General features: G+C 33.4%; 8 protein-coding genes and 1 long non-coding RNA gene across 23 annotated transcripts; 5 read left to right on the top strand and 4 right to left on the bottom strand.

Moving 5' to 3' along the window:
* Positions 1–18804: 18804 nt before the first annotated feature.
* Positions 18805–20910, bottom strand: LOC128034827 (uncharacterized). The gene is made up of 3 exons (XM_052623675.1): positions 20168–20910; positions 19779–20068; positions 18805–19736 (listed from the first exon to the last, which is right to left on the bottom strand). Exons 1-3 carry the CDS (start codon positions 20908–20910, stop codon positions 18805–18807), a joined length of 1965 nt encoding a protein of 654 aa, XP_052479635.1.
* Positions 20911–31207: 10297 nt separating this feature from the next.
* LOC105803557 (pyridoxal kinase) lies at positions 31208–46084 on the bottom strand. 2 transcript variants are annotated; one of them, XM_052624038.1, is made up of 13 exons: positions 45926–46084; positions 41082–41216; positions 40437–40535; positions 40182–40281; positions 39105–39188; positions 38563–38636; positions 38222–38286; positions 36897–36960; positions 36156–36221; positions 34802–34858; positions 33515–33559; positions 33378–33431; positions 31208–31603 (listed from the first exon to the last, which is right to left on the bottom strand). In XM_052624038.1, exons 2-13 carry the CDS (start codon positions 41160–41162, stop codon positions 31463–31465), a joined length of 930 nt encoding a protein of 309 aa, XP_052479998.1. In that variant the 5' UTR covers positions 41163–41216; positions 45926–46084; the 3' UTR covers positions 31208–31462. The 2 variants fall into 2 exon arrangements, with proteins under 2 accessions (XP_052479998.1, XP_052479997.1); XM_052624037.1 differs by lacking the exon at positions 45926–46084 and adding an exon at positions 41549–41747.
* Positions 46085–55247: 9163 nt separating this feature from the next.
* LOC105801008 (uncharacterized) lies at positions 55248–55547 on the top strand. The gene has a single exon (XM_012632354.1). It carries the CDS (start codon positions 55248–55250, stop codon positions 55545–55547), a length of 300 nt encoding a protein of 99 aa, XP_012487808.1.
* A 560-nt stretch (positions 55548–56107) lies between these two features.
* LOC105803559 (APO protein 4, mitochondrial) lies at positions 56108–59500 on the bottom strand. 2 transcript variants are annotated; one of them, XM_012635803.2, is made up of 3 exons: positions 59097–59500; positions 58194–58416; positions 56108–57158 (listed from the first exon to the last, which is right to left on the bottom strand). In XM_012635803.2, the coding sequence occupies exons 2-3, from the start codon at positions 58406–58408 to the stop codon at positions 56378–56380; spliced, it is 996 nt and encodes a 331-aa protein (XP_012491257.1). In that variant the 5' UTR covers positions 58409–58416; positions 59097–59500; the 3' UTR covers positions 56108–56377. The 2 variants fall into 2 exon arrangements, with proteins under 2 accessions (XP_012491257.1, XP_012491256.1); XM_012635802.2 differs by having other exon boundaries at positions 58194–58413; positions 59097–59499.
* An 11662-nt stretch (positions 59501–71162) lies between these two features.
* LOC105803560 (protease Do-like 7) lies at positions 71163–89209 on the bottom strand. Of its 2 annotated transcripts, none has more exons than XM_012635804.2 (24): positions 88741–89209; positions 88246–88316; positions 87676–87810; positions 87336–87394; positions 87143–87179; positions 86226–86351; positions 84486–84575; positions 83697–83762; positions 83545–83601; positions 83377–83442; positions 82876–82983; positions 81231–81311; positions 81002–81051; positions 80274–80439; positions 78389–78853; positions 77954–78136; positions 77760–77865; positions 77242–77412; positions 76164–76288; positions 75859–76086; positions 75460–75672; positions 75103–75260; positions 71975–72086; positions 71163–71600 (listed from the first exon to the last, which is right to left on the bottom strand). In XM_012635804.2, the coding sequence occupies exons 1-24, from the start codon at positions 89024–89026 to the stop codon at positions 71424–71426; spliced, it is 3336 nt and encodes a 1111-aa protein (XP_012491258.1). In that variant the 5' UTR covers positions 89027–89209; the 3' UTR covers positions 71163–71423. The 2 variants fall into 2 exon arrangements, with proteins under 2 accessions (XP_012491258.1, XP_012491259.1); XM_012635805.2 differs by having other exon boundaries at positions 76209–76288.
* Positions 89210–91058: 1849 nt separating this feature from the next.
* On the top strand, positions 91059–92501 carry LOC105803562 (uncharacterized). 3 transcript variants are annotated; one of them, XR_001136488.2, is made up of 4 exons: positions 91059–91742; positions 91838–91922; positions 92005–92363; positions 92487–92501. It is a non-coding gene; the product is annotated as an uncharacterized LOC105803562 (long non-coding RNA). The 3 variants fall into 3 exon arrangements; XR_008191074.1 differs by lacking the exon at positions 92487–92501 and having other exon boundaries at positions 91063–91294; positions 91573–91742; positions 92005–92378; XR_008191073.1 differs by lacking the exon at positions 92487–92501 and having other exon boundaries at positions 91066–91742; positions 92005–92378.
* A 25149-nt stretch (positions 92502–117650) lies between these two features.
* Positions 117651–119733, top strand: LOC128034826 (uncharacterized protein At2g29880-like). Its single transcript, XM_052623674.1, has 3 exons — positions 117651–118016; positions 118092–118608; positions 119726–119733. Exons 1-3 carry the CDS (start codon positions 117651–117653, stop codon positions 119731–119733), a joined length of 891 nt encoding a protein of 296 aa, XP_052479634.1.
* Positions 119734–120156: 423 nt separating this feature from the next.
* Positions 120157–124616, top strand: LOC105803566 (uncharacterized). Of its 2 annotated transcripts, none has more exons than XM_052623012.1 (10): positions 120157–120638; positions 120766–120849; positions 121170–121303; positions 121390–121487; positions 122596–122684; positions 122766–122880; positions 123091–123248; positions 123331–123401; positions 123934–124048; positions 124175–124315. In XM_052623012.1, exons 1-10 carry the CDS (start codon positions 120405–120407, stop codon positions 124247–124249), a joined length of 1173 nt encoding a protein of 390 aa, XP_052478972.1. In that variant the 5' UTR covers positions 120157–120404; the 3' UTR covers positions 124250–124315. The 2 variants fall into 2 exon arrangements, with proteins under 2 accessions (XP_052478972.1, XP_012491263.1); XM_012635809.2 differs by having other exon boundaries at positions 120158–120638; positions 124254–124616.
* Positions 124617–129558: 4942 nt separating this feature from the next.
* On the top strand, positions 129559–135100 carry LOC105803567 (uncharacterized). Of its 9 annotated transcripts, none has more exons than XM_052624167.1 (8): positions 129559–130551; positions 131874–132173; positions 132579–132668; positions 133013–133093; positions 133578–133675; positions 133751–133765; positions 133889–133991; positions 134535–135100. In XM_052624167.1, exons 1-5 carry the CDS (start codon positions 129723–129725, stop codon positions 133610–133612), a joined length of 1335 nt encoding a protein of 444 aa, XP_052480127.1. In that variant the 5' UTR covers positions 129559–129722; the 3' UTR covers positions 133613–133675; positions 133751–133765; positions 133889–133991; positions 134535–135100. The 9 variants fall into 9 exon arrangements, with proteins under 9 accessions (XP_052480127.1, XP_052480126.1, XP_052480128.1 ...); XM_052624166.1 differs by having other exon boundaries at positions 133751–133817; XM_052624173.1 differs by having other exon boundaries at positions 129560–130551; positions 133617–133675.
* Positions 135101–144179: the final 9079 nt, after the last annotated feature.

Below are 144179 nucleotides of genomic sequence, written 5' to 3'. Positions count from 1 at the left end.
TAATAAAATAAAAGAAATCAAAATTAATGTATTCAAATAGGCCCGGCTTGAAGGCCCACCCAAAAAGTGAGAGGGTTTGGGTAAAAATATAGGTCCGAAAAATGGGTTTGAAAAAAAAATCCGTTTAGAAAACGGGTCGAGCCTCGGGTAAGACTTTTTTAGCTCGAGCTCGACCCAGCCCGAATATGCAAAAAAAAAAAAAAGAAGCTATTTTTTTTACTATTTTCTTGCTGTTTTTTTATTGTTTTGTTGCTATTTTCTTCTTCTTCTTTTTTATTATTTTGCTACCATTTCTCTATTATGTTGCTATTATTTTGTTATTATTGTTTGGATATTGTATAACTCTTGTTTTATTGTTAATTTTGTTACTATTTTAGAGACATTTACTTGTTAAGTTGCACCTATCTTAGTGTTATTTAAGTATTCATATTTTTTTAAAATTTATTTTCAATTTGTTGGGAAACATTTACTTTAGTGTTTTTAGTATTTTTAATATATTATATTTTTTAAAACAATTATATAAAAAAAGTAATACGATCGGGCCGGGCTAGGCCCGAGTTTTAGCATTTTTATCTGAGCTAGGCTCGAGCCTAGCAAACGGGCCTAAATTTTTTGTTGAGTCCGACCTGGCTCATGGACACCTCTATTAAATAATAAAGTAAGGTTTATATTTAAAGGAAAATTAATATATTAATTATAATAATGCTATGTTAAATGTAAGATTTAGGGTTATGTAACAAAAATAAGAACATAAAGTTTTAGAGTTCAATGGAAGAGCTCCATGAATTTTTAATAAAATCTACTTTTAAGCAATTTTATATTATGTCAACCAAATAATAGAATCTTATTTTCTAGATAATTGAACCAAATATGGTAATATATCATTCCTAGCAATGTACCAAGTAATCTTATATTTTAATAATCATATTATCGGAAGTAATCTCATATTCTATTAACCAAACATTCTTATTGTTTGTGAGAAAGTAATTTCAAGAGAATGTTACATTCTAAAGAATGTAATTAAATTTCAATATATAAATGTTAGAATCACATTCCAAGTGATTGCTTGAGTTCTTAAATTAACATTAATACTTTAAAATAAATCTAATTGATTTTAAGTTAAATGTTTTGTTGAGTCCAAATTGATATTTAAAAGCAGAAAAGTAAGAAGTGGTTAGAGCAGTTCTAACTACTTTGGGCACCAAGAATGAAAAGTGTAGAAAACATGAAAGCAAACCATTTACTTACGCAATCCAGTTTCCTTACATTTATGAGGCCTTACCCAAAGAGAATATTCACTATCTTACTACCATGTACTATAAGTGTTTCCAAGCTCTAACACTCACTAATTTAGACTACATTTAAAGAAGTCGCACACTTGATTATTTCACTCAATGCACTCACGTAAACATTCCACAATGAACAAAAATAAAATACTCTCTCAATTCAAGTCTCCACAATATATAAGCAATTGAAACTCACTAACATATTATATCTTTTACAATCAATTTCCCTCGAATTAAGCAAGATAACATGCACAAAGAATATCTTCAAAACAACATAGGATAAGTCTTGAATATTCAGAATATACTTTCTGCTTTAGCCCGATTCATAAGTTCCTACTTTACAATCATGGGAAGTTGATTGCTTGGGTCCAAATTAAAAAAATTATCTCCAAAATAAGTTGTTGTATGTAATTTAAATATCAAGGATGAGCTTAGAAAGAATTTTATTACTAAACTTTATCAACTCAAACAAAAGTAGAACTATTAATTTGCACTAATCTGGAAACCAGTTTATACACAGCTTGAAAAATAGCTCAAGATATTCAACATATATTAGGTTAAAATTTATATTTAATTCAAAAATTTTGTTTAATTATACCTCAAATTTCTCAAGTGATATATTTGGTCAAGTAATTCAAAATGTGTAGTTGCCAAATCTAACTACTTACGTCTAAACCCTAACTTGAATTATTATTATTCTTCTTCTTTAATGAAGCTCTTTTTAAGTTGACTGGTAAGATTGAATTTACTATTTATTTTGTATTAAAAATAATAATATCTATTCATTCACCAAATAATAATAATAATATTTATTGATAATGTTAATATAAATTTATCCCTTAAATCGTATTTCAGTATCCGCCACTATTTATATTAATATAATAAATATTTTAATTATCCAAAACTTTACTTAATCAAATTCAACCTACTAAACTAAACAAATAATCCACAAACCTAACCCAGGAGGTATGTGTATATATATATATAAATTTGTCATCAACAAATTAAGCTACCATGAATTTGACTAACTGGTTGCTGCCAACTAGTCTTTAGAAGCATCACCTTGCAGTTTCTTTTCCCACCTCTCAAAGTATTATATGCACATACACAAATTAATAAAATAAATAACATTTATATCCAAATAGAGTAAGTTTCAAACCTAATTAAATCTATCACTTAATAAAACAACCTATGGTTTTGGTAACGCTATATATATATAATAATTAGTAGAATAGGAAAGGATTGTACATACTTGAATTTGAATCCTGACCTATATAAGTATAGAGTTTTACAAAAATGGTAAAAGTATTATAGAGGTCTTTTATTAAAAGTCAGATTGTATTTTATTTTTTATTTAAAAATAGGTAATTTAGTCTTTATATGTTAGATCAAAGAGCAATCTGTCTTTGCTGATAAAAATTCATTCAAATCCAACTAAAAATGCTAAAAATCAGGAGAAAAAATATGATTTGTCATTTTCCTATTAGAAAATGATAAGAATGATGTGGAATCATAATTTCATATAATCCCTTCTCTTCCCTAATGTTGGCGACACTAAGGTTATTAGCCAAAGTGGTTCCTTCGCGACGACAGTGATTTTCCCTTTGCCAGGCATGTGAGGACTTGGCAGGGGCTCTTAAGCTCCGTGGCATATTTGATGGTCAATGTTATGCTGCTTAAGTTAAAGGAGAGAGTTTCTTGCATCCCCTTTAAGAAAAAAAATTTCTTATATCAGTTTATGGCATTAGAAGATGGTTTCAAATTGTTTGTTCTTTTCATATCCAATTATGTGTTTCAATTTTTAGCCTTCTAATATTTTTCTAATTGTATTGCTTCTTTGACCTTTGTTTAGACTATCTTATACAAAATTTTGGCCTAGTCTATTTGTAATTTCCTCGTCTCTTTTTTTTATCTTAGTAATTGCATTAAGTCCAATTACTTTGAAATTATGTAAAATTAGAATGTCAAACAAAAAAATTCTATTTTTTTTCTTTGCTTATTTTTTATTCTCAAAACTTAAAATAATTTTATTGCATTTCCAAAGTTTAGCTTTATTCATTACAAATTTTCGAAGCATCTAAAAGAAATAATGTTGATACAAGTGTTCAACAATGGAAGAGATAAGAAAAAGAGGGTGGTGGTGTGAGAAAGGTCGGTTTACCTAAATAAGCGGGGAGCTAGAGAAAGGAGGAAGATAAGTAAAAAAGGAGGCTAAATGTTGGGAAGTGCTAAGGGTTGCTGAAAGGCTAAAAAAAAATATCCTTCCTTCATCGACTTGAAGTGTATTGATAGGGGGAAAGACCCCTAGCTGGTAGAGCCACATCACCAACAGTATGGAGGGTGGCCCGCTCATGTGGTCAGCTAAGTGGCAAGTCGGTTGTCCTCATGCATGGTATTGTTTTGATATTCCCTTAACTGAGGTAGTACGAGATTATTACGACTAGTGATATCTCTTTTTGGAGGTGAGTGCATTCTCATTAAAAGTGGGTGATCAGGAGGATGAGGTGTCCAAGTGTTGTAAGGTAGTAGACCATCTGGATACTCTTCAAGTGAGAAGCTAAATGTTTTGAAGGAGAACCATCTATAAGTGTCTCTCAGATACTTTCTTAATGTGCCATGTGTCCCTGTCGAATAGGCGTATAACAAATAATAATTTAAACATTCTTATTCTTCATTATCAAATGGTCCAAGTTACTTTACTGCTACCGAAAATAATTAATGCTTAAACCTATAAAACCCTTCATAAAAGCCCTAAATATGGTAATATAAAATTATGGATTTACAAGTATAAATCCTCATATTATGCTGCTACCAAAGAGATAAATAGTTTCAAACATGTTCTAACATGAACAACCATAAATGAAAAACTTAAGAAACACTAGCTTGAAATTACTAAGACGCACCAAAACTCAGTTAAAAACAGATTTAATCGATGTTATTCAGTCTGAGTATATTGGTTTTATTTTGATTTTGGTTTGATTTTACAATAAAGATTTTATTTTAATATTATTAAAAATAGGTATAATGACTTTTTGGCCCTACAGTTTTAAAAAAAATCATTTTAGCTTTCCATTTATTCTATTCTTTTTAACATTGTGTTTTTGTCAAATTATCTCAAAATAGATGAAAAAGTTAACGTTTTTAACTTTGTTGATGTGGTATATCGTGGATGATACATCAATATTTAATTAAATTTTAAAATTTTAAAATTGAATAAATTATAAAATTTATTTTTAAAATTAAAATCATTAAAATTATTGAAAAGTATAAAATTATAAAAAGTATTTTTAATAATTTTAAAATTTTAAAATTAATTAAATGATGACATGTCATCCACGTGTATTCACGTCAGCAAAGGTAACAAACATTAACTTTTTCATCCATTTTGGGTTGATTTAACAAAAAACGTAAATTTGAAGACTAAAAGAGATGAAAAATTAAATGGATGGCTAAAATAACACTTTTTTTTGTAAAGTTAAAGGGTCAAAAAAGTTATTATACCTTAAAAATATTTAAAATATAATAAATGCATAATCCTTAAATATTAACCTAAAATCTGAAACCCAATCAAATATATATTTTTAGTTTAATCGACATAACAAATTAACCTTTAACTTAATTTCAAGAGGATCAATTGTGGATTATGAATTATGGAGTTTGTCGTAGATGAAGTGGTTGGGAAGGCTTTCAACTTTGAAACCATATGAGGATGTAGCCATTCAAATTTTTGTTTGTTTCGAATTTTAGGTCTTTTTAAAGAAAAAAAAAAAAGGACATTAACTACGAATTTGCATTTTTCGTTTTCGTTGTCAATTTGGATTACTCCTCTTAGCTAAAAATAATAATTTACTAAGATGTATTAAGTAAAATTGTATAGAATGTATTTGTCTAGATTTAGTCCCTTCTTTCTATTATTTTCTTTATTTATTAAAAATATATATTAATACTCTTAAAATAATATTTATTTATCTATAAAAGATAATTTCATAACTGAATTAAAATCCGATGAAACCAACTATATCATATTGACATTCGACAACTCTTTATAATCGTAATTCATATTAACTAACCACTGTGACTGGTAAATTGTGAACATTATAGTAAATGTGCTGACTGTTTGTTTCAAATATTCCGAAAAAGAAAATCAAAACAAAACAAATCTGAAGCTGAAGCTGAAGCTGATATTTGAATGACTGGTAGATATCGTGGAGCTTCCACCAGTCCAAACATGAAACTGAGTCACTCACCGAGTTAGAAACTTCCATGTTTCTCCAACACTGGATCGGGTGAAATAGCCAAACTAAGGTTTAAGCTGAATAAAACAAGATATTTCCAAAATGATGGAATCATACACTAACTCTCTCTCTCACACACACAAACATATATATTCGGATAAATATAAAAATCCTACATCTCTTTTAATTCAAATGTGTAATTTTGTATATAAATTTTAATTTAATGTAATTATACACATAAAATATTAATTTTAATTGATTATATACACACACAAAAAACTTTGATTTTTAATTTAATCATACACAATTGAAAAACTAATAACTCTTCTTATTTTCACAACACATTAAAATAAAGTTTATTTGTAGTTTTGATATTTATCCTATTTTTATAAAAAATTTAAAATATTTATTGTAATTGAAGTGTGAGCAGTTAATGATTTGTAAATACTAAACAAATAATCCACAAACCTAACCCAGGAGGTATATATATATATATATATATATATATATATATATATATATAAATTTGTCATCAACAAATTAAGCTACCATGAATTTGACTAACTGGTTGCTGCCAACTAGTCTTTAAAGCATCACCTTGCAGTTTCTTTTCCCACCTCTCAAAGTATTATATGCACATACGCAATTAATAAAATAAATAATATTTATATCCAAATAGAGTATAGTTTCAATAAATATAGAGTTATCAGTTATACAAGAGTGGTAAAAGTATTATAGAGGTCTTTTATTAAAAGTCAGATTGTATTTTATTTTTTATTTAAAAATGGATAAATTAGTCTTTATATGTTAGATCAAAGAGCAACCTGTCTTTTTTGGTAAAAATCCATTCAATTTTACTGTTAAAAACTGGTGTGACTAATAGAATAACCAGATACATGTGTACCTCATTTTGATGTACAAGGATCAGTATTTAACAGTAGAAATGGATGAAATTAACAGAAGAGCCGGTTTGCTTTTTAATCTAATGTACAAGGACTAATCTGCTCTTTTTTAATAGAGGAAGCAAAATGCAATCCAACTCTTACACTATGTTTGGTTGGGTGTATTGGCATAGCCAATACACCCCTAATCGGTGGCCCCACCTAATCCCCCCTTATTCCTATGTTTGGTTCATGGTATTGCTAATACCATTGTAATCCATTACTGACTTAATCGGTGAAATTCACCGATTTGTAATCCATCCCTTTTGCCCAGATTAGGCGCCGCTTGATGAATCGTCCTGTTTTACCCTCCCATCGACTTCCCTTTGTTTCTCTTACATTCCTTCTAGCCTCTGCCGATTTGCTCCTCCGTTTCTTTTCTTTTACGCCTCTGTTTATTTTCTTTTCTTTCCGCCGATTTGCTCCCTCCGTTTCTTTTCTTTTCTTTTCTGCCCTCTGTTTATTTTCTTTTCTTTTCTGCCGATTTGCTCCCTTTGTTTCTTTTCTTTTCTTTTCTACCGATTTGCCAGTTTCTGCGATTTGAAGTTATCTGCTCGAAAGGTAGGTTTCTAACTCTCTCAAACCTTGTTCTTGTCTTTTGTTTTTTCGCATGTAAGCGATTCGAATCACTGCCTTGTTAGTGCCCTTTTCTCATTAATCGGTAACTGCATGTAATCGGTTTCCCCTTTTCTCATTACAGGTTCTTCTTCATCTCACTGTGCCCCGATTTGCTCATTTACAGGTTAGTTTTCCATGGTTATTTTGTTTGCATTGCATGTCCGATTGAAATGTAGTTTTCCCCGATTGCATGTATACTCTTCTGCATAGGACAGCATTCTGTTCCGGAGAAACAACTTTCGGATTAGGCTTAAGAATTGATGACTGTTGTTTGTTGATAAGGTGCCTTGGCTTAAGAATTGATGACTGTTGTCTGTTGTTTGTTTATGTGTTTTCTGTTGTTGGTTAGGCTTAAGAAATGCATATTGTTGTTTGTTGATAGTGTTGCTTACTTTAATATGGATGGATGGGGCTATTGAATTGTAGTGTTATTATGCATATTGTCGATCTTGTTGTCTCATTGTCATTTGTCATTGTTTGTTGATGTGTTTTGTGTTGTTGGTTAGGCTTAAGAAATGCATACTGTGGTAAGAATGATAGAAATTTGTAAGAATGATAGAAGGATTATTCTCAGGCACACCTCAAATACATCTTACACCAGTTAAATGTCTCATATCAGTTATATAAGTAATGTCGCACTTTACCAGTCCATACCTCAACAAACAATTAACTTTGGAGTGTTTTTACACATCATATCATACCTATCAAAAAGAATTCCAGGTTGGTGATAAACATATTTATTTTCTTTGGAAATCTCATATTCCCTTCTTTTATGATGTAGGTAAACCACAAATTTGAATTTAGAGAATCAATTAATTGCTGCTTGCAAATAAAAGTACCATTTTAAATGGAAAATAGATTCATGAAGTATGCAGTTCATGGAAACAATATGACACAGAAAGTAACTGTTATTAGGACAAGTATCTAGCGAGTGAATAGGGAATATGAGAGATCTTGCAGATTATCCTTTACCTGCCTTCTTGCTTTGGTGAGTGCAATGGAGTCTCCGTTCTGATCTTACCTAAACCTAATAAACCAGAATAAACTTGGGTAATACCATGTTATTAGGATGTTGAAATTTGAAAACCAAGATCACTGCATCAGTATCTTGATAACATAGAAAACAAGTAATTAATCAAAGTTGAAATACCTTCATTAGTGATGCACTAGCAGGTTAATTAGAGCCTAAATGGGTAAGGTAACTGCAATTCCTTCTATAATACTGAGAAATGCATACATTATCTGTTAATGTATTTTTTATTTATGAAATTTACCTTTTTCGATCTTTTTACTGAAAAGTATGAAGGGAGCAGGTTTGTTAATCATCTTTAAAACTGACTTGACTACTTCAACTTTGAATGCTTTGAAATGTTTGCTCACTGATAAATGAATGGAGATAGACTAATTTCGTGAATGATCCTCTATTCTCTAAATTATGTTTTAATATATATAAATATTGAATGTGTGTTAATACGACTAGTTTGAAATGAATTAACACCCAAGTACATTTACTGCTAATTTGATCTCCAAGTTGGTGTGGAATTATGAAACTAAGAGAGTTTTTTCCTATATGTTGCTTTTACATTTCACTCTTTTTGAAATATGTATGTGTAGCGTATGTTTGGATATATGTATGAAGATATTGATACTTCAAGATCTTTCAAGTATTCCATTTTTCTAAAATAATTAAACATACACATGGTCAGAGTTACATAGATATCAAAGACCTTATGATTTCAATCTTGTAGGTAAAGTACTTGTACATTACAAATTCATGGACAGAATATTGTTATAAAAGGAGCAATATATAATTTGGTACTTGAGTTTTTCTTTTTTAATCTATTATTTATATTTGATAAATATTTTGATACTTAAAGATAATGGTGTACCAATTCTTGTATTAATATCAAAAATGTGAGTACTACATGGATCAAAAATGATGAGATCGTTATAATTTAAAAGGACATCAAACTTTAGTACCAATTCTTGTATTAATATCAATTATGATCTTTATTTAACGATTTTGATACTTTCAAAGATCTCGTTCAAATTTAAACATTATTAAAATAAATTGTGCTAACTTTAAGCTCAAATAAAAATTTGCATAAAGGAATGGTATATTCATGGTACCTAAAAAGATGGGGAAGTAACCAAGAGAACCACAAATGATGAAAGAGGAAAACAATAGCAATAAATGAAGGCATGTGGGCATTGGCCTAGAATGGTACCCCCAAATTAATTGATGAAAAAAGAATTAAAAGAAATTTTATATCATAAATTCAATGACACAAAATTATAAGCAGATGCTGAAAAATAAACCATGGGTTCCACAAACATCTATGTTTGTTGTATTAATCAATTCCTTTACCTACATTGTGGACTTTAGCTTTTATTGCAGTTTGTACCAATTTTTTCATTCCAAAACCAATATAGCTCTTTGCCTCTTAATTCTCTAACCCCTAACATGGACTACGTACATATATATACATAAAACCTAGTTGCTCTCATTTTTAGTTTGTTTGTCTCTCAATTATTTTTATAAAATTTATATTTGATACATTGATTGTATATAAGATTATTTTATAGGAACATAACAAGTAAACTTTATATGTTGACACCATTTTTTTGGATGAAAACGAGGTCGACTTGGGTTTTGAAAAATGAAACGGGAGTCGCCACCAATCCTTTTTTATGAGGTGTGATTGGATCACCTCGAAAAGTTGCTGTTTTTAATAAATGGTTTGATTTTATTAAAACAACAAGTTTGGTCCACGAAATTCAGAAAAACGGGTTCGGGAGTCGGTTACGCACGAGGTAGGATTAGCACCCTCGATACGCCCAAAATTGGTACCTAGTTGATTACTTAATGTCTTAGTGTCGAAAAACTGAAAACTTTAAAGAAATTTAAAAATACGATCCTTGTATTAAAATGTTGAAAATGTTTGAGTAAAAGGGGCATATTTCACGTTAATCGAGGAATAGAATCATATCCAGTAAGTTAGGACACAATGTCTCAAATTCCCGATATGCGAATGAATGCCAAAATTTTACTTATTTAAAAGATTATTTTATTATCTCGGGTTTAGAAAACGAATCATGCCCAGTAAGTTAGGACACGATCTTTTCTTAATTCCCTAGATCGTTTTAAGATTTGAGTTTGAAAAGATTCGTGTATTTAGATTTATTATAAAAATCGAAACCCAAAGAAGTTAGGTACAATTTTCTCGAATCTAAACACGAAACGCCATTTTTAAACAAATGTTGTTATCGAATGAAATGAAATCTGAAAACCGTAGTAAAAATGCGAAAGTGATAAAATCATAATGCACGCAGAAGTATGAAAATGGTGCGAGCAATAGCAGCAATACAAAATAAATAGAAGTCATACTTACAATTATAGAAAAACATTACATATACAAATAAATTAAAATATTTATTCAAAATAATAAAGAATATGAAATAAATGAGCAATAAATACAAAATAAAACAATAGTAAGGAATAGAAATATAATGTATATATATATATATATATATGTATGTTGAAATTATAAAGTATAAAAATACATATAAGCAGGTATTAATGTGTTTATGAAAATGAAAATATGGATATATACATATATATATATATATATATATATAAACAATTTAAAATGTATGAAAATATATAAGTACATCTAAGTTATAAAAATAGGTACGTATGTATATATATATATATAGATTATAAAAGGGTGGGTACATATATAGGTATGTGTGTATACATACAAATATAAAAGGTTACGGGAATATATATGTACATAGAGCATAAAGTATCAAATATAAATAATATATAAGTATATATATAAAAACAAATAAAAATATGTACGGATACATTGTAAAATAAATAAAATATGTGTAAATATATGTAATATAAAAGCCTGTATATTATAAAAGACATATGTACATATATATATAAATAGCAACACCTAAAGTTTTAAAAAAGGTACAAGTAAATGAATAATAGTTACTAGTAATAATAACGTTAATAATAATAATGATAATAATAAATGATAATATATTAAAATAATAAAGAAAATGATGAAAATGTTAAAAAGGGGACTAAATCGGAGTAAAGTCAAAAATATGGGTCGGAATCGAAATAAAAAAACAAAAAGGGACTAAGTTATGTAACGCGCCAAAAGATGGGGGACCAAAATGATAAATACCCCGAAGCCGCAAAATGCTACGCTTAGACGTGGACTAAAATGAACCAAAAATAAAACTTTGTGGCCGAATCGCAAATATGCGGAAAACTTCCACGGAAGCGCTATAAAATCAAAAGGATTAATTGCGAAAATATTCCATTTTAAGAAAGCACGCGGATCCTTCCCTGGGTAAGCACGCGGATCCTACCCTGGGTCGGGTCACACGCGCGGGTTAAGGGCCTTTAAACGGCGCCGTTTTGGAGCCACTGATCAGACTCCAAACGGCGTCGTTTCATACATCACACAATTTCAAAAAAACCTAACCTGATAGTCTCCCTTTTATTTTTAAACCAAAAGAAAAAAAGAAAGAAAATAAATAAATAAAAGAAAGAAAACAGAGAGCCGAAATTAAAAAAAAGGAGAACAAAGAGACATCACTGCTCCAGCAAAGTGCCGATCGGAGGCCCTCTCCCTTCGCCACGACTTCGATGATTTTGGAGGAAGCAAAGGTTCGGGCCTCTTCCCCAAGTACGCTTCAACTTTCTCCTTTCTTTTAACAGGTAAACACGAGATTCAAAAAAAAGGAAAGAAAATCCAAGCGAAAATAGAAAGAAATAATACCCAGAAAAATTACCTTTCAAAAAAAACTGTTTTTCTATTGATTGTGCGTAATACAATATGCGTGGGTTCTTACAATATGTTTTTCGTGTGTATTCGTGAGTCCTTTTTTGTTTTACTTTCGTGTAAACATAACAAATAAATAACAAAAGTATATGAAACGGTATATTAAAGCGAAAATAAGACTAAAATATCAACCTTGAACTGATTTTTGATTCTCCGAATGTAAAAAAATCCACCCCCGTAAATACATGGTTGATGCGGCCTTTTATAGCCGTTGTTTTTTTCTCTTTTTTCTACTGTGTTCTACTGTTCTTTTCCCCTGTTCTCTTCTATCGTTTGGTCTTGCTTGCAGGTTTTGGTAAGGTCAACGGGTATTGGAAGAATAAACCTAGCCTTTTTGGTGCAAAGCCTATGCGTGCTTGAGGCGTGAAGTCTTGCCGCAAAGGCACGAGGAGATGTACGGCGCACTGAGGCTGCTGGTTGTGATGCTGAATTGGGCTAGGGTTTTGCCATCTTGGGCCTCTGTTGTGTTTTTATTTGGGCCATGGATTTTGTCTTAATTTTGTTTATTATTTTGTGTTTTGTGTTCAAGGCCCGGGTAAAATTGAGCCCGTACAGCTGCCCCTCTTTGCTCGTTGTCGTGTAACGAGAACAGAGCAAAGACTTCAAAAGGGCCAATTTTACCCGGTCTCACTGAGTCTTGACTTCTTTCGGTGCTTCTCTTCTTCAAATAACTTCGTTCCAGTCCATTGCGTCTTGTTGCTTCAATCCACTCCACTACACTGCAGAGAGTTCTAACTTGTAGCTTCAATCTTCTTTGCCGCAACTTCAGAGGGACGATGTTTATGGTCTTAGTCTGCTCCACCGTAACTTCAGGGAGATAAGACTGGATGTGATCTGCTCTACTATTGTTTAGAGAGATAAGATCTAATATCTTCAACCTACTCCACTGCTGCTTAGGGAGAGAATATTTGACACGATCTACTCTACTGTAACTTCAGAGAGATAAGATCATTTATTTAATCTACTCTACTGAAATCTCAGGGGGATAGGATAGTGTCTTCAATCTGCTCCGCTGTAATCTCAGGGAGATAAGATCCTAAATTTTAATCCGCTCCACTGTAACCTTAGGGAGATAGGATTATCGGCTTCAATCTGATGTGATCTACTCTACTGTAACTTCAGAGAGATAAGATTCTTTATTTTAATCCGCTCCACTGTAATTTCAGGGAGATAGGATTACTATCTTCAATCTGCTCCGCTTTAATCTTAGAGAGATAAGATCTGAATTTCTTTGGTCTACTCCACTGTAACCTCAGGGAGATAGGACCAGATGCGATCTACTCTATTGTAACCTCAGAGAGATAAGATCCTAAATTTTAAGCCGCTCCACTGTAACTTAAGGGAGATAGGATAGTGTATTGGACCTGCTCCGCTATAATCTCAGGGAGATAAGATCTCTGGCTTCAATCTGCTCCACTGTAACCTCAGGGAGATAAGATCTGAAATTCTTCGGTCTATTCCCCGGGGAACACGACCTGTATAATGAACCTAATTATGCCTAATGATTAGGATGACATGATCAAAACGAATCAAAAGCTCCTAACTAGACATGTGTGAATGGTGTTCGCATGAATGCAGAATTTTATTTTTCGTGAATGATCTCGCTTAGGTTATCATTACTCGAAGTTTATTAAGGCTTTGTCATCGAAGTACTATAACACCTTCCTTCTCGACTGGCGTTTTCTGAAGAAATATTTAGCTAGGCTGCCCCCACTGTAAACCTCAAAGTTATATCCACTGGGACGCCAGAATTTGTACCATCACTTTCTCACTGTAATCTAAGGGTAAAAATATGTGGCTTTTCCTCAATCTTCTCCTTTAATATTCGAGGATACATGATGTGAAATTCTTTGGTCCTTTATACCATTCTAATGATGTCACAGCAAATGCTCATAAAAAATTCCTTCTCTAAGGAAACTTCTTCCTATTGCCTGGTGATCATTGCTTGCTTGTTTATTTAAGCTTTTTGTTAACGCTACATCTTGTCATTTTGTTCAATCAATGCACTTGACAACATAATCCAAGGAGAGAGTCTAAATTTAGACTCTTCCTTCTCAAATTTTCAACTCCTAAATTTGGTGTTCTAAACAATTGTCTTGTCTCGGGTTCCTATATTATTTAGAAACTTTTCAGAGTAATATGCAAAACTTCTTTCTTGAAAGTTTTATTAGTCCATTAATCATTATTCCAATGCAACATGTTTGCAAAAAGATCATAACAATGGACAAGAATAAAGCTGGCTCTGATCATAACTCAAGAGAAATAAAACATCGAAGATAGTGAAAGAATGATAACAAAGAAGTGGATCGAGAATGTGTATCTTAGTGAAAAGAAGAAACAAAAGAAAGAAAAAATGTATTTTCAAGAATACACATATAAATAGAATAAGAACTAGGTGCCCCAATTATCGCAGCTTGAATTTCTCTGTACAAACTTTCTGAAGACCATTCTGAGTTTGACATGTGTTTAGGAGATCTGCAATACTCTGTCAATGCTCCAAGACGCCGCATATCCTTTCTTGTTGGTTCAGGTAAAGCAAAACCATCATATACCCCTGATCAAAATTTGATCTGCTCAAATCACCTCATGGCCCAATCCGATCAATACTTGAGCCGCCCCTTCCAGGTTTTCGACTCAAGCCCCCTTTGGTCTCAAGGTGCCTTTTGCGGGTTTTCACCTTGGCCTCTCCAAAGTTTTTTTTTTTTGGGAAGCAAAGCGCCCTTTGCGGGTTTTCACTTTGGTTCTCTTTTCTTTCAAGTGAAATATTTCTTGACGGAGTCTGCGTTTACAGGGTTTGGCAAACTTTTTCCATCCATCTCACATAGGATTAAAGCCCCACCGGAAAAGGCCTTCTTTACAACATAGGGACCTTCCCAATTTGGCATCCATTTTCCTCTCGAATCCTTTTGCATGGGGAGAATCTTTTTTAGCACCAAGTCTCCTTCACGAAACTCTCTGGGGCGGACCTTTTTATTATAGGCTCGCATCATTCGTTTCTGGTACATTTGCCCATGACGAATAGCTCTAAGCCTCTTTTCTTCTATTAGGTTCAACTGATCATACCGAGATTGGACCCAATCGGCTTCGTCCAACTGTAGTTCAGATAGTACCCGTAGAGAGGGGATTTCAACTTCAATGGGTAATACCGCCTCCATTCCATATACCAGAGAAAAAGGTGTTGCTCCGGTAGAAGTTCTAACAGATGTTCGATAGGCAAGGAGAGCAAATGATAACTTCTCATGCCAATCCTTGTAAGTTTCAGTCATTTTCCCCACGATCCTTTTGATGTTCTTATTAGCCGCCTCCACTGCACCATTCATTTTTGGACGATACGGCGATGAGTTATGATGTTTGATTTTAAATTGGTTGCAAACCTCAGCTATTGTGCTATTATTCAAATTTAACGCATTGTCGGATATAATTTTCTCAAGCATTTCATATCGACAAATAATCTCCTTCTTCAAGAATTTGCTAACTGCTGACTTCGTGACATTTGCGTATGAAGCAGCCTCTACCCACTTGGTAAAGTAATCAATGACCACAAAGATGAAGCGATGCCCATTAGAAGCTTTTGGTGATATTGGCCCAATAACATCCATACCCCACATGGAAAACGGCCAATGAGAGGTCATGACGTGAAGAGGTGAAGGAGGCGCATGTATTTTGTCTCCGTAAATTTGGCATTTGTGGCATTTCTTGGCGTAATCTATGCAATCTCCTTCCAGGGTGGGCCAATAGTACCCAAATCTCATGATTTGTCTGGCCATCGTAAAACCATTGGCGTGTGCCCCACAAATACCCTCATGTACTTCCTCCAATATTTTCTTGGCTTCCACGGCATCCACACATCTTAACAATACTTGATCCTTCCCTCTTTTGTATAACACTTCCCCATCTAGGACATATTCGATGGCTATTCTTCTCAGAGTTCTTTTGTCATTCTCTGTCGTTTGATTAGGGTACTCCCGATCCTTCACGTACTATAGGATATTCTGATACCAAGGACAATCATCTTTTCCCTCCTCTTCAATATTGCAGCAATGAACTGGGGTCTCATAGATACTCATCTGAATAGGTCTCATTGCCTCGAGACTATTCACCTGAATCATCGAAGCTAGAGTAGCTAATGCGTCAGCCATCTGGTTTTCCTCTCGTGGGAGATAACAGAAGGTGATATCATCAAACTTACCAGCCAATTCGAGAACTAGCTTTCTATAATCAATTAGCTTAGGGTCCCTAGTTTCCCATTCCCCTTTAAGTTGGTATATCACCAATGCAGAATCCCCATATACTCTTAGCACTTTGATGTTTCGTTCAATGGTTGCACGAATGCCCATAATACATGCTTCATATTCTGCCATATTATTAGTACAATCGAAGTCCAACTTGCTAGCAACAGGATAATGATCTCCATTTGGGGATACCAAGATTGCCCCAATTCCATTACCCGTAACATTCGAAGCTCCATCAAAATTTAACCTCCATACGCTATCCATTTGAGGATTCTCTTCAGTGTTCACCACATACTTCAAGTCCTCATTTGGAAAATCGAAGTTCAAAGTCTCATAGTCTTCCAAGGCTCTACTAGCTAAGAAGTCAGCTATCGCACTTCCCTTTATGGCCTTCTGACTTACATATACTATGTCAAATTTCGAGAGCAGGATCTGCCATCTAGCCATTCTCCCGTTTAAAGCAGTAGATTCCATCATATACTTTAAAGGATCCGACTTTGAAATCATCCAAGTCGTATGATACAACATATACTGCCTTAGTCTTCGGGTTGCCCAGATTAAAGCGCAACACAACTTCTCAATTGATGAGTATCTCATTTTGTAATCAGTAAATTTCTTACTGAGATAGTATATTGCCTTTTCTTTCTTTCCCGTCTCATCATGTTGGCCTAATACGCATCCCATGGAATTCTCCAACAGTGTTAGATATAATATCAATGGCCTATCTGGACTTGGTGGCGATAAGACTGGAGTATTAACCAAGTACTGCTTTATCTTTTCGAAAGCTCTCTGGCATTCTTCATCCCATTCACTCGGATTATGCTTCTTTAAGAGACGGAATACCGGATCACATTTCACCGTCAGTTGTGAGATGAATCGAGCAATGTAATTCAATCTCCCTAGGAAACCTCGAACTTCCTTCTGAGTGCGCGGGGGAGGTAAATCTCGTATTGCTTTTACTTTGTCTGGGTCAACCTCAATCCTTTTTTTGCTAACTATGAAGCCTAATAACTTCCCTGATCTGGCTCCAAATGTGCATTTTGCCGGGTTAAGCTTGAGCTGAAATTTCCTCAATCTCAAAAATAACGTTTTCAAGACTTGAACATGCTCTTCTTCCGTTCTAGACTTCGCAATCATATCATCCACATAGACTTCGATCTTCTTGTGCATCATGTCGTGAAACAAAGTCACCATAGCTCTTTGATATGTTGCTCCCACATTTTTCAATCCGAAGGGCATTACCTTGTAACAAAATGTTCCCCATAAGGTAATGAATGTGGTTTTCCTCATGTCTTCAGGATGCATCTTTATTTGATTGTACCCAGAGAAGCCATCCATGAAAGAAAACAATGAATAGCCCGCCATGTTATCTACCAAGGTATTAATGTGAGGCAGTGGAAAATTATCTTTTGGACTCGCCTTGTTCAAATCCCTATAATCCACACACATTCGTACCTTTCCATCTTGTTTGGGAATAGGGACGATGTTTGCTACCCAATCCGAATACTTGACCTCTTGTAAGAATCTGGCGTCGAATTACTTTTTGACTTCTTTTTTTATTTTCAACACAATATCAGGTCTCATTCTCCTGAGCTTCTGCTGAACGGGTTTACAATCCTCTTTTATGGGCAGACGATGCACCACAATGTTAGTGCTTAGCCCAGGTATATCTTGGTACGACCACGTGAAAACATCTTTGAACTTTCGGAGCAAATTAATGAGGTCTTGTTTTGTCTTTGCAGTGATTTCAGTACCAATTTTCACCTCTTTTCCATCCTCTAGGCTCACGGTTTCTAATAATTCCCTATGAGGTAGGATCTGTTTATCCTCTTCTTCCACCATTCTTAGCAAGTCCGGAGACACACCATAATCTTCGTCATTTTCAAAGTCGTGAGATCCCTCCAAACACATTTCTTGCTCAAAAATAGGCTCCGTGTTTGAAGCAGCATCACTCATGTCGTTGATATCTGAAGACCTATGAAGGCATATCAAAGAATATACCAAGAATATATAAATTTATGAATGAATATTTGTGCAAAAGAGTTACAAATGAAAGAATTATTTGTAAGACAATTAATCAAATGGAAAATATTTATTTGCATGTAAAAGAAAAAAAGTGACTGATCGAGATGAATGTAGATATGTATTTCATTAAAATGATGACATTTAGGCCCAAAGCCTATTTCACAAAAGATTTCATATCGTTCCTAAGCCAAAACAACAGGAATGTTTTGAGCATTACTCTGAATAAGCCCTAAAGACTACAGGGATTTCTTCAGCAGTCTAATTGTTTAGCTTGCTCCCTGGCTCATAAGGGCGGATCTCCAACAAGGCCCCTTTTTTCGCTGCTTCCACAGTGTTGATTGAATATTTTCTAGCATTCCTTCAATGCCTTTGCTACCGGACACTCCACACTCAGAATGAATAAATCCTCCCGACACAAAGGATGTAGATATGTGGGGAAAGGTTAAAGACTCCCACTTAGCTTCATATCCGCTCAAACGCGCCCTTCTTTTCTCTTGTCTCTTCTCTATTTCTTTCTTTTTCTGCTTGTATCCTAAGCCAAAACTATCGAACTTTTCCTTCAGCATTAGAGCTTCAATCCTTCCCTGAAGATATTTTCCCAGTCATTTCCCTGGTGAGGCTCCTCTTCCTACCATCAATCGCAACCCCATTTCGGTGGTCCTGGATATTTTCGGTATTGGAATTCTGTTTCCCTCCGCAATAAACATCGTGTTCACAAATTCTAACGACCGAAAAGAACATTTCAGTGCCTCATCGTTGATGTCCACATAAGGTGCATCACTGGTCATCATTGCGATAATATCTTCCTCTGCATCTATTATTACCAACCGACCCTCTGATACCAACTTCACTTTCTGATGTAATGATGAAGGTACTGCCCCAGATGAGTGTATCCATGGTCTTCCCAATAGACAGTTGTAGGAAGGCTTAATATCCATTACCAAGAAGTCCACCTCATAAGTGATTGGGCCAATCCTTAACGGTACCTCAATTCTCCCCATCTTTTCCGTTCCATCAAATGCCCTTACTATACTCTGGCATGCTTTCATGTGCGAACTGTCCACCGGTAATCGACCAAGAGTGGATAGAGGCAATACAGTCAGTGCAAATCCATTATCAACCAGGGCCCCCGAGAGTATGTATCCTTTGCATCGGACAGTAACGTGCAGGGCTTTAGTAAAACCCCTTCCTCCGGATGGTATTTCGTCATCATTGAAGAAGATAAAATTGTCAGCGCCTATGTTCTTGATCAACCGATCTAGCTTGTTTACCGATATATCGTCGGTCACATATGTTTCGTTTAGTACCTTCAGAAGCGCATTCCGATGTATTTCTGAGCTTAGAAGTAAAGCTAATACAGAAATGCGGGCTGGCTGTTTGTGCAGTTGCTCCACAACACTGTATTCACTGTGTTTCAGAAACTTCAAAAACTCTTTTGCCTCATCTTCTTTTATTGGTTCATTAACCAATGGCTCAACTTCTGCTGCTTTTCCTTTCCTCTGTTCTTTCTTCCAATTCTCTTCCCTGGACGACTCTGCTTAAGTGTCATATCGTTTCCTATTGCGTGTGTAAGAACCTATTTCCTGGCTTTCTTCCGCTTCTTTTCCCAAGATGGTCACATTGCACCCATAATTCCACGGCACCATTTTGCTATCCTTATACAAGAAATTTGATGGTTTTTGAATTACAACTTTCGGTGTTACCTGAGCCCTAGTTTCATTACCCTTAGGGCGTGAGATAATGACCACAGGATGATTTATTTTCGGAGTTCCTGTTCCTGACTCTGTCGCGCATATGCTCCTCCTTTCTTCCGCCTCTTCATAAAACGTCATCTCCTTGTTATCCATCATGCTTTGAACCAAAGCCCTGAATCCTTCACATTCTTAGATTTCGTGCCCTGTTTTATGGTGGAATTCACAATAATTTCCCAGCTCGTACCCTTCCTCAAAATTTGAAATAACTAACCCTCTCTTTGCCATCTCTTTCCAGACCCGTTTCAACGGAGTTTTTACTTCAACAATGTCAGACTTGACTTCTCCTCTCGTACCTTCGCTCACCATATTCACCCCCTTATCAGCGTGATTAGGTAACAGATTTTCTGCGTTAGGTGAGTCGTCAAGTTTAACAACACCTAATTTGATAAGTCCTTCCACTACCTTCTTGAAAGTTGTACAATTTTCTATTGAGTGCCCTGAAATTCCCGCGTGATAATCACATTGTGCATTCGTGTCATACCATTTTGGATACGGGGGTTGTAGAGGACTCAAGTAACGAGGGGCAACAACATGTGCATTGAATAAAGTTTGATACAACTCCTTGTATGACATTGGGATTTGCGTGAATTGGGGCTTTTCAGTAGTTTGCCTAGCTCTCGACTCTTGTCTTGACGATCCCGGTTGATTAGCAACCACTTTCTTTGGTTGATTCACAGTAATTGACCTACCGTAGGCATTCACATTATTCACTTCATTTTCTCTTTTCCTCGGGGCTGCCCTTCTATTATTCTCCCCTCCATCTATTCTTCCACTTTTAATGGCATGCTCAATCATTTCACCATTCATGATTATATCCGAGAAATTCTTTGAAGCGCTTCCCAACATGTGAGTAATGAATGGGGCCTTTAATGTATTAATAAAAAGCGTCGTCATCTCTTTTTCTAAAAGCGGTGGTTGTACCTGAACCGCCACCTCTCTCCACCTCTGCTGCATCTTGTCAAAGCTTTCGTTCGATTTTTTTCTAAATTCGCAGAGTTATCCTGTCAGGCATCATTTCTGATACATGATCGTATTGTCTCATGAAAGCCTGTGCCAAATCCTTCCAAGTAGCAATTTTTGTTACGCTTTCATTGATTATACCACTTTGACACCGCTCCTGTAAGATTTTCCTGAAAGCAATGTATTAATAATTGATCATTATTAATATACCCCGTCATTCTTCTGCAAAACATAGTAATATGGGCTTCTGGGCAACTGATCCCGTTATATTTCTCAAATTCTGGCATTTTAAATTTGTAAGGTAGCACCAAGTCCGGAACCAAGCTCAGGTCTTTTGCATCTATCCCATGATAGCTTTCAATGCTTTCTATTGCCCTAAACTTCTCTTCTATCCATTTCCATTTCTCCTCAAGTTGTTTTGGAAGTTCCTCCTTCGCTTTGTCCTTTTCAGCCATCTCATCAAGATCTGGGATAGCAATATTATTCGGGCTATCTCCAGGATTAGAGCCCGCTCCGGGTTGAAAATTTATTGGTATTGAAGCATCGCCTTGGAACTGCTGAGGCCTAACCGACACAGAAGGTCTTCGTGGATGCAGCTCAGTCTGAACCTGCGCGTGCGGAGGCATGAAACCTGGAGGATAAAGTGGTTCGCTATTGTTTTCTTCCTCATTAATAATCACAGGTCCTTTCCCCTTATCTACTCCCTTCAATAATTGTGTCATCTTAGTTATCAGATCATTTTGAGACTCCTGCATCTTTTATTCTATGTCATGCTGAATCTTTTCTATCTGCTCCTTCATTTGCGCCTGCAACTGGTCTTGCATTTCCTTTTGAAGTCGCTCTAGCTTTTCCAGCCTTTGGTCCATAATTTCTGACTTAGCTTGAGTGCCGTAACTTTGTCGGTTTTCCAGGTTAACTGAAATAATTTTATTCGATTAGGGTTCTTTAATGGTCATTAATGCATATGATGTGATGCAATGCATGAAAAGAATGCAAAAAGAGGCACTGATTCTAATTTAACTTCATTAGAAAACTTTACTAGAAAAGAAGTTTCTTTACATAAAACAGATTACATATATGGCTTTGCTCTTACACTCAAAGCCTTAACCTTTCTAAGAAGCCAAGCTAATTCACGGCCAGTCGACTCACTCGTACTTCAAACTTAATAAATCACCGAATCGCTAGGGTCTCAAATGATCACCACTTGGCAGCTTGAGCCACCGCCTCGCCCATAATATAATCTCTTTCTCTGATCTGATCTTGAGATTGATGGAATTGCCCTTGCCATTGCTCATTACTTTTTTCTAGAAGCTCTATTCGGAGTTCACTATTTTGCAATACATCCTCGAGCTCTCCTACTTGTCCTTTTAATCCTTCAATTTTGTCTAAGCTTGCCTTTAATTCAACTGTAGAATTACGACTACGGTATTGGTAAAGCGATCTTTCTAGTTCTGTTACTCGGACCTTCAACTCCGTCTTCTCGTTTTGGCAGACTAGTAGACTCTCTCCTAAAGTAACTTCTCGAGCTCGAGTATCCTGAAATTTCTTTTCCCACTAATTAGCTTTTGTTTTTTCCTCCTGAATTTCCTGTCGCCGTTGTTCTGGCGTTTTACCCAAGCCAGCAGTTCTTATAGACCTACGCAGCTTTTTGTAGTCCGTCTTCAGGCTGTCTAAATCTTCTTCTGCCTTGTTCTTTCCCTTTCTCAATTTGTCGGCCTCCAGTCTTTGAATGTCCACATCCAGTCCTAACTGTAGTTTTTCTTCCTCTAGTTGCTCTATCTTCTTCCCTAACTCCAAACTCCTCTTTTCAAATTCTTGTTTGATGATTTCTATCTCAGAGGGCAATATTTGTAGGTGCTCCTCTAAAGATCGAGCAGTTTCTGGATTTGATGCTGGAATATTACCGTTGACCCTTTGATCACGCCACTGACTATACTCGGGGGTCATCACTGGTCCCACAGCTAAGATTTTCATTCGACGAGTCTGGTTCCAGGCATTAGACATTTCTCGAACCCTTTTCTTGTAATTGTCCTCCTTATAGGAAAATTCACAATGGGCCAACCCCTGTGTTCTGGTATGAATTGTCGTGATCTAAACTATCTTGATACGAGTAGAGGAGCATATCTGATAGCTCCCCATATTCCGAGCAGAGGAACCCAGTCAAAATCTCCACACCGGTATAAAATCTCATCAGGAATTAGCCAAGGAGCCCTCCACTCAACATCTTCATCTTGGAGATTCTGGAGTATCGCCATCCACTTTTCTTCTGAAACGTCATCCCGTCTTGGCGTGGTTACCAATTCTTCTAGAGGAGAGTAGCTATCAGAGAATACCCGATAAGAGATATTTTCTACTTTCCAGAAGTGGCTATGAAACCATGCTAGTAAGAGCTGAGCACATCCAATGAACCTTCCCTCTCCAGCTCTCCGGCATGCGTTCAAAGATCTGAAAGTTTCAGCCAGTATTATCTGAACGGGAGTAACCCCTTTACCAAGCCGATCAAACAGATCAGAAACGGCCTCGTCTATATGTCCTAATGCTTTGGGGAAGACCACTAATCCGTATATACCTAAAGCGAAGACATCGACCCTTTTCTTTACATCAGGATGTACCAGCACCAAATTTCGTAAGCTTTTCCAAGGAACGCATTTAGTATCGCCTTTCTGTTGGATTCGGGTAGCAACCCACTGCTCACTCATCCCAGTAATGTTCATTAATTTCTTTAATAACGGAAGGGCCCCAGCAGCTCTAGAATAAGCCTTGTCGACTTGAATCTTTGGGCACCGAAGCAAGGTCGTATACTCCTCCACAGTAGGCGTCAAGTCCACTTTTTCAAAAGTGAAACAACCATAAGCGGGATTCCAAAATTGAGCAAGGGCTCGAAATAAATACTTGTCCACTTTGACACTGAGCAGATAAGGCAGGTCACCGTAGTTGCAATAGAACAGCTGGTTGGTCTCGACATCCCATTGATCCTGACTTCTTTCATTTCTCAAGGTCATTCGGATTACACCGATCTGGCGAAATCCCACAATTCGACATGTGTCCCTTGGTAAGACTATCGCCTTTCTCTCGTTGTGTCGTCTCATTTCATATTCGCACAAACAGATTATCTTCTACTTTATCAAGAAACCCTTTTCCATGATAAGCTTTCTATCTAGATCTTGAACGTGAATCGACACCTCTTTTAGAATGAAAATGCCATGCAATCACAAACAAACAAATCAAGATTAAACACGAACAATATCTAGAGTAAATGATGATAAATAAAGCATCCATTTGGGTAAGAACTAAGGTTTGGCGGAGTTCCATCTAGGTGGGTTCCTATGGCTCACTACATGTGGTTCGGTTCTAAAGTAAGGGTACCTGAACCAGCAGATTCCTCGATCCTCACCCATTATAGGCTCATATGGACTGAGTTCAGTTCAGGGGAATACATTTCCCTATGGCCATGCGGAGATGAAAATCTCACGAAGACATAGGTACGGATGTATCCCGGAAGCGATTCACTATCCCATGCGGAGGTGAAAACCTCACGAAGGCGTAGTTTCTCACTCCCACTTAAAAGGTGTGACCAACGGTCATGCAATGCAATGTGCAGAGATATAAAAATTTAAAATACAAAACATGATAAAAACTATAACTCAAAACAAATGAAATGCAATGAGAGGATCGTATATTTAAACCAAATTTTTAACTTCCGAACAAAAAGACAAGAAATAATCAACTCGTGGCTTGACTCTCTTATTTAAATCCCCAGCGGAGTCGCTAAGCTGTTGACACCATTTTTTTGGATGAAAACGAGGTCGACTTGGGTTTTGAAAAATGAAACGGGAGTCGCCACCAATCCTTTTTTATGAGGTGTGATTGGATCACCTCGAAAAGTGGTTGTTTTTAATAAATTGTTTGATTTTATTAAAACAACAAGTTTGGTCCACGAAATTTAGAAAAACGGGTTCGGGAGTCGGTTACGCACAAGGTAGGATTAGCACCCTCGATACGCCCAAAATTGGTACCTAGTTGATTACTTAATGTCTTAGTGTCGAAAAACTGAAAACTTTAAAGAAATTTAAAAATACGATCCTTGTATTAAAATGTTGAAAATGTTTGAGTAAAAGGGGCATATTTCACGTTAATCGAGGAATAGAATCATATCCAGTAAGTTAGGACACAATGTCTCAAATTCCCGATATGCGAATGAATGCCAAAATTTTACTTATTTAAAAGATTATTTTATTATCTCGGGTTTAGAAAACGAATCATGCCCAGTAAGTTAGGACACGATCTTTTCTTAATTCCCTAGATCGTTTTAAGATTTGAGTTTGAAAAGATTCGTGTATTTAGATTTATTATAAAAATCGAAACCCAGTAAGTTAGGGTACAATTTTCTCGAATCTAAACACGAAACGCCATTTTTTAAACAAATGTTGTTATCGAATGAAATGAAATACGAAAACCGTAGTAAAAATGCGAAAGCTGATAAAATCATAATGCACGCAGAAGTATGAAAATGATGCGAGCAATAGCAGCAATACAAAATAAATAGAAGTCATACTTACAATTATAGAAAAACATTACATATACAAATAAATTAAAATATTTATTCAAAATAATAAAGAATATGAAATAAATGAGCAATAAATACAAAATAAAACAATAGTAAGGAATAGAAATATAATGTATATATATATATATATACGTATGTTGAAATTATAAAGTATAAAAAATACATATAAGCGGTATTAATGTGTTTATGAAAATGAAAATATGGATATATACATATATATATATATATATATATATAACAATTTAAAATGTATGAAAATATATAAGTACATCTAAGTTATAAAAATAGGTACGTATGTATATATATATATAGATTATAAAAGGGTGGGTACATATATAGGTATGTGTGTATACATACAAATATAAAAGGTTACGGGAATATATATGTACATAGAGCATAAAGTATCAAATATAAATAATATATAAGTATATATATAAAAACAAATAAAAATATGTACGGATACATTGTAAAATAAATAAAAATATGTGTAAATATATGTAATATAAAAGCCTGTATATTATAAAAGACATATGTACATATATATATAAATAGCAACACCTAAAGTTTTAAAAAAAGGTACAAGTAAATGAATAATAGTTACTAGTAATAATAACGTTAATAATAATAATGATAATAATAAATGATAATATATTAAAATAATAAAGAAAATGATGAAAATGTTAAAAAGGGGACTAAATCGGAGTAAAGTCAAAAATATGGGTCGGAATCGAAATAAAAAAACAAAAAGGGACTAAGTTATGTAACGCGCCAAAAGATGGGGGACCAAAATGATAAATACCCCGAAGCCGCAAAATGCTACGCTTAGACGTGGACTAAAATGAACCAAAAATAAAACTTTGTGGCCGAATCGCAAATATGCGGAAAACTTCCACTAAGCGCTATAAAATCAAAAGGATTAATTGAAAATATTCCATTTTAAGAAAGCACGCGATCCTTCCTCAGGTAAGCACGCGGATCCTACCTCGGTCGGGTCACACGCTGGTTGAGGGTTTTAAGCGGCGCCGTTTGGAGCCACTGATCAGACTCCAAACGGCGTCGTTTCATACATCACACAATTTCAAAAAAACCTAACCTGATAGTCTCCCTTTTATTTTTAAACCAAAAGAAAAAAAGAAAGAAAATAAATAAATAAAAGAAAGAAAACAGAGAGCCGAAATAAAAAAAAAAGGAGAACAAAGGGACATCATCGCTCCAGCAAAGTGCCGATCGGAGGCCCTCTCCCTTCGCCACGACTCCGATGATTTTGGAGGAAGCAAAGGTTCGGGCCTCTTCCCCAGGTACGCTTCAACTTTCTTCTTTCTTTTAACAGGTAAACACGAGATTCAAAAAAAAGGAAAGAAAATCCAAGCGAAAATAGAAAGAAATAATACCCAGAAAAATTACCTTTCAAAAAAAATTGTTTTTCTATTGATTGTGCGTAATACAATATGCGTGGGTTCTTACAATATGTTTTTCGTGTGTATTCGTGAGTCCTTTTTTGCTTTACTTTCGTGTAAACATAACAAATAAATAACAAAAGTATATGAAACGGTATATTAAAGCGAAAATAAGACTAAAATATCAACCTTGAACTGATTTTTGATTCTCCGAATGTAAAAAAATCCACCCCCGTAAATACATGGTTGATGCGGCCTTTTATAGCCGTTGTTTTTTTTTCTCTTTTTTCTACTGTGTTCTACTGTTCTTTTCCCCTGTTCTCTTCTATCGTTCTCTTCTATCGTTTTGGTAAGGTCAACGGGTATTGGAAGAATAAACCTAGCCTTTTTGGTGCAAAGCCGGTCGTGCTTCGGGCGTAGAGTGTGCTACAAAGGCACGAGGAGATGTACGGCGCACTGAGGCTGCTGGTTGTGATGCTGAATTGGGCTAGGGTTTTGCCATCTTGGGCCTCTGTTGTGTTTTTATTTGGGCCATGGATTTTGTCTTAATTTTGTTTATTATTTTGTGTTTTGTGTTCAAGGCCCGGGTAAAATTGAGCCCGTACATTATATATAGCTTTAAAAATATAACCCTAATTTTAGGTCAATGTTCAAACTTTGAACATGCACTATAATTTTAGGTCAATTATACATATACCAACAATTAATTTTAGGTCAATTATACATGCTCCATAATTTCTTTACTGTTTGGGTGATTGATAAAGAAATGAAATTAAAGTTGCAACGATATCAAAATAGAATAGATACTTTTTGCTTCGTGTGTTCTAAATTATATATCATTATTAAATTAAATTTAATATTAATTATTTTAAATTGTATAAATTCATATAAGAAAATTTATTATCAAGAATTTTATGAAATTATATATTATTATTAAATTATACAAATTCATATAAGATAATTTATTAGTTATAATTATTTTAAATTTTATTAAATCTTATATTTTAATTAAAATATATTTAATATTAATTATTTAAAATTATCTTTTATAGTATAATATATTATGATTTGAGTAAATTCATATAAGAATATTAATTATTAAGAATTTTATTAAATTATATACTTTAATTATAATATATTTAATAATAATTATGTTAATTTATATTTTATAGTATCATATATTATGATTTGAGTAAATTCATATAAGAATATTGATTATTAAGAATTTTATTAAATTATATATTTTAATTATAATATATTTAATAATAATTATGTTAGTTTATATTTTATAGTATCATATATTATGATTTGAGTAAATTCATATAAGAATATTGATTATTAAGAATTTTATTAAATTATATATTTTAATTATAATATATTTAATAATAATTATGTTTAAATATGATTAAATTATTTATTATTGATAATAATAATCTTATTAAAATTTAAATAACAATAACAATAATCATTTACCAAAACAAATTTATGCTAAGGGTATTCTAGTCATTTTAGTTTTTTCCATTATGCTATTACACCTCTATTCCATTCAACCAAACACAAGATTACTATTACGCCTCTATTCCATTACATTCAACCAAACAATTGATTTGCTATTACACCTCTATTCCATTACGCCTCTTTTCCAATACAGCGAACCAAACGTGCTCTTAATATAAGAACTTCTAGGATACTTTTATCTACAAAGTTTAAATCCTAAATATTTTAATGTTATATTTTAAGAGTAGCCATGAACAAACTAAACTCAATAATAAGTTTGATTAAAATAATGTAACAAAATACATGTAAACATAATTTCAATTAATTTTCACATTCACTTTTTGTCCAACCATCTATATTTAAATTCAAAATCTCAAATTTATATTCTAAAAAAATTTACAAGACGAGTTTTATAAGTGACATCTTAGGCTTTCGTCACCAAAACAATGCATACGTTTTTACAAGCATTAGTAAAAATTCATCAAGAATTTTTAAGTTTCGGATTAAATTATAGTACTGTAATTTAATTATTTTAATCTTTATGTAATATTATCACATGTATAATATAATGTCAACTTGTTATTTTCAAGAAATATTAAAAACGTGTTATTTGAGTTAAGGGTTTAATACCTACCTTTAGAGTTATGATTGAAATTTTGAATTTTTAAAAAGTAAGTGGGATAAAATGATACAATTAGAGAACATAGACTAAATCCACAACTTACGCATAGTATGAGACTAATAATAAAATTTGACCTAATGAATTTAATCGCTATCATTTGGGTCAAGACTAAAATATATAATTTAAATGACACATTATTAAATTTAAGATTAAAGGAGTCTACGTGAGTCTATTTTAAGATTTTTATCATATAAAATTTAAATAAAACGAAATGTTTATTTATTATAGATGAATAAGTATAGGCAACAATCTCTATATTTAGTGACAAAAGGATTATGTTATTTAATCCCAATCAACCCTATATTCCTCCCAATTATTAAAAGAAAAATCTACTATAAATACTCGTTGAGAATACATTATATAAAAAAGAAATAAACTCGTAGAACTTCTGTACATGGTAATGGACCCATTTAAATAGGGTAGTTAAGGACAAGTGTGGACCATTGCCTTCAAGAAGTTCCAAAAATTTTCAAAGTTCAAATGTGTTCAATGGTGACAATTCCTAGGCAATTGACAGAATTTGCTTCCCAAAAGTTGGACCCTAATTTATGTGTATACTATAAAATATTGGTGAACGGAACTAGAATTGTATTGAATTGAATATATTGGTCTACCAAATAACAAACAGTCAAATATCTATTTTCTATGTTCAAAGTTATAAAATCTAATTTTTGGACAACATATTGGATTAAATTTTCATAACCTTCCCCTTGTTCCCCCTACGCTGCATAAATAGATTTCTTCGTCATGTTTGTACGTCATATTAATAATTATTGTTTGTGTTTTAGTGTCGGAAATGATCAGAAGTAGTTTTTTATTGCATATAGCCACAGATTTGTTCATAAACACAAGCAATTTTTTTTATCCGTAATTGGTCGGGTTTAAGGATTTTTCACATTTCAGACCGAAAGGATTTGAATTACTCTTTATGCAATAAATTTTTTTATTTATTTAAGCTTAACTACAAAATTGATATAAAAATCTTAATATTAGTTTGAAAGTGAAAAATGAAATTACCACCTCTACTAAAAAACTAATTAATCCCCATACTTTCACCTAAGTAAACCTTAGACATATACTGGCCTGAACATCAAATAATGACGTGAAAATAATAAAACATATGATGTGGGCAAAAGAAATAATAAAATACTTGAAATGTGAACAAAATACAACAAATTTGACGGCATTTTAAACAATAGTATGTTTAAGCAACACAGTGGACTTGCATTTTCGACAAAATAGTATTACACCTTCCTTCCCAAAGCTTATTTTACTTGCCACTATGACGACTTAATGACATAATGAACTGAATCTATTGAACATCCACCAAGGATGGGTAAAACCGAAATCAGATCAAGCCGATGCAAAGACCGAATCATCATATTTAGAAGGAAAATGAGTCACTTTGAAGAAAGCTGACTCGAAAATCTCTTCCATGAGTTAAGATTCTTAGAATATCTATTCAAAGTAATACATTCTATTGGTACTTAGTTATCAGGCCGATGCAAGATTGAATCATAAAAAGCAAGGCTTAGCGACATATTTAAACGGAAAATGAGTCACTTATGAGAAAGCTGATTCAGACTTTCCTTGAAGTGAAAAGTAAAGATCCATGAATTCAGCTTCTTAGAATAACTATTCTGTATCTATCGCTACTGGAAGTACCGCATTCTATTGTACTCAGTTCCAAGTAAAACTAAATTACATCAAGGCAATGCAAGATCGAAATGAGCCACTTCAATGAAAGCAGAGTTGAAAAATTTTTCTAAGTGAAGATTCATTAATTCAGCTTCTTAGAATATCTGTTCTATGCTATAGGTATAGAAACTACTACTTCCTAATGTACTTAAGTTCAAGTAACATCAAAATCAGATCGAGCCAATGGAAGATCAAATCATAAAAGTATTTAAATGGAAAATGAATGGCTTTGAAGAAAGCTGACTCAAAAATTTCTTCAAAGTGAAAGGTGATGTGAAGATGAATATATTCTTCTTGGAATATCTATATCTATATCGACAGCTATTGAAAGTACTACATACTGATGCACTTAAAAGTTCCAAGCAGAACTGAAATTCAGTTGGCTCAATGAAAAATCAAATCATAAAAAACAAGAGATTATAACATATTTAAAAGGAAAATGAATCGCTCTGAAGAAATCTGAAATTTTCTTCGAAGTGAAAGGCGAATATCGCAAATTCAGCTTCTTAGAATATATATTCTATATCTATAGCTATTCAAAGAACTACATTCTAATGTACTTACTGTTCCAAGAGTCTTATTAGTTAATTATCTCTTTTATTTATTCTAACACGATAATATAAACTTGTAGCAAAATACCTTTTACAAAAAAACAACAAGAGGACTATTGTAGTTCAATACGGATTACTCATCATCTATTGGCTTTCAGGTGTATTTATGAGCTTTGAATGTCAATTTTGGTTGGCGGATGTCGTCTTGACTCTGAATCAACCGAATCTCTAAGCTGCTTGATTTCGAATCAAATCCAGCACTTGTATAGTCATTCAATGTCCTCTGCAAAAGTGCCTACATGAAAGTTGAAACATGAATTAAATATGATTTTTAACATAAACCATTTACTCAGAACAAAACTGCAAGGGTTTTGTTGATTAAAAATGCTGAATGAAACTGCACAAGATAAAGGTAGTTTTGCCCTCATATGTAAGGTTCAAATCAAACCCTCAAATTGTAAGGAGCTTGGGCTTAAAACGGCAATGGTTTGCTGACGTTCCAATAAAGCTGCACAAGATAAAAGATAGTTTTTCCCTCATATATAGGGGTAAATCGAGTGAGTCAAGCTCAAACCATAAGAAGATCAAGCTTAACTTGAAATTCAAGGCTTGAAAATAGACTCAAGCTCGATGAAGTTTCACTTTTAAAGCTTAAGCTTAATTCAAGAAAAAAGTCAAACTGCTTGAGCTCACTTGATTAGGTTTGACTAAGTCTTTTACCCGGTAAAAAATAAGTATGATTCTCATGCTTAACTTCAAACTCAATTATTTATTTCAAGTTGAGAAATTTTTTTAAAGAACTAATTAAGAATAAAAAATATTAAAAATAAAAAATCCAATTAAGTTTACGAGCTACTCAAGTCAAACATTAAAATACTCAAATTCGAATCACACAATAGCTTGTGTTACTTGAACAGAAGCTCAAGCTTGACTTGACAATAACCAATTCAAAGTTGAGTTCTTTTTCAAGCCGGACCAGAATACTTGCAAGCTTAAGTACATCATTTATATCCTTACTCATGAATGCCTACGGTTTCCACACACTAACCTTAGATACTCAAGCAGTAGAGCATGACCCAAACAAACATCTCATCAGAGCCCATAGCAAGGGGTACTATAAACATTGTATCTCTATTAATGGCCACAAGAAGAAAAATGGGGAATCCAACAATTGCAACTGTGTGGTATTAATGTACAAACAATTTGATACAAGGCCCAAATTTTAAAACCTTCTTAATTTAATATATGTTTATGTCCTGTAAGCTGTTCCAAAGTAGAATTCACTAATCAAATAGCATCAACCCATGATTCATTCACATCAAGAAGTTTGAAGTGAAAGAAAAGGCTCTGTATCCTAGTTCTGGTTCATGGCTTCAAAATGGCTCAGCCTAGATCAAAAGTGCAGTCTAATCCTTTATAGCTTCAAAGATTACAAAGTTTATCATAAACTTTCTTAAATCAACTCAGGGCACTTTTCTACTTAATAATAAATAGAAGTAAGCATAAACAACCAAGAAAAGGTGCACCAATTCATTCCGTAGTGTTCAATTTGATCAGTTCTTATTGAATTCAGTTAGATTTTTTATTTTTATAATATAAAAATAAATATTTTATTTCTAATGAAAAGAAAATTGTATCAGAAGACATTCTTTTAATTGTTTTGAAAGACCGATGAATCAAAGCGATCAAACCAAAGAAAGTTGGTTCAGGTCAATTAGGTTAGTTATGGCATTCAACTCAACTTTTAAAAACCAAAATGCTGCACAATAATTGCAATTTTTTTCCCAAAACTGAGCCAAACCATTATCACTCTTAATAATGATGCAGATTGAGTGCTTTATCACAAAGTACCATTTGCACATTAGATTTTGAAAACAATAATGAAGATTCCTATGCATATTCATTATTAGAAATGCTGATGAAAGTGTATGTAAGCTTGAAAAATGATGATCAATCATTGCTACTTAAACATGCAGACAGAAGAAAGGTTTTTCATCATTCTAGAAGTGCATTATGTTACTCTGATTATAGATACAAGAAAAAACCCTCAAGATTATAACAATCAATACCTGCAAACTCGAAACTGCAAGCTCTGCTGCCTTATCAAGGTTGTCAGGATATTTCTGAGCAGAGCAAAAAGCATATGTCAAAGAAACTATACTTTAATATACTGATTTCAAGGCAGGAGTAAAAACAAGAAAGTTACATTACTCCACCCAAGTAGAAGTGCAGTCATTAGATCTCCTGTTCCCTACAAAACATTTGGATATTCATCAACATAATTTCCGACAAAGAATGAAGTACAACTAATAAAAGAGAACAGAATATCAATATCCTACTATAGTCGCAAATAAAGCTCACATGCAAGCAGAAGTGAGCGTAATTTAAGAAACTTCATGATCTAAAAGAGAGGGAACAACTGAAATGCGTTTTTCTTTCTTTTAAGTAATTCTTTAAAGTGGATGATCAAATCTTCTAGCAGGATTAATTGCACATGTAGTAGTGAAGCCTTAGTGTGTACTATTCAAGAATTAAAAAATTATCAGAAGGTTTAAAAGATATTCCATATGGAGTTCAAGTTCCACCGATAATGTAATATATCAAGGGAACATATGCAGATATCTACAATGGCCCTAATAGGTCTAGAGATCTACTATCTAACCCAATACTCCGTGGCTCTTTCAAGGATACACATTCCATACATAAAATGCCAGGTTCGCAATCTTAGTAGAGGTCATTACTATATAGCAGTTAGGTTAAATTGTGTAAAACAAAATGCTGCTTCAATTACTAATCCAGAAAACTACTCTATCATCGCAATCCCAGAATCTTCAGTCTATTTCAACCCCAAGAATAAAACCAAAGCCTGAGTAGACAATTCCTTGAATCTGTCTTATGCCACTTCCTCAAAACAGCTTAAAATAAAACTGTTATGCTATGCACATAACAAATTGCTATACTTTGGCCTTTTTCAAAGCAGCTCAAAGATTTGATTACAAGACTTAAACCTAAAGCTCTGAAGTTCCAATCTTGTGTAGGCAGAAGACGATAGGGGGTCCAAGTGTACAAAAAACTAGTAGCGCCTCCCTCCAAATGTTCTGGTTTTCATTGAATTGCACAAACTTTAGAAGCAAGCCAGTAGTTCATTTAATTGAATGTTTTTACTTCATAAAAAGTTGGTTTTTTTTCCTTTTTGTAGCTTCTAACAAAATTACGTATAAAAGCTGAAGTAACAGTACTTTCTTACTTTTTTATTCATAACTGGATAAACAATTTGTAAGAAGATGAAAGTAAGTGTCAGAAAAGCACTGGTTTAAGGTCAAACTTTGGGTCCAAAACTCAGCAACAACTAGGCTTTCTAACAATCCCAGGTATCAACACAAACAACCATAAGGGGAATGGTGCGCAAAAAACAAGATAGAATAGCCTCAAGACTAAATTCTCAAAATATGGAAAGGTTCATGCTCAATTTACAACAGGAAACTTCGCATACCGTAAAATATGCAGGAATTCTTGGTATGACAATCTTAAACTGCTCAGGAGCTTGTTCCTATCAAACCAACACCACAATAAACAGAGACAAGCTTGTCAGCATGCTTGACCAGTTAAGAATAAGACAAAATAACCAACCTAAAGGGTGTATTAACTTACACATGAAAAAAAGGCATAAAAAAACAAAGCAAATATTGTTATTTATTGTTGCATATTTTGCAGATATTTATGAATCTATAAATCATATTGGAGTCAAACATTACCACAGAGTTAAAAAAAATTTAAAGTGAGTGTAATCAGAAGCAAAAACCATAAATTCTACCAGTTGAATGTTGATTTTATAATTTCATTTGGTACAGAGAAAAGAATCACTTTCATTTACTGCAACAGTTTATTTCTCTTAACCCCCCCCCCCCAAAAAAAAAAGGATCAAAAAGAGTAGCAAATACATTTTTTTTATATAAGTGCTTTTTGGAGGTAAATAGCAATCAATGATAAATATGAACTAGTCATTTTCATTCAGCCAAACTTCATGCACCGCATTGCAATAACATTAATTAGGAAATATCTCAATTTCAAATAAGTTTTCACTTTGTAAATGGTACAAATTTATGAATGAGGTACTTTATCCCTTACTCTCTAATTTTACTCTTTAAATTTCACAAAAGCTAGAGGGTGGCCCAACCAAACCAATGCGATTTTTATGAAAAAGAAGTGATATTCTACATGTTGGTAAAGTAATGGAAAATTTTATCTACTCTTATGAAAGCAGAAATCCTGTTAAGCATACAGATACAGTGAGACAGATATTCAAGTTGAAATGAAGGGAGGTACCACTTTTCTCTTCTCAGTATAAAGCATGCATGTGAAATTCTTAATACCTACTAGAGTCATCGTAGCTAAGAGTCTTATATTGATATCCTTAATCTTTTTATCATAATGAACCCACAATGATCACTTCTATGGTAGCACAGATGGTACTGGTAGGATGCTAACCCTAAAATCCATCATATGCTTCCTTATTTCAGAACAAAATATCAGAAACTTATACCCTTATACTTTTACAGTTTCACTCCTTCATCAACAGAATACAAAATATTCAGCCCTCCTTTGAATCTTCAACTCACTAGGAAAGACGCTTAAAAATCAGGATACAGTCCTCTAACCAAATATATATCTTTATAACAAAATATTAACACAAACAAGAAGCGGAAATTTCATGAAAAAAATGTCTGTTTAGACCTTCTCAGTCTGAAACATGTTTAAAAAATGCACCAGATACAAATGACAGATTTTTAAATGAACCTGCAGCTTTAAATGTAAAGTCAAGCAGATCACATTCAGCAAAAGACTACCTTATCTTTCTGATGACTGCCAATGAGAAGAAGATTACCATCTATATTGATGCTAGTAATCACAACCTGAGACAATCAAAATTCACAGAAAATGGTGTGAAGGATATATGAGAACTAAGTTCTAAAGACAGGAGCTAAACTGTGGAATGAACCATATAATTCTATATGTACAGAAAGATATTGCTAGGTTTTCTTATGACTTCAAAAGAAAAACTGGACTGCAAGAGACCACAAAAAAAAAAAAACAGTAGATTTATTATAAAGTAATTTTCCACCAATCATAATATGAGCCACAGAACCCATTCTACCTTCTTACCATACAAATTGCAAAAGTTATTTGAGAACAATGGACTACTATCATCTTCTCCAAGTATCTACATCTGCATGTTTGTGTCTCTACACTCTACGAACATTTTAGGAATAAGAAAATTTCCATACTTAATTTTGAGTTCAAACTTTATGATATGAGCTTTAAAGCAGATTTACATCCCATCAAACCCTAACTTGTTTTTATGTTAGTCTTAAATCTGTCTGTAATCATTTAACCGTTGCCAGAAAATCTGCCCCAGTTTAAATTACATTTCTTTTTCATAAGGTTCTAACAACGGAAAAGAAAAAATTACTCAGCCTTACACTAGATGCAGAGTGATAAGGGAGAATAAACTAAGAAAACTGGTTTTTGCGTAGAAATTCCTAAGCCTTGATAGGTACAAAATGCAGGAAGGAAAACACACACACAACCTTTGAAGGCCCAGCAGCATGAAGAATGTTGCATGCTTTCCGACCATCTGTTTCAGAACCAATCCTGCAGCAACAATATATTCTAAGAAACTGCAACAGAAAGATGCAGAAAAAGAAGGCTTACTACCATGAAATATCACAAGACAGAGGTCTCAAATAGTAACTCCATTCTGATACAAATTGCCATCAAAGCAAAATTGATATAAGGTTTAAATCCTAGAGCAACATATAGGAACATTGGGTGCAGAGAGAGATAACCAAGAGAACAATCTCGTGCAACCTTACGAGACAGACAAGAAAAAGAATACAAGTTGAAAAGAAAACAAACCAAAAACCTCTTCTTAGACCCAAGAAAAAACAAGTTGGACAGTCTCTGAAATGCCTGAAGAAAGAAACTCTCCTTTTAGCCAATATCAAGAATGTCAACTCCTAGCAGGCCAGATTGCATTTTCATTTTTTCAAAGCACGTCCACCCCACAATAGGGTAAATAAAAGCCAATAATTGCTAAAAAGGGCATAGCAGTATAAGCCTACAAATTTTTTGTTTATGGTCCTATTTCTCTGGTAACAATCTATTCATTTGCACTTTAAAAATTTGCTTATCCTGATTCAGCTTTGAACCCGGTGGTTTTGCCAGCAGACAATTATCAAAATGGCGGATGCATGTATAATAATACTAACAACAACAACAATGATACAATTTAAAACCGAAAGGTTACAATCAAGCATACATGAAAGAACTGCTTGTTTTGGGTTTCTTTCGTTCCTATTAATTATCCAAACTAGAAAATCGAAGAACCTCTTGTCAAAAAGCATGACTCTACATCTCATGGTTTATAAAGATGAAATTTTCTTCGAAAGATCTAGTTTGTAAATGAAGCTATACGAAACCCCAGAAATGCTTCTGTTGACATCCCAATGAACTATAATCAGTGATTCATATGACCTCTGACTCTAGGACATACCAGTTATCCCACTCCCTAAATGGTATCTATTTTGTCTTTTGCGCCATGCAAAGGGAAGATAAACCAAGCAATTGCCTTGAAATCATACTGATGCATTGCATTAAACATAAACAAATACAACATTGAAAAATCCAGTTCTTTCGAAAATATAAGGCTTGAGAATTCAGATTTCGGGAATCTTATTTTAGTTCAAATTTTTTAAGATATCAACAATTCTGCCTTCTACATGCAGCTACCAAAGTCCCAAAAGGTACCCAAGAAAGCATAAACTAAAAGGAAACAACATGATTGTATACAGACAATGGAATTTTACAACATAGCAAATGGACCTCAACTATTTTATCATATAGTCGAAAATACCTCAATTTAGTCAACAGTTCTGCTTCAAACTGGTTAGGAGTCAACATTGAAGCCACTGGGACAACCTAACCATAAGGAGTGTTACTAATAAGTTTAACAAGTTTCCAACTATATAATTTAAACAACTAATTGTGCATCAAGATAATTATGCATATTTCTTCTAATATGAATAAACAATTTACTGCTATTTAAGCTCCCAATTTAAAAGTGTAATAAACTAATAGATCAAAAGAGCAATTCCTGATTGTTTACTGTTTATCAGAGTATGAAATAACCAAATCAGCACAAAGGATATAGAAAAGGAACACTTGGAAGGTTTCAGATAAAGATTGATCGCTCACCTTTTCACGATATACTGATACTAGATCTTCAGGAACATAAAGCTTTCCTTCATCACCCATCACTGGATCACAAACTAGAGAAAAAATGACATGTCTTAGAAAAAAAGGGTATCCCTTTTGTTTTGCTTTTTTCTTTTTTGGTGGTGAGGGGTGTACAGTGGATGGGGGTGGGCAGTGTATATCAAGCATTACTGAAATACCAGACAATGTTCCAAGTGGAAAGAATTTTTATTCAGCATCAGATATAGTAAAGAAAAAGGATGAGGAAATTTTTTCTAGATCCATCAAGGCAAGCTTTTTCATTTCATTGTTCCTTTAGTATTAGTTGTTTTTGAAACTTACATTTCTGTCTCAAATTTGTAGTTTCACATTATGTGAACAAAAGATGAAGAATACAATGCCAATTATTTATATCATTATGGATTTGAACAAATCATCTTCTGTGATCATGAGTTAAACTTATTTCAAAAAGGACAAAGCACATGCAAGCGAGTGAGCTTAAAATAAGGTCCAATAGCTTCTGGAGATTAGAGTAGACTTGCCATAAGTAAGATTTGGATTAATAGAGCGAAGCTTGTCTACAACCTCCAATACAGATTTTAAGAAAGAAACAGAGCCAATATAACCTGCAAATTCACCATGAAAAAACTGAAGCAATAGATATTGAAACAGTTAACACTGTTGGCATGGAAATGTGATGAATTTCAGAAATAGCAGCAACAAAAAGTAAATTCGCTTGATGATTACAGAAACAGAGAAATAACAAGTGAATAGAAACAAACAGTTCTGCACAACTTTTTCTATACCAGAAATAAAGAATATCATTTACATTTCTGAGAGATGATTTGTGACATACAACTGCCCAGAATATTCAACTCTAATGTCTCAAAGCAATGATGAATTATCAACTCATTCAAATTAATTAACAATGAAAGCACAAATATATTAAAATGAAGTTGCATTTTAGTTATTTGTTAAATTTTAATTGATTATGATTTTGCCTTTATACCATTTCTATTTACTTGGTAATTTTTGAAAAGTGAAAAATCAAGTTTGAAAGTCAACAAACAAAAGGAGCCTAAACAAATTAAGAGATTATTTAAATCGGAATTTGACCAGAATAAAATGATTCTTATGCCATTCAAGCATTAATTGTTAAGAAACTATTATTTTACACCATTTAGACATTCATTGATAAGAAACTATAACTTTAAATGCAATTTTCTTCCCCCTGGGTCCAGTATCAAGTCAAATATCTAAAAATTAAAAAGCTACATTAAAAAAAAAAAAAGAATGAATAAAATAAACAAAATCCACTACAGAAGCATCCTAGTGAATACCTTTTTGTGACACAAATTGCTAAATACACAACATAGGATGTCCTCTTTACTTATTTTGTTTCCTTTCTCTATAGTGGGTAGATAATTCCAGAGAGAACCACTCATTTAACACAGAAGAGAATCTCTCTTCTTTGTAAATAATGCTATATGTTCCTTTTTCTTTTAAATATTGTTTAACAATCCTGTTTTTCCCCCTCATAGATGAATATTATAACAATCTAGAGAATTTTATAGCATTGAAAAGCTGTCATCATCAAAGAGCAACCAGAAATAAAATACCTGTTAGTAAATGGGTGTAGTACAATAAATTATTTGCTTCAAGGCCTTCTACTAAATCCAATAATTGTTGCCCGTTTAGAACTTGACCCTTAAAAGTTGGGTACCCTGCACAAATTTCAGATAGATTAAACTATGCTAGAAGATGCTGTATTTTGGTCAGAACACCAAACCCAAACTTATACAAGTTTACAGCCGACAGCACTCCATATATCAGGCCTCAGTACTCTGATACTTTCCCAGTAGTAGTATAAGCAGCTTGCCTGTATGATTCGAAAACTGTACTGAATTGATCGGATCCACATCATATCCTAATAGTTGAAGAGGAAAAACTGCTGACTTGTTACCAACATATCCCTAAGGAGGAAAAAAAGAAGAGAAGAAATTAAGTTAGAATAACAACAGAACTTAATAGAAAAAGAGTAATATAGAAATGCTTTTTTTTTTCCACGAGGAAATTAGGTGAAGGTAAAATCAATCATATAATTACTTCACTTGCAAACTTCAAAGGATCCTTTAATTGCTAAAATGGAGAAAACAAGAATTTATTCCAAATGTTTTCAAAGATAGATAAGAATATTTCAGTGTACAGGTAATTCACGATATTTTAAGAACATAAAACAAAATTTGTACCCAGCTCTTGATGATTGAAACAATTATTAGATAGATATTAAGTGCTACAACAAGACAGATAGTGATCAAAGCCAGAGCATTTTCTACTTATAGTACGAATCTAAGAACAAACGTAATTCTCTTAATGCACAGACATTGACGCAGATGAAAAAAAAAAACAAATCATGCTGAAAACAGAATCAAGATTATCATACTGCTTTAAACATTTTCAACAACCAAACAAAGAGTAAAAAAAAGTGCAAAGAGTAGAACACAAAGGAGAAGAAGTACCTGAACTGTGTGAGATTGAATGCTGAGAACTCTACCGGTATTTGATGGAAGAGCCAAGGATAAAATTGGAGGCGATGCCATTTCCGACTTCCTAAACAGCTAAACTGTTCCGATCTTTGACAAGTCCAATAAATTCTGAAATCAATTCAACATCATACAAATCACTAAAACAAAAAATGATAAATTATAAATTAAATAAATTAAAATTTTCCAATGAAATTATTATTATCTTTGCAGTGAAATATTGAGTTTTTGTCATAAATAAAATTCCCAAATCAAAATTAGATATTTATTAATTATTTAAAAAAAATTAAAATCATAAAAAGGCAAAGTAAGTTGTAAAGGGAAGAGATATTTCCGTCCATGTACTAGAGATTTGAGAGAGAGAAGAAAGACAAAGAAAAAAAAAAGCAAGGGCATTTTGGAAAGATTTGGGGGAGAATTAATTTCTCCACTGGGATTCTTACGGCACAGTCGAGAAAAGGTAGAGCGCAGAGAATGCCCCCACCGCGCTGGGCCAAGGTACCTAAACAGCTTCCTAGACCGATTTGGACGCCAATGTCAACTCTGATGAAAAAGAAAAAACACTACTAAGACATCGAGTTCCAAGCTGACCCGGCCTGATATGAGTTTTTTTTTTTTTCCTTTTCCAATCGACATCAGATTTTAGGACAAAGGGAGGGGGGTTTAAATTAAAAATATTACGGATTGTTGAAGCTGATTTTTTTTTTTTTAGGTTCCCACTTCCCAGTGAATACTTGTCATTTTATAATTTTTTAATTTATAAAACTTTACAAAGTATCTTTGGTTTATTTTTGAAAAATCAATATACATAATGTTATAATATGGTAGAAAGAATAAGCACAAAGCAATAAAAAGAAAAAATTAAAACATATAGATTTTACATGATAAATTATAGAAAAATTACAGTAGAGAAAGAGAAATTCACTCTATTGAAAAATATATAATACAAAAAGAGTTCGACTATATCTATTTTAAGGATTAAATAATCCTATTATAATTAATATCTACTAAAAGAAGTATAATCCTATACGAACTTAACTTATGCAGTACAGCATACGACAAGTAAAAGCTATCTAAATTATTTTAAATCTTTTAATTAAATAAAAAATTAAAAGCTACCCCATCGAAAGTTTTTCATTGTTAGTAAACCGAGTATGACCGACAAGTAGAACTCATATTAGTAATCACGGTTTGAGATCCGATCTTGTTATAATGGGAATAATTATTAGATACAACTCCATTGGTATTTTTGGCCCAGGTCGGTATTTAATTTAGGGAACACAAGTCCAGGAACTGGTGGTGGCTACAAACACATATGGATATGGGGTGAGGGGTGAGGGGTGTATTGGCTCAAATGTGGGTACTAGAGGAATGTCTGTCACTTTGATGCATGATACCATTGAAATCGATTCCAACATCTTCGTGGATTTCACAAATGGTGGAGACTCCATGGTGCTAGAAAAAGGAGGGCAGATCTATAAATATCAAAACAATATATATCTAACACCTTTCATTATCTGATAGTTATAGAAAGTTTAAATTTACAGTAGAATTGAATAGAACATCTAAATAAGAAATAAAACTTTCTCAATGTTATTTTTTCGGTTCAAAAGACTCAAATTTAAAACTAAAAAATATCAAGATCCTTATCTCTCTACCCAATCACGAGTAACACCCAAAAATATTTTTACCTTTATCACCCTAGGCAAGATAATAAATATCATATTTGTGAATGTGCCATTTTATGTAATATTGGTATGTATTGATATCGGTTTGTTTCAGATATCATTTTAAATTTATCACTATTTTTAAAAATATTATATATATATATAAATATTTATAAATATCAAAATTAAATTAAATAAATCTCAAATATAAAATGCTCATTAATTATATAAAATACTTTTTCAATAAAGATTAAACAAACTTAAAATAAATAAGGAAAAAATTATTTAGTAAATTAAATAATAAAGTCATTTCAATAACATTTTGTCATTTAAATTTTTAAATTTGTATAAAAATCTAAAATAAATAATAAAATTTTATATTTCAAAATTTATTTTTTACCGGTTGGTATGTAAAATCAATTAGTATGCATTGGACTGCTTAGTATTAATTAGAATTTACACAAAAAATAAATCTAAAATTTGCTGTTCAAGTTTACTACTAAAACAAAATATTCCAACTAATACAAATGATACGAAGCAGAATTGATTACCTCGCACCACGTAGTTTAAAGTAATGTCCAGAGCGTTTACCTTTTGACAAGTGTCAACTTACCTTTGTGTTTGCTTTATTTATTTATTTATTTTAAGGTTAAATTTTAGTTTTGTTAAAATTCTCTATATTTCAATTTTTGATATAGTTTAATATCTGTATTTTTATAATGCCATTAGTAGTCTAAACCACCAATATCGTTAACAATTAAAGTACTAACACCAATTTTTCTTAAGAATATTATTTCAACAAAAAATTATTTTATCAACATGAGTTGGAATGAGTGTTTTAAGATTAAATCCGTATTGACATTTTATTTGAAATAGTTAAGAATGTTATAGATTAACTAATGTTGTCATAATAGTATAGAGACCAAATTTTGCCTCAAAAAGTAGAGGAACTAAATCTTAAATTTATACATTACATAGTAAGGGACCAAATCCATAACATGACTAAAGACACTTTATACCTAACGCAAATTATACCAAATAAAAGTATGGGATTAAAGTTCAAATTTAAGTATGTTAATGTGAGGAGAACGAAAATAAATTGTAGCTAACACGATCATCCCTAATATACATAGTATAACAAAAAATAAACATTCCATACTATCCAATCTACTTTTCATGGATTTATATATTGTAAATTCAACTATTTGATTTATTATTCAATATTGATTCGCAATGCATATGAATGTAAGATAAAAATATTGGCTTTCATTTTAATTCAATAGATTTTAAATCCAAAAATAAATAAATAAAATTTTAAAAATAAGAATATTAAGATTAAATGAAAATATATAAACTTAAAACATGTTTTAATCGTAAAATTTTTATTCTCAAAATAATCCAATTCAATGGCAACCCTTAATAATTTGACTGCCTGACTCTAACTCACTACAAATTCTATTTAAATATCCACTTATGAGAAAAGTATGAACTCTTGGAACGTATTTCATCGTAATTCAAACCGATCCATTTTAAAATACAAAATTAATAGATTGGTGAAAGGCTTGTGTTTAAGTCGACTTCTATTTTTATATTTAAATTTTAAATCTTTATTTTAAAATAAAATTTCAAAATTTTGTTCTTGAAACCCTAAAATCAATTTAAAACCAGTGGACTCACCTAATTTATCTGTTCACACATAAAGTAATCAACTAAATGTCAGCTGCTTTTAAAAAATTTGTGAAAAATAATTTTGAAAATTTTAATTTAAAATTAAAGTGTTTAGTATTTTGTTAAAAATATTTTTTAAATAAAATCTTTTATTTTAAATAATTTATTATTAATATTTTAATATATGAAATATAAATTTTAAACATTTGCAAACAATTAATATTATTTATTTGTAAAATTTAATTTAAATATATAATTTATATTTTAATTATTATTAAATTATAATCATTATAAATTTAAATATTATATATTATATATTTGAAATAAATTTCATAATATAAATATTACATTAAAGATAAAAATGTTATTAGGAGCAAAGTTAAATCAAAAGCACTTTTAGCTTTAAAAATGTATGTATGTTTAGTATTGTTTATTAGGGTAACTATTAAAATGGTCATTTTGTTTGTCTCAAGTTACATTTTATTTATTTATGTTTAAAATGGTACATTTTAGTCACTTATGTTATTGTATTGTAACATTTTAGTCACTGAGCCGCTAATTATTGTTAACGGTGTAATGGAAAGCTAACATGACACATTAAATCATCATTTCAAACGAAAATTTCAGATTAAACCATACAATTGGTCCCTATTTTTCTTTTATTTTGAGCAATTTATTTTTTCTTTATTTTTCATTTTCTTCTACTTCTCTATTTTCCTCTCTTCTTAATTTCTTTTAATGTAGTTTTTTATATTTTCATTTGTTAAAACTAGTCACAAACTCACCTCATACTGAAAAAAATAGATTGTTGAAAAAAATAAAAGTATAGAGACTAGTTTTTAACAAATAGAAAACATAGAAAAAACTACGTTAAAAGAAATAGAAAAGTGAGAAAAATAGAGGAGAAGTAGAAGAGAATTAAAAAAAAAAAGAAAAAGAAAAGTTAAAAGAATATAAAAGAAAAAAAGTAAATTGCTCAAAATGAAAAAATATGGGATCAATTGTATAAATTAACTTAAAATTTTCATTTGAAATGATGATTTAACATGCCATATCAGCTTACCGTTACACCGTTAATGGCAATTAATGGCTTAGTGACTAAAATGTTACCACCCGATAACATAAGTGACTAAAATATAACTTGAGGTAAATAAAAGTGACTATGTTGATAGTTTAACCTTGTTTATTACTTGAGAAATAAAGTTTAAATATGTTAATCTGGATTAAATTTTACCTCCACGAAATGAACCTAACCAAAATTTCGATTCAAATAGGTCAAAGAATCTAAAACAAATACAAAGAAAAGAGAAAAAAATGATAGATGAAAACCCAATTTGAAGATAATCAAATCCACAGAAAGATTAAGGTTACCACCAAAAAGAAAAAGGTTTTCGTAAGCTAAATATTAGAGGCAATTAGACAGTGCCGCCATGTCTAAAAGTCAAAAGTTTCATCATATGACACCAACGGTATAGTTTTACATACCAGGCAATGTTGGAGAAATCACCGGGTCCTGAGAGATCCTCGACGGATCTTGTCAACTCACGGCCTCAACCAAACGAGAGGCTACGGACGTACGGCCGCGTCGGGGCACTGGTTGGCTTCAGGATTTGGGGAGTGGGGGAGATGGGTATGGCGCCGGCGCTTGGAAGATAAGAAGGAAATGAAAAACTCAATTACTCAACTATAAAAAGTAATAGGATTTGAATCAATATATTAAAATCAAGTGTTGACTATTGAATTTGGAATATTGGATTAATTAAATATAATTCTAAAAATACTACAGTTTTTTAGAATAATAAAAGAAACCTTAAATCGCCAGGTCTGTCGAACCATTTCTGGCCGACCTCGTCAGCCCTTGACTGGCTCTCAAAGAACAATTGGTTGGCTGATGCGTTAACATTAAGCTTCTCTGTCCCTTCTTCTTGTTCGTTCATTTTTTTTTTTGGATGGTGATGGTCTGAGTCTACGAGTTGGGTTCTTGGACGACGACTCGGTCTCAAGTTTTTTTGTGTATTGAAGAACAACCGAGTCAGCCATCATCCACGAACTCAGGATCTACCATACCAAAACACATCTCTTCCATTTACAAAGCTTTTCAAACATAACTTTCTCCCTTAAAAAAATATAAACGGAGGTTATGTTCATGTTTTGTGTGAAAATTTTTGGATTTTAGACTCTATATTTCTCTCCCTCGAGTGCAAAAACTAAAAGCAGGAGCTCATCATCCATCACTGACGTATTCGGCCTGAGATTAAAAAAACCAAACCTCCACGAGTTAATTTTGCGCTAATTTAATTAAAGAAATTAAAAAAATATTCTTCCGAAATTAAATTAAATCATTAAAAAATATTTTAATATTTTTATTTTAATAAAAATTAATAAAAATATATATGGTAGGATTTAAACATACCATTTAAATTAATAAAACCTTAAATTTACCTCTCAACTAAAATTTTATTTTGATGTTTTTATTTTAATATGCACAATTCACTACCTTCATCGGTAATAATGTTGTTGATTGAATTAGTATCTCAAGTTAACTCGACACTCAAATTTGATGGCAACACCATAATAAACAATTGTACTAATTTAGTATTCTTAATATGATTTATTTATGTGTTTAAATTTTATTTTATTCACAATTTAATCTAATTTTAATCATTTTAATATTGTATATATTTCATGTGTTTCATTATTTATTGTATGTCTTTTTCAAACATACCCATTTGTTTTAAATACATGTTTTTCACACGATATCGCAAGTAATAGAATTTCTAGTATTTTGATAATTACTTTTTGACATGCAAAGAAAAGTTAAAAAACAATATATTTATAAAAAGAGTAATTTGGAATTTTAAATTTTGAGTTGGAGTTATTTTGAATATGAATTTTCTTAGTTGGAATTATTTTGAATTATGCAATTTTAGATCTTAACTATTTAAAGTTTGAATTATTTTGAGTTTGAATAATTCAAGTTTGACATTCAAGGTATTTAAGTACAGATAATTTGGATACACATTTTATTAGAAGTCAAATCATATTTTGTTACCTTTTACTCAAAAAAATTGAGCAAAACACTCCTTCTACATTAGATCAAAGAGCACACTAATCTTTTCTGTTAAAAATTTTCATTTATTTCTATTGTTAAAAGCTGGCGTGGTTGACGAAATAACCAGACAATCACATGTGGTGTGTTACCTGTACCTTATGCCGATGTACAAGGTCCAGTATTTAACAGTGGAAATGGATAAAACTTTTAACAAAATAACTAATTTATTCTTTGATCTAATATACAGAGACTAACTTGCCAATTTTGTGAGTTGAGGGGTAAAATGTAATTTGCTCTTAATACAAACGACTTTACTATACTCTTTGCTCTTTTTTCTTTTTGTTTTTGAAGTGTAATAAATATAGTATAATTATGAATATAAGTTCAAGTAACTACAAGTTTTAAACTATTGCAATACAAACTAAGTAAAATCTGATATAATTCATATTAAAACTAATAAACTAGACTAAAACTTTCATACATTATGTGACTCAAACACCTATGTATATAATTATGCATGTTGTATGATAAGTAGTACTTTTACCTTTTAAATACACACTAAATGCCCAAATTAACTCCAAAACTATATTCTGACTTCAAAGTCTTTTTATCTTTCTTTTTTAATAGCAAAGTCTTTTATCCTAAATAATATTAATCGCATAAGATAAAGAGTTAAAAAATTTTCTTAATTAAATTTAATGATAATTTTTCAAAAAGTATTGAATCATTTTAATAGAAATATTAATTAAAATATTAGATTTTTAATAATGTTAGTATGACAATCCGCATATTAATTCACATGTATTTCATGTTGATATGATATTATTTGTCTTATATACCACATGGACAAATAATTTAAAAATATAATATATTCAAAAATAAAAAAAATTATAAAATTCAAAAAAAAATGAAATACACCTTAATTGCTATGTAGATTGTCATGCTTAAAGTTTTAATGTTTTAGTTAGTATTTCTACTAAAAACAAGCATTTGATTCTTTTTAAAAAGTTGATGATCAATATGATGAGAGGCCATTCCTCCCAGAACAAAAGGATCAAAACCTTCCACGCCCCATGTCGAATTTACAGGTTGGACCTTGCCAGTTAGTCCATAAAGGTCCGGCGTTATATTCCAGGACCATACAATTCTGTTACATGAAATATGCCAAAGCCAAAGCAAGCCACTCCTGAGAAAAATAAATGAATTCAAAAATCTTGGGTGAATCCAAAAAAAGTATTTCTGTGCACTCATCACAAAAAATTTCTTGATCCCAATATACCCAATGACAGATAGTTACCAAGAAGCACAAACTAGAAAACACAATATGTGCTCCGGCCACACCTATAAAAAACTGAGAGTTAAGTTTAAAAGAAAAAAAAGCCTGTTAGGAATAGTGATCAGTCACAGTCACCCAAAGTTAGTTAGTTTGTTAACTATTAGCTTATCAGTTAATTAGTTGTAGCTTATCAGTTAGTTAGTTGTGCAGTTAGTTCACCAAGCATTGCTTTAAATACTATGTGATTCTCTTCATTAATAATATGAGAAAGATATATTCAGTTTAGTATTGTGATCAATATGATCACTTGCTTACACTGAAGATGGAATTTTTCTAAGCCAACGAAAATATGTGCTTGATCTTCTTGCACGAGCCTCCATGAGACAGTCAAATGAATCACCAACTCCAATGACTACTACGTGTCATTTAACTGCTAATCAAGGTGTTCCAGTTGAAGATGCCCAGTTGTACAGGAGCATAGTAGGTGCGTTGCAGTACATTGTTATTACCAGGCCAGACATAGCCTATTCTGTTAACAAAGTTTGCCAGTACATGCAAAAACCCTCAGGTCAACATTTTATTGCTGTTAAGAGAATTCTGAGGTATTTGAAAGGAACTCTGGATTATGGCATCAAGTTCAGTCGGAGCTCAAAACTTATACTTGAAGGGTTCTCCGATGCTAGTTGGGGGTCTGACAGTGATGATAGACGCTCGACGTCAGGTTATTGTGTTTATCTTGGGGGAAATCCTATCTCTTGGAGTTCGAGGAAGCAACAGTTATCTCCGTTCCACTACCAAGCGAATATCGAAGCCTTGCACATGTGACATCTGAAGTTCTTTGGATTCAAGCTTTGTTGTCTGAACTAGGAATAATTCTTAAGGGCAAAACCTTGTTATGGTGCGATAGCACTGCTGCTGTGGCAGTTGCAGGTAATCCAGTGATGCACTCGAAGTTTAAACACGTTGAACTAGATCTATTTTTTGTCCGGGAAAAAGTTACTCAAGGAGTGTTGCAAGTTGGACATGTTCCTAGTCATCAGCAAGTCGTAGATGTGCTCACAAAGCCACTGGCTGCAGGATCGTTTTACAAGTTTCGGACTCAACTAAGGGTAACTACTAAAGATGATTCAAGGAAGGAATACAGTAGTACGGGGAATGTTAGGAATAGTGATCAGTCACAGTCACCCAAAGTTAGTTAGTTTGTTAACTGTTAGCTTATCAGTTAATTAGTTGTAGCTTATCAGTTAGTTAGTTGTGCAGTTAGTTCACCAAGCACTGCTTTAAATACTATGTGATTCTCTTCATTAATAAGAAGTTTTCTTGGGGTAATTCGTAATTTTTTTTACTCATGGCAGATGATGCAGTTCATACTGGTGATACGCCTCCTCATTCTTCTAACGTTGAAGGAGCTACTCATTCACAAGGGTCTAGTAATGTTTCTTCACAGCCCATTCATTATTTTTCCAAACATGATACTACCAAACTAGGGGAACATAATTTTTTGTTGTGGAAACACCAGGTGTTGTTAATTCTTGAAGGATATGAACTTGAAGGGTTGGTTCTTGGTACTACTCAGATTCCACCTATTCATATCCAGGGACCTGATGGTCGATATATTGATAATCCGTCTTTTGTGTTACATAAAAAGCAGGATAAATTCCTGGCTTTTTGGTTACTTTCCACCGTAACCGACGATGTCTTAGTGCATCTTACAAAGTCCAAGACAAGCTTTGATATATGGACAACCATCGAGAAGAGGTTTGGGGCAAAGTCCGATGTTAAACTCTCCAGCATGCGTCACTCGTTATACTCTCTCAAGAAAGGAGGTTTGACGGTTAAAGAATATCTTGCTAAGGTCAAAAATCTTAGTGATCGTCTTACTGCTGCTGGTAGTTTGATCTCTGAACGTGAACAGGTGAGTGTAATACTGGCAGGTCTTCCACTAGAATTCGAGTCCGTCCGTGTACTTGCCTCAGCTACAATGATTTCTCTTAAACTGCTCACAGAGATGCTTCTTGATTGTGAGGAGCGCCAATTGACTTCTTTGACTGAGGAACCATTGCAAGCTAATATGGCAACTAAGCAGAAGGAAGATAGTGATGGTGGTTCTAAACATTCTCATAATTCTGGTTGTGGTCATCAAGAATGTAGAATTAGTCAAAGGGGCCATGCTCGAGGTTGGTCTCGTGGGAAAGCTCGTGGTGGTGCTCGAACCTGGTCGCGGTCTCGACCTCAGTGTCAATTATGTGGAAAAGTTGGTCACTTAGTTCAGACTTGTTACCATCGATTTGATGAGACGTTTTCGGGTGTTGCTCCTAGTCAGACCATGACAGTCAACTATCATCGGTTCCAAGATCAAGGAGGTTGTTCACATGATAATGCTTGCGCACACCTGTCAACTTCTTGTAATGAGTCATGTCATGCCTCTTCTTCATCTGGTTCTTGTTCACGCACATCGCCTGTCACAGATCAGGCTTGGTATCCTGACTCTGGAGCTACCAATCATATTACTCCTGACGTGGCGAATCTCTCAAAAGTTTCCCCCTATACAGGTACGAGGCATGTTTCTGTAGGGAATGGTTCTTCTGTTAAGATTGCTAATGTTGGCATGTCAAGTATGCAGTGGGTTCCGTGTTATTGCATCTAAAGAACGTTCTTCATGTTCCTAACGTCTGCAAGAATTTACTTTCATTGGACGGTTTGCTAGAGATAATCTTGTTTATTTTGAGTTTCACCCATTACTTTGTTTTGTGAAGGACATTCGAACCAGGGAAATACTCCTAGTGGGCCACATGCATAATGGCTTGTACAAGTTTGATACTTCTAATTTTCATTCCAGTAGTCTTGGTGCTTCGGGTCAACATAATATGCTGATGTTGTATGCTGCTCAACACCTATCTTCATCTTCAATATGGCATCGACGACTAGGTCATCCATGCAATAATGTTCTTACTGAAGTTTTACGTAGCTGTAATATTCCTTTTAAATGTAATAAACTATCATCTGTTTGCTCGGCTTGTCAGTTAGGCAAGACGCGAAAACTACCTTTTAGACCCTCAACAACGTTGTACTCTTCTCCTTTCGAATTAGTTGAATCAGATGTTTGGGGTCCTGCTTCTGTCAGATCGAATGGCTTTGCGTATTATGTATCTTTTGTTGACATGCAAAGCAGGTATACCTGGGTGTATTTTGTTCGATCAAAGTCAGAGGTGTTCAAGTGTTTTCTTCTTTTTCACTCTATGGTTCGAGCTCAGTTTGGTTGCTCTATTAAACAACTTCAAACTGATTGGGGAGGTGAATATCGGCCATTGTCAAAAGAATTGTCTCGATTGGGTGTTCAACATCGGGTGACTTGTCCTCATACTTCTGAGCAGAACGGAGTTGTGGAAATGAAGCATCGACACATAGTTGACATGGGCTTAACTCTTCTTGCCCAGGCTGGTTTACCACTCAACTTCTGGACTCATGCTTTTGCCCATGCAGTGTATTTAATCAACAGGCTTCCTACTCCTTGTCTTCAAAAGTAAAACCCTTATGAGATTCTTCACAAGGTTCAACCTTCATATCGTCATCTCAAAGTGTTTGGGTGTGAGTGTTTTCCCAACCTACGACCCTTTCACAATTACAAGTTTCAGTTTTGATCGCAGCAGTGTGTGTTTCTTGGGGCTGCACCAAATCATAGAGGGTACAAGTGCATGGATAAAGATGGTCGTGTTTTTATTTCTAGAAGTGTTGTATTCAATGAGGAAATTTTTCCATTTCAAACTAGTTGTTTCTTTCATTCCCAGTCGAATCAGATGAGGATTGGTCATCGAAAGTCTATTCTTCCCATGGTAATGGGTGTGCAATCTTCTTCTCCTTGTATACAGTCGTCTGAAGCTCGTCCTGAGGTGTTGAGAAATGAGCCGGAATTTTCTCCAGCAGTAGCATCTTCTTCTCAAGTATTTTCGGATTCATTACCAGACGCACCTAGTCTAGATCCGACTAGTTCTCCAACAGCAGCAGCATCTTCTTCTCAAGCGTTTTCGGACTCGTTACCGTAAGCGCCTCGTCTAGAACTCCTTTGTTGAGCTCAGAATGTCCATCCAATGACAACACGGTCTAAGAATGGCATTTTAAGCCTAAGGCTTTCTCCACCACCTGACAGAGAAAGAACCCACAACTATACTTGAAGCGTTTCAAAGTCCTGCATGGATGGTCACGCCGTCAGACTTGAGTACGAGGCTCTACTCGCAAATCACACTTGGGATCTTGTTCCATTACCAGATGGGCGTCGAAATGGGATGCAAATGGATCTTTAAGGTAAAAGACATACCGATGGCTCTGTTGCTCGATACAAAGGTCGCTTAGTTGTAAAGGGATATCTTCAAGAGGTCGGGTTGATTTTTATGAGACCTTGACCGGTTGTCAAGCCAACTACCATTCGTGTTGTTCGACGTTAGTGCTTTCATGGGTTGGACCCTCCGTCAAGTTGACATCAACAATGCGTTTCTTAACGGAGAATTACAAGAGGAGATATACATGGTGCAACCACCGGGGTTCGAACAGCATGATAATAGTGGTCAGCAACTAGTTTGTCGACTAAGGAAAGCTCTCTATGGGCTTAAACAGGCACCACGAGCTTGGTTCCACAAACTCCGGAGTTATCTTGAGAGTACTCAGTTTGTTTGTTCAAAGGCTGACAATTCCTTGTTCATTCGAAGGTCAGGGTCTCATTTGCTCTATGTCCTTATTTATGTTGATGATATAATTGTGACAGGGTCTGATGCTCAAGCTATTAACAAGTTTGTTGAACAACTTGATGACCATTTCTCTCTTAAAGATCTTGGAAGGTTAGGCTATTTTCTTGGTATTGAACTTGCTTACACTGAAGATGGAATTTTTCTAAGCCAACGAAAATATGTGCTTGATCTTCTTGCACGAGCCTCCATGGGACAGTCAAATGAATCACCAACTCCAATGACTACTACGTGTCGTTTAACTGCTAATCAAGGTGTTCCAGTTGAAGATGCCCAGTTGTACAGGAGCATAGTAGGTGCGTTGCAGTACATTGTTATTACCAGGCCAGACATAGCCTATTCTGTTAACAAAGTTTGCCAGTACATGCAAAAACCCTCAGGTCAACATTTTACTGCTGTTAAGAGAATTCTGAGGTATTTGAAAGGAACTCTGGATTATGGCATCAAGTTCAGTCGGAGCTCAAAACTTATACTTGAAGGGTTCTCCGATGCTAGTTGGGGGTCTGATAGTGATGATAGACGCTCGACGTCAGGTTATTGTGTTTATCTTGGGGGAAATCCTATCTCTTGGAGTTCGAGGAAGCAACAGTTATCTCCGCTCCACTACCAAGCGAATATCGAAGCCTTGCACATGTGACATCCGAAGTTCTTTGGATTCAAGCTTTGTTGTCTGAACTAGGAATAATTCTTAAGGGCAAAACCTTGTTATGGTGCGATAGCACTGCTGCAGTGGCAGTTGCAGGTAATCCAGTGATGCACTCGAAGTTTAAACACGTTGAACTAGATCTATTTTTTGTCCGGGAAAAAGTTACTCAAGGAGTGTTGCAAGTTGGACATGTTCCTAGTCATCAGCAAGTCGCAGATGTGCTCACAAAGCCACTGGCTGCAGGATCGTTTTACAAGTTTCGGACTCAACTAAGGGTAACTACTAAAGATGATTCAAGGAAGGAATACAGTAGTACGGGGAATGTTAGGAATAGTGATCAGTCACAGTCACCCAAAGTTAGTTAGTTTGTTAACTGTTAGCTTATCAGTTAATTAGTTGTAGCTTATCAGTTAGTTAGTTGTGCAGTTAGTTCACCAAGCACTGCTTTAAATACTATGTGATTCTCTTCATTAATAATATGAGAAAGATATATTCAGTTTAGTATTGTCTATTGCTGGTATCTTGACAAAGCCAAATTAACAAAAAAAAAAAACAATAAAAGTTAATTTAGGATTGTTTTTATGGTTGATAATAGATTTTCTTTTCTCGTAATTGCTGATGATATCCCATATAAATGGATACGAAATTATTAAGAACTGAATATTTTATATTTTATATTCTATTTATATAAATTATGCGCACTAAAATTTGGTTAAATTTAATATATATATATTTGTTGAATAAAGGAAAACAGTATTCTCCAACAATATTATAAATAGAAATATTGGATCCATTTAAACATAATTACATTACTGAATCGAATAACTAATTTGTTACATAATTGCATTACTAATTTAAAAAAGTGTTAAAATAAATATCATATATGATATTATGAAAACAAATAAATTTATTTATTACCAGCTAGAAACTTGTATGGGAAAATTAAGTATTCATATCAAAAGCATGGTTGAAACTAACTACCCGAAAATGCAGCTAACATGAACATGTCATTTGTTTGGATTTGTCACTTAAAACCTTTTTTTTTTCTTCTGTAAATTTCTTTATGAACGAGAGACAATTTGGTGAGGAAAAGGATGAAATTGGTGGTGGAAATTCTGACCGGAAACCTGTTTTATGTCCAAGTCGAGGACGATGCCACGATCGATGACCTGAAGAAAGAGATCGAAGGTCAAGAGAATTTGGCCCGTGAGCGTATGATCTTGATTGTTGATTCTAAAGACGAAAACCAGCTTATAAGTAAAGAAGATGATGGAGCTTCTCTAGCGGATTTTGGAGTGCAAGATGGATCTCACATTTATCTCTTCTTTAATCCTTTAAATATTGAATCGCCTTATTATCATCTTTTCACTTTACCTGAATCTCTCTTGGGATAGTGAGTAGTGTTTTGAAAAGAAAAAAGAAATCAAGATTGAATTTTAAAGAATTTAGTTTCGCATATCCAATAATAGGTTAGCATTTTGAGAGGGAAAAAATCAACTTTGACAATTTCATCGTAATTAAGTATATTCAATTAGATATACAGTTCAAAAATGGAAAAGAAAAAAATATGGAAATCATATTACACTTTCAAAGAATTCTAAATCAAACTCTAGAACTCTAGAGTCAACCTTCATGAGCAGTAAAACACTTTAATTCTATAAAAAATCCTATTTTAAAATTTAAATAAAATATTTTATTTTAAATTAGACAGAAAAATTGAAAATTTTAAAACTGACCAATTAAAAAAAGTAATTTAATTATAGATATTATCGGTTGGATTTCAGTATAAAAGCATTCATAAATTTTTAATCATTTTGTTCACAGTTCTGCCGTGATATAATCGAATTTTAGTTTTTAATATTGAGGTTATTCACTTTGGAAAATTAATAAAGGTCCCTTTCATATAGTTTCTTTTTATCCACGCAAATATACATATTTAATTTCAAACCGACAATTTAAAAACTAATTTTAAAATTAAAGAAATATAGAGTTGATTAATTGATACAACTTTCAATGCAAAATGTAAAAAAAAAATGATACAAATCGATCAAATAGGCAACCGTTTTCCATTTCAATGGGGCAGTTAATTTTAAAACTGGTCTTACCAAATTCTTACTTTTTCTTGAGAAAAGGGAAAATTTTTCCTATACAAAGATCTCAAGCTTTATAGGAGACTACAATGTTGAATAAATACTATCATTATTGCTGAAAATTGTACATACCACTAACCTTTGACGCCACCTCCACTTAGGTTTAGATTTGCAAAAGATTTAGGTTTAACTCCAATAGGTCCAGGTAAACCACTCACTTTCATCATACATAAATACTTACTTGGAACAATAGCACCTGCCTGTGAGCACAGATCGACCACCGCTGGTGCGTGCCCGTAGTAATTCCGACCTTCATCCAAAAGTACTTTCGGATCCTGAGGCCGTCGCCGCCACACAATCTTTGGAGGGACCAAGTTGTCAACCCTTGCCTTCATCCAATAATGGGTTCCACGCCAACTCTCGTATCTAAACACTCCACAATGACGAGCTAGATGGCCGGACGGACCGACATGAACTTCGGAACAATATTTGCAAACTTTTGCCGGATAGACCAGTAGCAGCTTCTTAACACCGGATCTAAGGGTTTCCCATGCTCTCAAGGTGCCATTTGCTATCACCCTTATATCATCATCTGACAAGGACTCGATTCCGCTGATTGAACCGGAAAATTCATGGGTTGTTAATGAACCAGATCTCAAAATTTCATCAGTTACAGCAGCCCCTGCTTGCATGCATAGCTCCACGACCGCAGGAACACGATCGAAATCAAATCTTTTCTGGTGGTTGATAACACCTTGAAACATGTTGTGTAGATGAAATGTTTCTACAGGGACAAGTATGTCAGTCAAATCACCACGGACCCATTCATGAACCCGGTTCTTTCCAATGCGCCTGTATCCGTGGCAAGTTTGGATTAAGTGACCTTTCTCACCAATGTACACTTCTGCACAGAACCTGCAAAGGTTTATATCAATTAATGTTTTTTTTAGTTTTTTTGCATGAATAGAGGTTAGAGTAATGCAGTAAAATTAGGGGAATTTTCAAACTGGACCAGAAGTCGAATCAGTTAGACCTCCAATTTCTGGTCCACCCAGTTGAGTGGGGCATTTTGATGTTTTCTTGACTTTTTAGGATTTAAGTACTTTAAACACTTATTTAATGTAAATAAATTATAAAAATAACTAATAACTGATAAAATATGCATTTAACTTGATGCTAATACCTTTCATATAAAACTAAGATATTGTAAATCTCATTAATAACAAATAAAGTTTGAAACAAAAAGAAGATATATAGAATATCAATCTTTTACTAGTCCAATCCATTTTTTTGTCGGTTTGTAGTGATTGAACTGGTTTTTCACCAGTTCAATGTTTATCTGTGGTATTTTCACCATCCAATCCAGATTCTTATTCCCCTAATCTTCTTTAATGTACAAAGGTTCCCCCTCCACTCTCATCAGTCATGGAAACTTGCTGATTCCACCAAATGCAAAAATAACCGTCCGTGTCAAATTTCAATCCAAATGAAAGAGAGGTATTTGACTTGTGACTGCAAACCGAATTTTTTTTGCTCGAACGGCTCTGAAATAAAGTAGCTCTTTCCAAATGCTCTAAATGCTAAGAGTAGGCAAATTGGACTCTTTATTACATGATAAATTTTAGAAAAAATCTAACCGCATATGTCTGGCATGAACCCGTATTTGGCACTCACACCCAAGCCAAACAACTTAGGTATTTACACCTAGGGTCTTTCTGCAAAAGATTAGGACTGTATTTCTAAACCATTTTAAAAGCTATCAACGATTAGTGAAACTTCCAAACAAATTATCACTCTGTTAGCCTAATTAAAACTAAAAGTCTTTGTTTGCACATGCTGTAGCGGTTAAGTCTAAGCATGAATGAAAATTTACTTTGTACATGTAAAAACGAGGCAAAAGTTGAATTAAGGCATATTTGAATAGATAGAGGAAATGAGGGCGGGTCTTACTTGCAAGCAACGACAGGGAATAGTTTAATAAGGGTGAGGACTCCTTGGAAAAGCATTTCTCTGGCCTTGAGAACCTCTTGAGCCACCGGAATCATTCCAGGCACCGGATAATCCTTGGCTCGATTCTCGATTCTCTTGAGTATCATTGGCCTAAGCTTCTTCAGGTCTATTTTCGAGCTGTATGATCTCCAATGACCCCTGAATGCCATTGGCATAGATCCTGCTAATAAACATTGTATCAAACAACTTGAAAACAGAAGTAACAAGTAGAAGCATAATCAATATGCTTTCTAACTTCCAAAAACGAGAATCCGACTTTATCAGTTAAAATTCTAGATTTTAAACACTGAATTTGGAGAACAATGGAGAACATTTTAAGGGGTGAAAAATGAAACTAAAAAGGGGTCTCACAATGGAACAACATAGATGAACATAAAAGCAAAGTGAATAAGTAACATGGCTGGAAAACACCCAAAAAAACCTCAAAATATATCATATTATCAATATCCATATAATTCACACTTCCATCAACTTTTAATTGCAATCATTAGCGGGGTTAAACTAGTATCCATGCTTACGAAAAGAATCAAAAGGAACAAAAAAATTTATAGCAGCAATTCATTGTCAACCAAAGAAAAGCACCCAATAATTCACAACAGAGCAACTCATGATATCCTGACTCTTCATTTTTCTTAAAGTACTCGTATTCAACCCATATGTCATACATAAGAGATGTGGTAAAGATTTTCCAACTACATTAAAAATCCGACAAATCGACCCACATGAAATCTAGTTTATAGCAATACATAAAACAAAGCATAAGAAATCAGCATCGTGTTTTATTGGGTGTCGGGTTTTCAATATTCTGATTTCTCGGCTCACAGAAATTGTAGTCTTACGTACCTGGATGTGGATAGTAGATACAACTTGATCAACTTTAGCGAAAAAGAGACGTCCCTTCTACTCGGCACTCTCCGACTATAGCCCCTGCTGGACGGATGGGTCTTGCAGCCAAGCTCCCTTCTTCCTTTGCAGTCGCCGCCGGAATCAGAGAAATCCTTCAAGGATCTCTCAACTCGCATACAAAATCGAGGGTGACGATGACACCATCTCAGGCAAACAAGGGGCAGCAAGCGTGCAGCTGTGGGAGTTGCAGACGAAGTGCTGGGTTCTCGAAATCGCTTGGAGTTTGGAAGCGGCGGTGTGGGAGGTGGTAAATCGGTATGCAGCCGGCGGTGAAAAGCAAAAATAGAAGACAAAATGAAATGAAGAAACCATAACTTATTAGTCGACCTATTCACTCAGGGTCAGGATCAGTAAAAAAAATTTTAAGGGAAAACTATAGATCACTCAACTTCGATTAAAATAACATTTCAATTATTAAATTTTTAAAAGTGACAAATCAGTCACTAATATTTATGAAAATTGATAAATTAATCACTTAAGCCCATTTTTCATTGCAAACCTAATAAGACAACTGACGTGGCCCGTTAGGGTGCCATGTTGGACATGACCGGATATCTATTTAATGGGTAATTAATCCCCATTGTGTGATCTGAAAAAAAATTAACTTAACGTGCCAAAAAAATCAATTAAAACATGAGAAGAAAGTGAAGAGGCAAAAACAATTTGGTTAAAAAAAATTCGTTCAAGAAAAAAAGGGAAAACGATTGAAATTTTTAGGGAATCGTTGGAGAAGGGATTGAAAATATTCGAAATTGGATAATTATTGTGCAAATTTTCAACATTATCGGAATGATTAATAGAAGAGAACTAGCCCAAGGTGCTCCATTAATTGTAACGAGTAAATTTATTTCGAATTTGAGTTATTTTTGGGTTTAAGAAGGACATAGTTCAAGTTTGGTATAGGGTTTAATAATGTTTCTAATTTGGGTTCATCGTTTTTTTATTTTAGAGGGATTTGGGTTTATGATTTTTTGGATTTGTTAGTTCAAATATGTTGCATTCGCCCAGGCCTGACATAGGGTTATACTTTTATACTATCAATTTGTAACAACCTGCCCAACGAAGCCTTTATATTTGGTTATTGTTTATTGTACTAAGCATAGTTTTGGCTAAGTGAAGTATTAGTTATGACCAAGTATAGGATTTTGTGTATACGCCAATTGGCGGATCTTGTGTTTTGGCGAGAGTTACGGATTGGCGGATTCTTCTGTTGGGTATAAGTCACCCCAGATGTTTTGGCAAAGTCGTTAAATCCGTAGTTTAATAGATTTTTTTATTATTTTAGTAATACTATTTAGTTAGTCCAGTGAGAACTGGTTAGAATGGAACTATGATACTATAGTTGATAGAACTTAAAGCACGATAAGGGCACTTAACCACAAGAATCAAGGGTGTTAGTGGAATAATCTGATTCTCCCACTAAACCTTGTCTTCATGCCAAAGTATATAAGGGTATCAATGTCTTCATTGATAAACTTTGCGCTTTCTTTGTATTCATCTTCTTCTTGATTTTCTCTGCACTCATTTTGAAAATCTTAAGTCTAGAAATCTTTTTGAAGTTGGGCTCGCTGTACTCAGCCAACTTCTATGTTTGTCTTTATCTCTCCGGTAAATATCAATAAACCCTAGGTTATTTTCATAGTTATACACGCAATGTTAGTTCTACATGCATAAGAGTTAGGTTTTTATGTTAGGAAGAAAACTTCTTGATTCTGGGTTATGTGTTCATGTTTCTTGCATGTATGTTTGGATTTAATAGTGTAATGATCTGATAAGCTTAGTTATCCATATTTTAGCTCAAGACGTTATAAAAGGTCCGAGTAACAGAGGCAAAGGTCTTGCCATCTAGACTTTGTTGTGTTTCTGGTGAGTTCCTTCTTACTTCCATGTGTGTAACATTTTTTTTTATATTTCGTGTAAGGTAAGTACTCATACTCTGTAAAGGTGTAATGTGTATATGGAAAAGGGTGTTCAAGAGTTGTCAGTCTGGGTCTATTATGTTTGTGTTAAAGTGTAAGAACCATTCTTCATGCTTAAGTCACAACCTTCTACTTTTAACAAGAATGATATGGACTAATTCCTGGAAATGATGTTAAAGAAATATATTCATGGTGTTGCCTTCGATAAAATGTACATTGAACTGGTAGATCATGATACATGAAAATGGTTGTGTAGCCTTTAGTAGGGCAAATGTATGTTGCAAATCAGATTGTCAAATCATGACAAATGATACAAACCAAAGAAATATAAATGGAATGAATGATAAGAATCTGAGAATGGATTTGGGTACGTGGCTAACATGAAGAAGGTTCGTCTAAATGGTCATATGGGTTGTAACAGCCTGAATTTTCAGTGATAATGAAAACGGTGATTTGAAGTCACCAATTTCGATGAGTAAGCTCATAAATTTTATTATTTAGTATTTACGAGTTAAATGTGATTTTAGAAAGATTCGTGAAATAGTGATTTGAGTTTGGAAGGAATTATTAAGTTAATTGGTTTTAAAAATGGGGTATCAAGACCTCGATTTTATAAACCAAGCTGTAAATATTTTTATAAATATTTACGAAGTGTCATTAAGATAACATTAAAGTTTCGTTAGAAATTTTTATCATTTCAATAGTTAATTAATTAAAAAGGACTAAATTGAAAAAGGTGCAAAACTTGCTAAAGTGAAATTAGACACCCAAGGAATGGTTGAGGCGGCATAAGCAGGAAAAAATCTTGGAATTAGGTGATTTAAGGGCAAAATTGTAATTTTTATGAAATTAACTTAAATAAATTGAATTCGAAACTTTTCTACGCTATTCTTCTTCTAATTTTCAGTCCAAAAACGCCATTGAAGGTCCTCTAAGCTGGTTTTTCATATTTTTGCATCATGTGAGTTCAATTCTTTCTATTTTCTTGTAATTTTTTGTGTTTTTAAGACTTTTACAATTAAGTCCAACTAACTAATTCATTAGTTTTTGATTCTATGGGTAATTTTGAAAGTTACCATTGATGAGTCTGGATTTTATGATGAATTAACATATATTTGAAGTTTTAATTTTGTTATATGAAGATTTTATCAAGTAATTTCAATAGAAATTGATTTTAGGACCAAATTGTGAAAAATATTAAATCTTAAGGTTTGGTATTAAAGTCTATTTATTAAAGGCTATGTAATAGCTTATAATATTTAGATAATGTGTTAATTTAGAAAAATTAGCTCATTTGATGAGTTAATTGGTAAGGGACTAAATTAAAGAAATTGTAAAAGTTAGGGTAATTGTGTAATTTTAAATTTGAAGGGTATATATTGTGAAGTGGACTGAAATTGAAATATATGCTAATGAATGAAAAATTTTACATTCTAGATCAAGAGCTCGTAAATCAACAAGAAAAAGGAAAATTAGCCAAGTAGTCTCTGAACTATTACCAATTTTACAATCCAACCTAGGTAAGTTTGTATGGTTAACTTTCATGATTATTTGTTAATTTAGGAGTGGTAAAATATATTTATTCATATTTTGTTGTTGAAATTAAGATTATTGTAAAAGTATGAAAATTAAATTGAATGTTTAAAATGAGTAGAACGCAGGATTGAGTACAATCGTTTCGTGGCAAAGAATGAATTGACGGATAAGACTATGGTTGGACCATGGAAATTTTTAAATGTGAGACCATAGCTGGGCTATGGCATTTTAATGAAAAGACTATAACTGGGTTATGGCATCTTGAACGTAAGACCATGGTTGGACTATGGCAGTATAGATACATGTGTAAGACCATAGCTGGGCTATGGCATTCTGATGATAAGACCATAACTGGGTTATGACACTACAAATTTAAGACCATGGCAGGGCCATGGCAATGCATGTATAAGACCATAGTCGGATTATGGCACAAAAAGAACGATGTACTCATATACGTTAGCCGTTCTTCAATTCAGTAAGAAATGGTAAGAGACTTATGTGATTGAATTGAAAGATTTATAGATTATTATTGATATTGATCTGAAAGAAGTGTGTTTATTGATTATATTGTATTTGATAGGGAAAATTGTATGATTTATTTACAATTTAATTTATTATATTATATTAAGTTTGGTAAGATTAATGTTTAACCTATTGAACTTACTAAGCTTCATTAAGCTTACTCTTGTTGTTTAATGTTCTTGTAGATTAACGTGTAGTCGAAAGATCGGATCAACACATTAAGCTACACTATCCAGTTTTTTCCGGTAGTTTTTGCAATGTAAATTTTGGTTTATATGACATGTATAGGGTTGGTTTAGCAATGAAATAGTTTGAATTGTGGTTGTGAATATTAAATGTTTGTATGCATGTAATTAGTAGTAGAATTTGATAAATCAATGAAATGAGTTAAATAGGTAGGTATAAGTAAAAGAAATATTTTTGATGTTATGTCATATTGAGAACATGTTTTAGCTTGTATTAATTGCTTGATTGGGATATATTGGTTTATGTGAATGTTGAGTGCGGGTTAATGTCAAAATGGGTGAGAAAAGTGGCTTTAAAATGACCTATTTTCGTCCACACAGGCAGAGACACGAGCATGTGTCCCCTGCTTCTAAGAAAATTTTTGGAATTTTAGGAAAAATTTTCTGAGTACTCGGTTTAGTCCCAATTCACTTCTAAGGTGAATATTGGGCCTCGAAGGTCCATCTAGGGGACAATATGAGTGTTATATAATTGATTCTTAATATGTGTAACAAAGGTTGAGAAATGTCATTTTTAATTCGTAAAGTTCAGTAATGCTCTGTAACCCTATTTCGATAACAAATAAGGGTTAGGGGTGTTACATAGGCGTATTGTATGCACCAAAAGAAAAGTAAACTGGTGTATAGTCTGTTTGTTTGTCTATGGTACTCGTCATCTGGTGAATTGTGTGATTGTGTTCGAATCTTTGAAAGGATCTGCTTGAAGTATTAGTAATTATTGATATGCTTTCTTCTGGAACTCATTAAGTTATTTTGAACTTACCCATTTCCCTTTTCCTTCTCAAGCCTAATGTTGAATGAAGACTTATTAAAGGATTATGCTAGAGGACATTTGCTGTTGTGAGATACTTGTTTATTTGTATTATGCATGATGATGGGGGTGATGTCTGATTGTATTTTGAAAAGAAATTGTACTTAAAACTTATGTTAAAGAATTTATGATTTAATGAAGTTTCATTAAAGTTTATGGAATGCTTTAAAAACATTTTATTTTGGGTTGATAAAATACCTTACTAAAATTCTATACGTCATTTGACTTATACTCTATTTTCCATATTTTATTAAAGGTTTATTTAAAACACTATGGTTTTATAAAGTTTACACCAAAATCAATTTCGAAGATGGATAATTTCTTTGTAGTGACACGTCTTACTTGGATCGCCCTAAGGGATCGGATTTAGATTGTTACACAATTGCTTAAATTTCTGGGAACTGCAATGGGTTTATGTTTTATTGGTGTAAGCTATTCGAACTGGAATTTGTTTAAAAAAATGTTTAGGGTTGTAAGCTATTCAAATTTAATGGGAGTGAAACATGTTGTCTTGATGTCATTTGTTTTGTGTGATGAAATAGGTTGTGGATGCATGCAAAATTTAGATAGTGCACTATATATGTTTGTATTATATAGTTTGCATATGTGTTGCTTGGTTATTATTTGCCATGTGCATGACAGAATTGAATATGTTTGTATTAAATTGTCTAGCATATGGGCTTAGATTGTGGATGCTTGCCAAATATTAGATAGTGACTGAACATTATTTTTCATTAGCGTGTATGAAAAAGCCAAAGACCTCACTACCTTTATTGTGACTTTTGATGTTAAATTTTTTTGGTAGGTTTAGTTGATAATGAATTTAATGAGTGAGAGTGAAGAAGAATTGAGTGATTTTGATGGATCTGATTGTGCAATAGGTGATGATGTGTTTAATAATGTTGGAATGAATGTATGTGATATGGTTACGGTTAATTTAGATGGCTTAAACATGGATGATGTACAATTAAGGGAGCTGTCTGATAGTGATAAATCTGAAACATTAAATAATGCACATGAATCTGACTCATGTGGCAAAACTTGACCTGAGTTCAACATAGAAACTGGCATGAATAATCCAAAACTTGAGATTGGATTGTTATTTCTCAACAAATACAGTCTAAAAGAAGCCGCCAGATAGTATGGTAGGGTGAATAATCACTATGTGAAGTTCCCAAAAAATGATCAGAAGAAGTCAAAGGTAGTTTGTAAGCCACACTGTTCAAGATACATATGGGCCTCTAGAATTAACCCACTTGACCCTAGTGATCACACTTGGCAAATTAGGAGTTTAAACCCTAACCATACTCGTTCTAAGGTATATAAAAATAGGAATATAAACTCAGCTTGGGTAGGTCAACAATATAAATAAAAGTTCATGGTTGATCATAATTATTCTTTGACATCATTGTAATAAAATGTCAAAACTCCTTTGCCTTGTCTCACTAACCAAATGTAGGAGGGATAAACTTAGGGTACTAGAATTAATTGACGGAGGTATAAGGCATATTATGAGAAGATTTATGAGTATCTGTTGGAGCTTAGGTCTCAATATGTTGGAACAATAACAAATTGTTATCTGGATAACATATTGTTTCAAAGGACATGCAAAGATGAGTATAAGGCTGGTTGTAGAAGGATAATATGTTTAGATGGATGTTTCTTGAATGGCTACTTTGGTGGTTACCTATTGGCAGCTATTGGGATGGATGCAAATAATGACATCTATCCTATTGCATATGCTGCGATTGAAAGTGAAAACCAAGCATCATGGTGTTGGTCCTTGGAGTTGCTCTAATTGGACTTGGAAATTGTGAGCTTTTATCAAATATATTTCATGTCTGACAAACAAAAGGTAAAATTCAATTTGTTTGCTTTTTTTGTTTTTATTTTGGACAAGATGTCAAAAAATTAAATTGTTTTTGTTTTGTTTGTAGGGACTTGTAGAAGCAATATGTTTGTTGTTTCCTAATGTATAAACAATAAATTGTGTTAGACACCTACATCAAAATTTCAATAAAGCTTTTTCAAAACAAAGGCTTTGAAAAACTTGCTCTGTAAAGCTGCCAAATCAAGCACTCCAAAAGATTTTGAAGATGCTATGGTTGAACTGAAGAATACTAATCAAGGTACTTATGATTGGTTGAAAGGAAAGAAATTTGCTCATTGGTTAAGGTCTCACTTCTTATGAAGGAGCAAGTATGATATTCTGGTGAATAATCTTTGTGAATGCTTTAACAAGGTAAACCCCTAAACTTCTTTTTTTCTATGTGCAATTTATTTTTGATTTGTGAACTATTTTTATGCTTTGGTAATTGATATTCCTTTCTGCTACTTACCCAAGCCAATATTGGAAGCAAGTGGGAAGCTTATTCTAACCATGATAGAAACAATTAGGACCAAAATTATGCTACTGATTGTCAACAATAAAGAAGCTAAAAATTTTAAAGGAAACTTGTGTCTGAAGATCAAGGAAAAGCTGGCTGCCAATATCAAAGATTCAATGAGGTAAATAAATTATTTTTTAATAGGCTTAAGGGCGTAAAAAACCCTCAAACTTTTTCAAAAAGAGTAATTAAGCCTTGCTTCTTTTTTTTTCACTCAATTGGGTACTTGAACTTTCAAAATGTATAAAAAAGGCCCTCAAACTCTTTCAAAAAAAGCAATTAAGCCCCTACTTTTTTTTTTGCACTTAATTGGATACTTGAATTGCCAAAATGCATAAAAAAAACCCTTTGACCGTTAACTTTAATAGTTAACCGTTAAAGTTAACCACCCATAATTTTTTTCAGGTAAAGTCACCATGTGTCACAACCACGACGTGACATGTGGCAAAAAATAATAAAAATAAAAATCAATAGAAGTAATAATTTTTTAAAATTTTAATAAAAATATAAAAAAAATATTTAAAAATTATAAAAATAGTAAAAAAATTATAATTTTTTTAAATTTTATAAAATTGTAAAATAATTATAAAAGATATATAAATATAGAAAAAAAATAAAAGTTTATAAAGTTTTAAGAAAATTATAAAAAAATGTAAAAAAGTTATAAAATTCGTAAAAAAATTATAAAAATTATCGTACCAAAAGAAGTATGTTGTAATTTTCTATAAATTTTATTCATTTTCATTTTTAGCATTTTCGTCACATGTCACACTGTGTGTGCGACACGTGATTGCTTTAACTAAAAAAATTTGAGGGTCGTTAACTTTAACGGTCTACAGTTAAAGTTAATGGTTAAAGAACCTTTTTTATGCATTTTATAATTTTTATAAAAAATACATTTTTAAATTTTTTTATGATTTTTATATTTTTTCTAATTTTTTAATTTTTAATATTTTATTAAAGTTTAATAATTTTTATAATTTTTATTGATTTTTATTTTTTATAAATTTTTTTGCCACATGTCACGCAGTGGTTATGACACGAGGTGACTTTAACTGAAAAAGTTAGGGGCAGTTAACTTTAACGGTCAACTGTTAAAGTTAACAATCAAATGGTCTTTTTAATGCATTTTGACAATTTAAGTACCCAATTGAGTGTAAAAAAAAGTAAGGGCTTAATTGCTTTTTTTGAAAAAGGTTAAAGGTCTTTTTGATGCATTTTGAAAGTTCAAGTACCTAATTGAATGCAAAAAAAATGGGGCTTTATAGCTTTTTTTTGAAAATGTTCGGGGGCCTTTTTATGCATTTTAAAAGTTCAAGTACTAAATTGAGTGGAAAAAGAAGAAGGCAGGAGCTTAATCACTTTTTTTTTTGAAAAAGTTTGAAGGCTTTTTACACCCTTAAACCTTTTTAATATGATTGCTCCATGTATGCCTTTATTCTGCCAATATCCAAAAAAAGCTAAATTGTCTATGTCTCTGCTATCGATATGTTAAACTGCTTTTAGTTGTTTCTCATCACATGCTGGTGGAGAGAGGTATATGTAGTGGACCTAGTTGAACATTCCTGCTCCTACAGTAAATGAGAGATCATTGACATCCCTTACAATCATACGATGGTTGTCATTCATCTAAAAGATGAGAACCCTAAAACTTATGTAGATAACTGCTACACCAAGGAAACCCAACTTGCCATCTACTCTAACTTCATTAGGCCAATAAGGGGTCCTAAGTAATGGGAGCCTCTGCCAAATATGCTGCCAATACTGCCTCCTCCAATAAGAAGGCCACCTGGCAGACCTACTAAGATCAGAAGGAAAGAACCTGATGAACCACAAACAACAGTAAAGCTAAGTAAGAAAGGGGTACAAAAGCTGCCCTAACTTATCAAAAAGCTGTCCCAAGAGAAAAACTTCCATTCAAGAGGAAATCAATTGGACAACCAACCACTGTTAAAATGGATGCCTTCTACTCAATAGTCTTCTGTCTTAGACCCATTGATGACACCTTATGGGTCAAGCTTTACCTAGTACCAATGAACCAAACTTGCAAAATGAAAATTTATTTCGTTAACTATTTTGAGCTTATTGTGTAAATTTGCTTAGTATTGCTACTGATTTCTTAACTTAGGCAAATAGCTACATTCTCTCTCTCTTTTTTGTTGTAAATTTGCCTACGATTCAACTGAGTTCAATTGTATTGAATTGTAGGCAAATTTGGAAACAATTTGGCCTTCTAAATAGTTACAAGTCATATAGGATGATCTTGTTTTTGTAAATAGTTTGGCCTTAATTAATGAATGAATTATAATGTTTTGCAATGTTTTATGCTTTTGTTTCATTTGTACAAAATATCTTTGTTGTTTTTAATCCATTCCATAAAGCAAAATCAAAGATTCCATAAAGTAAACTTTCCAACATCCATTACATAAAGCAAATTACAGATAACATACTTTTAACTCACACCCTAAACCCTTTCTTCCATTTAACACTACCCCCACCAATGTCCCTCGAGCCATTGATCCAGAAAAAATCATAATCTAGTTTTTCATTTCAACAACCATTACAAAATTACAAATAACATCACCATCAACCATATTTTTCTTTCTATCCTTGCATCCTCTATTGTCTTGACTTTTTTCAAAATACCCAACAGCACAATTCATGAAATGGGGGGCGTCAATGGTGGATCAAACAAGGCGAAAAAATGACATGCATTTTGAAACCCACTCTCATACTTCTTGCACCCAAAAAGCATCCTACTTTAGTTGTCATTGGACCAAGAAGTCCTTAAATTGATTGGGTTTCCACAATAGCACATTGGAATCACAATGGGTATCTCTATTTCTTCTTTTTCTTCTGACTAGGGTTATTCTATTTAGCTGGTAATCCTTATAAACTAATAAAAGGATATGATAAACACAATAGGCACCCTAATGGGCCACGTCAGTTGTCCGTTAGGTTTGTAACAGAAAATGAGCTCGGAGACTGATTTGTCACCTTTCGTAAACGTTAGTGATTGATTTGTCACTTTTGAAAGTTTAGTGACAAATGTTATTTTAATCAAAGTTTAGTGATTGCCGGTATATTTTTTCCTTTTTTTTAATCAATTTCCAGGAAATTTTCATTTTCAATAATATTAATACTTTAAATATATTTGATAATTATACTAATTTTTATTTAATATAAGTTTTTTAATAAAGATATTAAAAAATAAATACAACATATCCTTTAATGTTAAAATTATTAAATTGATTTAATATTTTCTAAATATTATATTTAAAACAAATCTATTGTCATCATTAATTTGTGGAGGTATTGATGATATATAGTTTGAATTTTTATTTATTTTGTACACACATTCAATAATTTGATCATTCTAATTATGATTACCAGATTGTTTTGCCAGCTTTCGTTGGGTTTCAATTTTTTAATTACACTTATAAATGATTTAATATATACTTATTACAATAATTAAGATGGATTAAATTCTAAACTTTAGCAAAGTAGAGGAGTTAAATTCAAACATATAAATAGATGTTCGATCAAACTCAAGTCGAATATCATGTCCAGCTTGAACCTGGCTAAACTCAATTACACTCCTAGACATGACTTCAGATATTGTTTTTATTTAAAATTTACTTAATAAATATCAAGGTACTTATATTATTTTTTTCAAACATGAGTGTATAAGTAGGGGTGTGCATAATTCGGGTAAAACCGAAAAAATTCGGTTAACCGACCGAATTCGGTTAATCGGTCGGTTAACCGAATTTTTTCGGTCGGGGGTCGGTTAATTTTTTTTATGATTTTTCGGTTAACGGTTAATTCGGTTCGAAACCGGTCGGTTAACCGAAAATTTTCGGTTAACCGAAAAATTTAATAAATAAAACTATCCAACCCAACCCAAACTCAATTACCCAACCCAATAAAACTAAAACTAAAGTTTACCCAATTACCCAATCCAATAAAACTAAAACTAAAAGACAACCCAATTTACTAAAGTCTAAAACCCAATTTACTTTAATAATTTATAAATTTTTTAAATTTTAAAAATAAAAAATAAAAAAAATTCGGGTAATTCGGATATTTTTCGGTAATTCGGTTAATTCGGTTAATTCGGGTAATTCGGTTAATTCGGGTAATTTGGATAATTCGGGTAATTTTTAACCAAAAATAAAAAATACATAATTTTCGGTTAATTCGGTTAACCGACCTTATTAACCGAAAAAATTTCAGTTCGGTTAAATTTTTTTTAAAAAAAATCGGTTCGGTTAACGGTTAAAATTTTTGGAAGGTCGGTTAATTCGGTTATAGTAATTTCGGGTCGGTTAACCGGTCGGTTAACCGAATGAACACCCCTATGTATAAGTAGTTATTTTCCAGAACAACGTGTATGTTACAGCAAGCATTTATCAAAACAACCACGCTTTAATGTTTCAAAACGAATTGGCTGGAGGATCGAATTTTACCATTCAGATTTAAGTTAGAAAACCGAATGGGTAAGGAAACTCCAAAACCTCTTTTTTTTTTTTTTAATTTCATCCAATCATTTATCTATGCAAGTCTATATAACTTGGAGTAAATACAACAAGCATAATTTTTTTTCATACATTATATAAATGCTTAGTCTTAATTGGAGTGTCAGATTCAGAAAACCAATCAGCTATACAACACAACTCACCGTATGGTCTGTGCACTGGGTCGGGTCCAAATCTGCTAACCAAGCTTAACCCTGCACTGGGTTGGGAACAACTGACCACAAGCAATACCAGGAAAATATATCCGACTCAGTTAATTGGTTCCTTCCTGAAAAAGGATGGGAAACTGAAAAAAAGACGCCAAATTCATAAGTTCTGACAATCTAAGGCCTTGATAGTCTGTCGATGCCAAATTGCAGTCTCTGGATCAAATCTCAGCTCCCATGTAGGCCAGTAGTGCAAATCCTGCTTCAATGTTAGAACTCGAGGCTTGCTGTTCAAATGGATGGTCCTTACACGAACAAACTCCCCATGTTCCAATTCCTGTTCAAATGCAAAGAGCATGTACATATTATTTTAGTACTAACTAGAGTTTTCTTTTTCCTTTTTTTTAAGAGAAGAAAAACAAAACTAATTAGTCACATAATGTTTAAGTTTTTTCATAGCCAGATCATTAAAAAGCAATGATTCAATCAGATCCTAGATTATGTTACCTGAGTACCAGGTATGAGTATGTGTTCAACACAAGTATGGTCAGACCTTTTTTTTAAGGACCTCACACCAGAGTTCAACATAGTTAAGAAGTCAACTTAAGAAATGAAGGCATATATGCTACTCATCAAGCAATCAAATAAATTAACTCTTATGTATGAAGCATAATAGACAAAGTAGGAAAAAGAGAAGTAAATAGACGATACCTTTGTCACATTAACCAAAGCATCCAAATCAGGAGTCGGTTTTCCATTAACTTCAACAATCCATTGTAGAGCATATAACCCATATCTATGAACAGGACTACCACGACACCACCTGAGAGAAGAACAAATTGTCACGAGAAATACTCAACAAACAGAATATCATAAGTACCATTTCTGTTTAGAAAATCTTAATGGTTCGTAATATTCAGAAGCAGTCAGTGATATTAGCATAAATAACACTTGGACTATGTTACTATTAAAGCTTGTAAGTACAGTATCCAGACTTGTATATTATAGTTGTGCCTTTTCTTATTAGTTTAAGCTTTTGGATTATCTTGTCATTCAATTTAATATGATATCAGAGCTCTCTAGCTCAAGATCCTAGCAACCAGTTTCCCCCTATAACATTTCTTCACGCAATTTCATATTGCCCCATCGAGCAGTGTGCTGCTTCTCAAATCTTTCTTCAACTTGCACTTTTCTTCTACATTTGGGTTCACATGCAAGTCCTTTATCATTTATCCGGCTTGCACGTGAGGAGATGTGTTGAACTTTAAATATAATAACTAGGGACTTTTAACTTGAGATTTTGGGAGACTTGATCACCCAATATAACATATAGCATAGCGCCCCTTAATTCTTAGTAGTTCATGGGAAGTTTCATCAAAATAGTTTCATAAACAAGTGATTTACAACCGAAGTTAGGGATCAAACGAGTTAGTGTAGCAGCCAATTTAACCAGTGTAAAGAAAATACATAAATAAATAAAACATAAAACATCTCTTTCCTGCAAGGTAGGAGATTATGCAAGACCAAGATTGAAAATTGGAATATGCTGTACTTGTATTTCTCTTTTCAAGATGAGTAAAAAACTTGGGAGAATTGCTTACAGGAGTATAGACAGCGATTTAGGACTAAAGTTTGTTAGAGAACTCTAAAAGTTCTATGATTTGGATTTGTTCCAGAACAAACTAAGAAATCAAGTAACTAAGATTGAATTCCAATCATTCAAAAAAGTTGTAAGGATAGATTTAAGATGGAATTAAGGGCTTGAGCATGAAAGAGTTTATAAGGAGCATCAAAACATCAAGCATCCTTTTAGCTGAACTCCCAAGAACACTCAAGTTTAAATAAAATTTTTATACTAATCTATGAAGTTTGATATCTGAAATTTATGTTGCCAAGCTATTTAAATCTACTTTTTAATGGATCCTTGCAAATAGAATTTAAGTTTTCAATATTGAGATAAGCCACTCTGTTTGGTGCGAGCGAATGATGCCATGCAGTGGCAACAAGGGAAATGTAATAGATTCTTCCTTGAGTTACCTAGATCGAGTTACATGTTCTGAGGTCAGCTATGAAGCAAGATTAAGGGCCAGATTAGCATTGCTTCTAAGAATTTTGGGACAAAAAGCACTTTCGAGATAAAAGCGCTGCTAACAAGATGCTTTTGAGCTTTTCAAAAGTGCTTTTGGGACAAAAAATGCTTTGCAAAATCACTTTTTTAGCCAAAAGCAGGAGCAGAAAATTTTAGCTTTTGCTCAAAAGTGCTTTTTGGCCCAAAAGTACTTTTGAGAAGCAATGCTAAACTAAGCCTAAATAGGTTTTCAGCCACACAAAGCCTAAGCTAGAAACAAAAACAAGACTAAATAGGCTTTTATGTCACACAAGGTTCCAAGTTAGAAGAAGACTCAACAGCTTTACAGTCGTACAAATTGCCCGTAGGTGCCACTGCCTGATAACGTTTTCACGTTACAAAGTTATTACGCAAATATCAAAATAGAAAACCCCAAATTAAATATTTACTTTGATCCCTTAAAAAACTGGATCCAACCAGCACTAGAAACAAATAAAATTCAAATTGTAAAACTTCATGGGTTAATACATAAACTTTATTTTGATTGCAATAAAGAATTTAATCTAAACTTATATGCTACAATTTCATTTTGTGATGCTCCTTGTGAACCCTAACTCTTTCATATTCCAATCCTTAATCCCATTACAGACTCATTCTCATAATCTTTTGGAATAATTCCTAGTTATCCAATTTCATTAAATTATAAAAGACACAATTTGAATCACATGACTTTAGATTTTTTTAACACACTTTAATCCAAAATCCATAACAAGTCAATAAGAAATTTCACACACCCTGGAAAGAGAAATACAGACTATGGCCAACCTTCAAAAACCTTCAAACTTGATCTTACAGAATATATAATCCCTCAGAAAAGTTATGGTTCATGAAATTATTGGAGAAAAATAAATAAATACCCACATTTATTATCAAAATTTAAGGGAATCCTTGCTATACTAATGGCCTTTTATACTGCAAACCCAAATCTTACTTGGACAAAGATGTTCACATAAAATGCCACTAAACCAAATATGAATTGGTTTTGGGCAGTAAATATAACTCTCAACTTGTTTCTTACTTTCTTTCTAATAACTGGAAAGTGGCCCTATCATGCTTTTTTAAATTCTCTTACAAACTAGCCACATTTACAGACATGTGGGTTCCACCCACCCACTGAAATTATTATTTGGGGAGAAAAAAAGTTGAAACATGCATTGAAACAGGCTCACCCTAATTGAAATTATTATTTAATATCCTAGAATTATATTCAAATTTTGGCTGCTATTGGTTCCTATAATTCCTTTACATCAGGCATCTTAAAGTTTAAATAATTTCTCTTATTATATTCAGACTTGCAGAAAAGTTAGATAAATACTTTACAAATTACATCTACATCCTCAGTAAAAAAAGAGGTTCAACTAATGTAAAAGGTATTGATTATCACTCCCTTGTAATCAGAGGGCTAAAACAACAAATTATTGCCATCAATTCACAATTATCATGATCTGGAAAAAAAAAACCCAACAGAAATACATGTTCATTAATTTGATAAGATATTTACATTATTAGATGAAATACATGTTCATCAGGTATATTCACGAGTTAACTTGTTAAGAAATTCTAGTAATGGTAGTATTAGCAGTGTTCTAATGCCTTCAAACATATTGAGGTTAAAATCGGTTCTACTGCTTTACTACCACCTGCTATGTTCACCTCATCACTTTCCAACTAAAATGTAAATAAAAACTTTTTCTAAGAGAAAAATCCTTACCGTGCCACATAAACACCATGCCCTTCTTCCGGAAGAAATCCAAGAGCACGCACAGCAGGATGAGGATCCTGAACAATACACCCACACCAATTAATCACCCGTGTTGTGCCATTCCCATCCCTAACATCTGTCCCCACAACAAGATCAAGTTCACGTCCCTGGAAAATAATACAATTAAAAGGAAAATGAGGCATAATTGTTTCTATGTTACATGTTAGTACTAATAAAAACTAGAAGAACAAAAGAAAATTCGTTAGATCATACACAGATCTTATCGGACAGGTCAAATTTATAATGGTAATAATTACAAGGTAGAAAAGGAATAGATTGTCTTTCTGCCTGAATCTATTTGCTTACCTGCCGAAAAATGGTCATGTTAAGCTCCCCACCACTTTCACCAACGTCCAATGCATGACAAACATTTTCTATGTCCCGAAAGCAAGTAACTGGCTCTTTATTTACTGCTAAAACCATATCACCTTGTTCTAGTAAGTTTTCAGCTTTTGATCCTGCCAAACAACCTTTAACACGTAAAACTTGACGACGAACTGGATCTTTCTTGATTAGAGCCTACAAAAAGTAACATATAATGTGATACTGTAATAATGCAATGTGAAATATGAAACTGAGAGGATATAAAGAGAAAAAGGTAAGAAAAAGTCATTGTCACTAGCATCAGAGTTTAGTATTGCTAAGTCTTGAAAGGAAAAAACATTCTAACCAAAACAGATATAATAAAGGAACAAATAAACATACTTGGATCCAATCATCGCTAAGTCCAAAGCTTCTGGCCTTTGAAAGCAGAGTACGATAAAGTTCAACCTCTAAGATCCTAATGAGCGGCATTGGCCTTTTGACACCGTTTATGAGAAGATGCGGTCCATTGCCACCAGATATTATGTTGTGAAGTATCTGACTTACTGCATAAACTGGGATACCTCTCACAAAATGATGATCCTCTGATGTATTGGAACCAACTTTCAGCTGAAATCAATGAAGCAAGCATCAGAATACTTGGGCACATTGGAGTTTATCCAAAAAGGTAGATTACTAGAGGAAACCTTTGTTTTTCTTTTCTTTTTATATTTTTTGTTCAGAGTGGAAACCTGTGTTGAAAAGCTTGCCCAGATTGCTCTAACCCTTCCATGCTCATCCGTTAGCACGCCTGAAAATGCACTACCAAAATCTGCAAAAGAGCTCAAAATCCATTTTAGACATTCAAATCAAAACTCGGGTAAAATCAGAGTTGGCAAACATGCAAGGTGCACTCTAGGCACCAGAATCCTTATATTTCCTTAGGCACAAGGCGCAAAAAAAAGCACTCGCCTGAATGAAGTAAAGACGCAATATGTATACGTTTGCTTTTATATGTATGTTTGCATGTGTAAGTGTATATATATCTATACTTATTATAAAGCCCTTGACTGAGTTGGTGTCACGGGTTAACCGAGTACCAACTCAGTTGGGAAAAGACAAAAATAACCCTCACTTTACAAAGTAAATTATATTATGAGGGTCTTTTTGTCATTTTATATCTTTTATATAGAAAATAGAAAAATATACATGCAAAATAGGATTTGAACCCATGCCTCTTTAACTTTCCACATTTGTAATTTACCATTCAACTAAAGCCTCATTTGTTATTTATATCAATTTTTTATAAATATATTTGTTACATCATTTTGTATTGTGTGCTATAATCTAGTATGTATAATAAGCTTAAGATATGTAATTATGATAATAAAATCTAAAAGGTGCTCAAGTTTATCTGCAAAACATGCAAACCCTTTCGCCGGCCAATATGCATAATTTCCTTGGGGTCCCATGTCTATTGTTGAATGCTCAAATATTGAGTAGTAGTGTTTGATACCATCACTTTCTTATTAGTGAAAACACGTCTAATGAAAAAAGTTTAAAATAGAAGCAATCGAAGAGAATTTCAGAGAGGTGGGGTTTATTGTGCCTATTGACTTAAAAAAAGTGCACCTAGGCAGACTAGGCATGCACCTCATCAAATGCGCCTTGCACGAAAGGGTCCGAGACACTTTTGCTTTTTACAACTAAGGCACAGGGCATAGGACACTCCTTGACAACAATGGTAAAATTAGATTCCTTCTTAAGTAATAGCAATAAACATACCAGTATCAAGCTCAACTACTTCCATATTTGTTGCTCTGTACCGTGGACAGTCAGCAGAGCCAATGTTCAGAGTAGCACATGGGTTGGTCACAACTGATTTCCTAGATGTTGCTTGTAAGCTTCTATTTAAACCCACAAGATAGACAGAATCTCCACGACGCAATGCAGGGTCTGTCAAATAAAACAAAACGTTAATCCTTGTCGAAAGTAGTCTTCTTGTGTCTTACTAACAAAATTAACAGAAAACACAATTAAGGAAATCAATGTTAGCTTTCCATCCCCCAGCCCCTCTTTCACTGAGAAAGGACTTCCTTTTACCAAAATGGACTTCTACAAGCATAACAGTACAATCTTTTTATCCATTGGTAAAATCAATTTTCCAACTAATATTTTTGGACACAATAAAACATTTAGTATAGTATATAATAACAACAAAAAAATGCAAACTTGGTTGCATAAGGAAAGATGAGCAAGTAACAAACCCAAACTGCAGGGTAATTGCAAAAAGTAGCACCTACCAGGAAGTAGTTCTGCAGCTTGAACGGCAGACACACCAACAGGCCCTAGTACCGAGGAGTCATATGCAACTAGAGCAAAATTGTGAACAGGATGAAGAAAAACAACCTGCATTTAAAACATGAAACTGTAACAAAAACTCTATGGTTTCTCAAACTCTATGGTTTCTCAATGTTCTTCAGTTATAAGAGCATACCTCTCCTGGAATTTCAATCGGGTAAGCAGCAAAGGACAGCATCACATCAGATGCGGAAACTGCAACTGTATTCTTGTCAACAGCAACCAAACCCATACTATGAGAATGATATATGATGACACCAGTTCCAGAAAAATGTTGCAAATGGACACCATCTAGCATGCATGACGGTGGCACATGAACCTATAAAGAAGATTAACTTAGGTTGTTCTAATGAGATAAACAAGAGGGAAAACAATAAATAGCCAACAATAACAATCTTGAAAACAGTCATTATATTAATAAGAACTCATATAGTATAATGATCTTAGAAGAATGATCCATGACTAAAGACAATGAAACAATCATCATTTACCATCAAACAGCGTTGTGACAAAAATACTTAAACTGTAAGTTCACAAGAATGAACTATGGCGATCAACAGAAATTTGTTACCTCAAGCATTACAAGAGTAGGCTCGATTACTCGTTCAGCAATTGAAGCATTAGCTACTGCTGCTGCACCTTGACCATTCCTTAACAGAACATTTTCCTTGGCAATTGAGTCCTCCAACATAACTTCAACAGTTGTATTTAATGAACAGTCAGCAACAAATCCATCAGAAGACATATACTCCTCAACTCGCTTTATTTTTGATCCAGTACCCGTTTCATTCTGAGAATGCAATACTGCAGAAGCATGTTCAGAACTGGTTTCCATACTAGTAGCACCATCAGTCAACCCTTGGTGGTTATCTTCATGTATGTGTTCCATGTGAGTAGCCTCAACATTAACACCAGATGGGAGCATAAACTCCAGCTGAAATGCAGGCTTTACTGTCCATAAACCTGAGCTGTCATCACGAGTGTATATCTGTGGAGGTGCATACCATTCATGGCGATCAACCGTGACCAAGACAAACTGTAACATCAACAGAAAAACCAAGATCAATAAATAGCAAGATAATCTTGATTGAAACTAAACCTGAACATCTCCACAGAGCAAGCAAGTAGAATACAGAAAACAAGCTGGCACCAGAGGCAGAGAGAGGGAAGAAGACAAGGGAGGGAAGAGTGCCTTTAAAGAAGAAATAAAAGAAATGATAAGGAAGCAAATAAGAAAAGTGATGAATCACAAGTTCCACAATGCACTTGAAAAGATAGGCCAATGTGTGCTAAACAAGAAAAAAGGAAATATGGCCTAGTTCTAGTCACTAGTAGATGGGATACTAAGAGCTAGAATTTGATGGTGAATTTTAATAAAACTTTAACACATTAAGCAAGGAACGGAGTCAAATCATCAAAGAAATTTTAATTTTAATTTTGTGGTATAATAATAGATATTTTTTTTCTATTTGATACTTATGGATCTTTTTAAGTATTTCTTTCTTCAATGGGATAAGCACTTTCTGTATCTGGCGCTCAAGTGATTCTACACCTATAGTTGATTAAACCACAACCATAAAACCACTAAAGAGCCAAAAATCACGCTTCTAGTTTGCAGAATCAAATCCTAATTTTTTTTCTCCACTCTCTTGCTAAACAAAATAAACAGAAATTTTACAAAAAAATAAGAGGATGTTAGATATTTTAAATTTCTTATAGAGATAACTATTAAGGCTTCTTTTTATAAAAGAGATTTGAACCTAAATTTATGTAGACTTCATTACCCTTTATCAATCACGACTGGAAACTATTTGATCAAGCTTGCTCATCCATATAAATGTTTCAAAGTCACCTTGGTTCAGATCTGGTTCATTTATTCATAAGCTTTAAATTCTCATTCTATGTTGTTTAACTTAAAACAAATTCATTCTAAGCTGTTATCCAATTCCAAAAGCAGGCTCCACCAAAGGCCACCTGCTTATTATTTTCTTCAATATACTAGCTGCTTTTGATCGAAAAGCAAAAGAAACCTGATGCACTTTTGGACCATATTTTTTAGCAGAAACATCCAATGCAAATGTTATGTCAAGATTTGTATTGATAAGCCCAACTAAACATTAGAGCCTAATGACAAGCGAGGTCAGAATTCTTTACTACAGCGATCCCTCCTCACGCAGCCATAATGCATCCACACTAGAGGAGTTTAGAGTCCACAACCAAAGTTAGATAGGTGAGACATACCCCTTAGGGTATATTTAAATTCTTTTTAAGAAAAAAATTATTTAAAAGATAAATGTGACATCTGGCAATCTCTTTAACATGCTCGTGGAGTTAAAAACCTCCAGTCAATGTATCAAAAATAAACTCTAGAAGTAAGCCTCAGCCACAATTTTCAACCCCTGAAGTTTGTGGAGACATAAGCATCAGGTGAAACTGCAAAGTCAAGAATAAAATACCTTTCTCCGATGACGGTCTGTGTAGCTTATATATTCTAAAGGCACCCGAGAACCCTGAGATAGCTTAGATAGAACAGAGATTAGGTCCTCAAGTTTTGATATCTCCTCACCAGCGAGCTTCTTAATGATGGCATGTCTAGGAACTGCAGCTCTAGATAACATATATCTGCAACAGATGGAAATCTAATTATTAATAAATCAAAGAAAGCCATAGAGATAAAGAAGCAACCTAATAATTGATACAAATTAGAAGCAATCTAACTGTGTTATACAGGACTCCCATATTTCCCACGCTGGTGACCCAATAGATTAGGCAATCTATGATGTTCATCGCGAAACACTATGTCTTGTTGGAAATAAAATTAAGCATAAATCAGTCTTTCAACCTCCAAAGTGATGAAGGAATCCTCAGGTGCATTGCACAGGGAAGAAAAAAGAGATCATTAAATTATAATACTTAAATCAGAATAATAACATGAATTATGGCCTAAAATCAAGCTTCATTTATTCAATAAATTAGCTTAAACAGTTTAGAAAGATACTGCTCGCGTCAATTCAAGCTAATTCGTTTGGCAACAAAAGTTATTTTTCTTACCAATGGATAGGTCCAGAAATTAGGCACAGAAACATATGTATACATTAAGTTTTGCTTCTATTATTTATTTTCAAGATATATTAGTTAGGTATGGGGATTTCATAAATAGATACAGGTTGACTCGTAGACTTACCCTGGTTCTGAGACATATACAAGACCACATTGGAAACGGAAATTTCTAGCCTGTTTCAAGTATCAGCAAAATAAGATTATCTTTCAGCAACAAAAGTACCATCCTAAATATGCATAAGGATAAAATCAAACAAATCCTATTCAGAAAACAATGTACCAAAAATCAGATTAAAAAGGATAAGGGGCAGGGGCACTGGGCTTCTAAGTGCTAAGCAGAAACTGCAACCTACCTGCTGATAAGATAGGGGATGTATTACTGCACCACTTACTTCTAAGAAGTGAGCAGGAGTTATTGAGTGTAAATCCTGAACCTGACAAAAAAATTGGACAGATATTAGCTTTTGCAACCACACTCAACATAAAGCAACTCGACAAACTAAAAGAACGAGCTTCTGCAAATTCAGTCAATTTCCAGAAAGAACCTCAGCAGCACATTACACTAACTTATTTCAAGAAATCATTGGCATTAACGTCACACAAAAAAGAAAAGCTAAATTAAATTCCACAATGAATAATATCAGGTTCAGTGTTCTTGAGAAAAGGCTGTCAGTGAAATGTGATCAATGGGTTCTGTGGGATGGAATATAGAAAGATTATTTTACCCACAAATGTCCAACATTAATTTTCAAGAAAATTAACAGTCTGGATAACAGCTACATGCTAAAATTATATTGATACAAAAAGCAAAGCAATCATAAGAACACATGCGAGGGCCTTATACCAGCTAGTACTAAATTCAGAACCATTGTCCAAAAATATGTCTCAACCAAAAATAGAAATGCTACATCCCATCAAATTGTCAATCCAAGAACATAGAAATCAAAGGCTCTAGGCACATGTGCAATTAGAGTGCCAAATCTTTTTCCTCAAGAAGCAATAGACCACGTAAGGACTATGCTTCAACAACAATGAGAGTAATAGAGGAAACAGTTATTCTGCTCTAGCATTCATTCTTTTAGAGTTACAAAATACCGTATTTTGTCAACAAGTTCAACAGTACAAGTTCATATACTTCAAAGAAAATAAATAGACATTCAACTTCATTAAATGATATCAAGTTCCTCATTTACTAGACCATTTAATTCAGTAGAGCTAAACATATCACATTTTGCTATTTCTATTAGTATACAATTTAAAATATCATATTAAGTGGTGGGCCTACATTTTATTATTTACAGGAACTCTTACATCAGGTCGATAATGGGGCACAACTAGGATACCCAATTATAAAGATAAAAAATAACTTGATCATCAGATTTACTCATGCAGGCCAGAGGTAAATATTATGTTGTCAAGGGCACAAGACATACATTAGGCACTAGAACCCTTATCTTTTCTGAGGCACAAGGTGCAAAAATCTTGAGTGAAGTAATGTGCAACATGAATGTGTGTGTCTAAAAACATGCAAAATGTTTTTTTCTTTGTTGATCTGTATGCACAATTTCCTTTGGGTCTCATGTCCATTGTTGAATGCTCAAGTATACAAAAGTAAGTTTGATATTATCCCCTTTCTTACAGGTAAAGGTACAATTTTAAAAAATTAAAAAATAAACAAATTAAAGAGAAGTTCAATCAATCAGGCTTTTTATTTGTGTGCATTGTCTAACAAAAATGCCTGATCAAATCTCGCTCAAAGAGGTCAAAGGCACTTTTGTAGCTTGGTGTCAGGGCACAATAGCTAGACACACCTAGGTGCATTCCTTAACAACACTACATAGGTCACACTGACACAACTACTAAAGAACCTTTAGTATTAGCCACCAGGATCAAAATCAATATTAATAACAAACTATATAATATGAGATGTAATTTAAACCTCAAGGCATCAAAAAATAAGAAGCTAAAAATGCTTAAAAGAGAAAGAGTAAGTCTTACCACTAATTGCACACTCAATGGTGTGCCACCTCTTTCAATTTCTAACTCTATATTCTGCTCAACACTGTCATCAAGTAAAGTTTCCAACCTCAGAAATTGAGTAATAACCTGCAATAGATTTTCAATAAAATGAAAGGCAAAAATGAAGCAATTTCATTTCAGATCGTAGAAATTAAGCAATATCTATTAAAGAAATGAATAGCAGCAACTGTCAGATTTTTTTTTTAATGAAAAGTTTCTCATGTATGGTCAAAGTCAAAATTCATGCTTGAGCAAGCACTAAAAAAGGGCTTGTTGGCACCGCATTACTAATCAAACCATGTCAGAGATCTTCCCAAGTGCCTTAAAAATCAAAAATTAAGATCCCAACATTTGTGCATAACTCACTAAGAGACAAAGCACACATACCTTTAAAAAATCCGTCAAATGAAGTAAGAAAAAAATCCATAAACCTAAAAAGATTCAAAACTTGTTTCTTCAATTACTGAATGCATAACTCACCTCCCTATTTACCCGAACAAGTACATCACCTGGCTCCAAATGGTTATGAGCAGGGCCACCAGGCACCTAGAGTAGGTTCAGATTCAGAAATAAGAAGTGAACTAAAACTGGAAACAAAAGGGGGGCAAATTTAAAGCAGAAGTTGAATAGAAAAAGAACTTTACTCACCACAGAGTCGACAACAAGCATTCCAGTTTCACCTTGTGCAGATGCATGTCGTGCCATCTAAATTAATAAGAAAATAAAATGAGAAATCACTTTTTTTCCTAAAACAAGCCACGGAAAGGTAGCAACAAAGTTTATGAAAAAGAACTAGGAACCTGCTCTGTTTCACTCTGGAGACCAAGACGACGTATCTCGTCAAACCCCTTATGGAGAAAAGTAGCCTGTACAAGACAAATATCTCACATTAAATCTAACATAAGCAAATTTCCAATCATTGACAGAATACTAAAAGCATAGACACTTAAATAAATATCCTCACAGTGCAGCAGTTGATAAGCAATACTGTGTATGATGCGAATTTCTGGCACTAGCAACATATTTTGTATAGTGCTTGAATGGTTATGTCCCCATTGAGGATCTTTATTGTGCCTCAGTTAAAGGAAGATCAGCAATATATGTTGGGAATCAGATTTGCAATTTTCAGGGAACTTTTGGAATACAGATCATCATTTTATTGCATCATTGAGATATTCACTCTACTTCATCCTCACTATTTTCTCTCATTCTTCCTCTATCTTCTCCTCTGATTTCCTCTGTCCCACAATTTTCTCTTTCCTTGCCGTTTCTCTCTTCTCTCCTCCCTCTTCCACTCCCCTTACCCAAATTGCTACTCATTCCTCCTAACCACACCGCATCAGAAGGTGGGATCAAAGAGAGTTTACTTTTGTTACCAGTAAGTTAATATGTTTGGGGTTTGTTCATGGAAGAAGAGGTGCAAGTATGCCTAGTAAGTTCATTTTTCCGAGTTGTCAAAAAAATTCAAAAGAGAAAAAAGATTCAGCAGGACATTTTAGCATTTTCGCTTCCGTGGAAAATTTAATTTATAATTGTAGAGATTAGTGAAAATGTTATTTTTCACTTGTACAAGGATAAAATCAACAAACCTGAAGCGTACCGCGTGGTATAGAAACTACTTCCCACTTACTCGTGTACGATTCTCCTCCTTTTTGGAAAAATTGTAAAGCCCTTACCACCTGAAAATCAAATTACTAATGTTTCAATAATTTACTTAGAAATCAGACATAAATCTAAAAAATGAAGGTTCAATTTGTACAGAAAGCAAGGGCAAGGCCTATTTTTCGGGTGAAGGAAAACTTTTATACATAAAATCCAAATGAATAGGAGTTGAACATGCCAATATCTAGAAACATGTCCGTAAGCCGCTATATTACTTGGAGTTGGGTGTGAGTGTTGGATACAGGTATGTTTCCAACATAGGCATGTTCAATTTTTCTAAGTTTTTCAATGTGTTTAGAGGATCCTTGGAGGGTCAAATCCCCCACCCATGCCTAAAAATGTGTCTGAGACTCATGTCAAATGAATAATTCAAGAAAAATGCAAAGTCTGAGCAATACAGGTTAGCTATATTATAGCTAACAGAGTGCATGTAAAAGTTTGAAAATAAATTCAAAAGGCTAAAATAAACAAGTTATGCCAAATTTAGACCCAATACAGGAGAAGAAACATAGCATGAAAAGATAACCTCCACAAGAATCTTGAGCAGGTCAATATTGTTTTAAGGCTTTACAGGTTCTCGTCTAGCCAACAATTAATTGGGTGGACTAATTTTGAGAAACATATTCTTGTGATTGCAATTTTTTCTTTAAAAAATCTATTAGGGAAAAAAAATGTAATGCAGAAAATAAGCACAAATTTATAAACTATAAATTTCACATTTCAATCTATAAAAAAGAAAAACCATCTAGGAAGCACAGAAATGTACACACAATACGGGCCATGGCACAACATGAACACACGAATTTCCAGAAAAGTAGGACAAAACAGAACACGGCAATGAAAAATAATTTCTGTATAATAGTATACAATAAAAATTTGAGCCCCAAGTTATAACTTATTGGTCGGTTATTCACCTTCCCTAGGGTTAGCCTGGGTTCAAATCACAATTGTACCAAAAATACATGCAATAAAAATGTAAAATTTATGCTTTTCAGTTCGACATTAACATGCAAATAGCTTTTCTAAAACAATTCTTTTCCGATTTAAAAACTTGAATCTTAAAAAACTCGTCAGAACTAAATTATTCAAATTGATTATGTATAGGGAATAAATAGGCAAAAAAATGAAAAGAAAAAGAATCCTTATAGCATGCCTGGCCGTGTCTTAACCATATTTTGATCACATCCGATTTAAAAAAAAAAAGAAGTTTTTTGGCATGTTCAACACATACTTTGTCGTGTTGGAGCCGTGTCTGTATCAGACATAAATCTGATACTTGGACATTCCCCCAATAGCAGTATCCATGCTTCATAGATAACCAAACTAGGACTCAAATATGTGAGCCCCAGACTTATTAAGGAAAATCTTAAGTGCAACATCCAATAATACTTACAAGGCATACAACCAAGAATAATAATAAATAATAGAAATTTTATGTTAAAGGACAAGGACCTCTCTAGAGCAACCCGTGGAAAGGTTAGTTACTCCCTTAAGTTACAAATTCTAAGTGAATCATAGAAAGCTTGAGCTATATAAACCATCAGACCTTGTAGTCTAAATCTCTCAAGTTAATAAAATCTTCAGTCCTAAAGAGAAAAATGAAATCTCAGATAATACCAAAAACAAAGCATAAAGGTCAAGTAGTTAAAGTACCACTCAGTACTCACTCGTTCTAGAGGTAGAAAAAAGGCAGATGCAGTGGTTGTCTTGCCACCAGCATTCAATGCCACGGCTCTGCCTTGCCAATCAATCACTGGGGATCCACTTGAACCACCTTTAGTCCCAGATGCTGCCTGGAAATGAGCATAAATGTAAAACAATACAATCTAGAACAGACAAACATGGATGTCAATGTAAGATAACAGCATAACCGAGGGTGTTTCTTCAACAAAAACAATTGGCAACAAAACTATTAACAAAGATAACAACATTGAACATCTTAATGCCACGCAGGTCAAAAACAATATTAAAACTACATGTCAAAATGCAGCAGATCCATCAGAATGCTGTTCAGGTTATAAGCATTTAATAGTCTAAAATTGTTTGCTTATTCTGAAGTCCACATGATTGCATCATATCATTCTAAAGATCACCATCTACTTTAAACTTCATAGAATGAAAGTATATAATTTTCAAATGACTTACATCATAAACTTCTATCTGAGATGCATACAATTACATGGTCTCTCTCAACTTTGTACTCATCTTTTCATTTTAAGAAGTGTGGAAATTATATCTATTTTCTTTGTTATTTTACTTTTTTCTTTTTGGCAATTAAAAACCATCAACTGTCAATATTGAAAATAATTCAAATATTAATAGAAGAAATCTCAAAGTCAAAACCTATTTGTTAAATAAATTTTACGTAAAACATGGGAATCCAATATGAAAATTAGGAAGCATATATTTAAAAAACATGCATAATGTGAGAAACATTTTTATACACTCTGACAAAACCTATTCCTGCTTAAATTAAAATAGCAATGAAAGAAATAAACGAACACTAATCCAGAAAGTTCATCAATCCCCTCCCCCAAGGGGAAAAGACTCCAATGGCCAGCATAAAGAATAGAAGACTACGTACTTGAAGGTAGAAAGTGTTGAAGTCATTATAGCCATCCCTGCAACAAAAAGCATGTCAGCTATCATGACACAAATTACATATTTGTACACTATCTACTTTTTCCCAGAAAAGAGTTTGTTAAACAACATTGATTCTACATCCATTTGGAAAACAAAAGATTCAAAAGGAAAATGATAATAAAACCACCACATACTTTGTATATTGAGGAGCATCTCTATCCAAACGAGCAATAGTACCAGCCAATATTGAAACCTACAATTTTTTTATCAAATCAGCAACGTTGTAGTTAATTATCTAGTTTTCATGTTCTGCATTAGCATTACATAGTAAAACATCACTCATGACAAGCATTGGTACTAGCAAAAAGATGAACATCTCAAAACCAAGTTAAACAACTCCATTTTTTTTTTTTCATTTTGACAATCCTTCATTGAATGGAATCAAAACATTAAATTACAGATCATTTCCTCATGTTAATAAAATAAAAAAGAAGTAAAGCAAAGAACCAAAGAATACTAATGCTGTTGTATTACCTTCTCTCCACTATCATTACCAACAACCCTGATTTCTAACCCAACACAAGCAGCCTCTGGGGCAAGTGGAATCTCCTCATAGTCTAAAAACTGAATGGCATTAGGATTGTAATGAAAGAAGCCAAAATCATGAACCTAGAGAACAATAACATAATGTTAGTCAATAGTCACAAGAGCAAGAAGAAAACTCTACAATAAAGCATATGATGTGCCAAATAATCACATACAATTCCAAGTTACTAATTTCAAGCACTATAGGCCTATGTTCTCCGAATCTTCAGTTTTGTTGAAGTACCATATCTGACACTCTGCCTAGCACATGGATAAGGGGATGTGACCTTCCAAATACATGTAAAAACTTGGAATAATCCAACGGCACTCATATAAGACACATACCCATATGCAAAATTCACACCAAAGTCACATGGCTATATGCTCAAAGATCAAAGCCTTCCTAGGACGACAACCAAAATAATGCACATTTCCAATAGTAAATTTCAAAAATCCATTCTCACAATAAGCTAAATTACACTCAAAATAACATTAATCCCAGACAAACTATATACTCACCGGATCCCTATACAACGGGTGGACAGTAATTTCTTCTCGATTTAAAAACATTGCTTCGGCAACAACAGGTCCTAAAAGCAGACATTACAGGAAGTCATTCTTCTAAATTTACAAAATTTCTTTTTCCAATTTTTGACAGACAAACAAACAACAGGGTAAAAGAAAAACATTTAGTTATTGCCATTTAGTTGTATTTCCTTTGGTATTCTTTTTCAAAAGTTGTTCAAATGTAAAACCAATAGTTTTATACACACACACACACGCAGATATCCACATACCTTAAAATTTGAACATACAGCAAAAATGCAAGGCACGTTCAACCTCTAATTGATCCATATAATAGTAAAATAATCAATTTTATTACTCACAACAGTCAATTGTTTTTATTTCTTTCAGATTATTAATAACTAACAAACTCTTTCATCTTTTTTTGAGAAGCAATAACAAAAAGAAATTCAAGAAATAATAATAATAATAATTCTTGAGGAAGTCAACCAGGTTTAACGACATGCCGATTCGTGAGTATAATTCCTCTTCGCTTATCAACAACAAAACCGGTAGCAGAACCAGCACTGGCAGACTCCGTATCAAAAGCACGACAGGCGGTGGTACGGAGGACGACGACAGCCGGAACAACTTTCTTGAGAGCCTTCCGCCAATCCTCTGCGGTAGCAACGTTCTCTTTGAACGGAGGATCGATCTCCATGCAAAGATCTTCTTTGATCGTCGATTCTAATCCCGATTCTTCCTCCGATCCTATACTCTCCATTGGATCTTCCATTCAATATAGGATTTTTCAAATTTCAGAGAAGAATTGAAGCTTTTTTTTTCTTCTCTGTTCTTTTTCTTTCGGTTGGAACTTTGTAAGTCTTCGAAAGTCCACATTGTAGAAAACTGATATTTATTTTGGCTTTTCTTCATCTTCTTTGCCGGGTTTCTTCGTTGAGGACTACGACCTGGGGTTTTTTTTTTAATTTCTACAAAAAAAAAAACAAAAACAAAATGGGTGCTTCTGTCACGATTGTCCCACTATTTTTCTCTCTTTTACTTTTTTGATAATTTTTAAATGGCCCAAGTTGTCTGGGGTCATAACCATATTTTTCTTTGGACTAATTCTAAATTTCATTCTTCTATTTTGCAAATTTTAAAATATAGTCCTTTTATTTTATTTTATTAGAATTTAATCCTCAAAAAACTAAGAAAATAATCTAATTAGTTAAGATTGTTAAACCTTACAATTAAGTTGCTGACAAGAGTATAAGCAGTTCAACCATTTATGTAAATAATTAGAAAATCAATAATCTATATATAATAGACAACAAAAATCAATGGATCAATTTCACTTGTTTACCAACAAGACTAAATTTTCATTTTTGTAACATAGAAAGACTAAATTTCCACAAATTAAAATAAATGAATTTTTTTCAATTCTCAATATTATATTTTGACAGCTTAAAGTAAATAAATTATCTTCATAATTTTTGTGAAGTACAGGATTAAAATTCAGAATTAAACATTTTTAATCGTTATAAATCATATTACGAGTTTTCAACCATTCAAGAACAAAGAGCACATACTTTTAAATAATCTGAGTTAGAAAGTAGAAATAAGATGAGTTCTAAGAATGGCGAATATGGTTGTTGATGCGATAATTAAATGGGTTCGATGCTGCGCGATTGGATTTCATGTCCCAAGTGGTTCTGGATGATATGGTGCGAGATAAAGGATAAAGAAGCTCAAGTCAATGGTATGGTTGAGCATTGAGTCTCAACTTCCTATATTGTAAAAGAAAAAAGGAAATAATAAAAGAAATGATAATAGAAGTGAGATAAATGGTGTGTTTATTTCGCCAAAAATGAATTACAATTTTTTCAATGCCTTTTCCTAATTTGAAACGAAAAATAATTTATTAGTTAATAAAATGTATTTTTAAAAATTATATTAAATAAACAAAATAATAAGAATTTAATTTTAAAATATTAAAACGTTAATCTGAAATATTATAATTCTTAATATTATTAAACATACATATTTATATTTAATCATATAATAAATTATTAATATAATTTATTATTTTAATAAAATATTTAATACTGTGATTTTATTTTAATAGAATTTTTAACATTAACAAAAAATTAATATTTTAAGTAATATTCTTAATAATTTAATGAAAATTCATATTAATATTTTAATGATAAATTAGTTTTAAATCCCATGTGAGTTGTACGTGAATATAAGCATTCATTTTTATTATTTAATATATTTTATTTCATGTAATTAGTATAAGTAATTATTATTAAATATAATTAAAATTTTATAATATTTTACCAATAAAAGAATTTCAAATTATAATTTAAGTATTTATACAACTTAAATAATTTACCTATTTTTAAATTTAAGTGATTATATTTATTGAACTGTAATATATTCAAAAATTTATTTAATTATTTTTAATATGATAATTTTGTAAAGAAGTTTTAATATAATAATAAAATATTGATATATGACAGATGATTTACTTGAACACTTATTTTAAGTTTTAATGAAAATAGAACTCTCACTTGAAAATTCATATAAATATACTTAAAAACTAAATTCATACAAATAAAAAAATATGTTACATTTTATAATTTTTTTTTTTTTGAAAATTCAACTGGATTAAAGCATGAGATTAAAACACAATCGTCCGTTTGGGCTAAACCCAACAAATGAATCCAAAATAAAACAAGAAACGGGCTTTCATCAGTTTAGCCCACAAAAGCAAAAACAAAAAAATTCAAATTCAAAAAAAACTCTAGCCGAACGGTCTAGTTGTCTGCATTTATCATTCTGTCTTTTCCTCTGCCCAAGACCACTAAAAAGTAAAAGCAAATCCCCTCAAATCTTTTGCTTCTCTGATTAGTTTTACAACCTGCATTTCTTCTTTCATTTCAATCATCACTCACTCATGCCGAAAATCAAAATCTTATCTTCTTTCCCTTTGCTCTGAATAACCAAGACGATTTGGTTCCTGTTCTTCGCATAACGCTTTTAAGGTCTCTCCCTCCAGGTATTGTTCCTCTCCCTTCTTGAGTGTTTCTTTTGCTATTCTGTGTGCTTCGATATTTCCAGTCCTTGGTATGAAGTAGAAACTAATATTTTGAAAGAAACCTTTTAAACCTTGAATATAACTGATGATTGCTCCTATTTCTGATCTGTCACGATTTTCACTTTGGCATTTTGTTGTAACTGTTTTTGAATCTCCTAGTATGTCTAAAGTATGATATCCCAATTGAATCCCTAACATTATTGCTTGATATCCTACGTATGCTTCCGCCGCAAATGGAGATGCAACATTTTCATGAAGGATCGACTTTGCAACCACGATTTTACCCTCCTGTTCCTTAACAATTAGGCCTGACGCAGATCTGTTATATTGTGAGTCAAAAGCCGCATCGAAAAAGATGGCCGTATTCGCTCTTTGTAGCCTCTGACTAGGCCTTGTACTGGTTACTAAGGTGAGTTCCCTTTCTTTAATACCTTCCAGCTCTAGAATATAGCTTTTGATTTGTTTGGATATGTCTCAACTGGTACTGATTTTGCCTTCGTAAAGAAATTTATTTCTACTTGTCCAGATTATCTATAGCCCACAGCAGAATCCTCTACACTGTTCATTTGTTCCTTCGCTGAAAACCCAGGTAAGCCAACTCCATAGATCTAAATTACTATTGTTAAGTACCCATGAAAAATTCAACTGACTCCATACTTCTTTCGCTATAGGGCACCTTTGAATGACATGGTTGCTATCTTCTACTTCCTGTCCACATTTCAGACATCGATCCTCTATCATTACTTTTCTCAGCTTTAGATTGGAGAAAGTTGGAATGTAATTCCTCGCAATTTTCTACACTGTTATCTTAATTTTTGAAGACAAATTTAGATTCCATAATTTTCTGTAAAATTTTTTTGTATGGGTCTGTAAATAAGCATTAGGATCTGTAGTAGACTCTTGTAATATTTTATAGGCGCTTCTTACTGATAAGACTCCAGTCGCCTCCCCTCTCCAGACTTGAATGTCTTCTTGGCTTGACTTTGAAAGCGAAATCTGCATTATCTTCTTCGTAATATCCGTATTAAAGGTACGGACAATCAAATCTCTGTTCCATGTTCTACTTTCTTCGCTGATTAAGTCGGACACTAATCTTATTCCATCATTACTGTTGTTGTTCTGTAATCTATCTTCAATCACTCCCGGTATCTAGCGATCATTCCATACTGATATATGGTCTCCTACTCCAACCCTCCAGCATAAGCTGTCCAACAAAAGTTTTTTTGTTGACCAAATACTCCTCTAGGTGAGTGAAGGTAGGTTACTCAAAGAAGGATTTAAGAAGTTTGTTTTAGGGAAATATTTAGCTTTTAAAACTCGGGCTAACAAAGAACTCGGATAATTAATAAGGCGCCAACCCTATTTAGCTAATAATGCAACATTGAACTTATTTAAACTTCTAAAACCTAAACCACCCGATTCTTTTGGTAAGCAAACGTCTTTCCACGCGCACCAATGGATCCCCATTTTCCCTTTATTTTTCTGCCACCAAAATTTTGCAATAATTCCCTCTAACTCCTTACATAAAGATTTAGGAAGTAAAAAACAAGACATTGCGTAGGTTGGTATAGATTGTAAAACAGCTTTGATAAAAATCTCATTACCTCCTTGTGAAAGATACTTGATGCTCCAATTATCAATTCGTTGTTTGAACCTATCTTTCAAAATCTGAAACGCTGCCTTTTTCCTCCTCCCCACCAAGTTAGATAACCTTAGATATCTTTCCATATCATCTGAACTTCGCACTCCAAGAACTTGAGTAATTGTTCGTCTTTCTTCTTCCTGTGAATTACTGCTGAAAACTATTGTAGATTTTGAAAAGTTTACTTTTTGGCCCGAGCAAACTTCATAATTGTGCAGAATCTATTTTAAATAAATTGAACTCCTCTCTGTAGCTTCCCTGAACAACATACAATCGTCTACAAAAAGTAAGTGTGAAACATGTGGCCCACTTCTGCTTGCCTTAACACCTCTTACTCTATTCTCCAGCATTCCTAGTTTCATAAGACTAGAAAGACATTCTCCACAAAATAAGAATAAAAACGGGCTCAATGGGTCCCCTTGTCGTAGTCCTCTAGTAGGATAGAAAGATTTTCCATTGTGTCTATTAAGAACTACTGAATAAGAAACTGTAGTTACACATCTTAAAAGTAAAGTCACCCATTCTGGGTCAAAACCCATTTTCTTTATTACCTCCTCCACAAAACTTCATTCTACCCTATCATATGCCTTGCTCATATCCAGTTTGACTGCCATAAATCCTTTCGCTCCTACTTTCTTCTGTTTTAACGTATGGAGAAGCTCATAGGCCAACAACACATTATCCGATATCAATCTCCACGGCACAAAAGCACTTTGTGCAGGATTAATGCATTTGTCCAAGACTTTCTGAAAGCGATTCGCAATAACTTTAGCCATTAATTTGTATAGAACATTACACAAACTAATGGGTCTGAAATGTGATAAATCCACAGGATTTGAAATTTTTGGGGATTAAAACGATATTTGTTTTATTAATTTGACCTATCTCCATTCCTCCATTCAGATGATTGAGACAAAAGATACTTACTTCTTCTCCAATAATCGCCCAACATTTCTAATAAAATAACGCTGGAAATCCATCTTCCCCGGGTGCCTTAGTGGGCCCTAATTTTGACAAAGCCTGCTGAATTTCTTCCTTTGTGTATTTCTCTTTAAGCATTAAATTATCTTCTTCCGATATACATTGGGAAACTCCCGATAAAACATACTCATAGTACCCTTCTGCCTGCGGAGAAAAGTTTTTGGAAATACATTCTGGCAATCATTTCCATTTCTTGTAATTCATCTGTTTCTCTCCCATTATCATCCTGCATTTTACGAATCAAGTTTCTCTGTCTCTTCTGTGTTGCTTATTTGTGGAAGAAAGCTGTGTTTTTATCCCCTAATTTTAACCAGTTAACCCTCGCTCTTTGTTCCCAATACCGTTCATCCTTTTCTATCTCCAAATTTAATTGGATTTTTGTATCGATCAAATCTGCCAAATTTTTTTCATCTCTTTCAGCTTCTAGTAATGTGGCCAATTTTAAAAATAACAACTTTTTTCTTCCTTCTCTAGAATTTCGAATTTGTCGAGACCATCACTTTAGCCCCCTTTTTCATATTGTTTAGCTTGCATAAGAAATCACCCTCAGATTGCTCCCAAATATTTTTGACCTCATCAAAAAGCGAATCCTCTAATACCCACCATGCTTGAAACTTGAAATCTTTGTGTGTTCTCTCTCTGTTTTCCTTTTTTATGTTAACCAATAAAGGACAATGATCAAAAAACGTATATGGGGGATGTTGAATCTGGAATTCAGGAAAAATTCGTAACCATTCTTCAGTCGCAACCGCTCTATCTAACCGCTCTTGAATATTATTTTCAGGTAAATTACCCATTTCCCATGTAAACCAGTTTCCATAGAACCCAATACCAAATAAATTGCATTCCTCCAATGTCTTACGAAAAGCTTCCTTTCGTCCTTCTTCTCACGGTAGACCCCCTTTTTTTTCAAAATTATACAGAATTTCATAGAAATCACCACATACCATCCACGGTAGCTCCCCAACCGTACCCAAGTGCCGTAATAAATTTCTTGCCTCAGTTCTTTCTTGTGAATATGGAGACCTATAAAAACCTGTAAACCTCCATTTATACCCTTCTTCCCCTTCATCAATGATCACATCAATATGTCGTTTTGAATAGCTTTGAAGCTGAACATTTTTATCATTGCGCCAGGCCAAACACAGCCCACCACTAGTACCTTCTGAACTAACATCAATACCATTAAAAAACCCACAACTTCTTCTTACTTTTTCCATATTCTGCTGTTAATTTTTGTCCCCATAAAGAAGACAATTTAGGGATTATATATCTTCAGCATATACCGAAGTTTGTGAATTGTCCGTGAACTCCCCAATCCACGAATATTCCAACTTAAAATTTTTATTGTACTCGGTCGGCTTACCACTTGGCAGCCGCCGATGATTGATGACTAACCTCCATTGCTCTCCTACTCCTTTCTGCCAAAACGTTAGTCTCCTCTTTGGCCAAAGCATCCTCCATTTCCCTTCTATTTCTCTTTTTTCCCTCCTCACCAACAATCACTTCATCTTCAAGATCATGTTCCATTAAGCTATTCTCTATATTTCCCCTCCAGTTCCCACTACCTTCTCCTGTATGATATCTCCTCCCTACCAGATTTATTCCTAGTACTAGATCTAAAGTATCCCTACTACTATTCTCTATTCGGCCACTTAGCTTATCCCCCAATTTTGCTTTTCCCCATTATTTCGTCTCCCTTGTCCCTCACCTTTTTCTCACAACCATACACTAGTCATCATCTGAGCTCGACGAGACTGCGCCCTTATTGATAAGTCCCACCCCATCTCTTCAATTTCCACTCCTACCTCCATCATTGTTTCACAAAAAGAATCACTATGGCCTAAACGACCACAATAAAAGCAAAAAAGTGATAATCTCTCATATTTGAATCAAACATATGAGCATTTTCCATAACACATTATTTGTTTTTTCCTTTTTAAAGAGCGTCGTATATCAATTTTGACTCGTATTCTCATAAAATTTCTACTTTCTTTTCCCAGGCTTGAACCATCGATTCCATGAATTCTCCTATAAAATTCCCCAATTGAATTGTCAGATTTTTGGAGACAAAACCTATTGGGACATCATGTATGTGGACTCACAAAGGTGAATAGATTAAAGGGATCTTCAATGGATTCTCTCCCCTTTTCAACTTATGAAGAATTAATAAGTGACTGTTAAAAGTCCAAGGTGAACCTTTTATAATCCTTTCAAGATCCATTAAATGAAAAAATTGGAATAAATACCTTTTTTCCCCAGATCTGTAATTTGAACTCCCCGTACAGGATGCCACAAGTTTGTCATTGTACTTCTCATTGCTGGAAAGTGAACTATACTTGCCATTAAAAAGCATCCCACCAATTGCAAAATTTTCACATCTTCATTCGTTACCGCATCAGTTTGGATTTGAAGAATTTCATCTTCTTCCTCCCCCAGCGTTAATCCCGTTAAGCTGCCTCCATGCAAACTCAAAACCGTAATAGAAAAGTAAAAGAATGAATTGAATAGGGAGAATGTTAGCAATAAATATTTTATAAATACTAAAAATCCTAGTAATAAATATGTGCCGAAGGATTTTCCAGTTTGTATAATTGACTAGGCGAGAGGGCAATACTCGAGGGGAAAGAGTGCTGAGGAGGGGACTAACGATATCACATTTGTTTTTTTATATTATTTAGAGAGGCGAAGGAAGAGAGGGCAAAAGCGATGAAAGACTTGCTACTGGAGTATGAAGGGGTTTCAAGGCAAATTGTCAATTTTGATAAGTCACTAGTTTATTTTAGTAGTAACATCGATGACAGGACAAAGGCTCAGATAGAGGATATCTTGGGGGTCTGTATTTCATCTAATCCAAAAAAGTACCTCGATTTGCCAACAATTGTGGGAAGGAAGGGGAAGGAGGCTTTTGTGAGATTTAAGGAGCGGATTATGAAGCGCATTGATGGTTGGACTGCTCGTTATCTCTCCGCGGGAGGTAACGAGGTCTTTATAAAATCCATTTTACAGTCAATTTCAATTTATACCATGAATTGTTTTTTACTCACAAGTTCTTTATGTCGTGAGCTTGAAAGCCTTACTAGTAAATTTCGGTGGCGCAATAACAAAACAAATAGGGGTATACATTGGTGTAAGTGGGGCGTATTATGCAGGCCAAAAGTTGATGGGGTATGAGGTTTTGGGTTTTGGGATTTAGGTGCTTTCAATATAGCTCTGTTAGCTAAGCAAGCCTGGAGGCTTTTGATGAAACCGGATTGTTTACTTGCCCGTGTTATGAAATCCAAGTATTATCAATCTACGGAATTTATGAATGCACAACTTGGTTCTTACCTTTCATATACCTGGCGCAGTATCTGATCAGTGGAGAGTGGGCAGTGGCACCTCTATTAATATGTGGCGAGACGCATGGTTGCCTGGACCTGGAAAAAGGACAATCTCGAGTCAGTCGATTGATATTAATTATACACTCGTTTCGGATCTTATTGATGTAAATACATATACCTGGCAGGCGGATGTGGTGAATAGTTTGTTTGATAGTGATCAGGACAGGAGGGTGCTTTCCATTCCACTGTCAAGATTCACACAGGAGGATGAATTCTTGTGGCAAGGGGGTAATACGGGGGAGTATTTGGTAAGGAGTGGTTACAAGTGGCTTGTTTCAAATACAGGCGATGGTACAGAATGTGCAAATACAAGCCAGAACAATGAGCTACGAGTTTTTTACAACAGAATTTGGAACCTTAAATTGGCAAATAAAATTAAGATTACATTTTGGCGAATTGCTAATAACTTTCTTCCTACTCTAAGCAATCTGGTAGCTCGAAGGGTGGCAACTAGTAGCTGGTGCCCAGTATGTAGTGATTGAGGAGACAGTGGAGCACCTCTTCTGTGCTTGTGCTGTAATTACCCAGGTTTTGAATGCTCTGCTGGTACCATTTGCTCCCTCAAACAATACAAACAATTGGAAACTATGGTTAGTTAAAGAGTTTGTCAACAGTTCCCTTGATAAATGTATTGTGGGTGGTTGTATTTTGGGCAGTCTGGTTTAATCGGAATAGTGCTTACCATGAGGGTGTCAATCAACAAGCATATGGTATTGTGGCTTTCGTCAAAACATACATGCAAGAACTGGACTGTTTGGATTCGGTTTTACAAGAGGTTCAACGTCCACCGGGTAGCATTTGGAAGCCACCAGAGGGATTTAAAGTAAAGGCAAACCTTGATGTGTCTTTCAATCATTTAACATACAAGGCTGTTGCGGGGGTCTTAATTAGGAATGGGGATGGATTAATCATGGAGGCTGGTATTTACCCTTTTGAATCTGTAACAGATTCGATTGTTGCAGAAGCAAAGGCATGTCTGAGTGCGATGATTCTGTTGAACGATTTAGGGTTCCGAGCGGTGGTAGTGGAAGGGAACTCTTTGTCTGTCATCAAGAAACTGCGATGTCCTGGGGTTGACAAATCGATCATTAGTGCACTTGTAAAAGACATTAAGGCTAGTGTTTTGATTCAGTGGAATTTAGATATGTACCTCGACAGAGCAATCAAGCGACGCACACGCTGGCGGCGGAGGGGAGGCGTTTTGAGGGAATAAGGGTCTGGGTCGAGGAAGCTCTGGTGGGGGTGGAAGCAGTAGTAGATCGGGAACGACAACGAGTAACCTCAAGTTTCTAAATCGAAGGATTGTGGATTTTTTACTTCGGTTGAGATAAGGGCTGCAGGAGCATTTTCAAGTTTTCAATGGAAGATACCATCGAGGATGGGGATAGGAGCTCGTAATTTTACTGTGGTTTGGAGTTTCATTTCTTCTGGTTTTTTGTTGAGTCTTGTTTTTTTGATGCTTTGCTTGTCTGTTCATTTTCCTTTAAGCTTGCTTTTCTTTCTTAATTTGTTTTAATGGCCAATGGGGTCTTCTTGATTTTCTTGTAACAATTCCCCTCATTTAATGGTAAAAAGAAAATTCCTATCACACCCATGCCTATGAAAATTATAGATTTAGAATATATATGTTTAAAAATAACATATGATAAATAACGAATTGTATGGTTTGAATCTAAAGATAAATTAAATAAAACTTTGGTTGAATGGTAACTTAAATGTTCTATTAATGCAATTAATGTGGGTTCAAATATCATCATATGTATATTTTTATTAATTTTTAAGTGAAAAGATTAAAATATTCTCAAATAAATTATTTATTTTAATTATGAAAGGCATTCCCAAAACTTCATAACTGTGTTGGTGATCCAGGATAAAACCGACTCAGTCAAGAACTTAAGTAATAATACAATGGAGGTAATAAAGTGTGAATAATAAAATTATAATATATATATATATATATATATATATATATAAACTTTAGTTGGATGTAGACTTGATCATGGTTCAATCACCTGCCTAGACCTGAAAGTCCACCAGAAAAGTGTGAGAGTTTGGGGAAAAATATATCCCAAAAAATAGGCTTGGACAAAAAGTGATGCTCATTTTTCTAAACAGACCAAGCCTCGAGTAAATTTTTTTTGGCCTAGCCCGAATTTGACTAAATATTTTCTTTTATTGTTTGATGCTACCTTTGTTATTATTTGTTGTCATTTTGCTATTATATTATTACTATTTTGTTGTTATTGATTGAATATTGTATAACTCTTATTTTATTGTTAATTTTACTACTATTTTAGAGGCATTTGCTTGCTAGGTTGCAACTATGTTAGTATGTCAAAAAATAAATTGCAACTATCTTAGTATTATTTAAGTATAAAGATTTTTTCCTAATTTATTTTCAATTTATTGAGAAACATTTATTTTAATATTTTTGTGTATTTGATGTATTATATTTTTTAAATTTGTTTATATATAAAAAAACAATATAAAATTTTTTAATATGGGTGGGTCAGGCTCGAGTTTAGTATTTTTTTTAGGTCAGGCTTAAATAAATTTTAGGCCCGTTTTTTGGGCCGGGCCCGAGCCTAAAATTTTGCACTGGTCGCGGCTTGGCCCATGATCATGTCTAGCTAAATGGCAAATTAAATGTTTTATTAATACCACTGGCATGGATTCAAATATCATAATATGCATATTTTTATTGATTTTTAAAGTAAAAAAAAACTAAAATACCTTCAAATAATATTATTTATTTTAATTACGAAAGTGTATTCCCATTGTCGAAACCATTTTTTGAAAAAATAAATTTTCTGTTATCGACTTTGAAAATGAAAATAGGAGTCGCCACCGATATTTTATTGAGGTGTGATCAGATCACCTTAAAAATAATTTTAGGTCTGCGAATTTTGAGAAAACAGGTTCGAGAGTCGGTTACGCACGAGGAAGGGTTAGCACCCTCGTGACGCCCAAAATTGGTACCGAATTAATTGTTTAATGTCGTAATGTCGAAATTTTGAAAAGATTTTAAATACGATCCTTGAATAAAATAAATTGGATGATGAGGCTCACTTATTTCAAAGAAATAAATTATCACATTCAGTAAGTTAGAGTGCGACATTTTAAATCCTCAAAATTAAGTTTATCTCTCGTCTTTTAAAACCTATGCATTTTGAGGAGGATATCCAATTATCTGTCAAATGAGAAAATCAAAACCTAGTAAGTTAGGGTTCGATTTCACAAAATTCCTAAATATCGAACATTGCCTTTATTTTTAAAATCCTCGTCTCGAGAAAATAACATGTCATATCCAATGCGTTAGGACACAACGTGTCGAATTCCCGAGAATGAGTTTTTATCTGAAATTTGTATGTTTAAAAAATATTCGATTATTTAGATTCGACGAGGAAAATTGGAACCCAATACGTTAGGGCTCAATTCTCTCGAGGATTCTAAACTTCGAGTATTTTTGAAAGTTTTTTTGAATGAAATAACTTTGTAATTTGTAATCTTTTGAATGAATAAAAACGATTGTATAATAATGTACCATGCGAATTGATTATTCGTAAATTAAAACGTATACTAATGAATGTCAAAGAAGCGAGATGTACGAGCAAACAATACAATTTACGTAAGAGCAATTATCTCACATCACGTATTACAAATATTAACATTAAAAGCAAATGAATTATAAGGAATATCAAGCAAATCAATACAAACAAAGTATAATAAGTTTTAAAGTAAAATAAAAAAAATATGCAAGGAGAAGATTCAAAATTTATCAATGTACAATAAATTATATGCATAAAATTTCGTCATAATAATGTATATATACGAGTTTGCAATAGATTTAAAGGAAAATAAAAGAAATACTATATAAAAAAATAACGAAACAATTTAAAGCAAATACATAAGGAAAATATATAATATACCAAATAATATACATACATAATAATATATAAAAGGTTGAAACAAGTGACATAAGAAGTAGGGTTTTTTTAAAAGAAAATAATTATATATGTATGTAAAAGAAAATTGTTTAATATATATATATATATATATATATAGTTTAAAATAAACAATATATATTACGTATGTACATATATGTATTATGAAACAGTTTAAAAAATAATAGTATAATAAAATAATATATAAATAGGTACATAGCAGTATAATCTAACATAATAATAAATAGTAATAAAAATAATAACAATAGTAAAAACAACAGAATGACTAATTTGAAATCAAGGCTGAAATTTAAGAGCCAATTCAAAATAACTATAATGGCGCGAACCACTTTGAACACGCGAGCAACAAAGAGGGGTCAAAAGGAAATTAATCCCTACCCCTTAAAATGCTGCATTTCAATAAGGATCGAAGTGAAATCAGCAGAAAATTACACGGCCAAGATTAAAATAGCAAAAAACCAGATTGAACTACGGCATGAAATAAAAGGGACTTAGCATGCAAATATCCCCTCCCATACCAAGACGCGTGGATCAAGCCGCATTCGGGTCGGGTCATCGGGTATTGCCTTCAAACGACGCCGTTTTGAAGCCATGGCATTGACTCCAAACGACGCCGTTTCCTCTGTGGTGAAAAAAACCAAACCCTAAGCTATCAGACGCCTCCCTAATCAAAAGCTAAAGAAAACGAGAGACAAACTCTCTCTGCGCCGCATCAAGGACCGAAAGCCCCCTCCCCCCATCCATTCAACTCCAATCCGAATGGAGGAGGGATTCTGCGACGCCAAACCCATGTAAGGGTTCCCTTTTCTTTTTCGTTTTTCGTATCAAAGAAAAATAAAAGGTGCAGTGCAAGACGCAAAAGAAATGGTGAATCCCCCATTTTCTTTGTACTCAGTATGTGTGTATATAAAAAAGAATAAGAACAGAAAAAAAACTCGAAAATTACCTTCAAAGACTCTTTTTTATTCCTTTTTTTCTTTCCATCCTTTTTTTTTATCATCCCCCCTTTCTTACATTGTTTTTGGCTTCATATATAGCCGAATTACAGAAAGAAAGAAAAAAAAAAGAAATCAAAAGAAAAATCAAGGAAAATCCCCGAAAATCCCTTATGTTCTCTCTTCTGTCCATTTTTTGCTGCTTCCTTCGTGTGTGTTTGTTTGTTCTCTGCGCAGGTACAGGTACGGAGACGCGTGAGTGCAAAGGCTGGCGTGGAGCGGTTACACGCGCGCAGGCGCAACACGTGCAAGGAGACTGCTGGTTGCGGCGCTTGGGGGCTGAAGGGGAGTTAGAAACCCTAGGGTTTCTGTTTCCTGAAACATAGTGGGCTATTGGGTGTTGGGTTTATGCAACCGGGCTAGGTTAAGTGTAATTGAGTTTAAGCCATGTTGGGCCTATTGTTTTTGTAATTTGGATTGTTATTTCATTTACCCTTTTTTTTTAATTTGGTTTATTTTATTGTGTGGGCCTGGGCAAATTGGGCCTATTACAACTGCCCCTCTTTGCTCATTGTCGTGTAACGGGAATGAAGCAAAGGCTAAAAATGGCCAATTTTGCCCGGTTGTGCTAAACCTTGGTAGTTGTTTTTCTTCAAGAAACCTCATTTCATCCTACTGCACCTTCAGAGGTATAGGAATTAGTGCTTCGATCCACTCCACTACAACATCAGGGAGATAGGATTTGAAACTCGTAGCTTCTAAAAGGAACAAAATTTGTTATCTCTAGTCGGCAAGACTTGATGCGATCTGCTCTACTGTAACTTCAGAGAGATAAGATCTATTACTTTAATCCACTCTACTACAACTTCAGGGAGGTAGGATTACCAACCTCAATCTGTTCCACTGTAATCTCAGGGAGATAAGACCTGATGCAATCCACTCTACTGCAACTTCAGAGAGGTAAGATCTATTACCTTAATCCGCCCCACTACAACTTTAGGGAGATAGGATTATCGGCTTCAATCTGCTCCACTACAACCTCAAGGAGATAAGATTTGCTTCTTCAGTCTGCCCCACTGTGACTTCAGGGGGATAAAACTTTAGGGAGATAATACCCGATGTGATTTTCTCCACTACTGCTTAGGGAGATAAGATATATTGTTTTAATCTGCTCCACTACAACTTTAGGGAGATAGGATTGATTTCTTATGTCTGCTCCACTACTGCTTAGGGAGATAAGACTTGTAATTTCCAACCTATTCCACTGCTGGCCAGGGATATAGGACTTGTAATCTTTGATCTGCTTCACTGTCGACGCAGGAGGGCAAGATCTGCTATCTTTAACCAGCTTCACTAAAACCAATGGAGGCAATGCTTTGTTTTCGATTTGCTCCGCTGTTAACACAGGAAGGCAAGATCTGCTATCTTTAACCAGCTCCACTACAACCGATGGAGGCAAGGCTTTGTTTTCGATCTGCTTCACTGTCAACGCAGGAAGGCAAGATCTGTTATCTTTAACCAGCTCCACTACAACCGATGGAGGCAAGGCTTTGTTTTTTATATTCACTAATCTATTCTCTGGGGAACATGACCTGTGTAATGAACCTAAGTATGCCTAATGATTGGGATGGCATGATCAGAATGAATCAAATACTCCTAACTAGACATGTGTGAATGGTGTTTGCATGAATGCAGAATTTTTTTTAGAACGATCCCGCTAAGGTTGTCATTACTCGAAGTTTGTTAAGGCTTTATCACTAAAGTGCTATAACACCTTCCTTCTCGACTGACGTTTTCTGAAGAAACATTTAGTCAGATTGCCCCCACTGTAAACCTCAAAGTTTAATCCATTGGGCACCAAATTTGTACCGTCATTCTCCCACTGTAATCCAAGTGTAGAAATATGTGGCTTTTCCTCAATCATTCTATCATAATTCAGGGATACAAGATCTAAGTCTGTTTGGTCCCTTACACCATTCCCAGGGTGTCGTACCAAAGACTTATGCACAAATGAAGGCTCTTTTTTCTGAGGTAACCTCTTCCTATTGCTTGGTGATCATTGCTTGCTTGTTTATGTAAGCTTTGTCACCAACATGACATCTTGTCAATTAATGCATTTGACAACAAAATCCAAAGAGAAAGTCCAAATTTAGGCTCTTCCTTTTCAAATTTCCAACCTTTAAATTTGGTGTGCTCTAAACAATAGTCCTGTTTCAGGCTCCTATATTATTTAGAAACTTTTCAGAGTAATATGCAAAACTTCCTTTGTGAAAGTTTTATTAGTCCATTAATCATTATTCCAATGCAACATGTTTGTAAAAAAGGTCATAACAATGAATAAGAATAAAGTTGGTTCTGAGCATAGCTCAAAAAAACAAATTATCGAAAAATAGTAAAGAAGGATGACAAAGAAATTAATTGGGAATGTATATCTTGAAAAGGAAAAAAGTATTCCAAGAACAAAAAATGATATGAGGATTAGGTGCCCCAGACATCGTAGCTTGAACTTCTCTGTACAAACTTTTTGAAGACCCTTTTGAGTTGGACATGTGTTTAGGAGATCTACAGTGCTTTGTCGATGCCCCAAGATGTCGCCTATCCTTTCCTGTTGATTCAGGCATAGCAAGATCACCACATGCCCCATCTGGTCAAGATTCGAGTTGCTTTGATTACCTCATGCTCCACTTTGATCAATATTTGAGCCGCCCTTTTCGGGTTTTCAACTCAAATCCCCTTTGGCCTAAGGTGCCATTTGCAGGTTTTCCCTTTAGCCTTTCCATTTTTTATTTTTTTTAAACTTCATTGTCTTGCAATACAGTGACAAACCGTGGTGCCTGATTTTGAACTGATTACAGCCCTCAGCTATCGTGCTGCCATTCAAGTTCAATGCAATTTCCAATACCATCCTCTCTGGAATTCTATATCAGCATATGATGACATTGACGCATGCAATAGCCTCTATCCATTTGATGAAATAATTGATGATCTCAATAGTGAAGCAATTCCCATTAGAAGTCTTCGATAATGATGATGTCCATGCCTCATTTTGCTCGAAGTTTGAGTCGCCCTTCTTTGGGTTTTCAACTCAAAACCACATTTGGTCACAAAGCGCCCTTTGCGGGTTTTCGCCTTGGTCTCTCCTTTTCTTTTTTCTCTTTTTCATATTTATTTTAACTTTAATTGATTTCTCTTTTTTACTTTTGACTTTGATTTTTCTTTTTTGTTTTTTATTTTGATTTTGACCATTTTTTTTGAATCTGAACCCTTAGGATTGGGCCAGTCTATGATATCCCTTTCGATAAGATCTTCCACTTTTGTCTTGTATGTGAAAAATCTTCTTTGGTATCAAATTTCTTTCATAGAGCCTTCTGGGGCAAAACTACGATAGAAAACTTTGGATCATCCTCTTCAATCAGGATAAAATCCAACAAAACTTGAAGAGATAGAAACGGGCAAAGCTATGTTGAGTCAACGAGAAAGACATTGCCCCGGCGAAGAATTGCATCGTTCATACTGCAAATCGAGCTGTTGTGCAGATATCCTGGTATGATCCTACAAAGACACCTTTGAACAAGGTTTTGCTTCATCTTTGAGGTCAGGTCAATTTTAATCTTTACCAAGCTCACAATTTCTAATGGTTTCTTGTGAAGTAGGATCCGTCTATCCTCTTGCTCAACCCTCCTCAAAAAGTCCAGAGATAAGCTACGATCTATGTCATTTCTAAAGTCATGAGATTCGTCTAAACACATGTATCACTCAAGAGGAAAATCTGAGTCTATAGCAGTGTCATTCATGTCATTGATATCTGAGGACCCATAATAAGCACCGAAGAATATACAAAAGAATGTATGAATAATTATTTATACAATATGATTATGAATGAATGAATGATGGTTTGGAAGAAAATCCAAAAGAATGAAAGAATATAGAATTATCCATAAAGAATAAAAATATTGGCTCAAAAATAATCGCAAAGATGTATTTCATTAAAATAATAACGTTCAGACATAAGCCTATTTCACAAAGGAATTTCTATCATTTCTAGGCTAAAACAACAAAATGTTCTGAACATTACTCTAGATAAGCTCTAAAAACTATAGGATTTCTTCCGCAGTCTAATTGCTTAGAACACTTCCACGTTTATATGGGCAGATATCTAACAAGGTCCCTCCTTTAGTTGCTTGTGCCTTGCATTCACTCCATTTATCAATTATGATTGGGGTAATGGATTTTTCGCACTGGATAAATCATCAAATTTAACGACGCCCATACTGATAAGCCCTTTCAATCAGTTTTTTAAAGGCAATGCAGTTTTCTATAGAATGCACGATATTTCCCGCATGATATTCACATTGTGCATTTGCGTCGTGCCATCTGGGGTACAGAGGCTGTGGAGGCTTTGTGTAGAGAGGGGCAACAATGCGCGCGTTGAATAAACTTTGATACAGCTCCTTATACGACATCAGAATTGGTGTAAACTGGAGGTTCTCAGTGCCTTGTTTCACATAAGGATCTTGTCTTGATGAACCTTGTTGACTAGTGACCCCTTTACTTGGATAGCTTACTGACCTTGAGTAAATTGTGTTGTTCACCTCATTTTCTCTTCTCCTTGGGGTTGACCTCTTATCACTCTCTTTCGCCTCAATTTTTCCGACTCTTATAGCATTCTCAATCATTTCACCATTCATAACTATGTCAGAAAAGCTTTTTGTAGCACTTCCTAACATGTGCGTAATGAACGGGGCCTTCAGCGTATTGATGAAGAGCATTGTTGTCTCTTTCTCTAAGAGGGGTGGCTGAACCTGGACTGCAACCTCCCTCCACCTCTGTACATACTGCCTAAAACTTTCGCTTGATTTCTTTTCCATGTTTTGTAAGGTGATTCTATCGGGAACCACATCCGTTACATGACTGTATTGTTTCATGAATGCCTGTGCTAGGTCCCTCCATGAACCAATCTCAGTACGGCTCAACTGATTGTACCATTTCGACACTACCCCAATGAGGCTGTCCTGAAAACAATGTATTAATAGCTGATCATTGTTAATATACCCAGTCATTCTCCTATAGAACATGGTGATATGGGCTTCTGGGCAACTGGTCCCACTATATTTCTCAAATTCTGGCATCTTAAACTTATGAGGGAGTACTAAGTCTGAAACCAAGTTCAGATCTTTCGCATCGATTCCATGGTGACTATCGGCGCTTTCCAAGGCTTTGAATTTTTCCTCCAACCATTTACATCTATCCTCCCATCGTTTTGACAGTTCGACGTTTGCCTTCTCTTTTTCAGCCATTTTATTGAAATCAGGAATAACAAGATTCACTGGGTTATCTCTAGGATTAGAACCTAATCCAACCTCGGTCTGAATCTGCGCATGCAGAGGCGTAAAGTCTAGAGGATAGATAGGTCTATCCTTGTCTTCTTCTTCATCTTTGACCATATGACCCTTCCCCTTATTTACACTTTTAGTCAGTAGGTGGGTCAATTCAGCCATCGCATCTTTTTGAGCCTTGATCAATTTTTCCATTATGTCTTCTTGGATTTTATCTAGCCCCTCTTGTATTTGTACTTGTAACTGTTCTTGCATATCCTTTTGCATTTGCTCCAGTTTTTCTAATCTTTGGTCCATTTCCTTAGTCTTTCGACGAGTACCGTATTGATGCTTAATGGGTGAGCGTTTGTCGGTTTCCAGATTAGCTGAAATAAATTTTCTCAATTAGACCCTTTCAATGGACTTTAATGCATGTAATGCGAATGCATGAAATGTATGCCTAAAGAGACGTTGATTCTGATTCAATTACACTTAGAAAACTTTTCTAGAAAGCAAATTCCCTTACATAAAACAGAGACATGTACGGTCTCACCCTCATATTCCAAGAAACAACATCTATCTTTTTCTTCATCTGCATGCTTGAGGTAATCTCGCCAATAGATGCCATTGCTAGCTCCTTCTCTTGATCTTGGTTGCAATCCATCACCTGTCCGTCCTCATAAGGCTCGTTCGCCTCTTTAAGGGGTTGGAACATTGGAGGCTCTTAGACAATCGCCTTGAATCCTTAGGCCACGAAGCAGGGTCACGAACTCTTCCATCGCCATTCTTGTGTTTCTCAGAATATATTCGGGAAGTCGTATTGTTTTCCACTTTATCAAGGAATCCGTATTCCATGACAAGCTTTCTAATTTAGTAATCGGACTTGAATCAATATCTTTTCCCTAAGATGCAAATGCAATGTAATGCAATAATAATCAAAACACAACAATAGGGGTTAGAACAAAACATAAGCAAGCACGGAAAACAAAAAGTACCTAATCAGGTAAATACTAGGGATTTGGAGTGGCTCTACCAAGGTTAAGTTCCTAAGTCCACTATATGAGGGTTGGTTCTAAAGTCAAGGTACCCGAACCAGCAGATTCCTCGATCTTCACCTATTATAGGCTCATATAGACCAAGTTCGGTTCAGGGGAACACATTTCCCTATGGCTGCACGGAGATGAAAATCTCACGAAGACATAGGTACGGATGTATCCCGGAAGTGATCCACTATCCTGCACGGAGGTGTAAACCTCACGAAGGACTAGTTTCTCACTCCCACTTAAAAGGACAAGACTAAACAGTCTTATGCAAAATGATGCCAAAATATACAACTTAATTTACAATAATCATGCAAACAAGTGCAAAGAAAAGATCGTAATTTTTCAAATCAAATTTTAATTTTCGACAATAAGACAAAACAATCAATTTTACGGCTTGACTCTCTAAATGCGTCCCCAGTGGAGTCGCCAAGCTGTCGAAACCATTTTTTGAAAAAATAAATTTTCTGTTATCGACTTTGAAAATGAAAATAGGAGTCGCCATCGATCTTTTATTGAGGTGTGATCGGATCACCTTAAAAATAATTTTAGGTCTGCGAATTTTGAGAAAATAGGTTCGGGAGTCGGTTACGCACGAGGAAGGGTTAGCACCCTCGTGACGCCCAAAATTGGTACCGAATTAATTGTTTAATGTCTTAATGTCGAAATTTTGAAAAGATTTTAAATACGATCCTTGAATAAAATAAATTGGATGATGAGGCTCACTTATTTCAAAGAAATAAATTATCACATTCAGTAAGTTAGAGTGCGACATTTTAAATCCTCAAAATTAAGTTTATCTCTCGTCTTTTAAAACCTATGCATTTTGAGGAGGATATCCAATTATCTGGGTCAAATGAGAAAATCAAAACCCAGTAAGTTAGGGTTCGATTTCACAAAATTCCTAAATATCGAACATTGCCTTTATTTTTAAAATCCTCGTCTCGAGAAAATAACATGTCATATCCAATACGTTAGGACACAACGTGTCGAATTCCAGAGAATGGGTTTTTATCTGAAATTTGTATGTTTAAAAAATATTCGATTATTTAGATTCGACGAGGAAAATTGGAACCCAATACGTTAGGGCTCAATTCTCTCGAGGATTCTAAACTTCAAGTATTTTTGAAAGTTTTTTTGAATGAAATAACTTTGTAATTTGTAATCTTTTGAATGAATAAAAACGATTGTATAATAATGTACCATGCGAATTGATTATTCGTAAATTAAAACGTATACTAATGAATGTCAAAGAAGCGAGATGTATGAGCAAACAATACAATTTACGTAAGAGCAATTATCTCACATCACGTATTACAAATATTAACATTAAAAGCAAATGAATTATAAGGAATATCAAGCAAATCAATACAAACAAAGTATAATAAGTTTTAAAGTAAAATAAAAAACATGCAAGATGAAGATTCAAAATTTATCAATGTACAATAAATTATATGCATAAAATTTCGTCATAATAATGTATATATATACGAGTTTGCAATAGCTTTAAAGGAAAATAAAAGAAATACTATATAAAAAAAAAGCGAAACGAATTGAAAGCAAATACATAAGGAAAATATATAATATACCAAATAATATATAAAAAGGTTGAAACAAGTGACATATGAAGTAGGGTTTTTTTAAAAGAAAATAATTATATTTGTATGTAAAAGAAAATTGTTGGTTTAAAATATACAAACATATTTACAAGACAACTTTAAGGTAAATAATTATAATCAAAGGAAATCTATCATATGTATATGACGTAAAATAATTTTAATGAAAGTTATATATATAAAATATATATATATAGTTTAAAATAAACAATATATATTACGTATGTACATATATGTATTATGAAACAATTTAAAAAATAATAGTATAATAAAATAATATATAAATAGGTACATAGCAGTATAATCTAACATAATAATAAATAGTAATAAAAATAATAACGATAGTAAGAACAACAGAATGACTAATTTGAAATCAAGGCTGAAATTTAAGAGCCAATTCAAAATAACTATAAGGGCGCGAACCACATTGAACACGCGAGCAACAAAGAGGGGTCAAAAGGAAATTAATCCCTACCCCTTAAAACGCTGCATTTCAATAAGAATCGAAGTGAAATCAGCAGAAAATTACACGGCCAAGATTAAAATAGCAAAAAACCAGATTGAACTACGGCATGAAATAAAAGGGACTTAGCATGCAAATATCCCCTCCCCTACCAAGACGCGCGGATCAAGCCGCATTCGGGTCGGGTCATCGGGTATTGCCTTCAAATGACGTCATTTTGAAGCCATGGCCTTGACTCCAAATGACGCCGTTTCCTCTGTGGTGAAAAAAACCAAACCCTAAGCTATCTGACGCCTCCCTAATCAAAAGCTAAGGAAAAAGATAGACAAACTCTCTCTGCGCCGCATCAAGGACCGAAAGCCCCCCTCCCCCCATCCATTCAACTCCAATCCGAATGGAGGAGGGATTCGGCGACGCCAAACCCAGGCAAGGGTTCCCTTTTCTTTTCCATTTTTCGTATCAAAGAAAAAAATAAAAAGGTGCAGTGCAAGACGCAAAAGAAATGGTGAATCCCCCCTTTTCTTTGTACTCAGTATGTGTGTATATAAAAAAGAACAAGAACAGAAAAAAACTCGAAAATCACCTTGAAAGACTCTTTTTTATTCCTTTTTTTTCTTTCCATCCTTTTTTTTTTATCATCCCCCCTTTCTTACATTGTTTTTGGCTTCATATATAGCCGAATTACAGAAAGAAAGAAAAAAAGAAATCAAAAGAAAAATCAAGGAAATCCCCGAAAATCCCCTCTGTTCCCTCTTCTGTCCATTTTTTGCTGCTCCCTTCGTGTGTGTTTGTTTGTTCTCTGCGCAGGTATAGGTACGGAGACGCGTGAGTGCAGAGGCTGGCATGGAGCGGTTACACGCGCGCAGGCGCAACACGTGCAAGGAGGCTGCTGGCTGCGGCGCTTGGGGGCTGAAGGGGAGTTAGAAACCCTAGGGTTTATGTTTCCTGAAACATAGTGGGCTATTGGGTGTTGGGCTTATGCAACTGGGCTAGGTTAAGTGTAATTGGGTTTGAGCCATGTTGGGCCTACTGTTTTTGTAATTTGGACTGCTATTTCATTGGACCTTTTTTTTTAAAATTTGGTTTATTTTATTGTGTGGGCCCGGGCAAATTGGGCCTATTACAGCTGCCCCTCTTTGCTCATTGTCGTGTAACGGGAATGAAGCAAAGACTAAAAAGGGCCAATTTTGCCCAGTATTGCTAAACCTTGGTAGTTCTTTTTCTTCAAGAAACCTCAGTCCATCCTACTCCACAAATTCTCTGCTTTTGTATTCCCTTCCCAAAACGACGATTATATTACGGACGTCTTCCCAAAACGGTGTCTGTTTTACCCTCCCTCCCTACCCGAAGTCAACCTCTACCCTCTCCCTCCCAACATCAACAGAAGCTGCTAGCAAAGTCACCTCCACCGTCATATCGGCATCTTTTGTCGACTCTCAGCAAGTGCTTCTTCTCTTTTTTTACTTAATTCTTATTTTTATTTTCTTCCTCATGATTTTTAGAACTTATTTTCTTGTAGCTTCTATTTTCTTTTTATCATTTTATTTGTTTATTCCCACCGGCTCGATGCTGTTTATTTTTAGAACTCATTTGATTATTTTGTCGACCAAAACCAGATTTGTGCTCTTCAAATGCAAATAAACCCTGAAGAAAACCTTTCTAATTCAACTTTTGTATAAATGCAAAAACAGAATTGAGCTTCAAATGTTTTTAAAGGATGAAAATTTTGGTTTAGTAATTCGTATAAATCTGTATGCATTGCTTTTGATGAGAAAATTTAACAATTAACCATAATTTTTGCAGGAGGAAAGAAGAACACAACAACCAACTAAGGTATATAGCTTTGGCAGCCTCTATTTATGTAATTATCTGCATGCATCTTTTAATCATCTTGTTCCTAGTATATCATATAGGCACATTTTTAGATTGGTAATTTTCTGAAAACTTAGCAGACCAAATTCCAGTTCAAGTTTGTATGTCGAGGATAACCATGCTTGATTGCTAAAACAGCTATCTTATTCATCTTGGACTGGGAATATTCCTAGCAATCTTTTAGTGCAAATAAAATTCTAATGCATCTCACAAAAGGATTCCCCATGATTAATTTTATCATTTTATTATATGATAATAGCGAGTTGCAGATACCATAGTTCTATTAATTATCAGTTTAAAGTGCAATTATAGATTATGATGTAATGGAAAAAGACTAGTTGCTAGTTTATTATCTTCAATGTTCTCCAAAGGATTCTTGATACAAGTCTTTGTGAATTCAAAAGTTATGCGGATGGATTTATATTAGTCTTAAATATTAGCTGCTTTTCCTCTAAAATTTAATGAAAAATCGCCAAGTAAGCATAAGAAAACCATTAAAAGCATCATGTTCCTTGATTTTTTAGTAGATAATGCTTTTTGCTAAATGCTCTGTACTGCCAGGCACGTGAAAAGTTCGTGTCTTTGAAGAAGAACACACCGGGAGATGTTGTTGCTATGCTAGAAGAGGTATGATCTTCCTTAATTATTGACTTCCTACATGTTTGTTATAGGTCAGTCATACAAAAATACTAGCTGATCGATCATCTCTTTAAGATGAAAGTGACTCTTTATAACGGAGTCTTTAGTCAGGATGTAATTATTGTACTTGTTTTAAAGAAGGCTGAGAGATGATATTCGTATAGTATCCTCTTTGTCTTTCATTAGTTCTCTCACTTTTCTGTCATTTTGAACCTGGTCCATTATTTGGTAAATGTTTAACTATTTCCGTACCATCAGAAAGAAAGAGAACACATGTTTCTCTTAATCATTGAACTATGGATCGATATCACATTAGCTTGTAATAATTGTACTTCTTTTGTATTTGAACTATATATCCGATGTTATGCCTTTTCTTGAAAACTTATGTGCTTGATTCGTTCTCTTTGCTCACCTTAATGTGAAAAAGTATGTTTCTAGTTACCGGATGGAATGTTTACACAATCTGGTCTTTTCGCTTAGGTATCTATTCTATTGTCTCCGATGTCGATAGCTTATTCGATCGCATTGATAAAATTTTAAATACCTCCGAGTCCACTAGGTGAAATCTTGAATATTAGGTGCAAATATTCGATGTTTTAGGTGCAAATCTTGAGCATTCTTTCCAAGATCCCGTAAGTAACTAGAGAATTCAAAATTTGCTTTTGAAAGAACCCGCTTCAATTTAGTATGTTCACTTGGTTTGTGAAACTCCCCGCTTATTTATGTTCAATTCTCGTTATATTTCATGCACGATTTCGTGACTTTTCTTTTGGTTTAAGGAAAGCAGTAAATTTTCTAATGAATATTGAAGCAAAAAAGAAGTACGAGTTTCTAGAATCTATAAGTGCAATTATGGTATCTGCTGGTGCAAATAAAATTATGGTATCTGCAATATTGATCCAATGGAAATTCTTGGTCTTTGGAGCATAGTGTTAGATTATGATGTAGTTATTGTCTCATTTCGGTTTCACTAGAAATTAGGTGTAAATTTGGGCTTGGATCAATCGATGGGAAACTTTAGCATGTTAGTTTTGCTTCAGAAGATCTAGTGACAAATATATCATGTATGATTTGCCTATTATGACATCGTATATATGGTATTCTTGAGTGAAGCATGCTTCATGTAAACCTCTCATAGAGTTTCCTTTCTTATGGTTCATGTCTTGCCAAATGTGTGAGTGCTCGGATAGTTTTACAAAACATTTTATGATGCACGAAATTGTAATCTTGGACTTGTGCATCACAATTAACAATGATCTTCACTTCATGTTTTTCAATTTTACCTTATTTTTTCAATTGTAATCTTGGACTTGCATCACAATCCATGGAACTTTTCTATTCTGCAGATAGAGCCAATCCCAAGTAGAAATCGCCTCCGGTTTTGATCTGTTGAAGGTTGCAAGCTTATCGAAAGGAAAAGGTATTATTTTCAAGATTTTCCCTTTTTTTTTTCCTTTATGAAGCTGTGAGTGTGCACTACAATTTTAAAGCACAAGTTTGAATGAATTCTTCTATTTTGCTTGTTTGTATTCATGTTACTTTGGTTTTGCTGGAATTCTTTGTTGTGAATGTAAGGGATATAATAAGACGTTTGATACCTCTGTTATAAGCATTAGCTTAGACGATAGAGTGATAGATGTTGCTCCCTTGAGGAGTTATATCAACCATGATGAGTATTTAAGGCATCATGGGCTCAATTACGATACTTCATCATTTAGCTCAAGTTTCGGTGTCTATGAGAACGATATGTTCTATTTTTTTGCGGTTTACTCCATCGTAATGTTTTTATAGTTATATTTTGCAAGTGGTGATGTAATAAGTTAATTTTTATTGGTATTGAAAAATTTGAATTTAGGATCAATTTCTTAAGTTGAGGTAGTTCGAAAATTATATTCTAGCAATTACAAGACTTGTTAAACAACTTAATTAAAATTGTAAGGTGATTAAAATTGAATGAATTAATTAGAAATAATTTATTAAAATAAAACTAATTAAATGTGTATATTCATATACAACGCATTAATTAAAATATTATTTTAATAATATACAATATATATCGACTTTTGAACCATTATAAATTAAACCCATTCCAATCATGAGTAAATAAAATAAAATAAAAATTGGATCATTAGATATAATCAAGTAAACAACTTGATTAAAAACAATTATTCAAAATATTAGTGGTAAAAATTTGCAAATCCACATTGAAGTTAAGAAACTATCACTTTTTCTTAATTTTCATTTAAAATAAAAATAAATAATGAGACACATGTTGATATCATAATTTTGGTTATGGTACCAAATAATAATCGTAATTAAAATTAACTAAAATGCTGGATAAATTACTTGTATAGTGGATTTTTTTTTATTTTGATAAGATTAAAAAAATCATATTTAAAAGATGCAAAAATGGTAGTAGTTCGCCTTGGTTGGCTTGTGTCAAATGATATTAGGTTGGTCCTGTCCGATATGAATTTAAATAAAATAATTTTAAAATTTATTTTATATAAATTTAATTAAATTGCAAAGATAATTTTAATTTCTATTTTTTGCTTCTTAAGATTCTAAATTTGTATTGTTCATTTTTCTTTGATAGTGTGTTATTGCTTCCTATTGAAGCGGCTTGTTTGATTGCTTCCTCCACCCATAGTGGACGTCTTTTTTTCACACAATCACTGTAAGTTCTTTGGCAATTAAATTATTTTATTTTATTTTACTGTTATTGAAATTATGATTGGAGAAATGTGACCCTTTTACTACGATTTGACAATATGGAATACATTAATATGTTGCAGTAATGGCTCGTCTGTCTTTAATTGCACAAAGTGTGAGGCGTAAAAGAATTGGTATTGCATTGACAATATGGTTGCAAATCTGTAGAATTGCGAGTTGGTTTTTACTTACATTGGGTGCCATCGATAGCCTACATACTTATAGACCAAGGATTACGTCCTATATTTTAGATTTTTATGCACAACGGGATTATGTGAAAAGGCTTATATATGCTAGTGACGAGACCTGTATTGAACAAGTTAGGATGAATAGATTTGCCTTTTTCAAACTATGTGAGATGTTACAAACGTTAGGGGGATTGAAGTCGTCAAGGCACATGCTTGTTGATAAGCAAGTGGCAATGTTTTTACATATCATTTCCCATCACCTTAAAAATCGAGTTATCAAGCATCACTTCAATAGGTCCGGGGAAACTGTTAGCAGATCATTTCATAGTGTTTTAAATGCTGTCATACGCTTACAAGATGTGTTATTTAAAAAGGCAGAGCCAATTACAGCAGATTCTTCAGACACAATGTGGAAATGGTTTAAGGTATTGGACTGAGTTTTATATATAGCTTGTACATAATTTAGTTGATTTAGATTTAAATTTAGTATCCTAACTCAAGGTTTTATAACATGTGATATAGAATTGCTTAGGTGCTCTTGATGGAACCCACATCAAGATTAGAGTTCCAACAGTTGATAAACCTAGATATCGAACGCGAAAAGGTGACATAGCAACAAATATGCTAGGTGTTTGTACACTTGAAATGTAATTTGTTTATGTTCTTCCTGGTTGGGAAAGTTCTGTTGCTGATGGACGAATTCTTCAAGATGCCATTAGTTATTAGGAGACATGGACTAAAAGTTCCTCATGGTAAAGTAGATAGTTAGAGGACTTTGAATTATTCATTATGATCAAACTTTTTTGGGGAATTAATCATTTAAAAAAAATTTACAGGTTGTTATTATCTAGTTGATGCTGGATACACAAATTGTGAGGGATTGCTTGCATCTTTTAGAGGACAACGATATCATTTGAATGAGTGGTGTCAGGGTTATCAGCCAAGTACTTCGCAAGAATTTTTTAATATGAAACATGCCTCAGCACGTAATGTTATTGAAAGATGCTTTGGGTTATTAAAACTTAGATGGAGAATACTTAGGAGTCCATTATTCTATCCTGTAAGGGTGCACAATAGAATCATTATTGCATGTTGTTTGCTCCATAATTTTATTCGAACCCATATGAGTATTGATCCTATTGAAGCGGAGGTGGGAGAAGGATTACCTAGTAATGTGGTAGATGACGATGAACCGAATATCTTCAATATTCATCCATCGGATGCTTGGGCTACTTGGAGGATGGAACTAGCCAGACAAATGTTCGATGAATGGCAAGCATCTAGAAATTAGTTAGGTTTAGGGAGAAAATGAGTTTGAGTTAATTTGTTTATGTTATTTTATGTATCTGGTTTGTGAAACTTTGGTGGTGTTTTTGTGTTTTTTGTACTGTACTAAACTTGTTGAATTATAATTTGATTTTTTTTCATTCATCATGTGTTATAATTTTATATAGTGTTGAGTTTTTGATTCATGATATTGAACTCAATTTTAATTTTATAAAGTGTTCACCTTTTGAGTCATGATATTAAACTTAATTTTAATTTATTTTTTTTCTTAAGATAATTATGTCAGGTGTTTCAGAATCAAATGTTCCTTCCCAAGCGTCTCGAGGAACCAAAAGGAAATGGGTTCCAGAAGAAGGTGCAGCATTGGTTTCTTGCATTGTGGACTTGCACAATGTTGGAACATTTAATGCTGATACGGGGTTCAAAGCCGGTTATTTAAACGAGTTGGAAAAAATGTTAGAAAAGGCTTTACCCAATGCAATGTTGAAGGCTAGACCTAATATTGAGTCAAGGATTAGGTTACTAAAAAGGGATTGGTCAATCGTGTATGACATGCTTAATGGCCAAAACAATAGCGGTTTTGGTTGGGACGAGCATAGGCAGGTCGTTGTTGCTGAAGATGCGGTTTGGGACTCTTATTTAAAGGTAAGAATGAGTTCAAGTCTTTATTATCTTGTTTTTACCAAACTTATAACTAATATGATTTCCTCATTTTTATAGAGTCATAAAGAAGCCGGTCAATTCAGACATCGTAGTTTCCCTTACTACGACCAACTTACTGCCATATACGCAAGAGATCGAGCGACTAGGAAAGATGCTCAAACAGCCGCTGATGTTCTTGAAGAAATAAATGTTAAGGATGTACCTACTGCAGATATTAATGAAGAAAGAAACGAATTCTATGACTGCGATGCTAATGTCTCTTTGGATGACATGGATGTTTCTACTACGGAGCCACAACCAGATAGAAACCAAGGGCGTTCCTCATCTTCAAAGAAGAAAAAAAAGAATTTTGATGCAAGTGATCATTTTTCTTCTTCAGTTCATGATGCTGCCACTTTATTGGTGGAAAACATGCGGGCCATTGGCGAACAAATCAGTAGGAGTATTGCCTCCGATGTGGTAGTTCAACAAAGGTCAGAAGAATTCCAGATCATCCAAGAAAAAACTACAAATTTATATCCAACCTTATGTGAAATAGAAGGTTTAACTGTGGATGAGCGGTTTCGAGCATTGAGTAAAATTCCAGATCATTCAACTCAAATGCTCGTTTTCTTTAGTTTGCCTTCTGATGTGCGGTTGGAATGGGTGAGAAGATTTCTTGCTGACCATTAAAAATTATGCTTTTTTTGATGATATTTTCGTAACTTTTTCTGTTTGTAATATTTGGAAAAGTATGTCATTACAATGTTCTAACTTTTTGATATGACAAAACTGTATAACATATGGATCATGACATAGAATTTCATGAATTTCATTTAACCTTTTGTTAATATATGAAAATTATGTTTATGCAAAATATAATTCTAAAATTATTTATTACTGCTAATATTTTTTATTGTAAAATAATTAAATTATTTGTTCCACTAATGATATTTTAGCACATTAAATATGTATTGCGTTTAAAAATAATAAAGTAGATTATAAATTATATTTAATAATAATTATTTTAAATTATATTTTATAGTATTATATATTATGATTTTAGTAAATTCATATAAGAATATTTAATACTAAGAATTTTATTAAATTATATATTTTATTAAAATATATTTAATAATAATTATTTTAAATTATATTTTATAGTATTATATATTATGATTTTAGTAAATTCATATATTTTATTAAATTATATATTATTATTAAATTATATTTAATAATAATTATGTTAAAATATGATTAAATTATTATTTATATTAATAATCTTATTAAAATTTAATAACAATAACAATAATCATCTACCTAAAAAAAATTTTGCTAAGGGTATTCTAGTCATTTTAGCTTTTTTCCTTATGTTATTACACCATCATTCCATTCAACCAAACACAAGAATACTATTACGCCTCTATTCCATTCCATTCAACCAAACAAAAGGATTATCTATTACGCCTCTATTCCATTACGCCTCTATTCCATTACGCCTCTATTCCATTACAGCGAACCAAACGTGCCCTTAGAATAAAAAAATTTAATTGATTATAATTCTATTTAAATAAATATATATGTATTAATCAGTTAAAAACATTAGCTGACCAATAAATTTAATTTAGCTTACAATTTATAGTTTGTTATAAAATTAAATATGTTGATTGGTTAATGTATAGATATTCTGGTTGGTTGATTATATTTTGCAGGTTTTTGATGCTATCTTGGTGTTATAAAATTTAATATAGGTCGGGTTGGGCTAGGGCTTAGCAATTTTCTTTCGGGCCGGGCTTGGACAAAATTTTAGGCTCATATTTTAGGCCGGACCGAGCACGGGCCTAGAAAACGAGCCTAAAATTTTGTCTAGGCGTGGCCCGGCCCATGATCACCTCTAGTAGTAATTAGTTTCTCGAATTTTTAGGCTTGGCCTATTTTTCTTTCTACCGAAAAAAATTGAAAACCAAAAATGGAAAAAACAAAATAAGCAAATAAAACAACATAATTTGATGATTTATATAATTGGGCTTTTTTAAAGGCTGTTTAACTTTAACCATTGAAAACTTGGGCTGGGATACCAATTTCTAACCCATATTTTTTAGGCAATGAAGATGATAATTTGATTACCTACAATGGAAAGATGACAACTTTATTTTAATTTTTCTATTTTCAACCGAGAGCAGCTTAAAATCCATTGAAACCAAGTTCGATACTATCACTTGAAGCTTTAACCTCCTCCGCCGCCAGTTGAATCCACTGCCATCAGTCCACCGCCGCAGCTGATTCTTCAGTTCTCTTATCTCCCTGCTGTCTCTAATACAAATAAAAAAGCTTGTCAATTTTGAAACAGTGTTGTTATTTTTAACGATTTTTTGAAAAAGCGGCAACGAGATGGATATTAATGGCAAGGGAGATTCCGTGGATGAGCTCAAGGGCCTCCGAATTACTAACCTTGACGATGACGATGACGAAAACATCGCTGTTGACGAGGATGATAATGGCGAAGACGAAGACGACGATGATGAAGAAGAACAGGAATCTGTAATTCTTGGGTTTATAGAAAAGCCTGAACACAGCTGGTCACTTCTTCGCCAGCAGTTTCCAAGCAAAGCTGGAGGCGTCCCAGTAAACCTTATTTCTTCTTCTTCTTCTTCTTCTTCTTCTTCTTTTTGCTTTTCTATAATATCTTTGCTAATTGAACAGTAAAAACGTATACATTTTGGGGGTTTTTATGATATTGTTTTCTTTGCAGGCTTGGTTGGACCCAGATAATTTGCCTACAGGAATGACTTGTGTCTGTGATGCATGCGGAGAACCCCTGCAATTCCTACTCCAGGTACCTTTTTTGGTTATTTGAATTGTAATGCTTTGTCTGACTTGAGTTCTACTTTAAACTTGAATCAATTCCAATAAATGTCATATTTTGTTTTATATTTTTGTTATATTAGAAAAATAAAAATGCTTGATTATCCTTCTGCATCACTCTGTTTGACTCCTTACTTGAAATTTCCAAAGCTGAAAGCTCTTTTGGTAGTTATAGTTTGACTTATTTACGCCATGGAGTATTTCTCTTTGATACGAGTTATCATATGCTTGGGAGACAGAGGGGCAGAAGTGGGCTGATTGTGCTAATTTTCATCTTGACTGAATTCCTAGGTTTATGCTCCATTAGTTGAAAAAGACTCAACATTTCATCGAACATTATTTGTATTCATGTGTCTGTCTATGAAATGTCTTCTCCGAGATCAACATGAACAATGGAAGCGTCATCCGGATAAGCAATCAAGGAGGTATATCAAATTCTTGCTTTTTTCCATCTCAATGCTAGTATTTTCAGTGTGCTAGTATCTTTCTGATTCTGTATTTTTTTCTCAAGTGTGAAGGTTTTTCGTTGCCAATTGCCTCGTGCAAATTCTTTTTATTCAAGTAAACCCCCTGAAGGCAATGCTACCGACAAACCTTTAACCCCTGGAGGTAACTTTGGGTTCTCCTTAGTTATTAAATTCTATTTCAAATTTAATGACAATATTGCAGTTTTTTTTTTGTATACCACGTATAGGTATGAGAATATAACTAAGTTTGTGTAGGTGTATATCTTATTACCTCAGCATTCATTATGTGCTTGATTAGAAGGAATGAGTTTTGCGTTATGTTGCCAACTTTTGATTTTCACCATCTTAAGTAGGGCAATAAGGGAAAGTTGAAACCAGGAAAAAAAGGGGAAAGATGAGAGAATGCATTTCCCTTCATTCTTTAGGTGGAAATAGAAGTAGGAAGGAATGGATTTGCTTTCATTTAAATCCTTCAGGTTCATTTCATCCGTATATTGAGAAAACAGAGGGAAACTATCAACACTTTGGATGTAGTTGTTTAATCTACTTTTCATCCTCAATTTCTTCTATTTTCTTCTTCATCAGACAAGACAAACTCATTTCCTCCCCTCTGCTTATTTCTTTTCACCACCTGTACTTCATCACTCCCAGCAATTGTAATTCTGGGAAACTTGAGCTTTGTTATACAAGTTTTTCTTGGCAGATCTCTGGGATTCCATAGATTTGATGGTTGATTAGAAGAGGGAAGCTTCTTAAAATTTTAATGCAAAGTTTCTTATGACCCATATTATTACTTAAAAAGGAAAGTGAAATAACATAGAAGAAAGCTTTTTCCATCATGAAAATAACATTTCTCTTGAGTGTATCCATAATGCAGTGCGATCCTGCTATGAGTTCCCTTGCTGTTGATTTCATGTTCTTTTCTGATTTTTATTTCAGTTTTTATGTCATTAAATACTGGTTTAAGTTGAAGTTGATTTCATGCTCTTTTCCTAATTTATTTCTGTTTTTATATGTCATTAAATATTTGTTTAAGTTGACATTATTGTGGATTTTGTGTAATTGCCTTATTCATGATTATATGCACTCAATTTTTCCTTGACCATTACATTATATTGACCATTTTATGCTAGGAGTCAACGTTAGCTTATTAGCCCCTTGTTGCATCACTGTATTAGCCAACACAAATTGGGTTCATTAATTCCATTCACGCTCATAATGGTATTTTCCCCCTTGTATGCTTGTTGCAGCTCCACTATGTAACTGGTGTGGCACCTGGAAAGGAGATAAGTTCTGTAGTAGTTGTAAAGTAGCACGATATTGCTCACAAAAGCACCAGGTAGCTAGGGTTTTTAAGTGTTGGTTATTTTCACTTGTTAGAAGATTGTTTGCTTACCCTTCCTGTTTTCTTACTTTTCAGGTCATGCACTGGCGTGCAGGTCATAAACTTGAATGCCAGCAGCTGAGTCTTTCACCTCAGTCATCTGACTCCAATGCCTGTCATGGTGGAGTTGCACAAATTAAAGCCCCAAAAGGCAAGTATTAATTGATATTAACCCCCTGGGTATTGACTTGGAATCAGCTATGCATGTAAATTGGCATGTTAATGGCCAAGGCTTCTGCCATTTTCTTCTGGGATAACTTTTAAGAACAGAGTGAATGTGTATTTCAACTGCAGAGTCTAAACAAATGTTAGTTGTGAAACTTTCTGAATTCTCTTGTACTAAAATGTTGCCTGTAAACAGTTGCAAGCAAGAGTTTATGGCCGGAGTATGAGATGAAAAACGAACACGAAAGTGAATATGATACAGAGATGTCTGGAGATGAGGAACATACCGATAATTCATTGATACCTAGAAACAAGGTTGATGACACAATGAAGTCACTTATGGATACTTTTGAGGTATCGATACCAGTACTATTGCAGTGGCATGTTATGCATTCTTGTTCCAAGTCTCTTAATGCTTGCATCCTTTGTTGTATAGGGAGATGGTGACAAAAAGAGTTGGGCTTCTTTCCAAGAGCGGATAGGCAAGGCTCCTGAACAAGTTTTGAGGTGAGAACTTGAATGCTTTTTTGACTTCTTGTGCACCATATAACAGTTTAGAAGAAGATATTGGGATTCCAGCACACCACTTGTGAGTAGTGTCTCTACTGTGCATAGTTTGTATAAACTATAAAGCTACATATGTTACATTACCTTGATATGGAGGATGGCATCAATATTACTTCGACTCTTCATTTTTCTTAAAGCATCCATGCCCAGCATTCATGCCCGACCCATAGATATGGGGATATGACCTCAAAGGTTCCACCAAATTCATGTCCGTATTCAGCACTTACACCCGGGTCTAGTAATATAGGATGGCGTTGTGAAAGAAGACAACAAAATATGCTTATATAGATCTGTTTAAGTAACAAACTAACAAATGTCATTCGTAATCTTTTACTTAATCCATAAAAATGAAAAAGCTGAAGATATTGCATTTAGAACTACATATTTTTTCTTCAAGTTCATTCCTTTTTCTTTTCCATTGCTTGATTTTCTTATGTTTCTCATGTTTGTTTATTTCTTTTAACAAAAACAGATATTGCCGGAGTGCTGGTTCTAAACCACTGTGGCCCATATTAGGTGGTCGCCCTTCCAAGGCTGATATTCCCATATGCGGCTATTGTGGTGGTCACCTATGCTTTGAATTTCAGGTACTTGATAATCTTATCTTCATGGAAATCCCAAATTTTTATGATCAATTTTCGAGAATAAGAGAAAAATATCAATCCTCTGCATTAATCCTTTGTGGACTTTTTTTATTTTCCCATTGATTTTAGAATGTCACATTCCTCCTTGGAATCTCTACGTTAGCTCAAAGAAGGAAATATCTAATACATGTACAAATGTCTTGATCAGATATTACCTCAGTTGCTTTATTACTTTGGTGTGAAGAATGATGCGGAATCTCTCGATTGGGCAACGATAGCAGTATACACATGTGAAGCCTCTTGTGAAGGTGTTGGATACAAACAGGAATTTGCCTGGGTACAACTTGGTACTGCTATTAATTGCCCTTCATAGTTGTTTTGATTTGATCATGTTTGAAGGAAAAGTTGCTTCTAGTTTCCTTATAATGACAAAAATTTTGGGATATTTGCTTGAAATTTAGTTTAGTGGGAGCAATTTTATTATTTTTTGATTTTAGAACGTGTGATGGGATTTTTTTCCAAACTGTAATATCCCTTTTTGAGAGAAAATATATTGTATGTTTATTTTTTATTTGATGCTATAGGGGATTGTAGATGTTGAAATGCTGGCACTAGATATCCCCTAAAAATGGAGTTCAACTAGTCATAAATTGCTCTAAACTTGGATTTTTGTTGGCATTCCACCATATACGTTGGACCTCGATTATATACATTAAAAAAATATTTTCTTTTAATTTTGTACATTCAAAGAAATTACAACGAATATCACTGAACCTCAATATGATGCTCCCAAAGGAAAGGATTAGGTACTCCAATTTTCAAACAATTAACTGAATTTATAAATCGGGACTAAGAAATTTCACTATATGCTATCAATAAAATTTGAAATTTTAAACACATTGTTAGTAATTTTCTAATTTCGGTAAATACATTAAAAGTTTAATTTTCAATTTTTTAAGTACGAAAATTAAATTTCTAATTTTACTTAAAATACAAGTATACTAGTACTGACGGGCATATTAAAAATCGACGAAGATAATGATCTAAAATTAGATGATTTTGAAAAGGAAAATATTACTTATAAATAGATTAAGATATTAATATAGAAAATTTTAAATATATATTAATGGATATATTTAATATATCCATCGTAATTCGAAATCGTTTGAACATGAAAAAATAGTTAAGCATGACTTGATTAAATATTTTGTTTAAATTTGATTTTAAATTATTCTAAAATTAATAAATTTAAAAAAAAATAATCCAAATGTCAAGCTTGCATGATCATAATTCGAAAACTCTCCAACATGAATCACGAGTATTAAATTCTAACGATAGTGACCCGAATTTCAACGGTGTCGGAAAATTCGATTTTAAGGTTAAATTTACTAAATTTAGTCTAAATTTAGAATCAAAATTTATTAATTGAACTAGCTAGAATTAAGGTCAAATTAATTATGTTAAAAAAACAATTTGACCTTTTTATGAAAGGTTAATGATCAAATTTAACTAAAAAAATAAGGGTTAAATTGACAAAAATGTAAATATTAAAGGCTAAATTTGTCATTATGCATATTATAATAATATTACCCCATTATACTATTTATTACATCTCTTGTAATGAATTTTGTACCACAAATTACAATATATATATTACACAATTACACAATTTCTTACAATCTATATAATATATATGTCTTCTTACCTTCTCACTAATGAAAAAGGTAATGGATAAAAAGGGATCGATGCTACAAACGACACCGTATCCAAGTCCAAACTTGAAGGAGGACGCAATAATGGTTTAACTGATGTGTTTCTTAATTGATTGCACTGTTAAGGGTCTAGCACAAGAAAGCCAACATTGTGAACCCCTAGCCATGTATGCAGACACGAGCGGTGTCTTTCACACTATGTGCGCTCTAACATATTTATTAGCTCTTCATTACTTTGTTCGTTAGTGAATGCTTGACCAATCTATGCAACCATGTAAACTTCACGTGATCGCCCTTTAAATCTCTCTTGTCCTCAATAAAATGGCCAAGTAACCTTTTTCTCTTCAGCTTAAACTCAAATTTAGACACCTCAATGACAATGGTTCCTTCAATTGGATGGCACATTATCAGGGCTATATCTTCCAAAGTTATTGTCGATTTGCCACAGGAGAAGTGGAGGGTAATATTTTCCAGTCTCCACATTTCCACCAATACCACAAGCCACGACGGTTGCAACAGAATAAGAGATATTTCAACCACCTTAAAAAAAAATCTCACTATATCTAAACGATTTCCAAGCTGAACACGCTTGTTCAACGTATGATAATTTACATTAACCCAAATCCGAAAGTTTCATTTCTCAACCTACACAAAAATTAAAGAAAAAAAACGAACACTCTAAAATCAACATAAATAAAATTTAATATAAAACGATAAAAAATACTTGCTTAAGTAATAACTTAATAAAAATACAATATCAACAACTACAAGCGCTTATGATTTGATTCCTTCAATAGGGCCACACTTTCGTTTCAAAAGATTGAATTAATGGAGGAAAGAAAAATTCTGGAGAGTTTTTTAAGTTTAAAAGTCGATAATGATGGGCAACAACTTCAATTGGGATGTAAAAAACAAAATTGGGGAATGGGGGTATTTATAGTCACCGTAAAAATACTATTTTTTATTGAAGATTCCACCTTCGGGGGTAAACTATAAGTAAACAAAGGTTAGTGTTGGGCCTGAAAATACCAAGAGGGGAGTGAATTGGTATTTTAAAAATCTTTGTAAATTTTTCTAAACAATGAGGGAAGAAAATAAAAGTTTAGACAATTAGATTTATAGTGGTTCGACTCCAATTACTTACCTCCGCTATCTTAGTATACCTCAACCAAGAATTTATCAATTCACCGTACTTTGAATTTATTACATTTCAAGGAAAATGTATAACCTTTACAATCCATATATTTTTCACAAGGATGAGATAGAACCTTCCCCTTGTTTTTGTGGCTAGAACCCTCTAGTTTTTACAAGACTCAATTTTAACCTTTACAAATTGCTTAAGGTTTTGTACCTCAAAAACTTTAAGTAGCTATTGCAATACAAAGAAAAGATGCAAATAATGAAGACCTTTTAATGGTGTGTGTTTACAAGTGTTGACCTCTCTCTTAAATTGAAATAAGAATGATAAAAAGATCTAACAATAAGAATTTAATAGGTATGTACAAGAGAAAATGAGAAAAATGAAGAATTTGAGGCTTTTCTCTTGATTTCTATGCTTGAATATTCATCTCTTGTATCTTGAAGTGTTCTTGATGTGTATATATAACAAGGAAAAAGTTTGTGACCATTTATAGCCATAAAGATAATTTCTAGTCATTAGAAGTATTGCAGACAAACTTGTATCGATATAACTTACAAGATGTATGGGTAAAAGTGGACTTGTATGGGTAGAAATGGACTTGTATCGGTATAAGTGGACCTATATGGTTAGAAGTCCCCCTAAGTATCATTAGAAGTCTTACTTGAACTTGAAGTGCTCTTTGACTTACTACCTTTAAAACTTGTTTTTGAGTAATGCTTTGAAAATGTTTAGTAAAATTTTCAATAATTATTTTCACCAAATGACTTAGGAAATATAAATAAAAGTTTATCCAATACTAACAATTAGGTTAAGATTAAATAGTAAAATCAATTTAATCATAAACTCTACACTTGTGAGTATCAAATTCAATACAAAGCATTTATTAGAGTTAGGTTTATGGTAATTGCTAATAAGTTAAGTTGATTAAGAAATGAATGCTCATGAGTGCTGAGTTGTATTTATTAGGGTTAGGTTGGGGTTAAATAGTGAAAAAAACAATACAAAATAGTCATTATGGTTAGTGAGATCCGAAATACATTAAAACTTGATACCGAAAGGTGTCGAGAACAATCTAATGTATTACTTTGAAAATAGTTTTAATTCAAATAGAAACTATAAAGAACTCAATGTACTTTAATCATTACGTAATTATATGTAAGATTCAGTCGCGACATTGAAAAAATTGTAAATATTTCAACGTTAAGTACGATACCTATAAATGTTGAGGCAATCTTTAAAATATATTTTATTTTAGGTTAAAATAAATTAATAAAAATAATAAAACTTCTTCAAAACATTAAAATTCAATATTAATAGCTCCAACTGTTCACTAAGGTTGAAATTTTTAACTCCATTTATTAGACTAAGAAAAAGTAAGTGCTATTAAATATCTTAAAAAATAACAACTAAATGAGAGAGATAAATCTTTTCAAAAAAAAAAAAAATAAGTTAAGCTCAGGTTTCTTTTCTCTCACTTGGGCATTTAAACTTTCACAATACATAAAAAAGAACTTCAAAATTTTTCAAAAAAAGCAATTAAGGCTCTGCTTTTTTTTTTCCGCTCAATTGGGTACTTGAACTTTCAAAATACATTAAAAAAACCCTCAAACTTAAAAAAAAAAACAATTAAACCCCTTTTTTTTGCAACCAATTGGATACTTGAACCGCCTTAATTTTTTCAATTAAAGCCATCACTTGTCATAACCACAACATGACACGTGGCAAAAATAAAAATAAAAATAAAAAAATTAAATTTTAATAAAAATATAAAAAATATAAAATTTATTAAAATTAGAAAAAATTAGAAAAATTGTAATTTTTTTAAAAGTATATAGAAATATAGACAAATTATAAAATTTTATAAAGTCGTAAGAAAATTATAAAAATTGTAAAGAAATATAAAATTCATAAAAAAATATAAAAAAATGTCGTACTAAAAGAAGCATTTTATAATTTTTATTGATTTTTAATTTTTATCATTTTTCACCACATGTCACACTATGTTGCAACACATGATGACTTTAACTGGAAAAAAACTGGAGGTTGTTAACTTTAACGGTCAACGGTTAAAGTTAATGATTAAATGGTCTTTTTGATGCATTTTATAATTTTTTATGAAATATTACAATTTTTTATAATTTTTCTAATTTTAAATATATTTTTATTAAAATTTAATAATTTGTATAACCTTTATTGATTTTTAATTTTTTTATAATTTTTTACCACATCTCACGTCGTGGTTGTGATACATTTTTTAACAGTCAACCGTTAAAGTTAACGATCAAATAGCATTTTTGATGCATTTGAGAGTTCAAATACCCAATTGAGTGAAAATAAAGGGACCTAATTGTTTATTTTTGAAAAATTTTAAAGGCCTTTTTGATGCATTTTAAAAGTTCAAGTACTCAATTGAATGTAAAAAAAAAAACAAAGACTTAATTGCATTTTTTGAAAAAATTGAGGGCTTTTACACCCTTAAACTATATATATTTTTATTAGATTTAACAAATTCTACCATCAATTTATCAAATAATAATTATTCTAAATATAAAAATAAATTTAAGATTTTTTAATGAAATTTAAAGAATTAATAAAGTAAGATATTTAAACCGATATAAACACGAAAAGATGATAAAAAATTCAAAACCGGGACCTTAGGATTAACACCTCTGATTATCTCCCACACTTAACCAAACTCGATTCATTTAGCCTTTAAATCTAACCTTTTGAATCATATAAATTTGTTGACTTTCTTTCCATATTTTCTTTCATTCCAAAACCCAAAATCACAGAGATCGGATTTTTGGTGTTAAGAAAAATTCAAATGGTTGTTTGCCAAGCTTCAAAGATCCATCTCCCAACTCCCTTTGCCTCACCTTCTTCTTCTAAAACTCCAACGTCTCTCCTCTTTGAACCCCATTCTTTTTCCCTCGCCCTTTCCCACTCTGATTCTTCTCTTTCCCTATTTCCTTCCATTTCCTTCCCTTTCTCTTCCACCCAAAAGTCCCTTTCTATTCCTCCTCCTTCCTCTTCCTCCACTTTCCTTCTCCTCAAAACCCAAAAGTCTCCTAACCCCAGGGTCCTTTTCGTCGTTGCTGGCCCTTATAAAGGTGGTTCCAAGGTTCTCCTTAGATTTTTTCTTTATAGGAATGATGGAAGCAAGGCTTTTGAGAAGGCTAAAGTTGTTGTTTCCAAGCAAAAGGGTATTGAGTTTGATGATAAAGTTGGGGTTTTGATTGATGTCAGTCATGGTTTGAAACTTATAATTTCTGGGTCTGTTAATTTTTTTGCACTGTATTCGGTTTCAAGCTCCAAAGTTTTAATCTTTGGGGTTAACTTGGTGGTTGATACTGATGAAAGTGATGATGGGATCGCTTTTAAGCTCATGAAATTTGCTGTGATTGATTGTTTGAAGCCTGTTTTCTCGATCAGTATTTCGTTTGAATGGTTGGTTTTAGGGGAGGAAAATGGGGTTAAAGTTTGGAGTTTAAGAGAATTGGTGAAAGGGAAAAAGGTAAAGAAAGTTAAGAATTATGGTCTTTCAAATGGTGTAATTGGAGATAACAATGGTGTTTCCAATGGTGGATCAAGTACTTCGGAGATTGTTTCTAATGGTCATTTGGATGGGAAGATTGAAAAGCCATCCGTTTCAGGTAAGTTCTATGGGTTTGAACTTTAGTTATTGCTTATAAATCTGTTTTCTGAAAGACATAATGGTTTCTGTATTTCAGTCTATAATTGTTGGCAATTTTACTTGCAAAAATGCTCAAGTGATTTAGTATAGTGGCATCCTTAAATATATCTTTAGAGTTTATTACCATGATTATATATGTTAAGCTTAATACACACATACAATATAATACTTGCATATACATATTTTGACTTGCATATACATATTTTGCCTTACTTCACTTAGATGGGCACTCCTTTTTGCACCTTGCGCGTGAGGCAATATAAGGATTCTTGCACTTAGGCTGCACCTAGTGCCCTTGACATCCCTGTACCTGTATAGTTAGTGCATTTTGTTAGACTTCAGATAAAGGTCTTTGCAATGCTTGGTATTTAGAAGAAGGAACTTTGCTCACTTCTTAGATTAATGCTTCTTGTGTTATGGCTTCTGAGATAATTTACAGGAGATAAAGTACGGTCTGGACTCTAGAGAGTGCTTGGTGTAAATGCATTTCAGTGAAGATCTTATAAGAAGAGGTTTAAATACCTAGTAACATAGGAGGAGTTTGTTTTTTGGTTGGAAGTTATTGTTCAGATCTCAAAGAAAATGATTAAAATTTGGTACATGTCAACACCATCTACTGCCATTTTCCTGTTTCATTAAGTTAGATTTCTAGATCAAGGAGCATAGAGAACTTTAGGATTTTAGCTTGAGCCTTATAAAAAACAAATAAAATGGAATGGATTACTTAATCAGGGATGTAGCCCAACCTTTTAGATGCGAGTAATAGGTTATTGTTATCATGAATCTTCTGGTGATTACATATGTCTCATTATGATAGCATAACTCAGTTAATTGGCTTCACTTGGACATCCTTTTCATCGCCTTGTGCTACATCCCCTGAAATATGTTCAATTTATTATTTTCCCTAACATATTGCTTTAGCATTTATTTAACCAAGCAGTTTGGTGACTATTGTGAGCAAGATGCTGTCAATTGGTTTAAATCATATCGATGTTTTGAGATGGTTAATTATTTATATTGTAAAGTATAGAGTATGCTCGACTGAGCTCTCTTATATGTTTTCACTTTTGTTTGATTGAAGTTTAGCAGGTGGGATAACTATGCCATTCACTCTATTTATAGTAGGTCACTTTGGAAATAATATATGACACTTGCACAATCTAAGTACTTGGCGAGTTTTTTGTTCCTTTTCCAATATAATTATCTGTTTTTTTTTAAGTACCAAGAGAGTTGACATAAAGTCGGTTCCTTTTTATCTTTGGTTGGCATCTTGATTTGCAGTGAAGCCAAGGTCTGGTAAACACAGACAAGAATCTGCTGAACCAGGTGCATGCTTTGTGCCATTTGAGCCAAAGGAGGTTAAGGGCTTGACATCTGCGAAAGCATCCTCTATGTCCTTGAAGGCAATTTCAATTCAACCATTGTCCTCAAAGAGGTTCTTGATCTTGGATACTGTTGGAGATTTGTTTGTCTTGCATGTAACAGACAAAACTGTTGGATCAGATGTCACCTGCTACATGAGGCAATTGCCACATGTTATGAAAGTGCAAATGATGGCTGTTTTTCCCGATATTTCTTCGAGTAAGCTTCTCTACTTTGTTCTTTAGTTTTTCCAAAGGCTTTATTTGTTAGAAATGTTTGCATGATTAATGGACAGCAATGGGACATGACTCGGAATTATTGCCATTTGGGAGATTCTGGATACCTAGCAAACAGGTAGTGGAGTCTTTCCATTGTTCTTTGCTAATGGGTTATCTCGTGAGCAAAGAACAAGGAACAAAATAAATATTTTGTAGGGCACGAGTTCAGGGTTGAAACATTGAAGTCATATGCTATTAAAACACCCTGTGTTAATAAAAATATAGGAGAAAGAATGGATAGTAAAATAAAAGTTCTGTGGAACTTTGTTAACGATAATCTATGCCATTTGACCTCAGCTTTATATTACGTCTATGCCATTAAATGATACTTACCTTCATTTTGTAGGAAGACAAACTGTTTGGATATCGGATGGGCATCATTCCATGCATGTGGTGGACATTAGCTCTGCTGTTAACGAAACTGATAAAAGAGAGAGTGAGGAAACTGCTAATATGGATCTTAAGTTTTATAAATCCTCTGATTTCATTAATTTAATATTTTGTCATATATACATACTACGTTTATCAATATTTGGAGAATACTTTCATATTCTCTTCCATGATTTTGATTCCTTTGTGGTGTTGTCCACAAAATTTTTATTCTTGCTTGTGAATGTTCAAAGATTTTAAGAACTCGATTCATCAGTCACTTTATTACTCATTTTTCTTATATATTATTGTAATGTTCCCATGTGTTCTTTCCAGTTTGTTATTCTAGTGCGTGTTTTTCCTTCTAAATTTTGATGAAATGATTTTCCTTTTCCCTGTTCTATTTGCTAGTTGTTCAAGCAATTTTTACTAGCGAAAAGATCCAAGATATGATACCTACGGCTGCAAACAGTATTTTGATCCTTGGACAAGGTAATCCCTGGTTTCTTTCTTCCAAAGGCATTTTATCTTATTTTACAACGTGTTTGTCCAACACGGGCATGGTTAGATTTTTGTAAGTTTTTCTATCTATTTGGAATATCCTCATACTCGTGTCATCCACGAATATCGGACATGGATGCTTTGAAAAAAAAAAAAATTCGGAGGAACATAGATTCTATCTGTGAGCAATGCTCCTTGAAATTAGAAATTGACTGGAAGTGCTAGCCTATGTATGTTCTCTGTTCATTTGTTCCAAGGGCAGCTATAGAGTTAATTGTATGTGTAAGCAATCAATCATCAAGATATGATGAATTGTTCTCGGGGTTATATGTGTGAATGCATATGAGCATAATACAGACACTGTTATGCTTATTGCATATGCCTTATCTCTGTCCCCCTTCTTTTCCTTTTTGTCACTTTTACCCAAGTTTTGCATAATCATATATTTTGCGCTCTGCAATGTTCGGTTCTGCAGTTTCTGGAGTTCTTGACTTCACCTACTTATATTGAACAGGAAGCTTGTATGCATATGCTATTTCCTGAAGAGGTTCGGCAACCATATCTTTTCGTGTGGTGAGCTTTCTGTCTTTCTTAGGAACAAGATCATCTTGGATCCCCTGATACTGATTTAATTGGATGTTTTTGTAGGTATCCGTGTTCCAGGTTGTATTTCGGTGATTATATACCCTCAATTTATTCCTGGACCTGTTTTTTAGTGAGTACGAATGGACTCTTGTGCAAACTGCTAATACATTGATTCTCAGATTGTCATTCCCTAAATTTCAGTTGGCTATCTTGCATCTGGAGTACAGAGGAGTCTAAAGTCAAGATCTGCAGTTGTCATCTGTCTAATGGTGCATAAGGCTTCGAGGACATGGACCTCTTGAAGGTATGTGTGATATGAAGTTTAGTTTATCGAAATAAATATTGGGTAATTTAACATATGAAATTATGTCGGCCAGCCAGATTTATGATTGTGTTCTTAGTATTTATGGTAAGTTTGGGTGGGAAAAAAGATGAAGTTTTAGGGTTTATGAATACTGTTGAAAACCTTGCTTGGACTCTTCATTTTCCTTTAATACTCATGTTTGAAATTTGTTTCTGATACATATTCGAACAAGGATAATAAGACCCTCCAATTATATGGAAAAAGAATTGAATATTCTCATTTTGAACATGTATCCATTAGGTTTGAACTGGTCAAAGTGTTATGCTATAAGGTGGCTGAAACGGAAAGAAATATATCTATAAACTCTAGGTAGTGATAAGCTTAGGCATGCGGACCGAACTAAGGGATTTGATTTTGAAAATATGGCTTACAGTTGAAAGTCATGCAATTTATGATTTTCATTGTGATTCCCATGTCTTGCTTCTGGTTAGCAATCTGTTATTCATTTTATCGAGCTATAATTTACTTTTCTATAACATACAGATAATCACAGGACAAGTCAGATGCTGCCGATAGGGATACGGGTCCTGAGAGATATTTGATCTTTTTCAACTATTCGTAGCCAACATCTACCTCTGGCTCCAGTTATGTTAGCCACAAAATCAATTTGCAACTGAAGCTTTGGTCGCCACATTACTCCGTTTCATCTTCGACAGCAAGCAATTAATTACATCTTGTGTTGTTTACTGGATGACTGAGGTGATAAAGATGGAAGCTAGTGTGTATGATCTTTTATGAAACTCCATTGTTGTAAAGCTTTTCTAAGGTTAGTCACTATGTCAACTTCTGAGAAATAAAATCTGAAGGGGGTGACTTGACAATTCATGTATTTTTATCTTGTTCATGTGTTATTTCGAGTCATAATTGTGTTTGATTTGTTCTATATTTATTTAACTTTTGGCATAGCTTTTGGCGTGTTCCTATATTTCGCCTTTCAGTTTCTTGTTTTGTCATGTGCGGCGGACATATTATGGTGTCTAACTTTGGAAACATTTGCTCATGTTACAATTTCAAGTATAGCTAAGAATGAACCTATTTAGCTTTGTTTTTGGGCTTGGATATTGCTTAGGCAGTTTATTTTACTTGTGATATAATTACAATTGCTCTGTTACAATTACAATCACTGCCTATAAATGCTCTCGAGCTCTCGAACTAGATATTAAGATTCGACTCGTTCGGTAACTTGAGTTGTTCGTATTCTTACAATAACCTGAACTTGAAGGGTTATTTATGTATTTAAATCGAACTCGATAACTTATGAGCACGGATGTTATTGGTATGATGTGATAATGGATGCATGTTTTTCACTCAATACACGAGGGAAACCCTTATGAGCTGTTTCAGTCTGATATTAAGATATTGGAATTTGTGGTTGAAATTGAGTTAAATTTGAATATTTTTCTATGCCAAGACATAACCCCAAGATGTAAATGATGATGATTCAAGATGGCGGCACTTTATGTTGACAATATGACAGCGAAAACGATGATAAGGCTAAAGATGAAGATGAAGAATAGACCCAAACCATTTGTAATTTTTGTTTTCTTATGTGGTTTTATTTTTCTTCTTAAAATATATTTTATATTCATATAATATTTGATACCGTATTCTAATAATTTTCATGTCATGTTCATATTTTGTTTTATTATAGTCATGTTGTGTTCAAAGTATTATCAAAGTTTAAAAGATTTAAAATGAAAGAAATGGGACCAATAAAGCTAGTGGCATAGAGAACCTCTCTTCCCTTTCGGTGAAACCTACGTTACATACAAAGTGAGACAAAAACTGACGGCCATGATGAACCCTACACTGGGGACCCACCTATAAAGTAGGGTGACAACCACATGTCATCCACATGCCCATGCATATCAAGTTGGCCAAAATCCTCAAAGAGTGGTGATCGACTGATGTTGCCCTACAATGAACTCATGGACAATTCCTTGTTTGCCTTGTTTGGATTGGATTTTCACTTTGATTTTTATGCATTTATTTTCCATTTCATTTTGGATTTTATTTTATTTAATATTTTACTCCTAAATTTGTTTTTCTTAAAGTTCAATTATAAATCATAAATATAGGTAATATGCTCCTTTTTAACTTCGACTAAAATCAAACTATTACAAAGCAAAAACAAATAGATTGATAATTAAAATATATTCAAATTTAGATCATAATATATTTAGACATAGCACATTGGTGAGACTTTTTTTTTTGGTACAAGAAGGAATAAACCATAACTATATTAAGCAAGTTTAAACCATTCCAGAGTAGTCATCATGTAATAATGAAGCACTTCATTCGGTGGTTGCTTGAAAATATATCTACCCAACAGTCCCGAGAATGTCATTGAAGCCAAACCATCAGCAACCCTATTGCCCTTTCTGAAGATACGTGTAATTCGAACCATCCAAGGAAGTTGGAGTAGGCTCTTGATGGCTCGACTTACAATAGAATATTGCTAATCTGCTTCAGTTGCTTAAGTCACTTGGATCAACACATTGGTGATACTTTAATCCATAATAAAATCTGTATTGAGAATTATTGATACATTTAATCAACAAAGGGGAGATGGTGGTGGGAATTTGAAGATTGATTCACCTGTGATAGGCAGAGAGTCGGGGGAAGAAGTTAAGGAGGGAGAATAGGAGAAAGGAAAAGAGAAGGCTGGAGAATGTTTAGGTTATAATGTGGAATACTTGGGAAAGAAGATAACTGATATCTCATATATTGAGGTATATATAAGAGAGGTCCCTTTGTCTGGTAGTGCCAGGTTATTGACAATGTGGGTGGTAGGTTGCCTGTGTGGTTGGCTAGGTGGAAGATCCGTTGCATGTAGTTATCGTCAAGCATAATACTATCTGGTCCTGCTTTGACATTCTCCTTACTGAGGTAGTACAAGTTTGTTATACCTTGGTGGTCTTTCAGCAATAATTTGACGGATAAAAGCGGGTGGCTTGTTGGAGAGCAAAAGTAGGTAGCCTTGTAACACCCTTAACTCGTATCCGTCATCATAATAGGGTTTTGAGACATTACCGAGTAAATATTTACGAGTTCAATTTACGAAAATGGAGTCCCGAGAATGCACTTTTCGACACCCCTGACTATAGGGTCGTTACAAGCCTATTGTGGATGACTAGCCTAATAGTCATTATTGAAGGCTAACTAGATGGTTATTATTGAGGGCTAGCCGAATGGTCACTACTGAGGATACAAGGTGGACGACCATATGTGGGTGCTTGCAAAGCCATTCCTTATATTGCCACATGTCTAAGCTAAAGTAGAGGTATAACAAGAATCTATACATGTATAAATACACATAGTGAGTTTCAAACTTGAGTACTCAAAGTCTAAAGGTCCCAGACTTTGTAAACACTGCCAAAGTTTAATTAGCAATTGTGTTTTTTTAAAGAAGTTATAAGTATAAATACAAGTACAATTATAAATAATATATAGTTAAATAATTATAATCAAAATTAATCATTACAAAAATAATTGTATCAAAAATTAAAATATTTTCAAATTTAAACTAGAATAAAGTCTAAAAATAATTCACACATAATTTACACAAGATAGAGCACAAGATCTTAAATTTCTCAAAATCCCAAGCTTGCTATTAAACTAAGAGCCTTAATTATAATATATGAAGATAATTATAAAAAAGAGAAACATTTTTGTAAATATTTTAGTACATACATATTTTATCTAAATCATTATACCCTATTCTTAAAAATATTAAAAAATCAATTCAATATACCTTCGAAGATGTGAACATTCGAAATTTGTGATGTAACGGTTGAGTTACAGTGGTACCGAAAAATGCAATTTTGAAACCCTATTTTCGTAGACTGAGTCCGTAAATATAAAAGGAATATTTATGGAGTTGATATATAAATACATTGATGAATGGTCAAGTAATTTAATCGATAAAATAGTCAATTAAAACTTAAGGACTAATTATAAAAGTTCAATCATTATTGAGTTTTAATTAAGAAAAGGCTCGAGGACCTAGATAGCAATTAACCAAAGGGTCAAAATGATAATTAAACCATTTTTAATTAAGAGTTAGTGTATAGTGATGACATTTTCCATTAAGTGTGAGTAATAATTAGATTATGTTAATTAAGCCATTACTAAGTTAATTGAACTAGATTAATTAATAACTAACTAAGGTATAAATATGAAATCTTAGTGGAATTTCATCATCTTCTTTATTAGCCCACCATCCACCATATAGGAAAAGTTAAGATAAAGCTTTCAACTCATTTCATATTTAGCCATTCAATTAGGTAAGAAAACCGTGCCCTTTTCTTGTAATTTTTTTAGATTTATGACCATAGGAACTTGATTTAGCTAGCTCATGTATCAATTTGATCAATCGTTGAAATTTTAGCAAGTTGCCATTGTTGATAAATTGATGAAATAAGCTTGGAATTGATAGATATTAAGCTTAGATCATGAAAATGACTAAATTATAAAGTTGGTTAAACTTGTTTGTTAACTTTGTAACATTAGGGACCAAATTGGATCAATATAAAACCTATCATGAAATTATACTAGGAATAGAAAGTATAGGGTCCCTAATGAAAAAAATGTGAAATCGGATTTGATCTGAAGCTAAGAATCGAAAAATATGCTTATCTCGAGTTCATTGACTAAATTGAATAAAATAAAAATATTTGTATATTCAAAAAGGGGATTAAATAAAACCTTTTAATTTGGTTCTATTTCATGCTTGGGTTTACAAAAGAGTTTTCGTAAGCTCGAATAAGACATAAAAATGATTTATTATTGTAATTTGATCATGATTGATGTTTGACTACATGTGTGAATTATTATTTTACTGTAAATTTGAATGTAGTTGATCCAGTAATATGTAGCATCCTATAACTTGGGCTTGACGATCGGGTCGGGCAGGGGGCGTTACAATATTTATGCTTGGACATAATTTAAGATTTTGGTGGAAGTTGACATACATGACTAGAAAATGTGATTGAGTTGAAATGAATTGAGATAAGTGATTGATGTTAAATCTATTGATTGTAACTATAAAAATGGAAAATATCTTAAAACATGTAATTCATTGTATGCGTAATTCATGTTCAGATTCAATCAACGAAATTCAGAAATTGATATGTTATAGTTACATGTTATGAGTATGCAAATATGAATTATTGATGCCCATGTAAACTTAATAAAAGGCTAGGATACAAATGACTTGCCAATAGTGTAACAACCCAATTTTTAGTGGCATCAAACAGTGGTTCGAGACCACTAAATCAGACGAGTGAGTTTGAAAATTTTATTATTTATTATTCACGAGTCAAGTGTGATTTAGAAAAATTTTTGAATTGGTGATTTGCGTTGTAGAAGAATTTATTAGGTAAACTGGTTTCGAAAATGAGGTATTGAGACCTCAATTTCATAAATTGAGCCGTAAATATTTTTATAAATATTTATGGAGTGTAATTAAGTTAGTATTAAAATTTTGTTAGAAAATTTTAACGTTTTGATAGTTAATTAATTAAAAAGGACTAAATTGAAAAAGGTGCAAAACTTGTTAATTAAAGAAATAATGATTAAATAGCTCAAGTGATAATTAAGGGAGGAATAAATGGGAAAAATAGCCCAAAGATGATGGCTGAGGCGACATTAGCAGGGAAAAATCAGGAAATTAGGTGAAACAAGGGTAAAATTGGAAATTTTGTAAAAATTAAACAAATAAACAAGTAATTAAAAGAGTTTCTAGCAATTTCTTCATAATTCTCAGCCAAACATAGGAGAGTCTCTAAAAGCTGGTTTTTGATATTTTTACATCATGTGAGTTCAATTCTTGCTCTTTTCTTGAAATTTTTGTGTTTTTACGACTTTTACAATTAGGTCCAACTATTTATTTCATTAGTTTTTGATTCTATGGGTAATTTTGAAAGTTACCATTTATGAGTGCTGGATGTTTATGATGAATTAACATGGATTTAGAATTTTAATTTTATTATATGATGATTTTATCAAGTGATTTCAATAGAAATTTATTTTAGGACCAAATAGCGAAAAGATTTAATATTAGGGTTTGATACTAAAATCTATTGATTAAAGGTTGTATAATAGTTTAGAATATTTAGATAAATTGTCAATTGAGAAAAATAGCTCATTTGATGGGTTAATTGGTGAGGAACTAAATTGCAAAAATTGTAAAAGTTGGGGTAATTGTGCAATTTCAAAATTGAGGATATTAATTATGTAGTGAATTGAAATTGAAATATATGCTAATGAATAAATGATTTTATATTTTAGATCAAGAGCCCGTAGATAATTATGAAAAGAGAAATTGGAAGAATAGTCCCTAAACTACTACAAAATTTACAAATTTACCTCAGGTAAGTTCGTATGGTTAAAATATAATTTTATTTGTTAAATTAATGAATGAAATTATGTATTTATTCATATCATTTGTTGAAAATAAAATTTTTGCTAAAGTTATGAAATTGAATTGAATATTTGAAGTGAACGGAACGCGGGATTGAGTATAGTTGTTCAATGTAAAGGAGGAATTGACGGTAAATTATCCAAGTAAATCGAGGTTCAACAATTGTTGAGAACTTTCGTGTTTACTTTTCTTTTAGCTCTCATGAGCTTCAATTAACTCATATAAGTTTCCGTTTAACCCTAATGGGTTTTTGTTCAGCTCTTTTAACCTTCAGTTTAACCATTTTGGGTTTCTGTTCAGCTCTTACGAGCTTCCGTTCAACCCTTATGGGTTTCTGTTTAGCACTTATGTGCTTCTTTTTATCCTTCGGGCTTCTGTATACGATATACTCATATCTGTAAGATGTTCTTCGATTTGACAAGGGTTGGTAAGTGACATGTGGAATTAATGTCTGAAGATTTAAAGTTATTATTGATATCGATCTAAAATAAATGAATTCATGGATTGCAGTTATGATTGGCAGGAATAGTATATTGAATGATTTACTTAAATGAATTGTTGTAGTATGTTTGGTAAGATTTATGTTTAAAAGCCAACGAACTTACTAAGCTTCATTAAGCTTACTTGTTTGTTTAATATTTTTGTAGATTAACGTGAGATTGGGAGATCAGATCAACACATAAGGTCACACTATCCAGCTTGCTCCCATAGATTTTTCTGTACGTACTATGGTTTTTATGTCAAGAATTGCATTTTGTTTATGCTTCAAGTTAACTTATATATATATATATATATAAATGGTTTTATCATGTTTGACATAGTGTTAATGTGGTTAATGGATGGTTAGTTTCTAGGCATAGTAATGAATAAATTGGTAAAACATGTTGATTGAAGTAGTTATATGTGTGAATTAATTTATGTTCTAATTAGAATGTTTGAATATGTGTGATAATATGACCTTATTAAAGCTAGAAATTGGTTGTTTTGGAGATCTTGATATGGTCTATAGGTATGAAATTGAGGTGTGTAGGTTGAAGTCAAGAATGGGTGAAAAAAGAGGCCATAAAATGGCTTATTTTCGTCCACACGGGCAGAGACATGGGTGTGTGTCTCAGCCGTGTGTGACACATGGTCTAGCACATGGGCATATGGTCTGGCCATGTGTCCCTTGCATCTTAAAATTTCGAAATAGAATGCCCAAGTTTTTACACACGGCCTAGCACACGGGTGTGTGGCTTGGCCGTGTGACCTAAGTCAGAGAGTTACACGGGTATGGATACGGGCTAGGACACGGCGGTATGCCTCATATCGAATGCCCACACGGCCTAAGACATGGGTGTGTCTCCTGGCTGTGTGAGCCACACAGGCGTGTGTCCCCTACTCCTAAGAAAATTTTTGAGATTTTGAAAAAATTCCATGAGTATCCAGTTTAGTCCCGATTCACTTCTAAGGTGTATATTGGGCTTCGAGGGCTCATACAAAAGACAATATGAGTATTTTATGATTGGTTTCTGATATGTTTATTAAATGTTATAAAATGTTTTTATTTATTTCGTAAAGTCTGGTAACCCTATTCTAGTGACAGATAAAGGTTATGAGTGTTACAAATAGGGTCATATGCGCGCTTGTGTATGGGATAGTTAACGATGTGGAGATTATGATATGTTAATTCAGGATCCAAAGTTTGTTGCGGATCATTGAGTATTCACTGTCTCTATGGAGACCTTGGTGTGGTGGAGGGATTTATTTGAATATGATTAAACATTTGATGCCTATGGGCTTTGTAACGCCCTCAACCGGACCTAGTTTGTCTAGTCTGGATCTCGAGTGTTACTACACAAAATACTTAACTAAATTATCGAAACAGTTGAAAAATTCTTCTTTTAATGAAAACAAATTTCTTATTATTTTAATTGAAAGATTGAATATTTAAGAACAAAGGAATGTATTTAAAGTAAAAAAAAATATAACAAGCTTGTTACAGCTCATTACAGTATAAAGGTTTGTTAAGATAGACTTTTAGGGCGTAATCCTAATCTATGCCACTTCTCCACTGTATGCATAATATTCCACTTCACTGCTATCTTGGCGTACTCCTGGCGTTGTCCCTCCTGGTGCATTCTATTACCATACACCTGAAACAACAACAAACATTGTAAGTTCAAAAGAACTTAGTGAACCTTATCACAAGAATACCTTGGCTGATAATTTATAAGATTGGAAGAACATTAGTGCGCCAACTACCTTTCTGAACCACTTACTTCCATATCGAGCGGATACTATCACAGTTTCGGCATACATTTCCATGCCGACTATCATACTCTTAACGTGCAAATTCTTTCTTAACTGCCTAACTGAAGATCCTTTTAGACATTTCATAAATCATAGGTACTTCTAAAAAGAAAATACCTTCAGAGCCCAATTTATACAGATAATCTCTTAATAAACAAACTTACTCCAGAAAAGTTGTTCACAAATATTAATCATTGGTGGATACATACACATTTGGCAAATACTTACGTAGATCTAGGGGTGTTCAATCGATTAACCGACCCGAACTACCATTAACTGAATTAACCGACCCTTTTAAACCCTTAACCGTTAACTGAACCGAACTTTTTCAGTTAATTTGGTTGGTCAACCAAATTCACTGAAATTTATATACTTTGTTTTTGGTTAAAACAAGTATAAAACATATAAAAATTAACCGAATTAACCAACCGAATAATTTATACTTTTAAAAATTTAACTGAACCGACCGAACCCTGACCAAATACTTATATATTATAATATTATTTATTAAGTTTGGTTAATTCGGTTAATCGACCGAATTCGAATTGAATTAACCGTTAATCAAACTTCCAAAAAATTATTAACCGACCCCCGACCAAATTAATTGGGTTTTACCTAAAATTTGCACACCCCTATGTAGATCTAAATCCATAAAACTACTTATCAAATCATACCTTAGTTCGATTCCGTAAATTACTGGCAGTCTAACTGCAAAAATTTTTACTGGTGGATTATCCATATTGAGATACGACTCTTATTGTTTTGGTGTTCGGCTGATGAGTTTGGGGAAACTCATGGTGTGTAGGGGATGGTTGGGTAGGAAATATACCTTGTTTTCATATCAGCATGCCCATGTATATATATATTGTGTTTTTATGATGCCATACTTTACTGTGATATCATAAATGTTGTTGGCTCTATGCTTTACTGTAATTTGATTGTCTATATGTATATACACTGTTTACTATGTTTAAGACTCACACAGAGCTTTTTAAATCTCATTCCCATAATTTTATCCTTACAAATAATCCTTGAGGTTAGGATCGAACATGGAATTCAGAGGTCTAATCTCGGTTTTATTTAATAAAGTATTTTTAAATTTAACTTAATTTTTAATATGGTTTTTGGGACTTTAATTTTGTTAATTTTAAACTGTGGCATGGGTTTGTTTTTAGGATTTATTTGCATTTCATTAAACATTGTATAAACTGGTCAAATGGACAATAAGACTAAATTTGGATTGTTTAAGTTTAAAATTAAGAGGCATCACTTTTACACTGCATACTAATGAGATGGGAGTTTTAAAAAGGCAAATTGACAAAATCAAATGAGTTTTTTGTTTTAAAAAAACATGACTTTTAATGAACTGGGCTTTAAATTTAATCGACTTAATAATCAGACATTTTTTGACA

Source organism: Gossypium raimondii, chromosome 11, assembly GCF_025698545.1.
Source record: "Gossypium raimondii isolate GPD5lz chromosome 11, ASM2569854v1, whole genome shotgun sequence".
Classification (NCBI taxonomy): domain Eukaryota; kingdom Viridiplantae; phylum Streptophyta; class Magnoliopsida; order Malvales; family Malvaceae; genus Gossypium; species Gossypium raimondii.
This window is presented reverse-complemented; position numbering and strand designations above follow the sequence as displayed.

What these genes read in the sequence shown, in the direction of transcription:
- LOC128034827 (XM_052623675.1), bottom strand. Translation starts at nt 20,910, where the DNA reads ATGCAGCAGAGGTGGAGAGAGGTGGCGGTTCAGGTACAACCACCGCTT. An exon ending in AAAGAGATGGCAAAGAGAGG is followed by an intron (nt 20,069 to 20,167) that starts GTTAGTTATTTC and finishes TGAAGGATTCAG; the next exon opens with GGCTTTGGTTCAAAGCATGA. An exon ending in GGAAGAAAGCCAGGAAATAG is followed by an intron (nt 19,737 to 19,778) that starts GTTCTTACACAC and finishes ACACTTAAGCAG; the next exon opens with AGTCGTCCAGGGAAGAGAAT.
- LOC105803557 (XM_052624038.1), bottom strand. Translation starts at nt 41,162, where the DNA reads ATGGCATCGCCTCCAATTTTATCCTTGGCTCTTCCATCAAATACCGGT. An exon ending in GAATTCCTGCATATTTTACG is followed by an intron (nt 33,560 to 34,801) that starts GTATGCGAAGTT and finishes AATGTTTTGTAG; the next exon opens with GGAACAGGAGATCTAATGAC. An exon ending in TTGCAGTTTCGAGTTTGCAG is followed by an intron (nt 31,604 to 33,377) that starts GTATTGATTGTT and finishes ACTTTCATGTAG; the next exon opens with GCACTTTTGCAGAGGACATT.
- LOC105801008 (XM_012632354.1), top strand. Translation starts at nt 55,248, where the DNA reads ATGAAATTGGTGGTGGAAATTCTGACCGGAAACCTGTTTTATGTCCAA.
- LOC105803559 (XM_012635803.2), bottom strand. Translation starts at nt 58,408, where the DNA reads ATGCCAATGGCATTCAGGGGTCATTGGAGATCATACAGCTCGAAAATA. An exon ending in TTCCCTGTCGTTGCTTGCAA is followed by an intron (nt 57,159 to 58,193) that starts GTAAGACCCGCC and finishes AAACCTTTGCAG; the next exon opens with GTTCTGTGCAGAAGTGTACA.
- LOC105803560 (XM_012635804.2), bottom strand. Translation starts at nt 89,026, where the DNA reads ATGGAAGATCCAATGGAGAGTATAGGATCGGAGGAAGAATCGGGATTA. An exon ending in TACCACGCGGTACGCTTCAG is followed by an intron (nt 83,763 to 84,485) that starts GTTTGTTGATTT and finishes TGTCTTGTACAG; the next exon opens with GCTACTTTTCTCCATAAGGG. An exon ending in TCCAGAGTGAAACAGAGCAG is followed by an intron (nt 83,602 to 83,696) that starts GTTCCTAGTTCT and finishes TTATTAATTTAG; the next exon opens with ATGGCACGACATGCATCTGC.
- LOC128034826 (XM_052623674.1), top strand. Translation starts at nt 117,651, where the DNA reads ATGTCAGGTGTTTCAGAATCAAATGTTCCTTCCCAAGCGTCTCGAGGA. An exon ending in TTTGGGACTCTTATTTAAAG is followed by an intron (nt 118,017 to 118,091) that starts GTAAGAATGAGT and finishes TCATTTTTATAG; the next exon opens with AGTCATAAAGAAGCCGGTCA.
- LOC105803566 (XM_012635809.2), top strand. Translation starts at nt 120,405, where the DNA reads ATGGATATTAATGGCAAGGGAGATTCCGTGGATGAGCTCAAGGGCCTC. An exon ending in ACAAATTAAAGCCCCAAAAG is followed by an intron (nt 122,881 to 123,090) that starts GCAAGTATTAAT and finishes GCCTGTAAACAG; the next exon opens with TTGCAAGCAAGAGTTTATGG. An exon ending in CACTTATGGATACTTTTGAG is followed by an intron (nt 123,249 to 123,330) that starts GTATCGATACCA and finishes TTTGTTGTATAG; the next exon opens with GGAGATGGTGACAAAAAGAG.
- LOC105803567 (XM_052624168.1), top strand. Translation starts at nt 129,723, where the DNA reads ATGGTTGTTTGCCAAGCTTCAAAGATCCATCTCCCAACTCCCTTTGCC. An exon ending in TGAAAAGCCATCCGTTTCAG is followed by an intron (nt 130,552 to 131,873) that starts GTAAGTTCTATG and finishes CTTGATTTGCAG; the next exon opens with TGAAGCCAAGGTCTGGTAAA. An exon ending in TATTTTGATCCTTGGACAAG is followed by an intron (nt 133,094 to 133,577) that starts GTAATCCCTGGT and finishes TCGGTTCTGCAG; the next exon opens with TTTCTGGAGTTCTTGACTTC.